The sequence below is a fragment of the Mesocricetus auratus genome, unplaced genomic scaffold (genome assembly GCF_017639785.1).
Source record: "Mesocricetus auratus isolate SY011 unplaced genomic scaffold, BCM_Maur_2.0 Super-Scaffold_100004, whole genome shotgun sequence".
NCBI lineage: Eukaryota > Metazoa > Chordata > Mammalia > Rodentia > Cricetidae > Mesocricetus > Mesocricetus auratus.
In genome coordinates this window covers 76949183-77093361 of record NW_024429189.1, presented here as the reverse complement: position 1 = coordinate 77093361, position 144179 = coordinate 76949183, and the positions used below count along the sequence as shown (strand labels likewise).

General features: G+C 40.8%; 2 protein-coding genes across 2 annotated transcripts in view; both read right to left on the bottom strand.

The window, feature by feature from the left end:
• The window catches only part of Ccdc34 (coiled-coil domain containing 34), a 24116-nt gene extending 7296 nt beyond the window's left edge, over positions 1-16820 (bottom strand). The window contains exons 1-3 of the mRNA XM_005064807.4: positions 16422-16820; positions 12875-13013; positions 4959-5066 (exon numbers count right to left, since the gene is read on the bottom strand). Of these exons, the coding sequence (XP_005064864.1) occupies positions 4959-5066; positions 12875-13013; positions 16422-16765 (591 nt within the window). The 5' untranslated portion in view covers positions 16766-16820. The remainder of the gene's footprint in view (positions 1-4958; positions 5067-12874; positions 13014-16421) is intronic.
• An 8846-nt stretch (positions 16821-25666) lies between these two features.
• Positions 25667-127835, bottom strand: Lgr4 (leucine rich repeat containing G protein-coupled receptor 4). The gene is made up of 18 exons (XM_005064808.4): positions 127623-127835; positions 71316-71387; positions 51081-51152; positions 49823-49894; positions 43509-43724; positions 42416-42487; positions 40700-40768; positions 39803-39874; positions 39553-39624; positions 39158-39226; positions 37675-37746; positions 36635-36700; positions 35523-35594; positions 33566-33637; positions 32927-33052; positions 32008-32123; positions 31548-31631; positions 25667-28668 (listed from the first exon to the last, which is right to left on the bottom strand). Exons 1-18 carry the CDS (start codon positions 127805-127807, stop codon positions 27389-27391), a joined length of 2859 nt encoding a protein of 952 aa, XP_005064865.1. The 5' UTR covers positions 127808-127835; the 3' UTR covers positions 25667-27388.
• Between the last annotated feature and the right edge of the window lie 16344 nt (positions 127836-144179).

Genomic DNA, 144179 nt, shown 5'->3' with positions numbered 1-144179 from the left:
AGTAGCTGCTCAGAAGAGGGAGAGAACTGCAGGGTGCAGGAGTTCAAAGACTACATGGGCAACATGGTAACTCCCATCTCAAACAGACATATAATCCTGTTTTATATCTTTAGAGAGGGTGAGGTGGGGATTAAATCTAGACCTTTATGCGTGCTAAGTATAAACTAGGTCACTGAGCCAAATTTTTACATGAATAACAACTTCTTAACACCTTCCAAAAAAGGCAAAAGATACAGAAAACAAAAAGGTCAACTATATAAAAGACATAGTCAAAAGTGTTATCGGCCCAATTTTGTTCCACTCCATTTCTGTACTATCATGATTCCCAGTATGATTACTTTTAAGGTAACTGAATTGAAATGAAGTCATAATGGTGAAATCTGTATCCCACAGTATTGGTGCCTTTATAAGAAAAGGAAATGACATTGGGGTGTGTACAGATATAAAGCCAGGCATGGAACAAAAACACAGCTGTTTTTTCTGCAAACCAAGGAGACACATAATAAACAGTTCAAACCTATACATCCTTTCCTCTTGATTTCTAGGCTCCCAAACAATAAGAAAATTAACTTCCATATAACTTCCATATAAAAAAAAAACACATAGCTGGACTAGTAAGATAAGTCTCCCAGTGAGACTAATACAAAAAGAAAAGATGCTAAACACCATTAATTACATCTCAGGGTGACAAAAACAGCAATGGCAAATCACTATACACTTACTGAGGAGGACTTAAAATAAAACCGATTGAAACAATCAAGTTTGACAAAGGCATAGACCAATTAGAACCTTCATATGTTAATAATGGGAACATAAAATGGAACAAGAACTTAAGAAAAGTTTGGTGATTCCCATAAACACAGTCTCAATGTTGCCCAGCAGCTAAACTCTAAAGTATCTGACTAAGGTAAATGGAAACAAGCATTCATTTGTATGTGAGTACAAACTGAAAACAAATCAATTTCCTATAAGCTAGTGGATGAATAAGCAATGTGTGCTACTCCACAAGATATTAGGATAAAAAGGGATCAAAAATATATAAAATACTATGATAAAATTAAAAACAAGTAAATTAACTCAAAGGAGTGTATATCCTATCCTTCTATTTAAAGAAATTCTAGAAAAGGCAAACCTAATTTCCATAACAGGATTACTTTGTTGCCTTGTTGCTGGGGCCAGCTTGGGGCAAGGAGCAGGGTGCTGAGTGTAAGTGGACATAGGGAACTTTCTGGAATGACAGTAATGCTCTTATCGCCTGACTGAAGTGCTGCTGGGTTTCTTGCACTGGTATACAAGTTTATCAAGCGTCATAAACTCACAATTGATACATATATATATGCAAATTATAGCCCAGTGACAGAAAACAAGAGCTAGACTGCAGGGGATGTGATGACAGTTGTGCAAACTAGATGTGATCAGGTACATTACAGTCACATAGAAAGACGACACAGTGAATCCAGAACTCTGGATAAACACGCTAATAACGAGCTTGGAGGTAAGGAACATAATCATACATACATTTTTAAAACTTAAACAGGCTGTCGTCACCAGGACCTAGAGAGAGAACAGGATGTCTGTGGACAGCAGAGGGATAGAGCAGGTGCTTTCTACCCAGAGAGCAAAGCCCAATGAGTGGCTTCAGAATGTTCTAGCACACAGATTCCTATACAACCAGGCAGGCAACACAGTTTACAGAAGAAAACAACAAGACTACCTACAACTTTCTGGCTGTGAACTCTGCTTCCTCCAAAGTGCCTGCCTCACACAGAAGAAAGGCTGAGCAAACATCAGCTGACAACTTGAAGCTGATAGCACCACCATCAGTTACAGACCCCACGGAGCTGCAGCTGGAATTCACACAAAATAGCACTTGTGCTTGAGAGTTCAAACTCATTTTTAAATAACTTTAAAGCACGGGAAATAAAGGCCTTTCTCACAAAATATGTATTAACACTAGAAACCGAGTCTAGCAAAAGAACTAGCATGACAACACAAATACAGAATTCTGGATGAGATATGCCCTTTGTTTAAAAAGGATTTAACAATGTATAGTTACAAGGAAGCAGCTTTGCTAATGGATACATAAATTCTTTTTGTCTGGTTTTCTGATAGAGTACAGTGAAAACGACAGAGGGGCAGCGGGCTAGGGCTAAGGAGCCTGAAGCTGAGGCAGCAGAGGACCACACACCACGAAATGTAAACAGAGGAGCAAACCCTAGATGCCAGACTGGAAAAGAAGCAGGAGAGCGTCTTTCCAAACAGAGGTAAGTGTAGGGGAGGCTGGAAAAAGAAACTCAGTAGTTTCAAAAGAAAATAAAAAAAGAAGCAGCAAAGAGCAATCAATTATCCCTTAGCAGGCACAAGGTTGCTATAGAATACTGGGTAAATTCAATTTTTCAGGGTTTATTTTTAACCAGTTTTCAACCTTCTGGAATAGCAATTTTATCAGGGCAAACTACTTCTTGCTTCTGCTCCCCATCAAAAATAACCATATAAATAAATAAGTAAAAGAATTATTTTCCCCCAATAATTGGATTAGATCTTCCATCACGAATTAAAACAGCAAATATATCATTGATCTGTCAGTATTATCTTCTGTTCTTAGACAAATAACAACTACACATGATTGGCATGACAAAATTAGTTTAATGGAGTTGAAGATAAGAAAGGCTTTTAGATAAGGAAACATAGCATTCGGCACAAGTAGAACTATTCTGATTGATAGTTGTAAACTTCTAAAAGGTCATCCAAAGTTTTGCTATAGTCACATACTTATTTTGGTGTTGGCATTTATTCACGAGAACACTATTTTGTTGTATTACGGAAGAAGCAAGCAACAAAATCTACAATTGACTGCTGAAGGAAGGAAACAATTTGCAGACATACACAACTAACCAATTCCCTCTTAAAATCACATCCACCTGCAACTATTGGTCCTCTTAGTAATAAAACTGGGCATTGATTAAACTTAACAGTACAGGCAGAATTATAATGAAACATTTTAAATTTTGTCCTATAAATTACTTATTTCAATTCATAAAAGTAGATTTTAACAATGCAGCAGCACCAATCCAAACATAAAAGTGCAACAGAAAAATTTACAATAACATTTTGTTCATTTTCTCTTCTCTCTCCTTCTCCCCCTCCCTCTCTCATTTACTTGTTTATCAGCTTGCCTGTTGAAGAGCTAACTCAGGGTCAAACATATTCTATTACTGAAATACACTCCCAGCCCCAGTATTATAAAATTTTCTGATATATGATCTAACACAAGTATGTATTGAAATTGAAATATATAGTTCAGTGGTTCAGTATTAGCTAAACACAAAGCCCTGGGTTCAATTCTTAGGGTCTTTTTTGTTTTTTTTTAAATAATAACAATAACAAAAAAAAAAAGAAAGAAAGGAGAGTTGGGAATGTAGCTCAATGGTAGAGCACTTGTCTAGTATGCATGAAGTCCAGGGATTTATACATACACAATATACACACATAACAAAAGAAAGAAAAAACATTTGATTTATTTAATAAAAAAGCGCACATATCATACACAAAGCATTATATTAAATCTAATAATGGTAAGAATAATTCATGTTTTAAATGATCTTAAAAATAAATGGGAAGTGAAGGCATATACATAATCAAAAAAAGGTTTTTTGGCAAAATATATAATACACAGGGAGAATATGTAGCAAAGTCACTAACAGTGATGCAAATTGAACAGATTCATAAGAAAGAATTTCTAACATATCAAGGGAGATTCCCCCTTGATGAGGTACTATGCATAGGCAGAATGTGCTGATCCCAGAAACCTTGGATTAGTCAAAGAAAATCCCAAAGCCAGTAGTGAGTTGCCTTTTGGAAAGGCCCCAGAGGCCTTCAAACTATACAGATTGTGCCCACCAGAGTAGAATGTTAAGACCCTATTGCTGGAGACTCACACTTTGGTTGCAGAATACCAAGAAACCATACTGTAATTGAGGTGGAAGTGTCCTCCTGGTTGTCTAAGCCTCATAATGCTAGAAGCTGCTATCAACAACTGGGGTAGAAAAATCAGTGCTGAGCTGCACCACAAAAAAAAGAAAAGATGCTGCGGAACCAGACAGAGGACCTTGATCTTATGTTCTAGAGCAGGGGAGGAAACGACATCCAAGAGGCAATGAGACCTCTCAGAAGCAATTATAAAAAGAATTCTGACTATGCCTCAGTGACTGAGGAGACAGAAGTAATGAGAAAAATAAAGAAGCTAGAAGAAAGGTTCCCTGTTGGGATAATCTTTTTGTCCACTGTGTAAAGATGTCTGTGTCGCCTCACCTGCCTAAGATGTTTGCTAAACCTTAGCTGCCTAAGGCACCTTCTGATTGGTTTACTAAAAAGCTGAATAGCCAATAGCTATGCAGGAGAAGATAGGTGGGATTTCCAGGGAGAGATATGAACTCTGGGAAAGAAATGGAGATGGGAGATCTGTCAACCAGATGCAGAGAAGTCAGACCTATGGTACTGAGGAGAGGTTTGATCCATGTGGCAGAATGTAGATTAATATGAACAGGTTCATTTAAGTTTTAATAGTTGGGAACAAGCCTAAGTAAGCTAAGGCCAAGCTTTCATATTTAATAAGAAGTGGTACATAGAAAGTCTGACTATGGTTCTATGAAAGGGCAATGGCACCTTGCCATTGGTTGCTCTAGGTGCTCCAATTGAGAAGTGCCAGTTTGCAAGTCCAAGACCCTGAAATTCCACTAAAGATAGACTTAGTGATCACAGGGAGTTACTATTGGAAGACACAGGAAGAGAAGTAGAAGGTACATGACAGAAGACTGATGCTTGTTAAGTGTCTATGAAAACAGGGAAAAATCCAACAAAACAAAAACAAAAAAGCAAAAGATAGACAGCCTTAGAAAATGGAGAGGAAGAAAGACTTTGTAAAGAGGGAAGAACACATATGCATTTGCTTTCTTTACCTGTTCATTTTTCTTCTGAACCCATTCCTTGTGCTTTTCTTCAGCAATTACCTTTCTTTTTTCACGTTCTTCCATTTCTTTTCTTTTTTCTATTTGTTGATTTAATTCCTGTGGAATTTTATTTAAACAGAAAGCAACACTTAATAGAAATATCCAAAACACATAATTGAAAAAGGCTGAGACTAAATTAATAACTTCTTTTATAGGACATTTACCATGAGTGACAATATCTTATTTAAGTAACTCTAGAGCAAAAGAAAGCACTGATACAGCATGGGAGTCGTTCTGCAGAAATACAAATCATTGGTTGGCAGCAAAACACTAGTTCCTTAGACTAAACTTCAGCAGAATTACCCAAATTGAAATCAACTTTCACATACACAGATTTTGGCATCGCTGTGAGCTACTGGCAGTAGCTCAAGAGAATTATAACTTTCTTTTAACAGTTATTTAAAAGAAAAAAAACTAGATTCTTGATGAAAATAAAGGATGAGAATGAAATAGTCCTTAAATATTTATCATAGCTACACTAAAGAAATGTAAAGAAGCTATTTACTTTCCTTAGATAGTTAAAAAGAAAAAAAAGAATCTGGAGTTTTCTTCATTGATTTTACAGCTTCTGGGATATAAAACAAAACTATGTTCAGGTCCCAGATTACTTAATGGCTTTGCTGTCACTAGAGTCAATGTGTCTAGGCATTTCTTCAGGAAAAAAAAAATGAAGGTATAGCCAATAAAAATACAAGCTGAATGATACATAAGTTGCTACTCATCAGTTAAAAACATGCATTGGTTGAGAAAACTGCTTAAATTAGACTTCTCTAGGATTCTACACTCAATCACTGCTGACTGTCCTCTTTTCTTAGTTATTAATAATCAGATACATTTATACATCTTCCATCTGTCTACTCACTTACCCAGCCTCTCCTTTCCCTAAAACCTACCTATCTGAGCACACAATAAAAAGACCAATTTTCTCTCAGACTAATTACATTACCTTTGATGAAGATAAAACAGACAAGAACAAAGTTTTTGCACTTTAGAACAAAATCACAGGCTGTCTTTCATGAGTGCTTGTCTAAATTCCATCCACTAGATAGAAGACAACTGCTTCCTTCATTCAGAAACTCTCAATTTTTAAACACTGTTCCTCTAAAGCAAATTTCCATCTTGGTATTAAGACTTTTTCATTAATTAGCTATTATTCCTTGATTACTTATGTAATACATTTTACAGAATGCTTGTTCTACAGATAACATGAAATGGGTGGAGGTAGTTTTATGTGTGTGTGTGTGTGTGTGTGTGTGTGTGTGTGCTCCCGTGTACGTGTGTGCACCGTGCATGCATGAATGCAAGTGTTCACATAATACATGTGTGTGAAGTATGAGCACACGCATGCCACTGTATACATGTGTAGGTCAGAGGACAACTTTCAGGAGTCGGTTTACCCCTTCCACTGTGGGACCTGGGGATCAAACCCAGTTCATCAGGTTTTCAGGCCAGCACTTTCACTCTGAGGCAATGCACTGGCCCCACCTTGGTTTTTTTAGGTCCCATCTCTGCTTCCCCAGCACTGGATTTATAAGCACACACCATCATCACGAGTGGCTGTTTGTTTGTTTGAGACAGAGTCTTTTAAAATAACTTGGTTTTTTTGGTTTTACGAGACAGGGTTTCTCTGTATTGTTTTGGAGGCTGTCGGTCCAGCCTGGCCTCGAACTCACAGAGATCCGTCTGCCTCTGCCTCCCAAGTGCTGGGATTAAAGGCGTGCGCCACCACCACCCGGCACTTGTTTTTATTTTATAGGAACTGATTGGTGTTTTGCCTGCGTGTATTTTTGTGTTGAGGATATCAAACCCTCTAGAATTGGAGTTACAGACAGTTGTAAGTTGCCATGTGGTGCGAGGAAGCCGCCAGTTCTCTTTAACCACTGAGCCATCTCTCCAGCCCCCATGAATGGCTTTTTTGTTATTTTTTGTTTTTCAAGACAGGGTTTCTCTGTGTAACAATTCTGGCCATCCTGAAACTTACTTTGTAGACCAGGCTGGCCTCACAGAGATCAGGCTGCTTCTGACTCCTGAGTGCTGGTATTAAAGGCATGTGCCAACACCACCCAGCACAAGTGGAATTTTAAAGGTTTGGGAAATTATACTTAGACCTGGATGTTTGCACAGTGCACTTTATGGACATCTATCTCAACCAATAAACTACTCTTAAAAATAAAAATAGGGCTCTTTTGGAAATTTTTCCCCCATAACTATCAGATCTTTATGTAGAGACATACATACACATATGAATTTGTATATATGCACACATGGGTGTATATAGACATATTTCTCTCCTTTGTTTTCTGACATAACTCCAGATGGTCTTCCCCTTATAACATGTACTACAATAATTTCGGAGTCCGTTTTCCTCAGAATAGCTTTCAAGCCATTAATCACTGTCACCAGCCTTTGTTATTGAGAACTCTAAATCACCCCTTTGCCATGAATTCTTGCTTCGTAGCATTCAATTTATGCTGGTTTTCTCAAGGAGGAAACTGATAGCACTCTCCACTTCTCTAACATCTCCACCCCACCATCTTTCCCTTTAAAGTCATGTCCTCAGAGTTAAAAGCAGTTTTACAGTTTAAATGTACATCTTGGTGTGACTGACATATTTACATCCTTTTAAAAGGTCTTCAAATAATGAACAATTGCACAGGGGCTACTCAGATCTTAAAGTCTGTTTTATAATTGTGAAATTCAGTTAGTGTAAGGGCTAAAGAAGACACAGTAGTACCTAGAAAGTGCTATCACTAACCTACACAGTGGTCTAATCCCCAAGGATCTGTTTAATAATTTGCCCATCCAAAATATACTTCACATTCTAGACACAAGAATCTCTCCCAAGGCTGCCCTTGACTTCATCTGTTTATCACCAATGTAGGCTCTTCTCTCAAAACCCAACATGGTCTTCTGGTATACCACTGAATTTCAATAAAATATAGTTATTTTCCACATACTGTGCAGATGTACAAACTTTATGGTAAAAGTAAAATCAACATGCATTTGTATTTTGATACACTGTGACTACCTACAAATAAGTTTTAACCACTGAAGATAACAGTTAAAAACAAAATAGTTTTGTCCATTCTATATCCCATCCAATTGCTTTATCCAAAGCTAATTAATTAAATGACCAAATTTAATGTGGTGAGGGAAAAAAATGAAAAACTATCTGATTTACTAACAAAGGTATTTTACAGTTTTAAACACATTAACATGTAAAGCTAATTAACAGAACTAAAAACTACAGAAAGAATGGGGCTAGAGAGATGGCTCAGTTGTTAAAAGCATGTTCTTGAGCCAGGTGGTAGTGGCGACACCTTTAATCCCAACTCTTAGGATGCAGAAGCAGGCAGAACTACATGAGTTCCAGGCCAGCTTGGTCTACAAGATCTAGTGCTAGGGCAGGCTCCAAAGGCTACACAGAGAAACCCTGTCTCGGAAAACAAATAAACAAAAAGCATGTTCTTGCAGAGAATTCAGTTCACTTCCTAGTATCCAACTCAGGTGGAGCACAACCAGCTGTAACTACTAACTACAGATCCAGGGGTCCAGTGCCCTCTTGTGAACTCCACAGGGATCTGCATTCATGTGCACAGAGATAAGACACACACACACACACACACACACACACACACACACACACACACACAGTAATAAAAACAAACCTAAAAAGAAACTATAGAGAATTTAGGCAGCTAGCTAAAGAATTAGTCAAAGTAATAAAAGTGTAAATAAAATACAATTAAGATATGGAGTTCAATATGTTGACTTTTATAATATTGATGTTCAAAAAAGAATTATGTTAAAATTTATAAATTGGTAATTTTAATGAGTTAAAACAATTATAACTTTAACAAAAATGTCTGGAATGAGTATATCTGTTGATGGAATCAGACACTTATAAATGGGCTAAACTTTTTAATGGCTCAACTTACCACATAAAATTTCCTTTGAATTTTAAAAGAAGAAAACAAGAATGCCAGAGATTTGAGACAAGAGGACTAATGAGAGGAGAAGGGACAGAATAGGGTTGTGGGGGTAGATATTATATATTTGAATAAAAATCTCATTACAAAATCCATCACTTTGTACAAGTACTCACTAATTAAACAGTTAAGCTAACTATGGTCAATGAAATGATGCCTAATGACATTCTGATATACTTATAGATTGGTGCCTAGCCCAGTTGTCATCAGAGAGGCTTCATCCAGCAACTGATGGAAACAGATATACAGACCTACAGCTAAATATTAGGTGGGGCTCCTCAGGGTATCCTGGTGAAAAGGGGAGGAAGGATTGTAGGGGGCCACAGACACCATAAGAAAACCCAAGAACCAATTGCCTGGGTTCATAGGGGCTCACAGAGACTGAACTGACAACCAGGGAGACTGCATGGGACTAACCGACGCTCTGCATATAATTTACAGTTGTGTAGCTTGGTCCTCTTTTGAGACTCGTCACAGTGGGATCAGGGGCTGTCTGTGACTCTGCTGCCTGGTTTTGAGATCCTTTCCTCCTACTGAAGTGCCTTATCCAGCCTTGATGGGAGAAGAGGGGCACATCTCACTGCAACTTGATGAGCCATGGTTGGCTGTCATGTGTGGGAGGCCTACCTTTTCTGAAGAGAAAAGGAGGAGGAGTCTATGGCAGGATTGGGGGAGCGGGGGTGGAGGGTGGGGAACGACCACAGGACACTGCAGTTTGGATGTAAAAAGAAAAAATATTCAGCCTTGTTCTATATGACTGCACAGGCTAGGTTTTCTTACTACTTTTCTCTAATTTAAGAAACTTCTTGCTTTGTATACTGAGTAAAAATGACTTGAAGTAAATGCTTTTTTCTTAAAAAGTAATTTGTAGGGAGGGTCCAGACAAAGCCATAAGTACCTCACTGGTCTCTGTTTTACTACAAGGTAGGAAATGAGACTGTGAGTCTGATTATCAGTTCAAAACATTAAAAATAAGCAAAACCAAAATATAGTACCAGTTGCTACACAAAACTGGGATATTTCAGATACATGTGCATACCCATATTCATTTTCTGTATGACAAAAAGAATAGATTTCTTACTATGGACAAGCATTTCTATTGATCGCCTTTTTTTTTTTAAACTCCCCCAGATGACCTTGAACTTCTGATCCAACTCCAACTTCTAATACTGGAATTGCAGGTTGAGAAACAGGCATGTAAAATTTATGCCATTCTGAGAAAATTCATGAATGATGCTAGGTAAGCATTCTACCAATTAAGCTACATCTTCAGACATGAAGTGCCGTACTGAGACTCTGGGTTTAGGTCAATAGCAAAGTCTTTTGTGTAGCATGTACAGGTTCCTAGATTTGGCTCCCAGTACTGGGGGGGGGGGAGTCTAGGCTCAGAAGGTAAGATAAGACTCTTGTTTGAAAATAGAAATTAATATGCATAATAAATTTTTAAAAGCATAAAGAAGATCATGATGACAATGATTCAAATAATACCAGTAACAACAAGATCAGTCACCTTCATACTTTGTTTCATTTAATCTTTACAAAAGTCCTGTGACAAGTACAATCTCATCCCTTTTGTATAGATGGAGAAATTAAGTAAAGAAGTTTAAATAACTTAGCTAATGTCAACCAACAAGTGAAAAGGTTATAACTAAGGGCTCTTATTAATCCTTCCTGACACCAAACCAAGGTCTTTCCTGTTAACAAGGAAGGGTTTCCCTCACAGAGTACCATTCCAGGAACAGATTCAGAGTAGAATCTAATAGGTACCTATAACCATTTGAGTTATGCCAAGCCTCCTAACTTTTAACTGTCTACCTAGCTAGAAATTTAGCAATGAAATAATTAGTTTTAAAACTGATAAGGAATTATTCCAATACTATAAAGGCTTTAGTTTCCACAATTTTTGTTAATGTGTTTACTAGTAGATGAAAATAAGCTAAAAGTTCCACACAGTGAACACATTTTGATACATATTTAATACATTTTATATGTAATATTATCAGGAAACAACTTTAAAATGATACTGAAAAATATTAAATAAGGACTGGGAGCGTAACATAAAGGTAAGAGCACTTGCCTAGAATATTCAAGGCCCTTGGGTAAGTTCTCAGAACAAAGAAGTGTTGTCAATGATATGCAAACATATTAATATGTAACAGGCAGAAAATGCAGGTTATAAAAGAGTTTGATTCTATTTTCTTAAAAAATAAGAAATATCCTTTAATGCTTTTTGGCTTCTATGCTTAGATATGACTAATTATGGTAGAAAGATTGGGTGGGCATGGTTGTGCACATCTTTAATTCCAGCACCGAGGAAGCAGAAGCAGGTAGATCTAGGTGAGTTTGAGGCCAGCGGTAGTCTACATACTGAGTTCAAGGACAGCCAGGGCTACTAAGTGAGATTCGGTCTCCAAAAAAAGATAGAAAGGTTAGATAATGAGTTTTGGGAATATCAAATTATACAGATCTAAAACTAATTTGTTTCTTGAGTTTGGACAGAGTTCAGAAAGAGATTCACACACAGAAAAAGTGTCCATGAGCAATGCTGAGAGCAGAGAAAAACGAACCGAATGAGAGAACAGCAGGTGCCCGCACACACTCGCTTCAGGGCGTGCTCTTTGGGTAGTTGTCTCTGTTTCAACTTCTGTCATTTCTTAAAGTGTGTACTCATTACACAGTTAAGTTTATATCAGCTAAGAGGCTGGAGAGATGGCTCAGAGGTTAAGAGCACTGACTGCTCTTCCAGAGGTCCTGAGTTCAATTCCCAGCAACCACATGGTGGCTCACAACCATCTATAATGAGATCTGGTGCCTTCTCGTGGCCTGCAGACATACATAGAGGCAGGATGTTGTATTCATAATAAATAAATAAAATCTTAGGGGCTGGAGAGATGGCTCAGAGGTTAAGAGCACTGACTGCTCTTCCAGAGGTCCTGAGTTCAATTCCCAGCAACCACATGGTGGCTCACAACCATCTACAATTCAATCTGGCGCCCTCTTCTGGTATGTAGGCAGAACACTGTATAAGTAATAAATAAATAAATCTTTAAAAAAAAAGTTTATATCAGCTAAATATCTTATGCTAAGGTTCCACTGCGTGTGCCTGTCTATACACATTACAACCTTTGTATCACCTGTTCGTACTTATGAATTCAACCAAGAATGAATCAAAAATATTCAGAGAAAATTGTGCTCATATCTATCAAAGTTTTTCTTACATCATCCCCTAAATAATATAGCATAACAACTACTAACACAGTATTTACATTCAATAATATAAACAATCTAGAGATGATTTAAAGTATGAAAAAAGATGTGTATATCTTATAAGTAAGTGTTGTGCCATTTTACATAATGAGCTTTCGTAGCTGTGGATCTGGGCATCCAAAGAACCTGGAGCTCATCCTTTACTGATACCAATGAGTTACTCTTTAACTTAGAAAAGAAAACCTGGAATGCTACATGCCATATTATCAGACTTGGTTATCTACAGGTGCTGAAATAAGGGCTCATTTTTTTTATGGTGCTTAGCTTGTTTTACAGGCCTTCTCCTAATGAGAAAATATTTTCTGAGACAGAGTTTCTCTGTGCAACAGCTCTGGCTGTCCTGGAACTCCCTTTGGAGACCAGGCTAACCTCAAACTCACAGAAATCTGTCTGCCTCTGCCTCCCTAGTGCTAGGATTAAAAATGTGTGCCATCACTGCCTGTCGAGAAAATACCATTTCTAAATAAGATTTATTAAAACGGATACAGTACACCCCCATGAAAAAGCACAAACATTATTTCAAGGACAATAACATGAACAATTTAAGTGATAAAGGTGGCTCAGTCTATGAACTCAGGATTCAATGATGAGATCACTGTTTACTTTTACCTCTAGAACTTTCTGCTGTAGCCGGCCACGCTCTTCTTTTTCTTTGCCGACAAACCACATCTCCCACGGTGTCAGGCTGCTTTCCTGTAACTGCACCTGCTCCTTCTGTTCTTGTTTATCCTGTGACTCAACCTCACAGCTGCAAGAGGACAAAATGTTGCACTTACTACAGAGAATGCTTCTTTCCACTCAGAATCACTTAGCTGTACAATGAAAGCAAAACGTGATATTTCTAACAGTTTGACTTTCACAAATCCATATGAATTACACATAGTTCCTAGTAAAACTATAACGGTCAATCTCTGAATTAGTTCATCATCAAACGGCCTTTATTGCTAAACCACATTATTTAAGAAGCCATAGGAATATCCCAAACCCAATCTATCTGTCTCAATTTAGGCATCATTTTGTTTTGTTTTTTGATCTTTAAAAGATGATTTTTTTTAATTCCTAAAAGTTCTTTTGGACAGCTAATTACTACATGTAACCCTAACCAGACCCTTTTCCTCTCACTTCCTTAAACAGTACATGGGAAAAAATAATGGACTGAGCATATATAAAGCAAACGTGTTAACAGGTGAGTTCTGGACAAAGGGTAAACAGAACATTTTAAGATTCTCTTTCAACTTTTTGTAAATTTGAAATTGTTTTAACATTCAAAGTTACAAAGAAAATGACAACTCTCTATTTACTATGTGCTTTTCTGTTTTCTCTAAGTTTTGGTGCTGCAAATTGAAGCCAGGGCTTGGAACACACTAAGTATGCAGCATGAACTACAAAGAACTGCACCCAACAGTTACTATGGTTGATTCCCTTTGCTACTGGCGTCCACACAGCTCGCCAGTCTGCCAGTCTCCATTTCCACCATAGACATCTTTTGTAACTCTTCTGGACAAGGAAATCTAAGAGCAGAGCAACTTTGCTCGATGCACAGAGCTCACAGAACTTCGGGAAAGCTAGGAACCAGGCTCCAGGGAAAGACTGCTCAGGATCCTAAACAGTTCCAGAGACGAGGCTGCTCTGTTTGTTGTTATTCTTTATGTGTCTGTAGGTACATGCATATGCACAAGAGTACAGTGCCAGCAGAAGCCAGAACAGTGTGTTGGATGCCCTGAAGCTGGGTTACAGGTAGTTGTGATCATCAGCTTTGGATGCTGGGTACTGAGGTAAGGTCCTTTAAGACAGCAGTGTGTGTGCTCTTACCCACTGAGCTATCTCTAAAGCCTTCTTTTTAAATTGTGTGTGTGTGTGTGAGAGAGAGAGAGAGAGACAGAGAGAGAGAGAGAGAGAGAGAGAGACAGAGACAGAGACAGAGACAGAGACAGATGATTACATCTAATGCTTACATAGACATTCTGACAGATCCATCTCTTTCACTCCTAAAATCTAGTTTATCATACTTAGTTCTTTGTATCTTTTATATTGTTTTCTAGCAAGCAATGGTTTCACCAACTGCTTTACATATTTTTTTCTAACTCATAGATTCAGCTTACTCATTTTCCTGATAGTATTCATTTATTCACACCCTGCTGGTGAAATTTTGATCCTAGCTTCTTCCTCCCACTTTCTCTATCTGCCCAAAAGTCCCACCTATTCTCTCCTGCCTAACTATTGACCATTTAGCTCTTTATTAAACCAATCAGAAGTGCCTAAGCAGAGACACATTTTTACTGATGCGGTCTTAATTATTCCTTTGACCCAGGGATGAAGTGTCAAAGCAAGTTTGACCTACGTGCTATCAGCTCATTCAGATTTCAAATGAGACCCAAATATACCTAGAACCTCCCTAGCAAGCTTCCTTTTAGTTGTTTGGCTCTTGGAAGCTAATGTAAACCTTATTAGCTAAGCTGTATTCTGATGGACTTTATCCCTCCTGATGCTAAACTATGACATACAGCCTGGTTCTTTTGAGTATTATTAGAAGGTATTCACCAAAGTCTTCAAGTTTACTTTTTGTGTATGTGTGTCTGTGTGAGGGAGTTGGATTCCAGAGAACTGGAGTTACAGACAGTTGTGAGCTGCCATATGAGTGCTGGAAATTGAACCTGGGTCCTCTAGAAGAACAGCCAGGGCTCTTAATCGCTGAGCCATCTCTCCAGCTCCTCAAATTTACTTATAATGTATGTGAAACCCACTCTGTCCTCAAAGCTCCTGTGAAAAGATTCCTAAAATTCTAATTCAAAGTTTTATCAGGCTACTCAGCTGCTATCAGCAGTATAGAAAATTGGCTTGTTTGTTTACTCTTCGTGACTTCCATCCTCACGAATGAACAAATGTCACCCCTTATTCACTAATTCTCATATGAATAACTTATACTGAAGGAGGCTGTCTTGTAACCTATACAAAAGCATGGGCTCACTGGCATGAATTTCTTAGCTTTCCTGTACTGTGCCTGACACAGCTTGACAGTCAGAAAACTGCAAATGCTTCCTAAAGAAAACATAAGGAATATATCCTAAAATGAAGCTGTCTTAAAAATATTCCTGCAAGGACAGGTCTTTTGCTCCAGTTTCTGTATACCCCCAAACAAGTACATAGTATAAGGAAAAGTGAACCTGACAGGTATAACTAAGTACTGGGCCCTGGACTGCTTGTAACTTGCTGTTTGCCTTTGTGTTTGACCTTAAAAAACATCATCTTCCTCTCCCTTTTAAAAGGTTTATTTTTATGTGTGTGTGTGTGTGTGTGTATGTATGTATGTATGTTTGTGTATGTATGCATGTATGTATATGAGTTTATGTGCATCAAGTACAAGCATGCAGGTGCCAGCAGGGGACAGACGGCGTCAGATCTCCTGGAACTAAAGTGTGAACCACCTGAAGGAGGAGGTACTTGTAACTGAACCTGGGTCCTCTGCAAAAGCAGTTAGCCCTCTTAACCACTGAGCTCTCTCTCTAGTCCTAGTCAGACTTTTTATCTGTATTCAAATACAGTTTTGTTATTTTAAAATGATTGGTATGGGCTTTCGTTTCGATAGCAGAAGCTTTGTATATCTCCTTTATGGGGTCACATATACCTACACTAGTATGTGGCAAAATAGTAAATGTTTGCTGAATGAATCAACGTGTATAAAAATATTAAGATGCTGTTAGTAGCCCCCTTGATGAACATTCACTATTCCAAGCAAAGTTATCTCCTGCTCAGAGTTATCTTGTCCCCGCAGAGTAAGAACATTACTGGCTGGCAACTGTACTCAGCCCTTTAAATACAAGCACCTATTTCATACAACCTCGTACCTACTACACGTTTTGACAAGCGCTCTGGAGTCAGCAATGTAAGGTTGCTGAGGATTTTTAAGACTCCTGGCAGCAAAGTTTTGTGCGCTTGCTTCTATGTACAGTAAGTTTCCGTGGAGAGGGAGAGTGCAATAATCACAGTGTCAGGAAGAGGGACGACGAATCATGGGGAATCACTGGTCCTTTGTAAGGATTTGCACAACACTCCAGGATGGGGATGCTTTGCAGCCTTTGAGTTGGGAGACAGGAGGCTGTGGGGGCGGGGGTGAGCGGCAGGGCTGTGAAGGGTGAAGGCCGGGCCTTGAGTTTACCTGGGGTGCCCTTGTAACTCCATTCCTTCCAGACTCGCCACCTTGGCCTCTGACTCACGGGCATCCTCGTCCACTGCCTCTTCATCCTCCTCGTCACTGTCGTCCTCGCCAAACGGAAAGCTCTGGTGGCCAAGGGGAGACAACAGGGACAGGGTGGAGTTGCTGCAGCTCATAGGCGGCGACAAGCACTCGGTCAACTCCACTTCCTCCAGCCTTGGGCCCCGGGAGTCCGCTATGAGGTCGGCGACAGAGCTCGAGGGGGGCCGGGAGCTCGGCCTGCAGCGGGCTACGAAGCGGGTGCACGGAACGGGAGAGACAGCCCGCCATGGCCCCGCCGCCCGCATCAGGCCCGCCAAGTTCAAACGGCCCGAGCGGGGCCAGCGGTGAGTTCTCCCAGCAGGCGCCGCGCGCGACCGTCAGCCAATCAGCGCCGGTCCTGGCCCGCGTTGTCATAGAGACGCTTGGAGACTGCAAGGCAGTTTGTTGGCTTCCGTGGTCTGGGGCTCGAAGGTTCCCACTGATAGCATCAGCTCTGCACCTCCCCGGATCGCCGCCAGGTCCTGACGCCCTCCTGACTTCTGTGTTTGCTGTGGTGCTGTAGGCCATTTGGTACTCAACACGTGTCGGTGTCTCTAAGGCAGATCCTTCTAAAGGAAAAGGCAGAAGTGGGAAGCCATTATTCCCCCTCCCTCATATAAGGTCAGGGTCATAAAAAAAATTAGCAATCGTGATTAGTTTTTTTGTTTGTTTTTGTTTTGACATCCGGCTGCGTTCTAGGGAGAACTTTATGCAAGCCTAGAATCCTCTTTGGGCACAGTCTTTCACTATATTGACCGCGTTTGTCAACTTAAACAGTTTGTCAGGGCTTGTGAACTTTTTGGCCTTTAAAAAAGCTTTCGTGTCCACACTCCAGCATGTCTACACCAGAGCAGATCATGGGCCAACCTCAAAAATCACTCGTTCTTTTTATAATAAAAATCCACACTCTTTTACTCTCTCTCTTTTAATCTCATCTTACTCTCCATCGAATCTCCTCTCTTACTCTCATGTCTCTCTCTCTCTCTCTCTCTCTCTCTCTCTCTCTCTCTCTCTCTCTCTCTCTCTCTCTCTCTCTCATCTTATCTCTCTCTCTCTGCTCTGCACAGGTTGGTTACCTCTCACCCCCCTTTCCCTCCCTGTCCACCAATAAACTCCACGTGGGATCGTTGAGTCACGGTCTGTATCTCGTTACTGGATAAACCTAAACATTTTAACAACATTGGTTCCCTGACCTGGACAGGCTCTGCCTGCAGCTCCATCCGCCCAGCAGGTGATCACGCAGGTAACCTGCTACATTGGACCAACGGCCCACTTTCCGTAGACCGGAACGCTACATTTTACATCCAACAGCGCCTGCGATTTGGTAAGGACCCCCTTTAAGTCAGCGTAAACGTTTCCCTGAACCCTAAGGGCTGACCATTGAGCATCCGCCGCCCTTATGGTGTTCTTGGAAACATGGGGGAACTCACACAACCATGGTCTTCAAGGCCATGGTTGACCCCCATCGTCCGACAATCATTTTTGGTTTGTTTTCCACGGGCATGGCCTATTGGTAATTTTTTCGGCTCCTTTCTGAGCCTTGGGCGGCTTTACACCTTTCGGACTCTGGTTCCTTTTTTCGGGTGGTCTTTTCTGCCCTTGCTAGACTCTCAGGCTGACGAGTTCTGCAGAGTTGATCTCGCCATTTTCTTTCCTTTAGACCTGGCTCATGGGTAACAAACCAACAAAGTAAATTCCTCTATGCCTTAAGTCATCCAGACTCACTTATCTCAAGTATATTTTACAGGACCTCTCTAGTCACTGCCAGCGATCTGATCGATGGATGGATTCGCCCTATGTTCAAGCTTCTCTCTACCTCTCTGCTAAACATTCTCTTCAACATTCTTTCTTCCTCTAAATCTCATTCTCCTAGCTTTTAAAGCTAAACCTATAAAACTCTCGCTGGTCACAGAGGCTTCCCGCCATTTCCCATTGTGGCTAAACCTGCCTCAAGGCGGGAACCACCTTCCACCTGGGAGTGTCCTGTTTTGCCTCTCTCCTGTTCATCCCGGTTTAGCATCTACTCAGGACACTCTGAGAGTTTTTCATTTTTTTCCCCACAAATAAGGTTTGAGGTTTTTGGATTTTTTACTGCTCAGACCCACGAGGGGTCTCTTGGGTTTTATACCCTGCACTGCGCAGCCGTTCATTCGTTTCTTAGACCTACGGTGGTCACACATCTTTCTGCCTCACTCGTGGAGAAAAAAGGCCACTTCTGCTGGCAGACGGAAATGTACCTATAGAGGCTGCCATCATGGCGATCTTAACCATGTGGCCTAACACATGGCCTAGCTTGAAAACTTGTTTACTGAGGCCGCCATGTTTATCGTGTGACCTAGCTGTAGGCACACCCACTTAGTCCAGCCAGCTTCTGCCGGCAAAGCTCGCTGACAGATAAAGTTCATTTACTTTTTGTCTCTTTTGTGCTTTTATTTTTGTCTCTAATTTCATCTTTCACTGGCCCTGTTGTGCATGGCTTGTTTATGGAATATTGTGCCTTTCCAGGGTCCCCTGTTATATTTGCAATACATCTTCCTTCTCGTCACTGTCTCTTTAAATCTGTTAACTACAAGTGTGTATCAAACACTTTTACCCAATCCTGTTTAATGTAACTATATGTATGTGTAAAAAATAAGGTAACTTTAATTCAACTATACTAAATATCAAATTTTCTAAATAGTTATATCTTTAAGTGATGATAAACATTTAAAGTTATAAGGGTCTATTTCAAATTAACAAAATATAACACCCAGTCCTTCCTGCAAGCTGTTTACAAAGGTAAAGCTTCTATTACTTCTATTCTCTAGCCATCTATGTGCTTAAGGCAAGTCACTAAAGATAAATTTTGTCTACTAAGATATACTAAACAAACGGTCCTCAAAATGCTCAGAGATCTAGAGAACATGGCATTTAAATGTTTTATTTAAAAGTTTTTTATAACAGGGAATCAGGCCAGCTACTAGCACCACCCCATTTCCTCCAAGAAGGCTGGTGGACACTCAAGAAACTCTGCCCATAAAAGTGGCAATGCTGGCCACTGAGCAACCCTGCCCTTCACCTCAACTGCTTCAAAGGACTCTTCACTGGACAAGAGGACACTGGAATTGACTTTCTCCATGTTGCTCGGGTCAACGGTAGGAAAGCCTTCCTAAGAAGTTCCAATCCACGGGTCTCACTATCAGCAAAAGGCAGGTGTTTTTGTAGCCTCTGACTTCAACAACTGTGGAGGACCTTGGGGGTGGCTGTCTATGCAGTCAGCTACTAAGTCTCTCATTCTCCAGTCTCAGGTAAAATCTTATCCTTCTCAAGAACTCTGGTGCTTTTGATGGCTGGTAGCTTTGCCACCTTAAAGTATCAAACAAGGCAAAGCTCTGTCATAAAACAGATTTCAGGAATGAGTACTCTAAGGTTTATCTACATAAGATGGTAATGTAATAAACTAAGTTGAGACATTAAAATATGTTCCAGGTTTCTCTTTCATTATATTACTTTTCATAGTCTTAACATTAATCAATAAAGTTCTGATAAGCTACTAATATAACTCCAACAGAGTGTTAAACAACTATACCACTATATAATCATAACTACAAGCTCAAAATTAAGGTGCTTTTGATTGTGCTAAAAATATCTATCAGTTTTAAAATGTTAATACTTTTAGCCAAATCTTTTCTAACACAAATATGCTGCTGATATGTCTAATACTTATGTTTTCACAAACTCAAAGGATTCTTGTACATTCCAGAAAGCCAAATTGGACCCATCCAAACAGGTCAGATTCACTCCAGATATTATTCAACCTCTCCCTGGTCCTGGGACTCCCCTCCCTTATCTTGGGACGCCTCGGGAACCCCTCCCTCATTTTACAATCTTCCCCGCAAATACCAGGACCTAAGAAAGAAATTTTTAAACCTAACTTTGTCCTCTACTCTGCTAACATCTTGCCAGATCTACAGAGGCGCCAGACAGTCCCATACAGCCTGGACTACAGAGAGTCCCATACAGCCTGGACTACAATAGAACAACCAGCGTGGCAACACCCCAACTTTCTCAGGTTTCCCCAAAGATGATAGACGCCCCCAGGTCAGCAGGAAGCAGTCTTAAGAACTCAACGTCCTTGATCCCGAACCTTCCACGTCTAACACCCCCATCTCTTTTTAATCATAAATAAAGGTGGGAATGAAAAGTTCAGGCACTACGCTGGCCTGCCCTGTTACCTGGCAGGATGCACTCAGGCAGCACTCTGGCCAGCCCAGAGTTCCGTGAGAACCACACAGGTGCAAATGGCCCCTTTAAAGGACTGACCCCTGCCTGCTTATGCTCTCTTTTACTCTCTCTTACTCTTTTACTCTCATCTTACTCCCCATCTCATCTCTCTCTGTCTCTCTGTCTCTCTGTCTGTCTGTCTGTCTGTCTGTCTGTCTCTCTCTCTCTCTCTCTCTCTCTCTCTCTCTCTCTCTCTCTCTGCTTTGCACAGGTTGGTTATCTCTCAACCCCCCTTTCCCTCCCTGTCTACCAATAAAACTCCACGGGCGATTGTTAAAAAAAAATCCACAAACTGTGTTGCAATAGACATTTTTCTAGGATCTCGAGGCACTTTCCTTTTAGGGTTTGGGGATCTAGATGAAACCCTAAAGGAAAAGTTGGTAGCCACTGAAACCGGGCTTCTTATTCATGCTCACAAAACTGCATACAGTTGTCAACACAGCTTTTGTCTAGGTCCTAATGTACATCACTATCAGAAGCAGCACAGGTGAAAAATGAGACTGACACAGCACACAACATTAATAAGCAAAGATACAAAGTATGATGAAATGCGTATCTGTAGACTTTTGACAGGGCAGTTAGAAATGGTAAAAATCCTAGCACCCAAAGGAGAGGCAAAGGCTACAATGACTAAACCATGTGGGGTACAACACCATTTTTGTTCAAATTTTCAGTAAAAACAATGACATTGGAAGACAATTGTACAACTAAGAAAAGTGATTTAGTAGAATTATTTTTATGCTTTACTTTAGTTATTCAGTATTGGCATATCTAGTTAACAACTTCTCATCAGAAAACATCCTTAGCATCAGTAACTCAGAGACACTGGACAACCTTACAGCTTTACAAAGATGGAAGCTTTGAGAAACATTTTCCCAACAGAAATAACCTAAAGGTGTTGGGGAAGGGGAAAGGGACCTGGCTTTGAATCAGTAGTTTTCCTCTTAATAATATCCTTAAATGCTGAAGAATAGAATATTTGTTTCACTGAGTAAAGATGTGTTACATTTGATTGTGTTGCAGAATAATTATTTAACCTTGTAAAGATGTGTGCATATGTTTAGGCTGCATTTGTTTACTTATGTAAAGATGTGTTGCTGTTTTACCTTGCCTGCCGAAGGCACCTGATTGGTCTAATAAAAAGGAGAAAGGCCAGTAACTAGGCAGAGAAGGGATAGGCAGGGCTGGCAGCCAAAGAGAATAAGTAAAGAGGAGGAGAAATCTGGGAAGGAAAGATTAATGATCGAGAGAAGTTGTCCAGGGGCCAGCCACCCAACCACACAGCCAGACACAGAAAAAGAAGTAAAGAAACATATTCAGATATAGAAAAAGGCAAAATCCCAGAGCCATAAGGTAGACAGTATAATTTAAGAAAAGCTGGCAAGACACAAGCCACGATAAGGCTAGGCATTAATAATAAACTCAAAGTGTGGATTGATTTGGGAGCCGGGTGGGCAGGCCCCCAAAGAGTCAAGGAGTAAAAAAGCCAACTACATTTAAATAAGCTATTTGACTACAATGATCTTAATTTAATCCTCTCCAAAATAATCTACCCCACTATCATACTTTTTCATTTAATCCTCAGCTCTATCTCGGGACCTGGCATCTACAATGGTAAACCTGATGTGGGAGGTCCTGTGATTATGTCAATAAAGCACTGTTGGCCAATAGGAATCTAGATAGGTGGGACTAGGAGTCCAGAAGAACTCTGGGTAGGAAAAACACAGAAAGTCAAGATGTAACGCCATGGGGTAGGAAGCCCGGAACTATTCTCCGGTAAGAGAAATACTTAATTAACAATTATGGGATAAATACTTAAGTCAGAGCTAGCCAGTAAGAAACAAGCAAGGCCAACAGCTTCATAATTAATACAGCGTCTTGTGTGTTATTTGGGGACTACAACGCGGCAGAGCCCAGGCAACTGGCAGGTGATAAACCAAAGCGGCTAGCAAGGAAAAAGCTTCTCTTTACATAAACCCTTTTTAAACCCTAGCAAATTCCCATATTAAACTTTTTTTGACACTTTTTAATTATATATTTAAATTAGAAACAAGCTTGCTTCCCATATCAATCCCAGCTCCCTCTCTCCCCCCTCCATGCCCATTCCCCCCCTAAGCCCTCCAGCCCTCCACCCAATCCCCACTCCATTCCCCAGGTAAGGCCCTCCATGGGGGATCTCTAGAGTCTGTCATTTCATTCCAAGGAGGACCCAGGCCCTCCCCCAAGTGTCCAGATTGAGAAAGCATCCCTCATTGTGGGATGGGCACCCAAAGTCCATTTGTGTGCCAGGGATAAATACTGATCTACTACCCAAAGATTGCCTAGGTCTCCTCACTGACACCCACATTCAAGGGGTCTGGATCAGTCCTATGCTGGCCTCTCAGCCATCAGCCTGAAACTTCTTGGTGTGAGAATCTTATATACTTCCTTTATGCCCTTACTGTTTTACTAAAGCATCCTTGATACTCTAGGATCATTGGGCACACCAAGTGCATCATGCAATACTGGAACCTTAAAAGCTACAAGGCAGTTACATGGCCCTACTGCTATGGTTGTTTGAATGTAATAAAGACCCATCCATGATCTATTTTTACAGTACTTTTCATTACTTGGGCTTAGAAGCAGTAGTCCAGATGGGTAGGATTATACAATTGTATAAACTAGTTCTGCATTTAAGTTATAGGTATGGACTTAATAAATGTCTTCTTGACAGATGGGGAACACAGCGAGGGGTGGGGAGAGTGGGAGCTGGGAAGAAGAGGGGGAGAAGAGGAAGAGAGAGTAGGTCATGGGGGAACAGGAAGGTTGAGTGGGGGGGCAGAATAGGGGGAAGAGAGAAGTCATAAGTTAGAAGACAGATCAGGCACCAGTGTGACCTCTAGTGATCTAAAGGGATGATACCAATTGGCAAGCTAAGCAATAGTGGAGAGACCACCTCGAATGCCCATTCCTGATAATGAACTTGATGTCTATAACCATCCGGGAGCCTTCATCCAATGACTGATGGAAGTAGAGGCAAACACCCACAGTTAAACACTGAACTGAACCCAAGGAACCCAGTGGCAGAGAGAGAGAGAGGAGCGATGAGCAAATTGGCAAAGAATGGGCTGGCAAAACCAGCAGAGACAGCTGATCTGAACAGGGGAGAGCTCTTGGACCTCAGACCGACAGCGGGGAGGCCAGCATGGGACTGATCCAGACCCCCGAATGTGAGTGTCAGTGAGGATGCCTGGGCAACCTATGGGGCCCTGAGCAGTGGATCAGTGTTTATCCCTGGAATACAAACAGACATCATGTGTCCATAGCACAAAGAGGGATGCTCTCTCAGCCTGGACTCTTAGGGGAGTGTGCCTGGACCCTACCCTGAGTGAAATGACAGACTCTAGATATCCCCTAGGTGGAAGGAATTGGCAATAGGGTGGGAGGCTGGGGGGGGGTGAGGAGGGGAGGGAGAGGAAACTGGGATTGACATGTAAAACAAGCTATTTAAAATTAAAATAAAATTAAAAAAATAAATGTCTTCTTGATATTCATTTTCACTTAGTTTTTTTAATTGACCTGGGAACCTTCTGTAAAAGTGCCTTTGGCTTAAAAATATGTAACTATATTAAAAAATTAATACCTTTGTCAGTTAGCCTTATGACAATATTATGACATGCCTTCAAAAATGTCTTTCTGTACATGCTGAAATATTAACAGATGAAGTAATATGATGTTTTAGCTTACCTCAAAATAATCCAAGGAGAGGGACTGAAAGGGCGTAGTGAATGTGAAGATGCAGGGTTTATTGTGTGCTGTGGATAAGTGTCAGAGCTGTACTTGGTGAAAGGTGTAGGCAAGGGGTAATTATACTGTGATTTCTGCTATGGAGATTTCCAATGTTCAGAGTCTAACATAAACTCACTGCTGTATCCAGAAATAGGATGAATGGGACTGGGGATAGGGCGGGAGAGGGATTGGGTCATTAAAGTACCTACCTTGCAAGCGTGAGGACAGGAACTCGATTCCCAATGGGTGTGGAGGCCCAAACTTGGGCCAGCCAGTCTAGCCTAATCTGTGAGTTTCAAAGTAATGAAAGAACCTGTCCCAGTGGAGGTGGACAGCCTCCCCGAAGATGGCAAGTGAAGCTCTCTACAAGAGCACATCTGCATATACCCACACTCATATTATCAAAATATAAACACAGAGAGGATTGGATTCTGGTTTGGATCTTACTTGTTTCAAGGATTTACTGAAATTCACTTTGTTCTCACTTGAAAAATGAGAATTTTCCTAAGCATGTAGGCAAGAGACTGCATTTAGTATCATACAGGTTGTTAATCATTTGCCTTAAAATAAAGATCTAATTAATAGGATTATCCTTAATATCACAGTTTGTTTTCAACTGTGGTTTGGATTTGGAAATAAAACTTTACTTGTAAACTTCAGTACACTGTCCTAGACTTTTATAGATAGATGAAAATTGTGTTTTTCAGTGGTTATTTACAACAGTTCTTCTAATATTCTCTACTTAAAATTTTTAGTAACCCTGTGTAACACAAGTACACTCAGTAACATAGCTGGTTATAAGTTAAGAAATATTAGACCACTTTCTGGAAACATGTAGTCATTTAAAACATTGTGTACAATGCTATATTTAATAGCATATGTCTAGCACAGTTTACCACACACTTTATGTAGCTGCCATTCTATTTTTGTTTTATTTGTTTTTTGTTTTTTGTTTTTTTTTGAGCCATGGTCTCCCTATATAGCCCTGGCTGTCCTAGAACTCGATCTGTAGACCAGACTGGCCTTGAACTCACAGAGATCTACATGCTTCTGCCTCCCCAGTGCTGGGATTAAAGGCATCCACCACCACAACTGGCCCATTTCTTAAAAGAACAAAATGAACAGTTTTCAATAACTTGAATTTTAGGAAGAAAGCCTTTAATTGGGATTTTCTTACCAAGTTATGATTGAATATTTTTCAGATGTGTAAATATACAAACATTTTATTTAAGTTGTAAATAGATGACCTTACAAAATTACAACACACAGTAAATAAATCCCTCCCACATTTTATACAAACTACATGATTTCGATATACAAAGATTGTTTTTATTCCACTGACAATGTACAGCCAAGACTATTTACAATGCAAAAAAAAAACCACACACACACAAAAACATGTATATAAACCACAATTTAACAATCTGCTACTGGCAGCCACTATAGTTTAGGAGGTAGCTTTAATTAACGAAATGAACAGAAGCCACATTTCCCAACTTGTGTTCTAAAAATAATTTACATAAGATAAAAATTCATTATATGCACAGTATATACAGTTTAATCATCAAACTGCAATCTAGCTTAAGATTTTGTTTAACCAGGATAACTAACATGGCAGTGGATTTGCTATTGACTTAACACAGTGTCAAGTCTCCTTACAGGGACACATCAGAAGCTTAAAGGTAAGAATCAAGTCAGTTAAAAAATTTAAAGACACAGGTCAAGCTTTGATACCCCCACTCTTAGTATGTGTCTTGTTTAACCAAAGCATAGCATCTGAGATACAGGATGAGCTTTTTTTAAAAAATGCAGAGATGGGATAAATGTATGGAAGTTTTTCATATAACACAGGAGGCCCTAGCTCACTAAAAAGTAAGCCTTAAGTGTTTTGTGTCATGATTACTACCAACTTCTTCCATTTACATAATATTACCCAAATTTACTTCCTATATAATCCAAACCACAGACGACATGTCAACAAATCTGGAAATATCAGTGCAGACGATGACATTAGGAAGTATCTATTAATGGGAACATTACATTGAACCATCAGACCTCTTGGATACTATTAAAACCTCAATAGTACTTAGTAGTTAGTCATCTCTACTAAACCCACATAGCAATTAGCCTTTTGCTAGTACTGTGACTGTAAATGGTGGGGGGGAGGGGAGGATCAGTGTAATTTCACCAAAGCAATGTATCGTGAACAAAAACAAATTATCTGCTATTTTTTTTAAATCTAACAGCTGTTAATATCTTTAAAACATCTTCAGGTTTTAGATTTATCAATCATTTGAACAAAACCTTTGATTGATGGACATAGAAAACACATGAAGGTAATGCTTGTTTGAACTCTCATAGCTCTAGCTGGAAGACAATCCCTTTTTTTTTGGCCCTGAAGTAAGTCATCCTGAGATTAATGATGAAACATTAGGTAAAATTAGCAAGACTTTTTCTCAGTTTTATAAATTCACATTTTCAATTATAAATATTAACAGCTGTCCTTTATCTTGTGCTTAATTCAGAAATAGTTTGAACTCTGTACCTGATGAATCAGAAAACAACCCAGTAATTTTATATTGCTATGCCATACATCAAATCATTTTTTTAAGTTTTATTTATTTCAAACAGACCACACATCCCTGGGACATCGCATTTTTTTCAACAATGTATAATTTAGGACCCATTCTTCACAAATGTCTTGTTTGAGAAATAAACTGCCACCTTCCTTCTCTTGTGAGTGACACCGGGCAGTGATTATGGAAGTGCTTCCCAGATGAAAGGTCAAAAGACAAGACAGCTCGCTCTATGAGCACTGTGATTTGGTGGATGGGGGAAATGGTTACAGACACGATAGTTCAGTCTCTGACTCTTGGTAGGTTATACGCATAGCGCACCAGAGGGAATCCACGACTCTGGTAGAAGCAGGCTCGTCCACAAGCCTGCACCTGGTCAGAACTGTCTGAGACAAAGGAATCTTCTTCATCCGCATAGTCAGAGTGGGCTGACTGTGTGCCACAGTCAGACCAATAGCCCTCTGGTTTTTGGCAAGAGGCCACTGTCAACACAGGACAACTGTGTGATTTTATTAAGTGTTTGCAGGAGACTGGTTTTGTCAAAAGAAATGACTCACAGCAGTCGCACACCGTCAGGTTACCCTGCAAGTGGGAATACATGCCACAGTCATAGTAGAAATCCTGTTCCCCACAACCACCCTGGCTGCTGATGGAAACCGAAACCGATCCATGTTTCCTGGTAACACGCCGTTTCAGGAGCTTCCAGTCTTCTTTAAACTTTGGGTTGAAGAAAACGTACAGGACTGGATTCAGGCAAGCAGGCAATGGGAAGAATATCAGTGTAACAGACTTCATTATTTCTGGGCTGATGGAGATTGCCGTGATCAGTGGTGCAAACGAGAAAAACGCAACAGGGCAGAAGAAGATGCAGTTGGTGAAGATGAGCCAAGCCACGTGCTTGATCATGCTAGACTGTGAGTTTTCTGACAAGTCTTCTTTCTCCAAGTTGCAATACAGTTTAGTGTAGATAATGGCCATTAATAAAAACGCTAGTGAGTTTAATAGCACTAACGTCACAGTGAATCCTAACGATGGTGTTTCTCCTGTAGGAAACGGCAAGCACAAGGGAGAGGCAGAATATTCCCCTCTGTGGAAAAGGGGGAAGCAGCCTGCTACCGCAGCACCCAGGAGAGCTACGCAGGCAGCAACCCGGAACTGTTTCCGGTGACTGCTTTTCCCGTTTTTCATTATCTCCTTCGCAGATAAGCTTCTCTCCACAGCAGCCAGCGTTAACAGGAATATGGCGCTCTCTGAGGAGAAGACTGCCAGAGACCCAGCTACCTTGCAGCCACTGCCAGTCTCCCACCAAATGCCAAATTCGGCAAATCGGCCCCAGGCCACGGCATCGAGAAAAGTAAGGATGCCGGTGTAGATGCCCATGAGTAGGTTAGACACAGAAATCAAGCCTATGAAGAGTGTGGGGGCGGGCAGTGAGGAGCACGATGCAGCAAACACTGTTACAATGACCAGCAGGTTGAAAAGCAAGGCAACCAGGAAAATGAACCACACCGTAAGGCGGATCATCCAGCTCCCCAGTAGATATTCACAGGGCTTGAAAGCACCTAAAATTAGAAAGGAAGGGGACAATGAAAGACAGTTGGAGAATGCCGTGCATCACGTGGTATGGCTTAGCAGTTAAATCCAGAATAAGCCTGCCACCTGCAAATCGAAAGATTACTTCTAAGATGCTAGAGACGTAGACTAGCTCATTAAAAAAAAAAAAACTGCCCTTAATTTCTGAAATTAAATATCTGGTAAGGTTACATGGAAATAGCCGAAAGAAAATTTCACTTTACCTAAAATTAACAGACAAAGCTCAATGTCTAGCAAGTAAAAGGTATTTGGTCCAAACTCTGAAATCTGTAATCAGAGGTCTTGTATCTTGCAGCCTTCCTCTTCGACTCTACAGATTCCACCCTATCTCTTGTGAACAATAATGCCTGTTTCATAACGATAACTACACACTAAATATACATAAGCAGCTGTCAGGTATATTGTCAACTTCAGTAAATACTAGCTCCCCTCTTTTGCTAGTCTCTACATACTTTATAACCATATATGTGTGTACACACATATTTCTTTAACACATTTCTACCCATTTCTCAAGGCTTTCAAAGGCAAAGAGGCAGGTTAAGATAGCTACAGTTAACCTGATCTTCAAAGAAACTGGCATTTGAAAGCCTTTCATTGACTTGACAAAGGTTATTCAACAAGCTAGAATAGCTAAGATCAAATCACACAGTTATTAACTATTTATAACTAAGATTGATATAAAAACACACTGAGTTTCAATGAATACTCATTTAGTAGCTGAACTGTTTGTCTTTTTTTTTTTAGATGGGGGTCTTCCTATGCTCTAGCTGTCCTGGAATTTGCTGTATAGACCAAGCTAACCTTGAACTCACAAAGATCAGTCTGCTCCTGCCTCACAAATCTTGGAATTAAAGGTATAAGCGATCACTTTGGCTGAAATATTTCTTGGTCATTAATTTTCAGATGCTAGTTACATCACAAATAATGAGTATTTTGTTTAAAAATTCAAAATAAAAAATTTTACTATGAAGTCAAACAAAACTATATACTGTAGCTGGGTTAAAGGCTTATTTTATTTTCCTGAGCAGTCATGGAAATTTATACATCTAATCAAGTATTTTTTAAACAATATTTTTAAATGAACATGTACACTTATTTGTTTTGCATTTAGAGGGTATGCATGCCACAGTGCATGTGTGGAGGTCAGAAGACAACTTGCTCGCCTTGACTTTCTCCTTCTACTATGTATGTTCTGGTGGTTGAACTCCGGTCATCAGACTTAGCAATAAGTCCCCTGACCCCGAGTCATTTCATTACCCCATCTTAATCATATAAAACCACGTTACACAAGTTTTGTGTAGAACATAATATAAACTTTTTAAACATAACATAAACTTTTTAAATTGTGTTGTACTGCCCTTAGCAAGACCTACAAGAAAGCACTTTATTGACTTTGTTTCTGAATCAGAACTCAGCCCCTCTATAAAAGAAGAGCAGAGTTGGGCAAGGTGGAGTACACCTTTAACCCAGAGAGTCAGGTGACTGGTCTACACAGTAAATTCCAGGCAAACAAGAGATATATAGTGAGACCCTGTCTCAAATAAAACAAAACAACAAACAAAACCCACAAAGAGCCAACAGAAACCACAAAAGAACTCTTCTGGCAAGAACCCAATATGGGATGCTGTCTCAGCTGGGACTCTTGGGAGAGGGCCTAGGCCCTGCCCTGAATGAAATGACAGCCACTGGAGATCCACCATGGAGGACCTCACCTTCCCTGGAGATAGAAGTGGAGATTGGGTGGTGGGATGGGGGGCCTGGTGGGAGGGCGGGGGAAGAGGAGAGGGCGAGGGAGCTGGGATTGACATGTGAAACAAGATTGCTTCTAACCTAAACTAAAAAAAAAAAAAAAAGAATGCCATCCTTTGGGAACTGTTTCTTAGATGGGCAGGGCTACTTACTTTCCTAACAATCGGACTCTGTCTTTGGAAGCCTACTGCTTCCTTCAGAAGGCATCTGTTTCCACAGAAGGATCTGGATTCTGCTCCAGACTGCCTCTGTCTCAGAATATCTATATGTTTCTATAGCTCAGTTGGTCAAGAATCCATCTTCTTTGGTAGATTAGGCAGAATATGCCATTATATGTGACATCAGTTTAATAACTTTCACAGAACTAATAAGATCAAGGAAATAAGTCAGAAAGAAGGGCAAATTTGTAATAAAATAATTAAGACAAACTGGCGATAGTACTGGCATATGCCTTTTATCCCAGCACTCAGTAGACAAAGGTAGGCTAATCTCTTTGTGTTTGAGGCCAGCTATTCTGCAAAGTGAGTTCCAGGGCATCCAGGATTGTTACACAGAGAAACCCTGTCTCTAAAAACAAAAAGCAAACACACAAAAGTGAAGGAGCTAGGGAGCTAGCTCAGCTGATAGAGTGCCTGCTGTGTAAGAGCATGGACCACAGTTTGGATCCCCTGCATCCTCATAAAAAGCCTGGCACAGAGGCATGTGTCTGTTACTCCTGACCTGGAGGAGGTGGTGATAGACAGGTGGATCCCTCCAGTTGCTGTAGCCAAACCAATGTATTCCAGGTTCAGTAAGAGACCCTGACTCAAAAAATATGGTGGAGGGTAAATGAGGACACCTGATATTGCCCTCTGGCCTCACACACACACACACACACACACACACACACACACACACACACACACGAACACTTCCCTGCTGAACCCCAAAGTGACTTACCGAACTAGTTCTCCAAAGAGCATTATACTGAGATGGCTTTTATCAGGTCATCTAATCCCTCCTCTACCCATAAAAATCGCATGCATGCCCAGACAGTTTAGGTCTATTTACCCAGTGTTACTTAAAATGAGAAATTACAGCCACATAGACTGGGCACTACCTGTTGAAGGTGTACAGTGGATAATTATTTGGCTATGTTCTTCATTTTCAGCAGTGCTGGTAGCATTTGCTGCATTGGTGGCACCTGATACAAAACAAAGTACATCGAATTCAAATGATACACAGTTCAAAAGGACCAAATTTCCCTATAATTTTTCTTTTATGTAATTAGTACAAGACCAGTTTATATGAGGCTTGACAGCATTAAAGATGCTGATAAAAAGTATTGGGAGAGGGAGTCACGTGGAATGGGGAGGGCATTAGGGTTGGACATGAACAAGATGCATTATATACATGTATGAAATTGTCACATACATAAAATATTCTTTTTTTATGAAGGTAACAAAGTAAATACTACTTCCTTACAGATTTTATTCTGCTCCTTTTGAAACTGATTACAACACAGACAGGTTGATTAATGCCTTAGGGAGTTCTCTATTTCTCAGAGTGCACACACTTGCCTTTCTCCTTTGTCACACTATGGTCTTGGAGGCTGTTATCTTCTGTGTTTAAATTTGCATAAGAGTCACACCCCCAAAAGGCACAGCACTGATAAGCATATGGTACTGATAGAGACCTGGGAAAAGAATTGTAAAACACACACTGAATACCAGATTCGCAGACAGCACTTGGTCCTGCAAAAACCCTGAACCCCAGCCAAGGCACCAGAAACACCTGGCACATGCCTTCAGTTGGCTATGTGTCCTTCCCAGACCAGTGTCCTCATCTATGAAAAGAGTTCTGGTGAACCTCAAGAACAGCGCTGAAGGGCTCCCCTTTATGAGTTGTTTCTTAATATCCAGATGCAAATCAAGCCATATATTAAAATTTCATCACCACGTAGCAATTTAAATATCTCAGTGATCCTTTTATACATGTCTGAATCATGCCCAGTGCATCACAGGAAATGGACAGTTAATTTAAAATCAATACCCCAGGTAATCTGTAGTTTTGCTCATATAAATGAAGTGAACATATTCTCTGTCTGCAGAAGAATATGCTCAAGCCGTTTGTCTGCTGCACCTAATGAACCCCTGCAAATCTGTAGTCTCTAGGACAGGTGATGGCGCTCTGCCAGCTTCCTGTCAGTTCACACTTAGGACATTTCCAGTGTCTTGTTGCCAATGACAAGTCTATTTAAAAAAAACTGACAAACATCGTTCTGAGAGTCTCCAGACCTTAATTTATGCTCTTGACAGCTATGAGATAGTGTTTGTGTTCTATTTTCATCAAATTTGCAAGGGCAGAGGTAGAAAATACTCCTAAATTACAAACCACCAGAAAAATCTGGAAACCACAGTAGGAAAGAAAAATAGGAGGCTCAGGAATTTGGTGCCCACCGTAACAAAGAGAAGGAAGAGTGGGCACAAACAAACACACCTGAGATTAGCAAAGTCTCTTGCTGCTAAGGCGCCTTTCAGCTTGAAGTTGCCCACAAGTTTTAGTTGATTTAGCCCATTCAGGCCTTCCGTAGGAAGTGAAGTTAATTCATTGAAACTTACATCCCTGAAATGTGAAAGACACGTCAAGTTAACTCTCTGAGACAAAAATCACATGTCCATCTCTCCATCAAGCTGCCAAGACAGCTCAGCAAGTAGGGACACTGACAAGCTGCATTCAATCCCCCAAATCCACATTAGGAGAGAACCCACTTCCAAAGCTGTCTTTTAACTTCCACACACACGTGCACACACAGAGAATACATGTAAATATAAGATAAAAGAAAAATCTGTGCATATGATTAACATCATAAATATCAGGTATCCATGGTTATATAATTTCATCCTACTAATGTATGTTAGAAAGCTATTAGGCATATTTTAGGTAACTAAAATGAGGCTTAGATGTATTAAAAAGACAGATCTAGCATAGATCTCAGACATCTAAGAAGCTGTCACCACATCATCATAACTTAGCATTTACAGAAGGAGAGAACTAAACAAATGTTTTAATTTGACCCCAGTTTTGTAGGTCATTTATTACATATGACACTACTGCGCATGCTTTCCATTTACTTACAGGTTAGTAATTGTCCCCAGCTTTGCAAAAGCTCTGCTGTGAATTTCACTGATTAGGTTTCTACTGAGATCTCTGCAATCACAAGAGCACCATGTTAATTATTTCAAATAAACCCTCAGAACTCCAGTCAGTTAATCAGACCACACTTTATGATCTGAGGTAGTAACACAATAGCCCTTAACCAGATCTTCCATCTTGCCTAACACCACTTTTTAAATGTTTGTAGTCACTGCCTCTCTTTTACAACAGCCTTCTTAGAATATGCTTCCTGTTGCATTAATTGTAGCTGGCACTCCTTTCAAACCAGTTGTGAATTTTCTCACTTTATCATTCTGGTACCAGTTCCAAAACAGCAACGATATGATATCACCTTTGATACTATTAACCAGGGCAGTCCTGACAAAGTTTTAAAAAATAAATAAATAAATGGGCTTCATATTGTTTGCCTTCTCAAAGTCTAGTCGTAAGGCCCAAAGAGAAGCCTAACAATCAATAAGCAAACAAGAGCACTCAAAAGAGCTTCCGATATCACTCTTTCTCAAAGCAGGAAATAAAGCTCCTATCAATGTTAGAGCTAGCCCTACTTTACAGAGCACGCCCTGAAAAATTCTGATACCACAGTACTAACACACCAGTGAAATAGTGTCACAGTTAAATTGGACATTACCATTAATTTCAAGATTGGATAAATTCATAACACATGTCCTGGATAACAGAAATCATGAAATGACTAGCTTTCAGTTGACTTTTATCAGTGCTCTGAAAGTGATGGCAGATAGAAGCTGGCCCTGTCCCCTGGAGAATGAACTCAGACCCTTGTGTCTGGGAGGCAGATACGATGCCACCAAGTCACAACTCCAGCCTGTTTTACTTCTTAAAGGGAACCGAAGCAGATGCAACAGGTATAATTTCTCCTCAGTGTCAATTTCTCAAATCTTTTCTATATTTAAAAATTGTGCATTGAGTCCATTATACTTTCTGTACTTAGTCACCTCCATATTCTCAGGCTTAATAGAGCACCAGGCACAAATATGCATTTAAACTTAATTACATGTTTTAAATGGGTACAACTGCTCCCAATGAACTATATTTGACAAGACAGGTGCTCCAGAACAGGGCCAGCCAACTTCTCTTTGCAGAATGCCAAAGAGTAGATCTTTTTCCCTTCTGGATCACATGTTTCTGCTGCTGCTGCTCAACTGTGCCACAGCATGAGAAAAGCAGCTTGCATTAACATTTCAACAAGAGGTCTGGCTGTGTTTCCACAATATTAACAACCACAGGAGGCAAGCTGCAGACAGCACATGGACTGGGTCAGCCCACCCTTGCTCTAATGAAGTGCCAAACTTTGCTGGAACTTGAAAACAAGTTCCATCTTTGAAATTATAAACATTTCGCTGGCTGAGACCCGATGTCAAAAATGAGCTATAATGAAAGTACCAAGAGTAGACTCTTTATAAAATATCACAAGGTAAAGTCTAAAAGAAGTGTATAAGACATCAGACTGAGATGTGAAGAACCACTCATTGTGGGTGGTACCACTTCCTGGGTAGAGGATCCCGGACTATGGAGTGAAGAACACTAGCAGGTCAGGCATCCATTAATATCTCTCCGCCCTGGACTGTGAATGTAATGTGTTCTGCACTGTTGTGTAACATTACCTGGATGTGATGTAATGTGACCTGGACTGTGGTGTAACATGACTGGACTGTGGTGTAACACGACTGGATTGTGATGTAACATGACTGGACTGTGATGTCATGGGACTAGCCTCTTTCAGTCCCTGCCACCTTGACTTCCCTGTAGTAACCACAACCTGGAATTCTGAGTCAAAGAGACCTTTTCTTGCTTGTATCAGGGTAGTTTACCACAGCAGAAGGAAACCCAAGACAACCATGAAATATAAATTTATAGCTTGAAAAGGCTTTTTGTCTTTAATAATCACAGACAAACTTACAGAATCCTTAGCGATGATAGGCCTTGAAAAGTGTTTTCCTTTATTAGGTGGATTTGATTACGCTGCAATGAACTAAAATAAAAGAAAGAATGGGGAAAGAGAGGGAAGGTAGAGAGGGATTAATAAACAAAAAGGAAAAAAATCTATGTTGAAAGATATTTTTCTCCATGAATGTTTTTTTTTATTTAATGATATTGTTGAAAGTGAAAACTATAATTTCTTTATCTAGAAAATGAAAAAGTTAGACTAATTGATATTCCATCTCAAGTTATACCGGGAGTTCCCTGGTGCCCTACCTAAATTCCCACCAATTTACTCAGAGCGGGGAGAAGAAAGATGACTAGTGAGAAAAGATCGGAGACCAGGCATGACAAGTAGCATAGGAAGGAAAAGTGGGAGAGAAAAAGAGGAGGGAGAGGGAAAAAGAGGAGAAGAGGAAAAGAGAGGAGGGGGGAGGCAAAAAGAGGAGGAAGAGGGAAAAAGATGAGACGAGGAAAAGAGAGGAGGGGGAGGAAAAAAGAGGAGGAGGGGAGAGGAAGAGAGGGGAGGAGAACTATTAATACCCCCTTCTCATATTTAAGCCAGGTTCTATCTGGCTGTCCCAACTCTGGCAACCTAGATACTAGTATTCAGATCTATTCCCCTCAGTAATCAGAATACAATTTTCTGTTTTCTGATATAACTACCCTCCCCTTATAGCATTTAATAGAATGTCTGTTAGGAGCCCCTGATACACGTTTTTCTAAGCAGAAAACCAAAATTATTAGAGATAGCAGAATTAGTTCTATGCCTAGGAACATATCCTCAAATTATTGACATTACAGAGCTAATGAATCAAAAAAAACTGTATAACCAAACTTAAACTATGCCATAATAGAAACATAAAAATTGGATAAATTCATTTCAAGGTACATCTCTTGGGTAACAGAGAAAACTTCCTATTGTTACAAATCATGAAAGCAATGTTCACTGCAGTAACATTAGACCCAAGGACATTTTATAGTCACATGACTATTTGAACTTGTGATTTCTTACAATAATTCATTATAGGAAATGATCGGTGAACTAACATTATACTACAGTAAAACAGAGAAAGTCAAAAGCCAACTTACATTTCTTCCAAAGCATGACACCCATTGAAACTTGGGAGGTCTCTTATATTGTTGTAAGACAAGTCCCTGAAAACAACAGAACAACTTAATGCCATTGTTAAAGTACTATTTTAAAGTGCTGTGTCTAGAGCATTGAAAGCAGCACGAAAACATGCAAAGAGGACAAGAATAACAAGCTCGCTTTTCCCTGATGCTTGTAGGCCTCTACCAAAGACTTGAGAGTTTCAAAGTTAAAGGACATGGTGCTGAGTGAAGACAATATAAAATATGCTAAAGTTCTGCAACATATGTAAAATGTAACATGCATCAGTCTATGTTGCGTAGTAAAGTTACAGATTTTTAGAAAATTTATATTTTTCCACTACATTTTTACATCATATATTATGCTGTTCTTTAGTTAAAATGCTTGGCTACATCTTTTAGATTATTTACATGAAATTACGTGAGAATAGTTAACTTTTGGTGTCACTGGGTTTTCCCTCAGAGTCATCATCATGTGTAAGTTTGAAAATTCACTATAACATGCAACTACTCAGTCAATCCATCATTTATTTTGTTATTACCTCCTTTAAGTACTTACAAATAAGTATCTAATTGTTCTGGTGAGAGTTCTACACCTTTTAATTTCTAGATCAACTTACAAATTTGTGAAAGTTACAATTAGTTCATTTTTGACTCAAGAAAGCAGTGCTTCAGGATGCTTAGTTATGGATGAAAGAGAAAATATGTGTATGTGTATAGGGGAGAGGGTGAGCCCCGAGTGGAAACTAGGACAACAACTAATTTAGTCCTTTAGTTTACTTTTCCTCCAAATAAAATAACAAAACAATTAATACATAACAACAAAATACACAATCCTAAAAATCAAATTCAGATGCATACCCCTATCCTGTGAAGTAGTAAACTTACTTATGTGAAAGGAACAAACAAAAAAATAATCAAACGTACAACCACTTTAGGAACACAGTTCACTCAAAATAAGTATCTGTAAAGCACATAAAATGAAGGTGTGTGACGAAGGAGAGAATAACCCAACTCACAAAGTCCTCAGCATCTTTTGGTTTTGGCACAGATTATCAGGTATGCTGCTTATCTTTGTCCCTGTCAAGGTTCTGTGGAAAAACAATTGTTTATCTAAGAGACAGTTCAAGTCGGGATCATAAACGAAACATTCCTCTTATGATTGTACATCAGTGCATATGTGCCTGTGCACCCTACTGCCTAACTACCAACTAAAGGTGGGCAGGTGAGCTAACTCTCAACACAACATTTTCACAATAATGACAAAGAGCTGTGGCACAAGATGTTAACACTGTCCAGGTAACAGGCTTGACTTCCTACAGCCTGTTAGGCTTTTCTCACACCTACTCATTTGATACCACCCCTGAACCCAACTGCAAATGATGCTTCTGCCTTTCCTTCCTGTCAGTCAGTTCAGCATTCTGAAGCATTCCCATTCTCCCCTCTGCCTCTTTTACCATGTGTAGTCAATCACCAGGCCCAGTTTTTTCTTCTAATATAGTATTCTACTATCTGACCCTTCCCCTCATTTTTTTTCTGCTATGCAGATCAAGGGTGAATATTTCAGTATTTCAGAAAGAGAGCCGTTAGAGAGTCTGATCATGCCCTTTGTTCCAGAAGAACTCCAATATGGACTGAATGCCTGGAGCACAGTTAACTGGTGTATCCAGTTCCTGGCTTTGACCATGGCCTCTCTGTTGTAAATCTTGATCTCTTTATTGGACTCTCCTCACACTATCTGGTCTAATATTCTCAACATGTACAAAATACCTTAAGGATTAAATTGGACCTCTTTCTCAGTGATTCCCAACTTCTTTTATTCCCTACATGAAGACCTTAACACTTAAATAGTACACCATAAGAAGACTCCTACAGATAATAGCCCTGGACTATCTTGAGGGCTGACAGGAAAATCTCAAATGCATCTATACTCCATTCACAGACCACTCACTAGGAATCTTTTTTATAGCCACATATACAGGTGCTTAAGACTTGGTCATTTTTAAATCTTATCCCAAATAAGTTTCCAAATATATCATCCCACATCCCCCTTCCATTACAAACATGTGATTGTTATCTATATTTGATCATCTGTATGCCATGCTAGTATATATTTTTGTATTCCTAGTCTGATTATGAAAGTTCCAATTCTGAGAAACCAGGGACTTAATTTTCATATATTGCATCTCCTCCATGGTAGCTTTTTTGGATGATCTAGATCATTTGGTCCTGCGTTTGAGTTTCTGAAGATCAGCTTCTAATTAGTCATTTAGTTGCTACTTCTGTTCTCATTAACCTTTTCACATCTGTCCACACTGGAGGCTGCACTCTGTCTGAGCTACATGACCTCAAGCCTAAATCATCTCCAAGCTCGACAGTCACAAAAGGAGTTTGAAAGAATGACCATAAATCCATTCCCATCACTAGAAGGCGCTGGCCTCTGCTAGCATACTGGACTGCAATGTTGTCTTTACATGGCCCCCTTTAAAGTATCCCACATACAGGCTCTCCAGATGGGAAGTTCCGGTCAGATTGGGGAACCACTGCACCAGGCTTGCACCACGAATGACTCTTCAAGAAATTGGGGAGAGAAAAAAAATTAATTTAAAATACATTTTTTCTTACATAGTATTTTCAATTTTTAATCTTGAAATTACAACATTATAAACATATATAACTGGTTTCATCTCTCGAAGGTTCTTAAAAATGTAGTAATTTGGTCAAGTACTCACATAAATAAGAATACTGTAAATTGTTATGAGTTATCCTTTGAAATATCACATAAAGGTCAGGGAAAAGATACTTGTTTTCTGAAATTACAACAATATCAATTCTTGTTTTTTATCTAACAAGCTGCACAAAATTCAGGTTTGTTTTTAAACTTGCACAATACTTACAAGGAATGCAGATCAGACAGGTTGTGAAATGCCGAGTTCCCCACAAAAGACAGAGGATTATCATACAAATGGCTGTGAAAAATATTCAAAAGAGGCAATGTTTTCATATGCTCATGAGTACCATGAGATTAAATCTATGCTCCCTGTGTCCATGTATCAGAAAGCCTGAGTTTTTACTTTTGATGCAGATGTCTGGCATTTCTAGACATAGCTGCTGTGATTATTCAAAGAAACTTTCAAAAATACTTACATAGTTCTTAACAGTGGATTACCACCAAATGCTCCATCAGGGATAACAGAAATGGAATTACTGTGAAATCCCCTAGGAAGACAGGAGAAAAACACTTGTAAACAAGTTAAAACCAGAGTGCCCACTGCTGTTCAGCATTACATAAAACAGAACTGACAATGCTAACATAAACATCATTAAAACTGACAAACTTCAAATTTGAATTCCATGTTATCTTTTACAGGATTTTATTTCATTCTTTTTAAACCCTCTCCTTAGCTTGGTATTTTATTGGTCCCTTGTTGCGTCACCATCAAAGAACTTCATAGCATGAAGATCTATGGTGAAATAAGCTCCAAATCGCCGGCACAGAGGCCTGTGTTTTACCTCTGTGATATGAGTTTTCAGCTTGTGGCATGTGCCATATTCATTCCTATCTCCGTTCAAGACAAACCCAGCCTCCAGATGTTCCCTCATCCCTTCTACTTATTTAAGTTTTCCCACCCTCTAGGTCCGGTCAAATTCCTTGCTTTCAGGATTTATCTTCCCGTGATATGACCACAGGCTTCAGTGAGATCTTTTGTGGAATGATTTGTCTTATTTATTCACAGCTGATTTCTATATGGAAACAGTTGTCTGCTGATATTCACGCTCTACCTTTTTAGTGAGGCTAAGACTGCAAGTTCCTCCAGATAGACTGTACCTTCTGCCTTTCAGTTTCATCTAGTCCTGTATAACAATCGATGCTCACAACCATTTGTGCTGGCTAACACAATCTGATCTGTGTACTGACTGTGCACGTGTTTGTGTGTGTTACAGATGTTAAGTAAAGAGAAAAAAATGCTCAAGACCTAATTACTAGAGCATTTGATGGTGAGCTCCAGGATGCTCAGTATAAAGAAAAAAGGCAATACTTACAGCTCTTTCAGGCTGGGAAGGGCTTTAATAGCTTGAGGAAACTCATCCAAGTTATTATAATTCAAGTCCCTGGGGGGAAAAATGGGAGAAAATATCTAAGAATAGAGATTAGTTGTCATAATTCATAACACATTCTGGTACAAATGTATGTTAACAATCACAACCTGTAGTTAGTAATCTTTCTCTCCCAACTACATTGTCATTCAAAACCCTATGAGCCTATTTTAATTCACAGATACTTAGAGAATATTAAACAGGAAAAATTATCTTTATGCTTTTAGGTTAATAAATTGTCAAGCTCAGAGAACTGTCAGGCCCCATGGCCAATGAATCTTATGTGATTTTCTGGAAAATTTACCATCAAGTAGAATTTATTGACTATCCATGTATAGGTGTCAACAGTATGAAACTGAAGCTTCCCTTGGAGTGGACAGCAGCTCCCTGCAATTCTGGTATAAGAACTTGAAGTGAAAAGCAATAGAAAGACCAGCTTTGCTCTCATGCAGGTCATGAATTACTGACAATGGTATATTCACTAGGGAGAGATTAGGCCCACAGTGATTTGTAAAAAACAGGTCTAGTTATGATAGTGACTGAGTTTTAATTTTGCTTAACATAAAGAACATGATGGCACAAGCTTATTGTGGCTAATTTCAAAAAGAAAGAAGAGAAATTAAAAGCTCAGCTCCTTTATAATCTTTTGTTTCCCTTATCTACACAGAAGGGAAAATGGCAAATAAAAACTAAATTGACTGGGAAGAAGAGATGTACTTCTAATATAATTTGAATAACATGAACTAGTTTTTATTACCACCGAGTTAAGTACACCCAGCAGAGGAGACCTGAATTTAAAGCTATTTTCCTCCAGTTTTAACTCAAATATCCACTGGTGTCTATTATTTGTTTTGACAGGAAGGTTGATTAAGATCCTATAAAACTTGAAGTCTTCTCAATAGCTCACAGTTAACTAGAAATTTCGGTTCAACAACATACTACAGATATTAAGTATTCCAATTAGGTCTTGGCCACCCAAAGGAGACATTCTCCAAATCTGTTTACTGTATCACAACAGTAACCATCCTGCATCTTTATATATAAGTAATAATGCAACTAATATAAACTAAAACAACAAGAACGAACAGTCTAGCCTCAATGACACACAGCTATACAAGCTATATTATTTTAAGATTGGATTAATGTGCAGCCCATATAGCCAGAAATCCCTCTTCGGCTAGTGGGAACACAGTATCACGCAAATTTTTAAAACACTAATTTGTTCCATTTCAGTGTGTGAAAGCAGACATGCTATTCCACCCCAATTAGAACAATTACCTGGGCTACTGAAATCATGGAGAAAAACCAATAACAAATAGCATACTATCCCAAACAGAATTGGGTTTTAGATATTTTAAAGCTCCCAAACTGTCACAAATTTAACAAAATTAACATTTTAGAAAGGTATATATCTTTGCAGATGGAGCTGATTTTAATGTATATTTGGGGAAGGGGAGATTTGAAGTACACAGTCTCACTTTTGAATCGTAAACTGAAATTATTTTTCACAAGTGGGTTATTAAATGGTGAAAAATTGAGTTGTTAATTGAAACAAATTACTAATGAGCTAGTCTCAACCATGTCTTCCCTTTAACTGCAGTTAAGTTTAAGACTGCACTGACCCAATCACAATGACACTGTATAAAATATAAATGTACTTACAAAGTTTCCAGGTTATCTAGTCCATCGAAGCAGTGCTGACTGAGGCTTTTAATTTTATTGTTATGAAGATGCCTATGGAAAACACAGCACCAAAGTGACATTCACATCTCCCAAATGCAACTGTTATTAGCTTAATGTGTCTAAACTGGTATGGTTGAAAGCAATGTAGCTAAACATTTCCACACTCAATTACAGAAAGCTGTCAGTGACTTCTTACACAGACTCCCTGAACACATAATACCAACATGAGGGGAAATCTAATGCAGAAAATAGTGACACACTGAAGATTACTTGATATCAAAGTAAACTTTAGAATAGCTCCTCCTTCGTGTGAAGCAGAGCACGGGTGAGTTATGTGAGGTGAGAAGGCAGTATTATGGAGTTTACATCACTAAGGATGGAAATGGATTCCAAAAGAAATAAGACTGCCAAAAAAGGAAAGCCAGGCAGTGGTGGCACACACCTTTAATCCCAGCACTCAGGAGGTAGAGGCAGGCGGATCTCTGTGGGTTTGAGGCCAGCCTGGTCTACGCATTGAGCTCCAGGACTGCCAGAGATGTTTCACGGAGAAAAAAACAAACAAACAAAAACAAAAACAAAAAAGAAAAAAAAGGAAGAAAAGAAAGAGTGAATGAATGAATGGATGGAATGAGACTGTATTATATCTTACTATGAAAGGCACAGAAAATCAAGAACTTTCTAAGCAGAAAAGTGAAAAAATACAAAACATCCTTTGAACTTATTTCTTCTGAGCATTTCAAAACAGTTTGCCTTCTTTTAAAATTGAATAAACAAATTTATTGTTAGGACAGAAACAAAGGTTATATAAAAACAAAAGTTACAAAAAAGTATTGGTGAATGATCCAATTATTTTTAAAAGGTGATTACAAGTGGCTACTTATTTTAAAAGACTCAATATCTATGACTAGATATTGTTCAAAAAGTTAGCATGTTTGAGTTATCAAAGGCAACTCCCCCAAATACTAACGTCCAGAAACAGGACCACTGGGCCACTTTTATAATTTATCATAAGAAACCCATCTTGTCCCCAAATTAACACAAATGCACGGTAATAAAAGGGTTGGCCACATACAGAACCACCAGACTTGAAAGGTTGGTGAATGCAAAGTCAGGGATGCTTGAGATGTTGTTGAGAGCCAGGGTCAGCGCCTGTAGGGTTGGCAGGTTGCTGAGGGGACGCACAGGCACTTCCGTCAAGCTGTTGTCATCCAGCCACAGATGCCGTAACTGAACAAGTCCTTCAAAACTGTCCTCGGGGACTGAGGTAATATGGTTGGCATCTAAGCGTCTGAGAAACAGAACATACGCAATGACTAAAGAGTTCTACAGGAAGGCATCAATTCAAAGAGCACAGCACTAGAGCTTCCAAACAGAATGGAGTCAGACAATGAGCCAGAGCCATGGTGACCCCTATTCAACTGTAACGCAAGTCCTGCAAAATAACAACAAATCTAAAATTCCAAGGTCAGGACATCAGAGTTCATTCCTAGCTAACTGAATGAAATACTTCAAACTCACAAAACTCAAGTTGGAAATTTATGTTTCAGAGTTCACCTACCTGAGTTGCAGAGAGAGGACTATGAAAATGGCTTAGCAGTTAATACGTGTACACACACACACACACACACACACACACACACCACATGAAAAAGAATACAGAAAACAAGAAAACTGAAATTCAGCAAATAAACTTCTTTACCTCCAATATTATAGTATAGTATAGTATAGTATAGTATAGTATAGTATAGTATAGTATAATCAATATTTTAGATTGAATTTAACTGCCCCACTGATTGGATACCAAAAGGAAAAATAAGACAGGGTTTCTCTGTGGCTTTGGAAGCTGTCTTGGAACAAGCTCTTGTAAACCAGGCTGGACTCGAACTCACAGAGATCTACCTTCCTCTGCTTTCCCAGTGCTGGGATTTTAAAGGCCTGCACCACAACTGCCTGGCTTAGTTTTTTAAATAGAAATAAACCCATTTCAGTAGATTCTCAACTATCTTACCTGATCAGCTAAACATGTCCTATTGGAAAAGCAAACTTCTCTCTTAGCACTAAATATTTAATTAGGTATTCATAAAGGGTCAGATTGTTCACAGGAAAATTGAACTTCTCTAATCAATGCTACTGTGGCTTTAAGGTTTCATCTCTTTCAGAAAATTCTGGAATTATGGGGCACCTTATTAACAGGATTATGTAATGTTTAAGTCTCCATCTAAAAAGCTGGAAACTAAATCCCAAGTATTTCTTTCTGTTGCCATAACCAAGTATAATCGTTATAATCACTTTTCGATACAGACAGCCTGGTGTTAGCAGGATGAGGAACTGTACGAGCCAGGAAATGCCAGCGTTCCTCATAATCTCTTGCTGATGTTTATCAAATGCATTCCTGCCTCATGGTCTTGAACGTCTCTGTGAAAATTAGGGAAGAAAAAAAATGATAAAAACTCAGAATGGATTTTTTAAAGAAATGGCATCTGGCAACTTTAAAGTTCAAAAACTTCTGAGTTTTAAAGAGATTTCCCTGCCTTCTGTCTTTTTGTCCTACTCCAACCTCAGCCCCTGCCATTACTTTCAACTTTAGGAAACTGCTGGTCTCCCACTCCCAGGTACCTGCCCCCAGTCCTGGGGTATTTTTCTTCCTGAGGCAGAGTAGCAAGGGCTAATGACCATTGGTCTTCGTGGATAGCTAATGGGCATTTTCTTCTGACAGCATCAACACTGAAAAGAGATCTTAGTAAACTGAATGGCTGCCTTACGACTCCACTAACCATAAACATCTTTAGGTTTATATGTTCCTTGCGTATTTCTAGGGCTTATCCATGAAGAGAGACTAGTATCTTCAACATAACAAACTGGCAATGTACTAGACACAGAGCTGTGGAGTTGTTTAGCTATTATTTATGCTTTAATGAAGAGATAAAGTGTTCAAACACAACATCCCGGAACCCATTCTTGGGAAGAGACACTAACCATAATCACACAGATTAACCATACAGTGTAACTGAATTATGCTTGTAGATGATTTGATTAGCTGCAATTCACTCTACATTCAAAATGAGCATCTTGTTCGACATAAAAGATGAAATGGTACGAGGCATTCTATGGGTGGAAGAAGCAGGGAATAATAGATTACAAAGTGAACAGAGTGCTTAAAAAGAGCAGGGATGGGGATTAAAAACTGATGGACACAGGAAGCAGTAGGGGCTACCGAAAATGTACACATGGTCAAGATAATTGTCTTTAAAAAGATGATACTCAAACTGGAGCCTAATGAATTTAGCAAGGGCAAGAAGAAACAGTAGTTGAACAGGAAGTGTTTTAGGTAAAGATCAAGGCCAACAGAAACAAGCTTGGTAAGACCACACACTCCCTCAGAGTGATGAAAACACAGGAGGGGAGGGTCCAGGGAAACATACTCATAACTGTAAACAGGGTCCAGATTACACAGGTCCCATAGGCCAAGAAAGAAACTTGGGTTGTATTTTGATTACAGATCAATGTTCTTCCCCAGTTTCTCAGTGCCACAGCAGTTTAACAGTTTCAAATGCTTATTTTATCACTGATGCTCATTTGAATTTATATTTAATAATGCCCAGAGGCACTTCCAAGTAAGCCAACAGTACTCCACAGAAATCAACTCTCCTTTGTGAAGTGTCTCATTAAAGATGACAAATACCATAGTAAGCATTCAGCACTAGTGATACACATTCCTATGAATTCCCCATCATATACCATCAACTGAGTGACTCTGAAGTAATAAAACAAGAAACGACCATCTATGTGAAAAGGTAATACAGTAGAAAAGGCACATGTGGTCTCTGCTAAGTTTCTCCAGAAAGGTGCACAGGAGTAAGAGCACAAACGGAAGACCTACACAAAAAACCATGCCCTAGAATATGAAGCTAAAAGAGTGAAACTTATTTGTAGACTCTTGTAAAATAAAGGACCCAAGAGTTTAATCTTTGTACTCAATTAATGTGGGCATCAGTGACACAACTATAAGTATCAAGACTCATACTGAGATTAAGGAAAAACTTTAAATACAATTTTGTGTAACTTGATGGCAGACAATTTGACAAGTATTTGAAAGTCTCTGGTTTTAATCCCTAACACTATTAACAGCTATCCTAACAGACCAAGAACTACTACAAAAGACTGTTAGAGGATGGTAAGTTAAAGGGTAATGTCCTTCTGTATATGTTTCTCTTATTGGTTGATGAATAAAACACTGATTGGCCAGTAGCCGGTCAGGAAGTAAGTATAGGTGGAGCTACCAGACCAGGAGAATTCTGGGGAGAGCAGGCAGAGACATGCCATGTAGCTAGCTGGAAGATAGGATGGCAGAGTTCTCTGGTAAGATAAGGTCATGTAGAAATACATAGATTAATAGTTATGGGTTAATAATTAAGAAAGAGCTAGCAGTAAGAAGTCTGAGCCATCGACCAAACAGTTTATAATTACTATAAGCCTCTGTGTGTTTGTTTGGGGCAAAGAAGCTGCGGAACCAGGAGGAACTGAAACTCCATCTACACTAAGAAGCATCCTATCTCACAGAACAGAGAGATTATGTGAGCCTCTCCAATATGTTCTACCATCAAAACTCCATGTAGTATGAGTATATTACTTTTAAGTCCTAAAAGATACCCCTTTCTGGTAAGTTAATAATATATTAATCATATTTTATCTTGAAAATGTATACTATCAATTCTCAGGAATGCATTTTAACCCTAAAACTCACATCTCTTAATTTTTTTTTGCCTTAAATAAAATTATAGTGATGAAATATTACATGTAGTTCTTTAAGGGGCCTGGCACATTTCACACAGTTCTAACAACCTGTCTGACCATCTTGTAGGATCTGTCCAAAGCCCAAATGAGGTGGATCAGTGACAGGCAGGATCATACCCTGAGTCTGACTGCATGGATGATCGTGGCAGTGACCTTCCATGTAAACTTTAATCTTACTTCAGGATCCCAAAGACGAGACTTGTGGGCTCATTGGATCTCTCCATTCCTGTTTCCAATGTAGCCACATTGAATAAATCTCCTTTTTCTGTTTCCCACTATTAATTTGACTCTCTTAATTGTATTACTAAGGACAGGTGGCTGAATCTGACTTGAAGCACAGTTTGTGAACCCATGTTCTATAACTGTTGAAATATCTGTGATCAATAAACAAATATTCTATGTAATCAAAGTTTTCTTTCCTGACTTTTCAACAGGGTAACTATTATAGTTATAACATACTTTTAAAGTATTTAAGAAATTCAAGGACATTTAATCTTTGAGATCCTTTAATATTCGACATAAATTCGATGTAAAGGAAAACTACCATAGAGCTTATTCTGATTGCCATTTTAATACTCTACCCTGGTAACGACTCTGGGAAAGGCTGTAACACTATCTTTTTACTAATACCTACAATTCACTCTGACTTTATAGTCACCATCAAGCATGCACTTATCTCAAACACCTTCTGGTCAATTTCAGTGCCACATGAACTTTGTTCCTTTTAAGGTCTGTGGTGAAACCACAAGGAAATCTTTAACATAATTCAGGTCTGAAGATCAGATTTGAAAACTGACTCAAGTACTGATAAGGCTGTTTTACACCAGGGCAGAATTTCAATGATATCTCACTTGACCACAACACCCACTATGCTAACAAACCCAAGAACACTTCTTTCTTACATACAGCACTTCTGATACAGCACTCCTATGATTTCTGTTACATATGAAACAGAAACCAGACCAGAACTTACCACACACACACACACACACACACACACACACACACACACACACACACACACACACACACACACAGTGTTGGGGGGGTGTTGAGTTGACTTTCTATTCTCCTAACAATTTGAGACAATTTAAGCAACTCACACACACTGAGTAACGAGCACGGTAAACTTGGTTAACTCCAGTTTCTGTAACAGCACCATGTCAGTTCACCCATCTTACTACCAAACATAAATGTTCTCCATGTACTTGTTGACCACAAATAAGAGACAATTCATTGAAGTTTTCTTGATAATTTTCTGTCCTAAACTTGAAAATGACATTTCAGTCTTTTCTTAGAACTAGCTGAAATAACTGGTCCTTTGATCATTAAGTCTTAGAAAACAATGATTCAATGTGAAGGTCTTAAAGTCAAATCAATTCATTGTAAAGTGCAAAAAGAAAACAGGACCTGTTTATGATAGTCAATGACTTCAGATCTGGAGAAGATCAGATCACCCTGCCTACCCCCCATGCCTCCTTAGTTGAAGACTGTACTTAGCCAAATATTTCTGAAAAAACAACTCATTTCTAATTGATTATTTTAAGAGTCAAATGTGCCCTGTTAAGCAACCAATCCTTGTATTCCATAACTTCCCATTTTTGTAAAGTGAACTACTTAATACACATAGTCTTAACTTCTGTTTGAACTAAAACTTAAGTGGCCAACACCCAGTGTACTCCTTGTTTGTGACAGATATGATTTAAAGTTTAACTTTTACAACATGTGTTTTATTAGTATGTTTTTACTCTAACATTCACTTCACACTGATTACTAGAATCTCTGCTAAGACATTCAGATTAATTAGATTCTGAAACAGGTTTGTCTGGTTTTGAACCCCCACTTTGCCTTTACTAGCTATGTGCTGTAGGGCAAGTTACTTAAAATTCTCTCTACAGTCATTTGCTCATTACCTATCAAGAACTCCAATGTAAGAAAAGCATTTAGAATTCATATAAAAGCCAAGTTCTTTGTATATAAAGAATGAAAAAAACAAAGTGGTAATTGAAACAGCATTCAAGGTTAATGACTGTTCATGGAAAAATCCAAGAATTAAAACCCTGAATATGCCATATAAAACCAAAGTTTTATCAAAAAAAGAAAAGAAAGAAAGAAAGAAAGAAAGAAAGGAAGGAAGGAAGGAAGGAAGGAAGGAAGGAAAAGAAAAATCCTGGGAAAGGAGGCAGGCAACCAAGTTAACCAACCCTAATATGTATTTCGAGCCTACAGGTCATGCATTAATTTAAACCAATTACTGCTACTGTTAGTGGCTCCCAGAACACAAGATACAAGAACTCCTGCACACATTTAGCCCTGGTTTCAAAAAGCATTAGCAGCCATGTAGATATTGACAGTAGTACACCCTGAACTCATAGACATTCCCCAAGCCAATGAGTCAAGAAAGAAGGTAAACTGAAGGACTGCCTTATGCCTCCCCAAGAGATATTTTAATAGCAGCAACTGGCCATCCCCATTTTTATCCCAGGGAAGAGGATAAATCTCCTCTGGCCTTGGGGTTCCAATTCCTTACTCTTTAGCAGCTATAGTGGTCTTCCAATGACCCAAGGATGCAGAAGACAAAACGCTACTTACAGAGACTGCAAAGCACTCAGTCCATGAATGGCTTCACTGGGTACTGTTTTCAATTGATTATTCTGGAGTGTTCTGTAACAAAACTTTTGGTTAGTGATTAATAAGCCATTGCTACCATTTCTTTTATAGCAGAATATGGAGACATTTTTTTTCCAAAAAAAATTTCTAATGGCATCAAAAGTGGCATTTGTGGAATGGAAAGCATCTAAGGCAAAAAAAAAATGCAAAATATCAAGAAGCATTTGCTGTAAACTCAGAAATGAAATTTATGCTGCTATCCTAGGCCATCTCTTAATGCAGCTGCTGGGCGATCCACATTTCCAGGGGTTGTTTCATTCCAGGGTGCCCTAGTTAATGCTCAGCAAGCTGTATAATAAAATCATTGGGGTATCTAATCAACAAGTCTGTTAGAATTTCTAATGCCTTCTTAAACTGGAAGAAGGCAGTTTGCAAGGAGAGCAGACATTGGGGATTTAGGGAGCAGCAGCAACGTCTTCGGGTGACCGCAGGGTAAGTAGAAACGTTACTAGGCCTCAGTCATTGTAAAGCTGAGGCCTGAAGAACAGAGGCAGAGAGTTCGATGGAAAAACAAAATCTTTTCCTTTTTACCTAAAGCCACTCTTGTCACATAAACGCCTATTTGACTATTTGACATTAATCGTAAGCACTGAATAAAAGAAGTAGCAGGATCACCTAAAAACCTGAATCAGAGAGGCCTGGAGACTTTGCCTAGAGCAGCGTGATAAAAGTGGGGAATTAGTTGCTATTATCCCACGTGATCTTCAGTATGTCACCCCCCAAGCTCCTGCATGGCCAGACATTTCTCTTCTGATCTCTATCTTTCTAAATCATGGGCACCTCAATTTATCAGCTCTAAAATGCTTTTTGCATATAAATCAGTTATAAACCTCTCCCCCTTTAGGGTTGACAAATTCAAAGACCCTTGTAGCTCTAATGTAAGTAGTAATGAAACACCCACAGATAAAGTTTAAACATGGTTTCCACTCAATGCATTTGCAGCATGGGAAGTGCATGATGCCTTGGAGATCAGAATACTAACTATTTTGAATTTTAACCTTCGTGATCTAGACCCAAGTTTACCCAGACCAACCTCTAGCCTGCTCCCCTACCCATTGGCCATATCTTAAATCTTTTAATCCTCAACTAAAAGAAACTGTGCTTAGCCTAGCTCCAAGCATGTTGACTATGCAGACAGAAAATACACAGCCAGCTGTGAAGATGGAGACGGCATACTTACAGGACTTTGAGCTCTTTCAACCCAGACAAGGCTTTTGGGTGGATAAAAGAAAGGTCGTTGCCAGCCAGTTGTCTAGAAAAACATGTAACAAGAGGGGAAAAAAAGGAGTTCAGAGTTAAAATTCAGAATCCACAGTAACCTAACTGTGATTAAAACTCTAAAGAGGGACTTAAACCTTTGCTAAAGCTGTCCCAAAATTCTTCTAATGAATTAAGTACGTCTAGATTTTTTTTGTACTTCTAATACAATAATTTAAGTAGGCACATTTTTATTCTGGTGAGGTTAAGCAAGCCAAAACACATTAAGCCAAATGAAGTTTGCTATTCAGGGTCACTCTTCAGCTTGCAATACTTTCTGAGGGCCTCATAAACACAGACTACTAGTCAGCAGGCAGGAGTGTTTACACAGAGTGGGGCAAACCAGTCTGTCAAGGAAGAAGCTTTCAGGGGGCAAGTCAGCTCCTTATCTCTACAGAAGCCTGGGACACTGCACACACTTCAGACAAAAAGGAAGAGTGCCTGGGAGCCTAGATTTCAAATACAGGCCTAACACCCACATTTAAAGAAACAGCTTCCCAAAGAAATTGTGAGACGGGTAACTTAGGAGGGTAAAGTGAATAAAGAAGGATAGGAATTCCTGTGGCCTTTCCACACCTTTCCTCCCATTTCCACAGGCCTACAGCACAGAAACATTAAAACAGGAGAAAAAGAAGGAAAGAAAAAAGAAAACCAAACAGAAATAGTTCATAAAGTAACCTGCAAACAGGTGGCCTGGAAAACTGTTGGTAAATATGTACAATTAGCTGGCAGTTAGCTGTGTATCCTTTCTATCAGGGTTAGTCTTTCAAGCAGCTGGATTCTGTAACTGATTTTTTTAAATAGTCTTTCTATGTACTTAAAGGAAGTTTTTAGTACTACTGTTTACAATTTAGTTTCAATTATTTTTTAAGTTTATAAAACAAAATTTATAATTTCTCCTTTTAAAAGATCTAGTTGCAATCAGACAGCACATGCCTGTACTCAGGAGGCTGAGACAGTACAATCTCAAGTTCAAAATCAGCCTAGGATAGACAGTGAGATGCTGCCTCAAAATTAAGAAAACAGGAGCTGGAGAGATGGCTCAGCTATTAAAAGCACTGGCTGTTTTCCCAGAGGACACAGGTTCGATTCCCAGCACTGACATGACAGGTTACACCTATCAGTGACGCTAGTTCCAGGGGATCTGATGCCCTCTTCTAATGTTTATTGGCACCAGGAAGATACATTGGTACACAGACAGATGGGCCAACCAAATACTTCTGCACATTAAAATAAAATCTCTAAAAGAAAATCCTTTGTTCTCTCTGGTCACTCTGTAAGCATCCGACATCTCTGGGCTTTGGTCAATTTATTCATTCACAATCAAGTCCTAGTTGATACCAAGTGCCACACATTCAATATCCTGTGCCCCCCCTTCTTTAATCTGCTACGCCTACCTTGACTTTAGAGACACAGGGAAAACATCTCTACTAGCTAAAATTCAAAGTAATGAAGGTTGGAAATTCTACCATGAGAGCCTTTTATATGTACGTATGTTCTGAAGATGGGTGGAGTAAACAACTCAGAAAGCCCAAAGACTCATGATACATCATTTCATCCACAGAAAAAAAAGTAACAACGCTGGATTCTCAGTGAAGTCACACGTTTAACATGGGGCGTAGACACTTCCACTCATCATGCCCTTCTATTCTGGTAAGGGCACTACATGCTTTCTGGGGCTTCTCGTAACTTGGGTCTCACAACATACTACTCTATACCACCAGCCTTTTAAGTGTATTCTAAAATGGCACCATGGCCTAAAGAATCTGAGGAGGCAAAGCCAACAAGTTGCCTCATTAAGTGAAAAGTGACTTAAACTATGGTTACTAGACAAACATTAGCAAAACTTGAGCTGTATATTATAAATGCCTAAATTATAAATGGAAAGAAAACAGCACTTCAGCTCAATGAGGCAGAAGTAGCCAACAATAATTGTGTATGTATTCATGTTAAATATCATTATTATTATTATTATTTGCTTCTATGCTGGTCCAATAAAATCTCCTCTCTTCCATTTCCTCAGTAGAGCTTCTGAATCATTTCTGGTGGGCTACCGCCTAATTCATGAATTGTTGTTTGTTCAAAACAAAGTCTTAAGGGTTGTAGAAATGGCTTTAAAATTAAGAGCTTGGGCTGCTCTTGCAGAGGACCTGAGTTCAATTTCTAGCACTCACTGGGTGGCCCACACCCTCCTGTGATGTCAGCTCCAGGGGGATCTCACACTTCTGGTCTCCAGAGGTACCTTCATCTCATGTGCCTGACACACATTCAGACCTATGCCTGTGCACAGCTCGAAATAATACAAATAAATCTTCCTTTTTAAAAACATCATTGCCTTTCAGTACTGAGATTTAGTATGCAAAACAAAACAAAATGAAGACTGTTTTAAGCCCCTTTCAATGCAACCATTTCAAAATATTTCTCCTCTTGGCCCCAAACTAATCAGTTTCAATGCTAAACCCTTCTAAACCCTTCATCTTGTAACCTCACTGCTATTCTAAATACCCAATGGTAGGTAATGCTTCTCTTGATCTACATGTAAATCCAGCACAAAACTAAACATGGTCACAGGCTACTTTCTGGCTGTTTATTGCACACACATCTCACAGGTCAAGTACAAATGCTTCTCAAAATGGAATACACATCCCACACTTTCATTAACTCTATGAATATGCCACATACATTCATTAGATACAAACATCTCAGCTAGGAGTGTTCTCAGATGCCCGCTTCCCACATTAGAGGTGTAGCTGAGAGCTTGCCTAACAGGAGCAAGGCCTTGAGTCCAATCTCCACTATGGCCAACAGAACAAATAAAAGGCAGAGAAGTTCTCTGCAAATATTCCTTGTGCCACTTCCTGTGGCCCACCTCTGTGCAAGTTCCACAAAAGCAATGAAAGGGTTTGCTCCACTTGAGCTCCCTCATTAAATTCAACTAAGGATGCTCACAACTGTAACACACAGTATTTAAAAGACCACATTTTCAAAGCTCAAATTGCACCATAAGGGCCTTAAGTGGCAGTAGCCATCTTTCCCCAAGAGCCTCAAATAGTTCTGTAACCCGGCTCCTCCCAGCTGTCCTTAAAACCTGTGTTAAAAGCTAGCACCCACCAAAAGAGAAATCATATAAACACAGTTAGCTTTCCAGGATCCTTCACCCTTGTCTCTAACATTAGCTTTTACAGTTCTGATATCTGTGGGCCTTCCTTGAGGAATTTTACATTCTGTGCCATGACCATGAGAAAGAGTGCTCCATTAAGGAACCAAGGAAGTGGCAAAACACAGAACACCTGATTATCTTGACTTGTCAACAAAACAGACTGCTTAACCACATTAGTCAAAATATTTGCTTCCTCCCCCTCACCCCAAATCTCTGCCCCTTTACAAACTATGTGAACACTAAAGTAACCTGGCTTCAAAAAGCATCCGTTTCTCCTCGACTTAACAGAAAGACCCACTGAGCTCTGTGCATGAGGCTTATCTTGAAACACAAGCCAGTAGTCTGGAGCCCTGAAATAAACACCACGAGTGTACAGTGGATGGGTGATAATGCCGCACAGGACGGTACGCTGCTAAATGACTTTGTTTCCCGGGAGAAAACACACCAAGCTGCTGTGTTAAGGAATGATACTCTGCAGCTGTCACACCCTCCAGAACCTTGTCACAGACAGCTCAGTAGTCACAGTCTTACGAGCCAGCACTTCTCGTAGTAGCATATCTTGAGGATGCTTCATGTCTTGAAATTCAGATCCAGTAAAAAGCAAAGTGAATAAATGACACACTTGGGGCCAAGTCCCCAAATCCTTAGGAGACACACACCTAAGATGTAGCCAGGTCAAAACAGATGGTGGGCAGACGTTCTTTCTCTTTAATCACATCACGGCAAACACCCAGCTTTTCCAAAGCACCCGAGAAGTTAGGTGACTTGGCAAAAACCACACAGCTACAAAGTGGAGGACCCGGCTGTCCAGTGCTCGCCCAACTGCCTTGCAATGTTTATCAACTTGTTCCTGACCCGAGCTGCTTCTGTGGTGTCACCAAGAGATTAGGAAATCGTTCTGAGAAAGTAGTGGTGGAGCACCATGGACTCGGGCAAGCGTGCCGCTTTGCTTGAGTATCAGCAGCTCTCACCCAGCAGCCCAAAGCTGACGAGCTCTGCCTATGCATTAGGTGCTCTGAACTGCAACTGTCAGGAACTTCCCAGCAGACTAACAGAACATGCTTCTCAAAGCCAACGATGTCCTGAGGGAAGGGGATGGGAGAGGGACCTCTGGGTGCCCGTGTATAGGGACTCTTACTGGAACTAGGGTTTAGAGCAGTCTATTATCATTTGTTTGTTAACTTTCGAGTAAAAATCAGGTGGCTGGTACTAAGGAAGAATTATAACCAGTGATGTCTTTTAGCAAGGACCAGCTACTTTCCTGTCCATGCCTGGGTTTGTACTTCTGTGCCACAGACAACAGTTGTTTAGACGCAACTTGGGAGTCCTAGCTGCAGGTCTCAGAAAACCTTCTCAATCTAAACAATAACTTCATAATTTTCATCCCACAAAAATATCCTTATTATTAGTAGACTCCTCATTGGCAATTAATTTGTAATGAAATCTCAAAGTGACAGCAGAGGGTACATGTGGGATAATTTTCTGCAAACCCAAGTTTACAGAACATCATGATCCCAGACATCATGTCTCTCACCTCAGTAGCTTCTGGTTACCAAGACAGTGAGAATCATTCTACAAGGTTTCAAGCCATGTACTCCCAAATCTTCTTCCGTTGTATGAGTTTAGGCTCTCATTATTATTTACCTGGATCATTGCCATGAACTTTCACAAGACTTCTGCCTCACCCTACTTAAGTATAATACTGTGAAGGAGCTGACAATATGACAGCAGTTGTGTGTATGAGCTGCTCTTTCAAAGGACCTGGGTTCAGTTCCCAGCACCCACATGATGGCTCACCACCATCCCTTCATAACTCGTTACAGGGGATCTGACTCCATCTCTGACTTTCTTTAGCACTACAAAGACATGTAGGAGTTAGGAGAAAGAGACAGGGAGAAGAGGAGAACATGAGGGAGCAGGAAGATTGAGTCAGGGGTAGAATAGAGGAGAGCAAGAAAAGAGATACCATAATAGAGGGAGCCATTATAGGTTTAAAGAGAAATCCGGCACTAGGGGAATGTCCAGAGATCTACAAGGATGGCCCCAACTAACAACCTAAGTAATAGTGGAGATGTTACCTCAAATGCCCTTCCCCGATAATGAGATTGATGACTGCCTTATATGCTATCCTAGAGCCTTTATCCAGTAGCTGATGGAAGCAGAAGCAGACACCCACAGCTAAGAACTGAGCCATACTGCTGGAATCCAGTTACAGAGAGTGGAGTGATGAGCAAATGGGTCAAGACCAGGCTGGAGAAACTCACAGAAACAGTTGACCTGAACAAGGGTGAGCTCATGGACCCCAAACTGATAGCTGGAAAACCAGCATAGGACCGACGCAGATCTCCTGAACGTGAAAGTCAGTTAGGAGGCCTGGGCAATCTATGGGCCCTCTGTATTTATCCATAGTATACCAATGGACTTTGGGAGCCCATTCCACATAGAGTGATACTCTCTCAGCCTAGACACACGGGGGAAGGTCTAGGTCCTGCTCCAAATGATATGACAGACTTTGAAGACTCCACATGGAAGGCCTCACCCTCCCTGGGGAGCAGAGTGGAGATGGGGTGAGGGGTTGGGGGGGTTAATGGGTGGCAGAGGAGGGTAGGGATAAGGAGATGGGATTGACATGTGAAGCAAGCTTGTTTCTAATTTAAATAAAAAATAAATAAAATACAAATTTTTACTTTAAAAACATTGAAAAATTAAAAACAAAATAATATATAATACTATGGGATCTAAATCTTTAAATGCATGATTCTGATAAATTTCTCAAAGCCTCATCTTCCCCTGCTGAATTTTCTGGACCTTCAACACAACTCTCTTCTTTTACATCTAATCCAGTGTTATTTCCTACAATGTAGTACAGACTGCTACACATCCAAACACATCAGGGTTTCCCTAAATAACTCACCACTCACACTATTTTTTTTTACCTGTAATACCCCCATGTCTCAACTCTGCCAACTGAAATCGTGCCGACTGCCTGATCTGAGTATTAGCAAAATGAAAATCACCTTTCTGTGATTCCTCAAGAGTCTTAACCAAAATGTTCTCACTGCTGCATCTTAGCTTACCTCCAGTTACTATTCACCTCCCTCCTTTCTCTATGGTGTCCTTACGAGTGGGGACTACACCACATTCATCTTTTATTCTTGCATGAGACCATGCATATGGCAGATACGCTGTAATCCTCAAGTAAGGCTTCCTCTTTCCTTTTCTGCTCTTTCGTTTCTGCTCCCTCAGTCTCCTTCATGCTCTTCGCAGGAGGTCAGTACTTGGCTAGACTTTAGGGCAGCAGGTGCCAGTGCAACTATCGACTCTATTAATATATGCTGCAAGTACTAAAGAGGAGCTCCAAGTTGGAAAGACGGGTTCACAGGCCAACAGTAGTATCTCACTCACTGTACTGTGTACACAAACACAGAACTGAAACGAGTCCAAAAGCACTTCAAATAGTGACCTCAAACAGTCTACCTCCGGGCAGGTCTTATTTACCCTGCTTACTACAAGAGTCTCAGAAGCAAAGAAAGCAGGGAGAGAGAAAGAAAGAAGAGACGAGGAATAATTGATGGTAGGGGGACATCAGTTCACTAGGCTTATGCTCTCCCAATATATCTGGAGCCATTCCAGGGAACAGGGGCCAAGTGGTGCAGTGTGAATGTCCTTATGAATCTGTTTTGTGTTTATTATTCCTAAGCACCACGGATTCACATTAGAAGGTCTTCAGAGGGAGCGCAACAGTTTTCCACGATGTTATCTATTCTAAATGAATATGCTACATAAAACTTCGATTTTCCAGAAGGGAGAAAACGGAAATAATGTAGGTTAAACATCGATGAGTCGACGATGACTATGAATAAGCAAGCCACATGTCAGAGGAAACGTAGGCCAGAGGTTGATACCTTTATGCAGTGCACCCAAGTGACGGATTTCTTCACTTGGGAAGCAACTGAAGCAGACAGGAGAGGCTGGGGCTATAGAGATAGCCCCAGTTAAGAGCACTCGCCCAACTTGCAGAGGACCCAGGGTTAGTTGCTAGCACCCACATGACAGCTCACACTTATCTATTAACTCCAGTCCGGAGTGATCCAATGTCTCTTTGACCACCACAGGTTCTTGCACACATGTAGTACAATATGCACACGCAGGCAGACACACATACACATAAACATATTTTTTAATGGAAAGGAGAGGGGCAACTGTGAAACAGAGAGTAAACCAACTGGTGTTATTTACATAAAAACACAGCATTAGGGCCATTACATAAATCTCATGGTGGCTAGAATTCTCATCAGGAATTAGGAGAATAAAGACTACAATCTGAGCCAGGCGTTGGTGGCACACGCCTTTAATCCCAGCACTTGGGAGGCAGAGGTAGGTGGATCTCTGTGAGTTCGAGGCCAGCCTGGTCTACAGAGCGAGTTCCAGGAGAGCCTCCAAAACAATACAGAAAAACCCTGTCTGGAAAAACCAAAAAAAAAAAAAAAAAAAGACTACAATCTTTACACTACTTACTGAACTGAGGGGGATGTGGCTGAGGGTTTCTAGCAGCTGTTTGGAGGAGACATGGTGTGAAGAAGCAAGAGTGATACCACAGCAACTGTGGAGGGGAGACAGGAACGTGCTCACTGCGCATACAAGAGAGCGGTACAAACACAGTTCTTCTCATGCCGTGGTGAGGCTGAGAAGCAGGATACACAGCCTGCCATCCGCTCAGGTCCCTAACCTTCATAACCTTCACTGTGCAGGTGGTTACAAGATGGCCTGTCACGTAACTGTTAAATCCTTACTGAACAGTACCACAGTACTGCCCCTTGGTGTAATCAACACTTCTGCCCTCAGCAATGTCTTCTCTCCTCCTCCATTGCTTCTCTCTACACTACCTTTGAAGTCAAGCAAAAGGAAACATTACAGCTCATACCCAAACATGCCCAGGCTGCCTCCCCTGTAATGCCATTGATTCCCTCAAGTGGGCAGATGGCCAGTGTCAGTCACACTGCTTAGGGACTACAGTAGACTAAGCCATCATCAGCCTGTGATGTTTCCTGCAGAGAAGAGTGTTCTGAGTCAAGACTGAACTAGGCAAGCATGGCCACCAGGAAGCGTCTGACAGGAGGAGGCAAGTGTCATTCTTCGAAACAGCATTTGGAAACAGGATGTAAAAGGCTAGCAACCATTCTCAACAGTTTCAAGCATATTGGTATTACTAATCCTGAATCACATTAATTTACATGTGAAGCTCTGACTGTGTATTCAGAACTATGGGGCTTCTGTAATAAATTAAAAAAAGAAAAAAACATCGAGGGGTTTGCTGGTTCCCAATCAGGCTATCTGGTATCAATGCAGACAATAAAAAGCTGAAGAGTCATTTAGTCCTTTGCATTTTCGTTATCTGATTACACTGGCCCTTAAAGCACCTTAATATACCTCAACAGTTTATCACCAGTGGGTCCTTGTATAAGAGAGAACTTGAGCTTCTGCGCCCCCCCCCCCGCCCACATATCCAGTCCAATGTCCTACAATACCACTAAATCAGGCAAATGCTAGAAAACAATGTAAATCCCAAAAGCCCAACACTGCTTTTTGGTGTTTTCTACCACTAACTTCAAGTCAGCCACAAGAAAGAAATACTTTTGTAGTGGACAAAAAAGGCCAATAATTAAGCAGCATTCTTTCTAGATCCCTTGGGACCTTCTTTCTCCCAGGGTTAACCCTCATTTGATACAGTAGATCAAAGTATTCTGGAGTCTATTAACCATGCCTGGTTTACTTCCCTATTGCTTTTTCTTCTTTTCTTCTTTACCCACCCCAATCCCAGTGCTGGGACTTAACCCCGGAGCCTGGGGTATGCTGAACAAGATCTCTAACTCTGTTATCGCCATTTTTCACATCTTCAGGGAGGATTTTATATCTTCAAGCAACTATTAAAACGTGTATAATATAATGTGTGTATATGTATGCATATAAAAAGCTGGATATGGTGCTCATATATATGTACATAAATTATGTATATAGAAAGTATATTATGTGTGTGTGTGTATAAGCTGTAGGGGGTAGCACATGCCACCCAGCCTTGAGAGGCTGTGGCAAAAGAATACAAGTTTACGGGCTTGGAATAAACAAGTACTTTGTAGGGCATCCTTTGTAGGACATCCTCTAATGAGACCCAGAAACAAACAAAACAAAGCATGTGCAAAAATGCAATGTTTTAAGAACACACCCATATTTAGATCTTTTAAAGCAACTTGCCTTTGCAAGAAGGAAGAAATTCTCTCTCATTGTCTCTCTGTGTGACACACACACACACACACACACACACAGAGAGAGAGAGAGAGAGAGGGAGAGAGAGAGAGAGAGAGAGAGAAATACTACAGTGATCTTTAACAAAAACAATCACAACCCTGCTATAAAACTTGGTATGAAGGCCATCTAGTACTATCCCACATACTAAACTAAAATTTAAGTTCCATCTGTGCTGAACTGGCCTTTTGTGTCTCCCACGTCCCTGTAGTCACCCACAGAAGACTATACTTAGAAGTAAATCAGCAAGACCCCTGGCAATGGCCATAATTCTGAGCAAAGTTACTCCAACCATCATTTACCTTTTGATGATAAGCACATATGATACTCACCCATGTTTGGAAATAATACAATGCAGCTATAAAACTATCTATATACCTAGCACCAAGCAGTAAGTACTTAATGCATTTCTACTACAGGAAAGCAAAGAAAGTGCTGTGTTTTCTGAGTTGTTTCTTATTTTCCTTAAGTGGCGACAATCAATGAACCTCCGCAGAATTTAATTTCTATCTGTGCTGACAAAATTTCTTGCATCAATAAATTCAAAATGAGAAGAAACCCTTTTTCTTAACATCTCCCCCAATTTTAAGTTAACAATATGATTACTGAGCCAACAAGAGGACTTGGAGTGTAAAAGCGCTTGCTGCCCTGAGTTCCATCCCTGGATCTTATGGTGGTAGGAGAGAGCTGATTCCCAAGTGCAGTCGTCCAAATGTAAGCCATGGCATACATACCTGCACACAGCAATAATAGGTTAATAAAGATGAATTTTAAAGTGTGGTTCTTTTGTCACTATGAGTCATACAGAAATAAGACAGTGCCCTGCCTTTGGAAAAAAGTCAGAGTGCACAGTACATACTGACTCTCTGACTTACCTAGGTCACGAGCTAAGTGGCAAGGAGTGGAATACCAGAGCATCTTGGGAAAGGAAGGCAGGGAAAGCTTCAGAAGGCAAAGCGGGCTCAGAATGAACTGCAATGAACAGCTCAGATCTAGAGTCGTTCGTTCCTCCATCCTAAGAGTACATCTGCTACTGTTTCAATAGGAAACTGAGTTCTGTTGCTTGCACTCAAAAGTTGCTTTAACTAACTGCATTGCAATAAACATTCTTCCTTTCTTACCTAGTAACAGAATCCTGACCTGAGTCCAAGTGTCAACGCTCTTACTTGCCAGCATTCGCTGTTAAAAACCCATGTTACTAGGTTCCAGCCAGTGAAATGTCTGAAGTACAGTATGATATGTTCAAGATGGCTTCTTAAAAATAGTGACCCAGTGGGACATTGCCACCCCCAATTCTTCCCTCCTACTCTACGAGGTGAATGTTGATAGCTACAGCTCCAGCAGCCACATGATCTAGACACGAACACTGTAAACACAGAACTGCAGGCTACAATGCTAAGCTCTACCTCTCTGTTAACTCTGTGATTCTCAGTAGTGGCTCCTAGTTGCTAGACTACGGATTTCAGATGCATGCAAATAAAAGAAAGCTTTATGTCTTTAAGCCACTGTTTTCTGAAACTTTCCACTACAGTCATAAAATTCCTATTCAAGAAATTGAGGGAAAGAGCACACAAGGCTGTAACAAAAACAGAGCAATTAAAGACAGTACATTGAGGGGCTAGGGAGATAGCTCTGCGGTTAAGAGCACTTGCTGCTGTCACAGAAGACCTGCATTTGTTTCCCAGCTCACAACCACTTATAACTACAGTTCCAACCAACATGATGCCTTCTTCTGGGGTGTGTGTGTGTGTGAATATATTTAATATTTTAAAGGACAGTCCATTAAATACACAAAAACTAGGTAAACAGTTTCTAAAATTATTTACAACAATAAATAAGCACCAGATCAGTAGGAAATTGGTTACATTAAATATGAAGTACCAGGGCTAGAGAGATGGCTCAGAGGTTAAGAGCACTGACTGCTCTTCCAGAGGTCCTGAGTTCAATTCCCAGCAACCACATGGTGGCTCACAACCATCTAAAATGAGATCTGGTGCCCTCTTCTGGCCTGGAGGCATACATGCAGACAAGAATACTGTATACATAATAAATAAATCTTTAAAAAAATATATGAAGTACCAAGATGAAAAAGTACTATATATTCATTAGTGGTAAAACTTACATCTACCAATATGTTAGCATTATGACAAATGAGAATAAATAGTAAGATTCTATTTTTAAAAGAAATTATGAATGTGTTAAAAAAAACTCTAGGGTACAGGACAAAATATCAACAAAGGTTATCTCTCAGGGGTGAGATAATGATTGCTTAGTCGTTCTTTCTCCTCTGTATCTTTCTATATGTCCATATTTTAAACACTGACTTTCCATTAATTTTGTAATCAGTTTTGAAAATCTAGCTTTTGTCAAGTTGTTTCATACTTCATAGTTTTATATCCACATATGATTTCAATTCAAATATTTGCAGCGCCTCCAATATGATCATCTTCAAAGTACCATTAGCACCCAAAGTAACTGATGGTGAACAGACAAGGTAAAATGCAATTGCTGAGCCAAAGTCAATAGTGTTATTGAATATTATATTGTATAAGCATGGCTCATATAAGAGTAGACAATAAATAGTTCAGCAAATACCTTTATTATGCTAATAGAAAATCAAACATATTTTTGTTTACTTGTAATCACTATTATATTCAGACAAAGAACTACTAGCCATCATTAATTAAAATACATAAGGGAACCGGCAAACTATGTGTTTATGTGCCTCTCTACACTTTCTGTATTGTGTATCACTTTACCACTGAACTGCTTGGGATTTCCAAGTTTGATTTCTTCTAGCTCTCCATTAAATTCTGATTTACTAACCCCCAAAGTCAGACCACATCATTGTTTCATCATCTCTACTAATAGACTGCTAAGCACTTACAACAAAGTTACAGATGTAGTTTACTGGAACTAGCTATTCAAGTGGAGTATTCTCCAACAATTCTTTGTTCATTTTAGATTGATCTATTAAAGAAACATTTCCTGCAGTTGTGTCTAGTAGCGGGTGTTAGAAGGCTGAGATATCCATGGTTTTTTTCTGCCTGGCCTATCTTCCTTCCTGCTTTCTTTTCTGCTCACTTGGGGGGGGGGCACTTTTACAGTCTACATAGTGCTTTGAGGGATGGATTGATGAATCAGGTTAGACCACCCACCAAAAAGAACAGGTGTTTTTAAGAACAGGTGAAGGAGGCAAGACTGCCAAGCACAGTCCTCCCAGGTCCCTGCTCAAAACAGCAAGGAATCCTTCAGACATTCATGTGAGATTTTAGGATGCAGAGACACGCCAGCGACTACCGAAGGCGTTACAGCTCCCACTCTAGGAAGCCAGGATATTTACAGCAGGAAAGGAACTAACACCACAAAAGCAGAGACTCAAAACCAAACAACAGAGAACATATGAAGACTCTCGTAACATTTGAGTCTCAAGAGTCAATGCCAGCAGAAGCAGCTCCACCGTTCTCCAAGAAACAATTCTCTACCGTGCCTCGGTTTTGCTTGTGTCTTCAACCCAGTGAGCTCTGCTAACATACAGACCATATTCTTTATTCACTCCCCAAAGCCTGGAAGCAATCTACTGATAGTCCCTAAATACCCGTTTCTTAATGAACTCTTTCCCCAAATGGCACTGTCACCACTCTACTGATAAAACTGTAGAGCTACTTAAAGTAATTTTTCAGTGTCTAGCTGTAGGCATCTCTAGCACGTCAAAGCTGATCCCTTGCTTCGTTGTGGAAGCCTCTTCTTCCACAGTTCCTGGGGAAGAGTTCTGCCCTAGTTCTCATCTGGCACTTCTCTTCTTCCCACACCTTGATTCAAGTGTTTCCCAAGGAGTTGTCTTTGGCCGTCTTCCCTTTCCTTTCTTCTGCCCTCTATCCCTTGGCAAGCTTTTACAATCTCAAGTTTCCATTAATCACCTCAACATAAAAGACTCTCAATTCTACACCCATGAATCTATTCTTGATTCCATTCACATATTTCCCCATGTCCCTATCTATATTCTATGTAACTCAACATGCTTACTTGAAATTAAATTTGATGTTTTCTCTTCTGGAACTATTTATTTTCATGTTGTCTCTAATTCTAATTACTCGTGGAAATACTTGACTTTATACTTTACTTATCTGCCCTAATTCAGATTTACACACATATACAAAAACCTCTCTCTCTCTCTCTCTCTCTCTCTCTCTCTCTCTCTCTCTCTCTCTCTCTCTCTCTCTCTCGTTCTAGATAGGATATCTGGCCCAGAACTCACAGTGTAGAACAGGCTGTCTGTGGATTCACAGAGATCTGCCTGCCCATACATCCTGAGTGCTAGTATTAAAGACATACACTTCCATGCTAAATACAAATTCTGGTAACACTCACCTACACTTTTACAGTTAGCTAGCTCCACTATCTCCTTATCTTCCCAACCTCTCAAATCTAAGATCTCTGCTATGAAATTACATTGATAGAAGACCTTTTCTGATTGAAGTAGTCCTTAGCTCAAAAAAACAATGGTCACTAAAGAACCTCACTGTCTAGCAAGAAAGGTCCTCAGTCTGGCTCCAAATGCCCTCTAAATTTCTCTTCCTTGATTGTTTTCATTAATTCAGCACTACTTCACCTAACATTTGCGCTACCCATCTCAGTCTTCCTTTCTCTACTTGAGCTTCTCTACATATCTCCTCATAAATAACTCCTACCATCCCTCAAGGCTTTCGAGAAATGCCAGCTCTTTGATGAGGTCTTCTTTAATCTTTCTTACTAAATGTAATTTTCCTTTTACTTTGAACTCTCATAGCTGGAGTACACTGTTCCTTTCCCTCGAAGCCAAGAATCTCATTTAGCTCAGTGCTAAACAGGGTTTTTGTTGACAAAGAATTAGTGAATTAGCGAATGGTGTACTGTACTAAGTCTTTCCCTTGGCCTTCCCACTTGCACGGGAGTCATAGTCAGTCTTATGACCCATAGCAGGCCCAGCTACTAATGAATTCTGTCACCTAGCAAGGTGTTTCTATGAGAAAAACTCAGCCTTCTCAAAGGGTTTTATAGGTTAAAACAAGATTAGGAGAACAACATTCTAAAAGGACCTATCCTGGGCTGGAGAGATGGCTCAGAGGTTAAGAGCACTGACTGTTCTTCCAGAGGTCCTGAGTTCAATTCCCAGCAACCACATGGTGGCTCACAACCACCTTGAATGAGATCTGGTGCCTTCTGCTGGCACACATGCAGAAGAATGTATACATAATAAATAAATAAAATATTAAAAAATAAATAAATAAAAGGACCTATCCTATGACTATTAGGTCCCAATTAATACAAACTCCCTCCCCACTCCTCCCTTCTCAGCTTAACTTTCCAGTCTGAGAGTTCTCCAAATGAGCCATTATAGAAAATGCTAAGAATGAGACAGGTAATGAAGTTTCTTGGGCTCACTATGCAACTGATGGGGTAGTAATCTTCACGAGTGGTCCTCCTACTAGAATAGTGCAAAGGAGAACAAGGGAATGCTACCAAAGAACGGAATCTATCTCCAGGCAACTGAGAACAGGCATGGCCTTAGCTGGGGTGTTCCTTCAGTTAACAGAGCTTATCCAGGGACTAAATGTGAAGTGAGTCACATACAGTTTAGAAGCAGAGGTTCTGAATACAATATCAGAAGGGAACACTAGTTGGTTACTAGCTCCACCTGTGAAGCACACAGTGAGATTATCTGACAATAATTCATTTGCAATTTCTCAAACTATTTCTTCATAGTTCCTACCTGAACCCATTTATAAAATTAACTAATATTGTTCAATCCTGGAAAAAAGCAATGACTGCAGAGTAAAACAGAAATAACAGTGGCAGGCCACAATGACTGAGACCTTATTATATGCTAAAAACTTAACTAGTGCTCGCAAGGTGCCTATGATGAAACAGAACATATTTTCGTGGCTTGCAGATGAGAACATGGAGGTTTCAGAAAGGTGGAAATCTTGCTGTGGTCAAATACTCTGCATCTGATTATCCATCCTTGTTTGAACCGTTTACCCCTTTTTGAAAGTAGTGGCTCCATTTAGTACTGAAGGAATTAAACAAAACCAGTGACAATGAACTAGGATTCAAAGTCCTGGCCTTCACTTCAGTATTGTGAAGCCTTCAGTGTCAAAGTATTTGGAAATGACAGAATTATCTTAGTCACAGAGTGTGTTCAATAATAACTGTCAGAGTGCCAATGCTGGCAGTGACTTCAACTGCTGTTGCTACATCCCTCCCTGTAATATTTACAGGGATTTTTCAGTAATAGTCTGTGGGAAAGTAGTTGGTATTCTTCCTGCTGTTTCTAACTAATCATTTTCACACTCTTAAATTTCAACCATTCCCCAAATGGCTACCAATGCCTTGACAAGTCCAAGGGAATCAGAAGCATTTGTGGCTTTATAGATAGTATCAGGCAATATAGATCCCGACACTGCTGTCTGTTTTCCCAGAATCCCAGCTTTCTCTGAGTATTGCTAACAGACATAACAACCGACTCCAATTCCTTCCTCCAAGCAAAACCTCCTCTTCTCCAAATTTTTCAATAAAAGGGCAGACATGTTTACAGTAACTATTGAAATCTCCCTACTTCACATGGGCATACTTTTATATGTAATTCAATATCCCTTTTACAGGAGTCCTGTGAGTATTCTCATTTTGTGTGTGTGTGTGTGTGTGTGTGTGTGTGTGTGTGTGTGTGTGTGTGTGTGTGTGTGTGTGTGTGTGTTTTGAGACAGGTTTTCTATGTAGCTTTGAAGGCTGTCCTGGAACTTGCTCTGTAGACCAGGCTGCTATCGAACTCACAGAGATCGAATGCTTCTGCCTTCCAAGTGCTGGGATTAAAGGCATGTATCGCCACTGTCTGGAGAGGATTCTCATTTTAAAGACTAGGAAGATGAGATACAAAAATCTTGAGTCCTGAGCACCTTGCATGTACTGAATTTAGGTCCAGAATCTAGGGGAGAATGTTATGGAGTAACAATCTTTATGAGCTACAAAACTTTCAAAAGTAGATTAAATGTGAAATGACTGGGAACAATATTATCTAATATCTAACCCACATAGAAAAGGTTGGATGGAATAGTTCTCTAAGAGTAAACCTTCTTCAGTGATTAGGAAAGAACAGGGCTTTGAAGGCCAGACTTTGGGACTCAGAACAACAAAACATCAGACTCAAGAGCTTGAGTAAGACCCAGAACCCTTTCAACTCAGCTCCTGCCTCTATACAACTCACTTTCTTGTAGTTATGAGACAGGACTTATGCACAATGAAAGGCTTTATATGTGTGCTATTAACCACGGTATCTTTACAAAACTGAATTCTTTAGGCCCCAAGCAAACTGGCTGCCAGTGTCTCTACTCTCAGTAACTGGCATCTAAAACTTCTAGCCTCTCCTGAAAACCTATCAAACCAAACTCCTTCAGGAAGCATTTAGCTACCACCCCCTCCCCCACCACACACACACACACACACACACACACACACACACACACACACACACACACACACACACACCCCAGCTTGGCTCAAAAACATTTCATGATATGGACATAATCTGAGAAATGTCTTTAGAATCACCATCTAATACAGTCATAACAAGTCACTTTGCATAGCCCAGTTCTTCTGAAAATTCTACCTCCATATCACTCTTCAGTCTGTGAAGTTCTTATAGGCTATCCATACTTCCTGTCTTCATCTGCCCAGTTCCTACCTCTACAAAATTCAATGGAATGATTCTATGAAAGCTTTCCACATTCTAGAGTCTCGGGTACCTCTAGTGCTTTTGGCTTTCATTCATTCCATACACTTCTTCAGCACAATGCACAAACTGTTAGCTTCATCTCCCTCTGGAAATTAGATCAACTTTGTCCAATAGAATTTCCTGCAATGATGGAAATTATCTGTGTTCGCTTGTATGGTAGCCATTAAGCATAGTAACCACTGACACTGTAATGTGGTCATTCAGGGCCAGCAATATGGTTCTGTGCACAACATTTGTACGGCATGCACGAAGCCTTGTTTTCAGTCACGAGCACTACAGAACATAAGAAATAACCCTAGTTCAGCTAAGGAGCTGAATTTTTTACTTTTGTTCAGATTTTAATTTAAATAGCCACCTGCTTCCAGTTGGTATGGCATCAAACAATGCAATTCTAGGGATATTGTCAGATCCCCACAGAACTATGCTTGAGTCTATATCCTAACAAGCACCACAAGGACTGGCAGGTAACAGGACTCAATGTTTGTTGAAAGGAGAGGTAGATGTGTAAATATCTAGCAACATTTCTTCTATATTGTTGGGAAGTGAATCTACCCCACACTCTAGGCATTCCAGACCCCTGCGTGAAACCTGGCCAAACTCAGTAATGTGTTATAAAGAACACCTCATTAACTAACATGGAAAAACCCTGGGCAAGGCACTCGTTTCTACTTAGGGCACTCAGCTTCACAATCACTCTTAAATCACTTCCAGATGACTTTTGAACAAATGGTTATGCTGTTTATGAAACATTACAATAGCCAAGGCCACATCATTTTGGAATGTTAAAATCAACTACATTGTTTTAAAAAGCAAAAATGTAGCTTTCTAATGTTTATATTAACCTGGAAAATAAACTCCCTTGAATGCCTAAACTATTGCCAGAGTATTAAAGACTATTTTGAAATATTCTTTGTAAATAACTTTCAGATATCCTAACTGAATTTTTTTGAAGTCCTATACAGTATTCAGAGTGGGTATAATAGCTTGATTTGTCAGGTTTCCATCCTGTGATAGCAGAATAGAGAGAGAACATGACCTAGCTACAAAGAACTACCAATCAAACTCAATTTGGCTCCAATTAAAACTCTCAGTTGATAGAGCTCATGAGGTTCACAAATGCTTGGCATTCTAGATCTTAAGAAGTCCAAGATGTGAAATTTCACAGAGTAGAGATTAGTCATGTTCCCACTCCAAAGTCCTTAAAAGTGTAACTGGTAATTGCAGGCATCAACAAAGGTGGTCTGCACACAGCAGCCCCCTCCAGAGTGCAGGTCTCCATTTCCTGTCTGGTACATCATATGTCCCACAGTGGCTACACAATGGCTGAGCAACCACTTGTTAATGTCCATTCATTGCATAATTACATCTGTAAAGAGATATTAATCCTGAACTATGTATGAAAAAATATGGAAGCATTAAAGTTCCTTAATGACTGATTATAATGCAGAAGACAGAGACTTCAAATGCAATTAGCTCAAACAATATTATTTAAAGGTAATTAATATTCATTGCATTAAACACACCATACACACCATACCTCTAAATCCTTTTTTGTTCCTTATGCACTTTATAAATAATAGAATACTAGCTAACATTTAAATAACATTCTGTATCAAATACCATAATAAACATTTAAGATATATATTTGCATGCACCAGAGTAATACAAGCGATGGATTATTATTAGTCACACATTATAGTCAAAGACACAAAGCAGAGAAAGTCTAAGTAATCTGACCCAGTTTTCAATCTTGTGACAAATAATCGCTGTTCAACTTTTGCTGTGAAAGCATTAGGTTCAACTAAGCAGTGTGGGAAGAAAAAATTCTCTTTAATTTTATTAAGTCTTTAAACTGCTACTTCAATGAGCTAGGAATACAATCTGGGTCTTACTTGACTCCAACTCTATGTTGTAAGCATGGGGCTGAGAAGGAAGAGGCAGTTTCCACTCACTTGGCTTTAATATTCAACAGAGACAGAGCAGGATATGATGTATAGTAGGAATTTAGATTCTTTCAGGCCTGTGTCTTTTTGATGCTCTTAGTATCAAGCTGTAACCTTTCTACCCCCACATACCCCATAATCCATGGACTGGAGCTTATATTAACTGACTCAAATCTAATTTTACTTTCCACCAGGATTCCAAAAATATAATGCATAGTTTCCTATTCTTTTAAAATCTAAAGGTGCATTCTTTTCATTATGGACACTAAAAGCATATGGAAAATACAACTAAAGAAAGGTTTAAAACACATCAATTTTTTCATATTGCAACAGAAAATATGTTCTTTTTCATTTAATTTTTTAATTTAAATTAAAAACAATCTTATTTTACATACCAATCCCAGTTCCCTCTCCCTCCTGTCCTCCCACAGAAATATTCTTAAAAGTGCTCTAGGAGACACTGCAGGCTGCTGTCACATACTTTTACCCCCAAAAGGTCATGTGCAAATGGCCAAGGAGATCTATTACCAGTTTCCGGTTTGCTGTCCACTTGCTGTCAAAGTGGTCTGCTGCATTAAGACTCTGGAACACCTTGTGTTATTCCTCCTAGTTCTGTTACCCATACAGCAACTCCTTTGGCAACAATGGTAATTATGCAGGAGCCATGTTATCTCAGGATCACACTGTAATTAGCTTGTGTCACTGCAGCAATCATGGTTATAATAATTGCAGGGGGGGAAATGTCTTATGGAAGTAGCAGTTTTTAGTTCTGGCTTTCAAAAATAACTTCAGTAATTATACTGCTTAAAAAGCAAGTTTTTTTCTCCCCCAACTCCCAAACACGACTCCTCTGCACAAAGCCCACTGAAACTAATTCATGAGAAGTTCTCAGACAGGAAGCATCAAGCTCTCTCCACAGAAAAAGCTTCCAAAAACAAGGAGTAGAAAACACAGACACACAGTGCTCAACACAGTACTTACAGCTCCTCTAGAAATGGAAAGTTCTTAAATGCATCTTCTGGTAACTGGGTGATATTGTTCATACTGATATCCCTGCAAAATATGAAGTCAGGAACATGGTTAGCTTTAGCTAAGTTGTGATCATCATCAACTGTCTAAGCCAACAGAGAACAAACTACATGCTGATGATATTTTGTACAGATGCTAGAAAAATGAGCAGAGAAGGGACTGGAGAGATGGCTCAGTGGTTAAGAGACTGTTCTTCCAGAGGACCAGGGTTCAACTGCCAGCACCTACATGGCAGTTTTCCACTGCCTGTAATGCTAATTCCAGGGGATCTGATACCTTCACCCCAATGCACATAAAATAAAGGCTAAATAAATCATTTGATGAAAAGTTCCATAATTTAGAAACATACCCCAATCCTAGAATTTCCCCTTTTAGGTATCATTTTAAAAAATGTTTCAAACTACCTGGAACAATTGGGCTAGTATAGGTTCCCAGTGTCCTTGTCTAGCAGGGGTAGTCAAATTCCTATACCTGATCAAAACAAGCAAACACACTCCAGGACTAGATCGCATAGATCTGTGGTTGGAAATGGCTTCCAAACTACAATCAAGTACAATGAAAACAAGTCCTAGCTTCATGCCAGTCAGATTTTCTTGAAAAACTACAGAAGTCCTCCAGTAAGAGTTGTCAGTGGATTTCATTTTTAGCCTATGAACAGATGCAGGCTAGAGACAAGTGCATACATGACAGGTATGTAGTCAGTTTAGAAAGGAGAGAACTCACTCAACAGTGTAACTCAACAATTAACCAGTTCAAACAGTTAAAACACCCTTTATTAATCATTCCCCTCTTCCCTGGCAGCCGCCTTTGAATTGACTTTCTCTTCTAGACTCCACTTGATATCAACACTTTGAAAGACATATTAACAGCCTCCTGAGGGAAAGTCCTGGCATGTGCTCAGCCAGCTGAGCAACTCCCTCAGCTTTCTCTGTCCCTTATCTGGTGGTAAACGCAGTGACTGAGCCCTTGAGTCCCTCTAATGCCAAAACCACCATATGGTTCAAACACGAAACAGTTCCATTGTTGGATTGTAAGAACTGGTAGGAAGTGGCATTAGAAAACACATGTGCAAGGTATAGCTCCCATCAATTCACCCAGACAAAAATCCTTTCAGTTCCCCAGTATAGGGGTCACTCTATCCGATCTTTCCTTAGGAAAGGTGGATCACAACCCTTTCTTCCTAGCCTTTACCAAGGCAGGTGCGGAAAACATCTTGGGCTGAGAATGTCAGGAACAGCAGTAGGAACAAAAACAGCAGGGATGCAAGCTGCACAAAAGGAGTAAAAATTCTCTCTGGGTGTAAAACTGCACCTACAATCACCCTCTGCTAACCAGAAAACCGAGGCTTACAGTGGGCTAAAATAGCCTTCCCAACACCAACGAGTGGAAGACAGTGTACACTCTATGATTTTAACTGCCAATTCAGCCTTCCTGTGTACTATTTAATACCTGTAACTCCCTCACTGCTAATCAAGATAGAAAGCAAAGCATAAATCCTACCCAGGTTAAAAATGAGGAAAAGGGGAACCGCAATGACAGAATACATTTGGAATGGGAGGGAGTGATGCCCTCAAGACCTTGGCATAATCATCAATGAATCTTAGGTAGTGTCCTTCTGCATAAAAACTGAATAGAAAATCAACTATAAATAGCTCACCAGTTGAGGAGTCAAAGTTCTATAAATTTCTCATATTTCCCTTTCTATTACCACACAGACTCACAAACATTCCAAATTTTTCTATCATTGAAAACAACTCAAACCCTACTATAGATAACAGAAAAAACTGTATCCTTCTCCCGGAAGTATTATATTTTAAACCCTGGTCCCAATACTACCTAAAGTAGCACTCAACACGGAGGAAAGGGGAAGGAAGAATCCTTTCTCATAAACACTTTGGCAAGGAGCTAGAGAGATGTCTTAGTGGCAAAGAGCACTTGGTGCTCTTCCAGAGGTCCACGGTTCAGTTCCCAGCACCCACACAGCAGTTTACAACCCTCTGGAATTCCAGTTGCAGGGGATCGAGTGCCCTCTTCTGCCAAGCATGCAAACGGTATATATGTAGGCAAAACACCTATACACATGAAGTTAAAATTTAAAAAGTAATAATTTGGCAAAAGACTGGAGAAATAGCATCAAAACAGGGGACAGAAAAGGAAGGCCTCACTTTGACTGCTGATACCTACATCTGATCCTGGGCCTCTCTCTGCTCAACAGTAAAATGGAACTGTTGAGCTAATCGGTTTGGGCAGCTTCCTAGTCTTTGATATATTATTATATATTATATAAAATTATATTATTTTATGTCTCACCTTTTGCTGTAAGTTTATTTATCATGGAGGAGCACTTTTTATTGAAAATATATAAGGATTTTTTTCTGAACAGTTTACCGTGATGTACAATATAAGGCTATATATAACTTTTCCTTTAGAAAACCACTCAATGACTTCTGCTGTGGAACAATCTTTTGTATACTGTAAATATGTATTGCTCTCATTGTTAATAAAAAGCTGATTGATCAATGGATAGACTGGATTTTCCAGGAAAAGAGAATGCTGGGAAGAAGGGCAGAGTCTCCAGACAGATGCAAAAGAAGCAAGCAACATGGGAAGTTCATGGATGGGAGAAACAAGACTCAGGGCAGCACACAGATTAACAGACATAGGTTAATTTAAGTTGTGATCTGACTGAACACAAGTCTAAGCTATTGGCCAAGCATTTATAATTAATACTAAGTCTCTGAATGGTTATTTGGGTGCAGCTGACAAGAGAAACTCCATCTGCAGACTTCTGCTGCAAACACATGAGCCTGAACCATCAAAACTATTCTTTTTTTCCCCCAAAACCATTCTTAAGAATACTTACAAATTTTAATTTGAAAGGCAAAGCAATGATCTCATATAAGCAAACAGTAATTTTGTAAAGTCACACTTTTTTTGTTGATTTTTAGCCACTCGAATAAAAGGAGAAAGGAGACAATAAATTATTGATTTATTACTTTACACACAGGCACCCCAAATGAATTCAGGTGAGTCCCACAGTATCAGAAAAACTGATGAATTGCTTCTTCAGGAAAGGTCTACAGTGAACCAATTAACCTCACGTCAAAGGTGGGGGGGGGGAGGGACATGTAATGGAATTAGAAACCTTTATTCCAACATGTTTCTACATTTAGCATTTTATAACCACACACACACACACACACACACACTTCTCCATTCTCCCCCTCAAGTAACAAGACACAACAGGCAGTGTGCTGTGAGCTCTAAGTGCAATTAGTGAGACTCTATATTTACAAACTAATGTCTGTTAGACACATGGCAGGTTGTGTTTCTGAGTTCTTAGTTAGGAACAAGACTTCCAATTTTTTAAGAGATTTTTCACACACAAGAAGCTGTTTTTCATAAATGCTTTCTCTCACACTGAGCTACAGTTAGAAAATTTTCAGGAATAAAGTAAAAAGAGGAGAAAAGAGTAGACTACAAGATATTATCTCCAGAGCAGCCCTGTCTCCTGTGGTTAGAGTATAAGGTGGGTGGGTACCCATTTAAAATAATGAGAGCTAATGGCGATAAACAACCTACAGACAGTACTAAGAGTAGATTGTAGACCTGACATCACCGACAGCAGCAAGAGAATCCAGGGTGCACAGACTTGGTAAATAAGAGGTTAGAAGGCATGCTAGCTGACGAGTTACACTGCAACAATTCACAAATGGAAGCCCTAGCCAGTAATTACAAACACATGAAACTCACATAAAATACATAAGAAAAAAAAGCTACTTGGAAATCTTCTACTAGGGCTGAAAAGATGGATGAGTGATTAAGAGCATTGGCAACTCTTCCAGAGAACCTGAGTTCCATGCCCAGCACTCACATGGTGGTTTACAACTATCTGTAACTCTAGTTCCGGGAGATATGACCCTCTTCCAGCCTCCACAGTCACCGGGCATGTATGTGGTGTATACACATACATGCAGGGAAAACACCTCCACACACAAAATAACTAATAACTAATAAATAGTATCTTAGGAAATGGAAAGAAATAAATCTTCAGCTACAGGACACTCACAAATCAGTCAGTAACTTGAACTTTACTCAAGCAGTTCAAACTACCAGTGAGCTACATTTACTCAGCCCAGGGATTCATCCACTCTAGATTCCCACCCCAAAATAAAAGTAACATAGAAAACAAAACAAAAGTCATGCAAGGTCAGCACTAGTCACAAACATCACAGAAGGGCAATTTCAACAGAACACAAGGCCTCAGAGCCAGGCTGCTGGTTAGAAAAACACCGGCTTCCAAAGCCAAAAGCCTGGGATTCACCCATACTGTACTTGCTGGGTGACCTTTGGCAGGCTGTGGAGATTTTGACATCTGGCTACTTCATTGTTAAAATGGAAGCAGTAATCATGTAAATATAGACTGCCGTGAAAAATCAGAGAATGTCAAGTCGTATGTCACCAAGCAATAGCCGCTTTCCTCCTTCCCATCGTCTGTTTTGGCTCTCTGCAAGTCCTCTGAATGCAGTAGACTGAGGCAGGACTGAAAAGAAGGCCAAGCTTCACATGGTTGGTGTCCTCCCAGGAAGAAACGATGAAAAGGAATACCTAGACCTAAAAGTTGATCCTAAAAGTGCAACGAAACTCCAAACTTCAAGAATGAAACATTTTACTCTGGTAGGGCTCATCAGATCAAACACTGCACTGAAAACAAACCAAAAAAAAAAAAAAGTTAAGGGCCAAATACTATACTGACTGTCACACCTTCTCAAGAAGAAATTATATTTTTAAAGGAAAACAATGTACGGTGGGACATAGAGAAGTCCCTCTCTCAAAAAGATAAGGATGACTTCAAGCAGTTTGGTGAGAACACTGGACACAATCTAAAACTCAGTCTGGCAGGATGGAGGGAAACTCTTTCCTATCCATCTTTGTTTTCATAGCAGACAGAACTTTCACAAGTCTGCTTTCTCCACCCACACAGCACAGTGCTCCCAACTTTTCACCACAGAGATGAGACACACAACGGCACAGCATTTCAGTAAAAAAAAAAAAAGACCACGCCTGAACACCAAACACCAGCACTTAGATTTCATCATCACTGTTGTTTTCACTGAAACCGACAAAGCTCCCCATGGTTAAAGTCTCCCCTTCCCCCTCCCATAAAACTTAGTAATGCTGAAGCATCTACACTGTAGAGATCACGGCTCCACATGCCACCTTTTAAAATCCCTCTAAGTGCTTCACAGAGGAAGCTTAACCTGCTTGCTGGTGGCCAATGTGTACACTACTGTGGCCTCTGCCACTGTGTCCTCAGAGGGTCTGGGACTTCGGCCTCAGCATTACTTAATTTTAAACAGACTATGCGTTACCTAATTTTGAATAAACATCCTATTTGCACTACTTAAAACTGCCCTGCTACTGCCATGTTGTCGGCTATGCACCTCAAGACTCCTTGGCAGTTTAAAAAAAGTCACTAAGTCAACACACAGTGTGGAGTACAGTTCTTGAATGTGCTTGTGTGTGTGTGTGTGTGTGTGTACTCAAAACAGATAATAACAATGCTAGCTGATGGTGTCCTTTAACTTAAATAGTACATGTTGATTATAATAAACCAACAGCCTCCCAGTAGCTTTCCCCAGGTCTCTGGTAATCAACCAGAAAAGTACAGGCCCAAATTACCAGATAAAAAATGTCTACAGTATGACCCCAAACGAAACACTTTGAAAAACTCGTCATGAGCCACAGGCCAGTAAAATGGCTGCACAACTGAAGGCATCTGCCATGTAAGTTCAATTCCTGGTCCCATGTAAAAGGAGAGGGAGAGAGCCAAGTTCACAAAGTTGTCCCTGACCCCAACACGCACGCACACGTGTGTGCACACACACAGAGACACACATGCACAATATAAATAATAAACATTTTTAATTATTAAAAAATGTCTCCAGTGTAAATATTTGGAAAGAAAGCTTCTCTCATCCAAAAGTAGTAAACACTCACAGAGCAATGATTTCCTATTAAAGTTAACAAGTTCTGACACTATTCAATATCCAGAGGCAAGTGATCTCTCTCCCCACTTTTTACAGTCACAAAAGTAACCCATGTTGTTTTTTTAACAATAAAATATAAATGAAAGCATCCACACTTATTAATGCCCACATATAACTAATGCCATATTTTGTGGGTACCATGACAGATTTTTTTTCTAAAAGTTATCATATAGTTCTAAGCATGTTCACCTCTTGAAACCTTTGCAAAATAAATGTTTCTGCTAAAAATATTTCTCAGTGTCTGTAAATATTAAGGCTTAACACACATGATTTTTCTGTTTGTTTTTTCCCTGTAGCCTGTCTATATCACAGACCACAGGATGGGCACCCTACTGAAAGCCAAAAGGAATAAGAAGTTAACTGATGGTTTTCTTTACAATTAAAAAAAGAAAAAAAGAAAAATCTTGTCATCCCTTCACTAGATTGGTACAAAATTCCCACTATGTACATGTGTACAGACATCCAAATAGGATGGTAAAGCTGTCATGACATAATACAATAATATGCTGACATTTAGCTTTACTTTAAAATCCATCACCCCACTCTGCTCTTAACTTGCAATTATATAAAGTATAATTCTAAACTTAACTTTAAAAATTGCATTATTGGGTCAGGAAGGTAGTTTAGGAGGTAGTATTTGCCACACAGACATGAGGCCCTGAGTTCAATCCCCATAACCCACATTTAAAGCTCACTTGGTAGGGTACTTGTTTACCATGCACAAAGCCCTGGGTTTGGTCCCCAGCACCAGAAAACCACAAACCAATACTTCAGAAGTACAGGAGGAGAGTCAGTAATCAAAGGCTATCTCTGGCTACACAGTGAGTTCAAGGTCATCACATGCTTCATGAAATCCTATATGGACAAAACAATACAAAACTAACAAAAAACAGCAATAAAAAGACTACTGATGAAAAAAGAAGTAAAAAAAATCTGAGTGTGGAAATCCCACACTTGTAATCCCAGGGCTGAGGAGGCACAGACAGAAGGATCTCTGGGCTTGTTGGCAAGGAAGCCTAAATTACTTGAAGAACTCCAAGTCAATGAGAGACACGGCCTGAAAACCTGAAGTTGGTGGATCCTGAGGAAGAGCCCAAAGTTGATACCTGATCTCCACATGCATCAGCATATACATACACTCACCTCACACATGCAAAAATGGCATCTCTGCATTTCAAAAATAAGAACAAATACATACCATGAAGAGCTGTGACTCCAAGATGCAGATGGGGCCAGAGACTTCTGTCCTGTTTTAGCTAGCACTACTAGGATCCTTCTAGATATCAGCACAGACATGCTTCTACTGCCTGTGCAGCATTTCTACCGCAAACAGCGTTAGGCAGCGTTTTGTAAAAAGGGTTTCTGTGCTGTCGAACCTCTTCCCTGATGTTTCAAGAATACGTCTTTCTCTGTAGTCTTGGTATCTTTGGAATACTCCCCACAATCAACATGCTGACACTTATAAATAAGTGCTAATTACCAAAGAGAAAAGTTAGCCACTTGTAAAGTCATTTTCTACTCTAGGACCTTGAATATCCCAGACATAAGACTTTTCTCCAAACTCATGCTTGAGAAAATGCCAGGTTCAAACCTTGAAAATATGTGAATCTTCCTATCACAGAGGAAGAATATTTCATTCATTTTGTCATCACTATCTTGGGTTAAAACCTCCATTTTAATGCCTTCCAGGGTGTTTTCATTGAATACTGCAAAAGTGAATTGCCTTTTTTGTTGTTGTTGTTGTTGTTGTTTTTTGTTTTTCAAGACAGGGTTTCTCTGTATTGTTTTGGAGGCTCTCCTGGAACTCACTCTGTATACCAGGATGGCCTCGAACTCACAGAGATCAGCCTGTCTCTGCCTCCCGAGTGCTGGGATTAAAGGCGTGCGCCACCAACACCCGGCTGTGAATCGCCATTATTAATAAATTAAAACACACACTGAGAAGACATATTAGTAAACCATGAGGAACATAAACATCTACTTCCTCGAAGCCTTGCCAAGGTCCTACAGCCACATAATACAGGAAAAAAAAAAGTCAGTATCAATGATGGAAAACACCCAACTTTAAAATAGAAAAAAAACCCTTTGAAGAGACATTTTACCAAAGTAGATTTACAAATGGCAAGCATGCACATCAAAAATTATTTAGCATTACTAGGAAGATGCACCACAGAGCTATCAGAATTTTACAGAGTAACAGCAGCAATGCAAACACTGATCAAGCTGCAGAATAACTATAGCTCCATACACTTTTGGAGCTCTTGCAAAAGGCACAACTGCTCTAGAAAGCAGCTCAGTAGTTTCTTATACAACTGAACATATACTTATGATCGATTGCACAGCATCCTAGGTCTGAATAATACCACTGTCAAGAAAATTGGAAACAACACAAATATCTTTGCACCAGGGAATGCACAACTAATCCCATGCATGTGTATTCATGGAATGTGATCTAGCAATATGGTGGAACAAACTAGGGATGCAGCAGAATCTCAAACGCATTACACTAATACAAAAGGGGAAGTTATAAACGCAGAAAACAGATCAGTAGTGTCAACAGATGACAGAGATATAACTACCTCCTGACATTTCTGCCTAAATATTCTATGGCTAGAGGGTTTCTCTTCAATTTACATAAAGGTGATTAACAGACTGGCTTGAGAATCAAGAAAATGAGGTTCTTTCAGTTTTAGATTGGTTATTTTGCTCATTTTATTGTTTGTTTTTCTGCTATCAATTTGCATGAGGACATTTAGCCAAACCTATTCCTTCTCTTTACTGAGCCTCTACTGTGTTTGAACTTGTGTACGGAGGCACACAAAACATAGACTTAAGCTTAAAAGCTTCACAAAGCAGTACAGAGAAATGACTGAACAAGAAAAAATGATTAAATTATATCACTCTAGGAAACCCTCAGTGAACTTGCTGCACAGTACAAAGCAGAGGTGTTGGGGTGGACAACTGCTCAGTGATAGAGCATTTGCTACTCTTCCAGAGGACTCGGGTTCAATTTCCAGCACCTACATGGCAGCTCACAACAATCTATAACTACAGTTTCGTGGCACCCAACACCCATGGCAAAACACCAATGTACATAAAATAATAATTAAAAACTTAAAAAACAGAAAAAAGTGTTACTTTATAGAGAGCAATCATTTAGGTTCGTGGTCTCACTTATTAGGTTGACAACGTTTCTCAACAAAGACATAATGTGCATGTTAAGACATTTGCTGACCACTAGACCATTTGCCACTCATGTTTCCTGACACATCAGTCCAGTACAGCCAAAAATCCATCCAAACACTTAAGTTGGTAGCACTGGAGGAAAAATGAAATTTATTTACCTAGTGATAAATACCACTGTTTAAAAGAAACATAGTGAATAGCCATCACTGAAATAAGTACACCTATATCTAAAATTAACTACTGATGTATGGAAATTATTTGTCTATATTTTATAGAACTATATATAATATGCATACATATGTAGACATTTATATGATATATATCATCACAATGTAAACCATAGTCCACACTGCATTTCTTTTCCTTTTTCTTTTTTAATGCCACTGAATAAGTAACTGGTATGAGGTATTGAGGATGCTTTCTAGGAGGAAGGGATAATATAAAAAATCATGGTCAAACGAGATGAAAATCGGAGTTGTCAAAAGTATAGAACCATCAAAGAATTAGAGAATTACAAGTAACACGGTAAAAAAAATGAGATAATCAGGAAACTCAAACATTATGGGCAGGATGACTACAGATTATAAGAGCAGCTACTAAGGTAAGCAGAGCACAACTGAGGCATTTTTAGTGACCTTTAAAAATCAGAACTTTAATCGCATGAAAAGCTTCTGGCATTTAAGCATGCCCAGTTTGCTACAGAAAGATCCTATACAGGGCAATGTGGCAAAAGCTGTAAAGCAGGCTTCCAGCTCTCGGGATTTCAGCTCTCTCCACTGTGAAACACTTGGTACTCAGTACCTTCTAAGGCTAACACTGTCATTATGACTCCCACTTTAGCATTCCAAATCCTGCACATTCCATGCATTAGCAGAAAATAAGAAACCTTCAGACTCATACTTTTCCTATCTGAATGTGTGGGCTCCTTTGCTTGTGTTAGTTAGCAAGTGTGTGAATGAGGAGACAAACACGCCCCCTTTAAAATTATAAGAGTTCAGCAATTAAGAACGACGCATGACTTCATTCCAAACATAATATTTTATGCTGTAATTGTTTATGCTCTTGATGAAGCAACACAGTCCAGGAGACACTTAGGGTGTGTTCTTCAGGGAGACCCAAGCCTATAAGTCTCAGAAGACAGTGAACCCCACACTAGTCTGCAGATATCATACCACAAAGAAAAGGCACATGAGGCTTAGAAGGCATGTTCTTAAAGGCATAACTAAAAAATAAATAATAAGACTGGTCAGGCTAATTCAATATTTCCTAATAGTAGAAGTTCAGCTTCTTTTTGGTTAGTTTTCCATGTTTCTAAACAGAGACTAATTTTCAAGTGTGGGATATACTCTAAAGAAAAAAACAATGTTCTAATACTGGAGAATGAATGCCTGAAACAGAAGACCTTAGTTTCTACATGATCAAGTACTCTACCATCTGGCATCATAAAAAGCAGAAAAGGGTTAAAACTATGATTTCTTTTTTCTGCTACTTAATGGGTGTTTTCAGGCATTCTTTGGGTGTCAACAGCTGTTCTGGTAACCCTACGATGACAAAACAGTGTTCATTACCAGCCAAGACACACAGACAAAATGCTATTTCAATAGACCATTTAACATCAACAAGAAGTATTGTAAGGATTACCGTCTGGCCAGATTGGAAACACTCAATTACTTCATCCTAGCAGACAAAATGCACTATTCATAAGGAAAGAAACCCAACAGCATGTATTATGGTAAATATTCTAATTAACTAAATGGTTCATGCTTTATTATGGCTCATTATTTATTATACTTATTAACAGGACTGATAGGAAAACATTACTTCATGGTTCTTGCCTTCAAACATGCACACACAAAAAAAATCTATTTAGACGCGTAGTTTTAAACTTCAGCTCACAACCAATTAACGGGTTGTGAAATCATCTTAGTGGTTCACAGCCAACTTTTTAAAATTGAAAATAGGGGGGAAAAACCCAGAGCAAACAAAATAAAGGTAGACTGCTTTCTGGAGACTTTGATTTAGCATGCATGTGTGTCTCCATGACTGCAAAGTGAAAGCTGTGGCGTAGGCCTCAATGTCTCATGCATCCTCTCCCACACAGTCCGAATCAAGAGTCCAAGGAAACAGCTATTCAAACCATTAGTACTTATTCTCCATCAAAACTGAGTCAAAACTGCAGCTGGTTTCCCAGAGCAGAGTTGCTCCAGTGGATCGAGTTAACATTTAATGCCTCTCCCTCCTTTTGTTCCATTTTGATCTTTTTCCTGTTGTAGGACAACACTGAAATGGACGGGGCCAATGCCACTGAGAGTCCAGGGGCATCACAAAGACTGGAATACAATGTTACTTCAGGTGCCTCCATAGAAGTGGTAATAAACTGAGCTAGCTGCATTTTCATCCTGCTATGCTGGGCTGTGTTGAGGCTGTTAAATTTACATGATAACATCTTGGTGGTGCTGTTACTTACTGGTCTCAAATGGTGGTAAATAACCTTGACAAAAAAAAAATCACCCCTAAATAAAGTAACGATTTTTAAAGTTAAAAAAGACAGAAAGGACACCCTACCCCACTCCGCTGCTCCCTGTAAATTCTAAAGTCCCAAATCCAAAAATAAATTCTTGGCCAGGGCCACAGCTCTAATATCCAAAAGTCTGAGGTTCTAACCTCAGACTTTTCTATAGGGGCAGGAAAAGTATTCCAAATGATGAGTCAGGTAGTACCGTGAAGGCCAGTGGCCAACAGGTATGGCTTAGAGCGAAAAGCAAATACACTCATGAGATTTCACAACCCCACATGCAGGTGTTTGGAGCAATCACTTCCTTCAGGTCATAAGGAGTCAAGACACCTCACCCAAACAACGCCCCTTCTCTGCCCTGCCCTTTCCCCTTCGCCCAGAAACTTTGTTTCAGTTTTTATTTGGTTGGTTATTTTGATGGCTATTTTCCAAAACTTGTCCCATCCTTTCAACAATTAGTCAAAACTGTAACTGAGAGGACAATTTCTGTTAACTGAACTATAAACACACATTGATAATGCTGTTGTAAAAACTCATTCAAATAATTTCTTTGGGAATTACTTACAACTCTTTATAATCATTCATGATTTATCAGGGATGAAAGAGGTCCTGAATCTCTGGAAACAAAAGTTCTAAAAGCTGGGCCTCCTAGCTGGTAAAAGAGCTTGTTACCAACACAGAACCAACTCTTGGAATTTGTCAGCTGACCAGGTTAGTTTATGATATTCGTGGGTTGCTCTTTATGTGACAATTAAGTGGTAAATGTCACCATAAACAACAAACAGCAATTTTTGACTTTTACATGAATATGGGTAAAAAAAAATTCTGTTTCTTTATGTAGACAGAAAACTATGTGCTGCCATAGAATTTAGTTGCAAGACTCTGTGTGTGTGTGTGTGTGTGTGTGTGTGTGTCTGTCTCTCTCTGTCTGTGTCTCTGTGTCTCTGTCTCTCTGTGTCTCTGTCTCTCTGTCTCTCTGTGTCTCTCTCTCTGTCTCTCTGTCTCTGTCTGTCTCTCTCTCTCTCTGTCTCTCTGTCTCTCTGTCTCTCTCTCTCTCCCTTCCCTGACCCTCTCATTGTTTTCTGTCCAAAGAAAGATTGCTCAGGGTTGTTACCTTACACTTCACTGAGAGTTACTGCTTTAAGACACTTACCTCAGAAAAATCTCTAGACCTACCAACTCACAAAACCCAAGGACATGCCTTTGATGTATTTGTCAGACACTAACACCATCTTCATTATAATTAAAGAGTCCTGAGCTTAGGGCATCCATTTAATTAATTAGAATGAAAATACATACCAGTCAGCCCAGTACAGTCCTGCTTAGATTTACTGTTCCAAACTAAATATTAATAGCCCACCCACCCCCACCTTTTTCACTCAAAAGTATCCTAGACTGAAAAATAAACTGAACATTCTACCAACAGTAATAGGTATAGCTGGATGGGCTGTGATGGAAGTTTTGGTTTGGGTCACATTGAGAAACGGCTTGAATAAAACTAGCTCCTCATATGTATAGTAGCTATAGTTTGATAACCATGAATCATGAATCTGTAGAACTTCTCAGGTATCTCCTTAAAGACCTATGTTTTTCTATGTCATGCCAAGCCTCTAGCATAATCAGTGGTCGCAGTATCCATGGAGCGAATGGCAACAGACAATCCATTAAATACTTCACACAGTAATCAGACCAAATATTTCTACTTCCAAAAAATTCCAATTTCCATTTTCCAATGCTTCAGAGAGGGTCAGAGGCTTGGTTGCAGAAAGAAAAGAAGAAGGGGTATAGAGAACATTCTCATGGGGGCTGGAGAGATGAATCAGTGGTTAAGACCACTGACTGATCTTCCAGAGGGCCTGGGCTCAATCCCAGCATCCTTGTAGCAGCTAACAACTGTCTGTAACTCCAGAATCTGACACCCTCACATACATACACACACACAAAACACAAATCCACATAAAGTAAAAAATAAATTATTTTTTTAAGCAAAGAAAGACTACATCCTCATAAGTAATGCTGGATCTCCTGCTAGACAGACACTGAGAACACAGCATTGCTCTTGGATGGCAACAACATCAGTGACTGACTTCTTCCCTGTTGTCTACTGCTACTGCCAGATAATCTCAATGCAGACACATTTGGGAGCAAGCAAACAAGAGTGCAACGCTTTCATTTAAATACAAGTTACTAGATCTAAAAATAACTTGGGCGGAATGCAAAACTGAATTTCAGTAAAACTAATTTTACTGCCTCAAAATTTCAAAATACAGGCTTTACCCTATAAATAGCACATCACAGAACCACTGAACTAGAAAGCATAGTGGTTAAGGGTTTCTCCCAGAAGCCAGGCCAAGAGTCTGTCCACTCACTGGCTATACAACCCTGTCCAAACCCTGTAATTGCTGCTGTCCCTCAGCCCCTACTTGTGTAAACAGGAATGACAATTTCAACTTCAGAACATCACTGGGAGGATTAAATAGCTTTACCTGTGGCCAATGCCAGGACTGGAAGTCACCTCTGATCATTTGTCCTGCCATCATTCAATTGCTATCTAATCATCTCATTTTAATAACAAGGTAACCCAGTACCAGAGCATTAAGTAATTAATTAAAGAATCAAGATGAGCATCTAAATGATAAATCCCAGGAGTCTTTTAACCATACTTAGCTGGAATAATGTTTTTTTTGTTTGCTTGTTTTATAGAAATATCTTAGAACTATGATCCAGAATGTGAAAAGCAAAAAATTTCTCTCAGAAACAATGCACAAACGGTATTAAGCTCTGAGATTTGTACCCCATTCCCCATTTCCTTGGTACCACTAGAAAGGTAAACGTCAGTTTTGCCCCTCCTTAGGCCTCCAGATGAAAAGAATGGAATACCTCTGTCCCTGGATAGAGATAGGATCTGCACTAAAGGCTAGGATACTGTATACCATTGTCCCCTCTCCTTAAGAGTTAATCCAACTGGACCTATCAATCAACTGATCAGGCAAACACCCCAGAGGAAGCTGACTCACCTAAAGCCAGAAAAAGATGGGAGGAATAATTATTCCCTCAATGAGATAGTCTCAGACAAACCTTCTCCATACAGGCCCTTAGGCTGAGGGCCTCCTCCATGGGACCTGCTCATTTTTCTTTGGTCTCTTTTTCCTATACTGGCCCAAATTCTCATCATGCTTTTCCCTGGGTTTTCTCATTCTATCTCGGAAGCACGCCTACCTCTCTTCTATGACAAATCTGTGTGCTGACCTACATGCTGCAACATGCCAGCCTTGTAGGATAGAAAGTGCCAGACTGACTCTAAGAGTCAGTTGACTGTAGTTAACAAATACATTTTTACAAAAATAACACAAACACATCAAAACAAGTGAGAACAGGACTACAAAATTTCTTCTCATTAAAAATACTGCCCCCCATACATATTAAACTTAAAACGGGACAAAATTTCTAAGAAGGAATTTTATTTTTCTAAATGGATTAATGTGTTGGTCACAGTGTGTTTGGTTTTAATTAAATAACTTCTGTAATCAGCAAATCCTATTAGCATGACAAATTCCTTCTGAACTTGGTGTGAGGAAAAGCACGTGCATCCCCAGGGGTGAGCAGCAAGGTAAAGGCAGTGAGGAATGGCAGATCCAGAGGCCAGGGCCATTCCGGAACAACGTAAGAGATGAGCAAACAAGACAAGAACAAGATACAAAGATAACAGCTCCAGATCAGAAGTCACGAGATCTGTGTAATAATGGGTTTGGGGATGGGAAAGGAGTTGAGGATGTATTGTGATGGCTGCTTTACAAACTGTGGTGGGTGTATGTTCTCCACACTCTTAACTACTTTTCCTGAATTTACTCACTGATACTCGTCTGCTAGCTTACACTGGGCGCTGTTAGAAGTAGCAACCCCCCCTCAAAGTGATTGCAATATGAATGCCAGTGAGATTATTCATGAGGTCACAAAGAATTCCCTTTATCAGAGCCCTAGGGGGGAAAGTTCTCTCTGACCTCCATTCCAAGAATAGCTGTGTTTCTTCTGCACAACTTGTCCTATCCTCTGGACAGTGTGGAATGACAGAAATGGATCCTCCTTCCCTCTTCCACCAGCTACTAAAATTCTCTTCAAAAATGCATGTATCAGGTGGGTATTTCAGTTAATTCCTACCTCTGATTTATCTGTAGGAAGTCCTCTCTTTCATTTACTTCGTATTTTATCTTGTCAGAGCTGTTGTGAATTTATTTCAGAATCAAGTAGGCAGTAGCATCTTTTGAGCAAGGTCCCATGTGCCTATCACATATAAACCGTATATAGAGCATGTGTGAGAAACTGAAGAGTCAAGAAGGTTGGGGATGCATGCATGAGGTCTTAGGTTTGATCTTCATCATCAAAACTTAGTAAATAATTAACATTTGCAAAGAAGGAAGCTGGGCCCACACCTTTAATCACAACAATCAGGAAGCACAGGCAGACAGATAGATTTCTGAGTCCAAGGCCACCCAGGTCTACAGAGTGAGTTCCAGGACAGCTAGGACAGTTACACAGAGAAACCCTGTCTCTTGGGGGAGAAAAAGAAAAGAAAAAGAAAATAGGAAAGGAAGAGGAGAAGGGAAAGGGAAAGCAGAGAGAAGGTTAAATGGGAAGTTCAGCCTTGAGTGATAATTAAGTCCTGAACCACCAGACTAGCACATGGGGCAGAGAAGGATGCATCGATGGATGAACAGATGGAAAGATTGACAGACAGACAGACAGACACTTAAAGACAGACTAATGAAATAGAGTCCCTTCATTGTAGAAGTTGGAGGAAAATTAAGCTGAACGTTGAAGATGCCTCCGTGATTTTTCACAATAACCAGTCACACAGAGTGACAACAGTGAGTTGGTGTGTGGGTTTGTAGCATTATTATCTAGGAAGCAGGTTTCAATTCAAGCCCAGAACTTGGCTGCAATGTCAGAGAGGAGTAGCAGCTGATGAGGTGGGCAATGTGCTGACTGAATTAAAGCTTTAGGAGTGGTGGCACCTCCTACACAGGAAGGAAGAGAAAATAAAATAGCTGAGAAGACATTTCTAGACACAACTGAATTTGAAGTCCAGAAAAGGAAGGGGAGACAGCAAGCATGGATGATTGAAAGGGAGGGAAGACTCCCCCAAAAGAGGACATTTAAGCAGAGAAAATGCAGCACTAGCAAAGGCAGTCAAGAAATCAGTAAATACAACAGACACTGGATTTGGTAATTGGATCATTTGTCGATATGGTTATCCCAGCATGAACCTCATGTATATTAACCATGACTAGGATTTCTCCCCGCCCCGCCTAATTTTGGCTCTAGAATATAACAAAGAAAAAAAAAAGAATTTCCTGAGGTAAACTGGGCACGATTTAAAAGAGCAAAGGAAAAAGAAACACGGAGTTTAAAGAGGATGTGTGTAAACATGTAAGAAAGAGACCGCCTGAGGTGGAACTGACTGGGCGAGAATCCCAAGGAACAGGAAGGGGGACCCACTATGTGCCTGCTCTACTTACAAAGGACACACTGAGCAGGGGAGTTAGTTCCTGCATCAGTAAACCCGTGGGGCTATGAGCTGACCACACCTCTGTGGTACAGACAGACAGAGCCCCACCTGGCATCTGCTCTCACCTTTAAGTTCTGGATAATTTATTCTAGGCCCACTCTCATGTTAAATATTTTCCTCTCCTACATCACAACTATCTTTTTTTCCTAGCGTGTTTTCCCAGTTCCTTCTCAGCTGCAGTAATTAATTCGAATACACCATCACTTAACTGCCAATCAAAGCTCCATCGAGATCTAAGAAGAACAATAGCATGCCTATATGCAGTCTATTAATTTAAATTACCAGTTGAGTCACTACATGCCAACAATTAAGCAATGACACACACACAGATTATACTCCACAGTAATGTAACTAAACCCAAGAGCTCAGGGAACAAGTTGTCCTGGCCAGCCAAGCTTCCAGATAGTTGAAGTTTTGCCTGCAGGGGACAGCGGGGAAGGCAATGACACAAGTGAGTTTTGATGATGAATGTTTTTCCAAAATGTTCTTTGCACTCATCTCCTTTAAAACATCACACATAAAATATAATTTAACCTTTCGTGGGCTTTCATTATGAGCATTCCCTGCTGTGATAAAACACTGGCTACAAGGCAGATGCATTCTTTTGGCTCACCTCTTTGTGTTTCTCCACCTCCCCTCCCTTGCCTGAACACATACCCTCCTCATCCCCCAGTCCCTCTGGATTTCTATACAGTCTCCTGTGTCGTCTTCATATTCCCACACTGCCTACCCCTCTCCCATTCAACCTACACACAGCTGCCAAAGTAATCTTTAGAAACAAAACCAAACCACCCAGAGCACTCCAGCCTTGCTCTATTTGCTCTAAGTCCTACTTGAGCTTGCTCTTGTATCCTTCCCAAAAGAGAGAGAGAGAGAGACTCATGTAGCAATCCTGTAACGCACAACTCAAATAGTACTTCACAAAGATTGGTTTAATCCACCTGAAGATTTGACAGAAATGAACATTTAGGATTGGTAATAAAAATAAGTTCAAGTGGTGATTCTGAGGGCTATTCAAATGTCAGAGTCCCTTTGGTTATCACCTTCCATGCAATGGTCTTGGCATTTGTCAGAGTTAAGATCTTGTCTGTCTGGATGGCTACAATTTTCTAACTCCTAGCCCGGAATGCAGTAAACTGGAAGTGTTGCTGCAGGGGTGGGGTTATTCCTGTCAAGCCACTGAACCAAAATCCATAACTTTTGTGGATGCTAAATGGTCTGATGCCATGCATCAATGTGAAAGGGATTTTCTTGCATGGATGGCTTCTTCCTGTGGGTGGTTTTTGTTTTGTTTCAGTAATTCTTGAGTCACTGTTTCTTTTCCACATTTCTCATCTTCCAGAATAAAAAATTACACATATGAGATGACAATCCTCAGTAAACTATATATACTCTAAAAATCTTTCCATCTCAAGCAGAACCAACTTTTTTAAAATTTATTTTTCAGTTTAAATTTAGATAAGAAACAAGGTTGCTTCACAAGTTAGTTCCAGGTCCCTCTCCCTTTCCCTCCCCTCCTCCCGTGCCCTCCCCCAACCCCCCCCCATTATCCCCTCATTTCCCCAGGGAGGGTGAGGCCCTCCATGGGGGTGTCCATAGTCTGTCATTTCATATAGGACGGGGCCTAGACCCTTCCCCAAGAGTTCAGGGTGAGAGTGCACCTCACATTGTTGGATGGGAGTCCAAAGTCCGTGTGTATACTCGGGATGGGTACTGATCAAGCAGAACCAACTTAATGACGGAAAACACTGGCTTGGTTTCAAGGCCACTATGTTCACATTCAAACTCTTCCTTATATTAGTTCTGTGTGTATCACTAACAGGTATTGACACCAGACTCTCATGTATGCTGCCCAAGCACTCTACCACTGAGGCACATCTAAAAGGGGTGGCTTTGTTGGTCATTAAGAAACGGGGTTGACCTCTGTGCTTTCACTGCATCTCCAAAATAATGAAACGTGCCATTTGCTGTACAAGCTGGCCCCGAGAATTAAAACAATTGGCGTCATATACCTGGACAGTATTGCCATACAGTAAGTACTTCTGCACAGTCTGAGGGTAACTGCTAAGTATTAGGCAAACTCTTGGCCCAGATAGTCCAAGATCAACAATCTGCTACAGCTGAACACTGCTACTTGATCCAAGACAAAGAATAAACAGGCATACAGCAGGCAGGAGCACCAACTCCAAGGAAGACACTCTGCAATTTTTATAGTTCCCCAAGGTCTCCTAAATATTCTGTTTCATCTAAACAGTTTCTTCATCAGCCCTCATGCTGACCTTGCATTGAACACGCTCAAGAACAAAGCAATACTTGCTTAATAAATAAGACACTTTCTGAGAGACAGTATGGTAGACAGGGAAGCAGGAGCTGACTGACCTCAAAAACTGAAGTATCCAACCTGCGAAGGCCTCATATCTAACATAGTAATGATTCTGAAAAGTCTATTTCTGCTCTTTGAATGGCATAAGAAAATGAAGAAAAAAATACAATCAAGACACAATAATTGACACAAAACAGTGTTTCCAGAGGTACATGGAACTTCCAAACAGCCCTTGAAGGTCACACACCTTGGTATTAATCAGCCTAAGATCTTTAAGTAGCTCCCCACTGTTGCTGAGGTCACATTAAATTCTATCCCATACTCCTCCAAGAATGTGAGATTTTTCTAGCAGCTAGCACTGATGGAGCCTTGGTTTTCCTCCCATGCCCCACTTAAATTGATATGCTCTGGCTGGGTCCTCCCACAACAGCTGGTTTCTACCCCATGTTATTACCCACTAGACCAGAGTCACACAGAACACCAGGCTTGGCTGCAAACTGTTGGCAGCCAACACTGAACTGAGCAGAAACACTGAATGCCTCTGCACCCCAATCTGGCAAAGGTATTTTCTGTTTTAAAGGAAAAACACTGGGATTTACACTGTGTATATTTTCTTTTCTCCATTTCACTTTCTCTCAAAAGTAATCCTCACTGCATTTTACAAGAATATTAAACAGTATTATCAAAAAGATCTGAACCATCACATTACTTTCAGTAGTGATCCAGACATCTCACACTGAACACTCTTCCCTCTCCCACACCTGCCCAAGGATACCTTTAAAAATACAGTCCTACTTGGTGCACATCCTTTCCCCAACGTTTATAAACTGCAACTACTACATCACTGCAGCTCCCGAGAATCTATTCACAGTGCTGAACAGAAAGATTATTCACTTGATTGTTGTGCAAACCCTTTGCACTGAGGAGACCCGTGAAACCCTTTGCACTAAGGAGACCCGTGAAACCCTTTGCACTGAGGAGACCCGTGCCATTTTCTCCATGCTCCTCTCCATGTGGTACACAACAGTGGCAGGGCCTTACTGTTGTTCCACTTCTGACTTATAATGCGACTTAAAAATGGAATGTGCCTTCCAAGGGCTACAGCCAAACTTGGGGCATGCGGCCTGAGGCGAGTCCTTTAACTCTTCTGAGCAGCTAGCTTGTCTTCTGGGATGGGAGGCCAGTGTGGTATGCAAAGCCTTTCCAACTCTAAAATTAAATGATGACTGTTTGTTCTTAGAAAGGCTCTCAGGTTCTCCACGGGCAAATCGGGAAACATCTGTTCTACCACAAGGCTGGGAAATAGGAAAGCAGCTTCTGAACAAGAGCCTTCCGTGTACTTAAAATGCTGCATATATAAGGATCGAATGCATGACTCTAATAGAGAAGTGTCAAATTCTGCCTCTAAGACAGGAGGACTGAACAGTGAGAGGCCTCAGCACCCAAGCTGGGGGGAAGGGCACTGATAGAGAGGAGCTGCCCTAGAAAAGGTTGAGATTGAGGAAGTAGCTTCAGAACTCAGCTGTAGGGAAGAGAATACCATCTTCCTGACTGGATCAGTGGATTACATACTGTGAACAGCAAAGTAGTAACAGCTCCAGAGTGTCCACCTCGTACCTGCTTGGTGTTTATATCCAGATCTTCTTTCATTTCTTTTATTGTCCTTTTAGTGAGACAAAGTCTCACTATGTAGTTAAGGATGACACTGAACTCCGGGTCCTCCTGTCTCCACCTTCTAAGTGTAGAATTTACAGGCTTGAGCCACCATATGTTTATGAGATGCTCGGGTCTGACCCAAACTGAACTACAGTAGGACTTTAAAAAAAAAACAAAAAACAAAAAACAAATAATTCTGGTCCTATTTTCTCAAAGGAAAATAACGACAAAAATAGGCAGGTAGACCAATGGAACCGAATTGAAAGCCCTAATTTTAACCCACACACCTATGAACACTTGATTTTTGACAAAGAAGCTAAACCTGTGCAATGGAAAAAAGAAAGCATCTTCAACAAATGGTGCTGGCATAACTGGGTACTGGTATGCAGAAGACTGAGATCCATGTTTATCACCTTGTACAAAACTTAAGTCCAAATGGATCAAAGATCTCAACATAAATCCAGCCACACTGAAACTTTTAGAAGAGAAAGTGGGAGATACTCTTCAACGAGTTGGTACAGGAGACCACTTCCTAAACATAACACCAGTGGCACAGGCACTGAGATCAACAATTAACAAATGGGACCTCCTGAAACTAAAAGGCTTCTGTAAGGCAAAGGGCACAGTCAACAAGACAAAAAGGCACCCCACAGATTGGGAAAAGATATCCACTAACCCTACATCTGACAGAGGGCTAATCTCCAAAATTTACAAAGAACTCAAGAAACAACTCTCCAAAACACCAAAGGATCCAATTAAAAGGTGGGGTACAGAACTAAATAGAGAATTCTCAATAGAGGAGGCTAAAATGGCCAAGAGACACTTAAGAAAGTGCTCAACATCCTTAACCATCAGGGAAATGCAAATCAAAACAACTCTGAGATACCATCTTACTCCTGTCAGAATGGCTAAAATCAAAAACACCGAAGACAATTTATGCTGGAGAGGATGTGGAGAGAGGGGAACACTCCTCCACTGCTGGTGGGAATGCCGACTCATACAGCCTCTTTGGAAATCAGTATGGAGATTCCTCAGGAAAATGGGAATTAATCTACCACAAGACCCAGAAATTCCACTCTTAGGCATATATCCAAATGAGGCAAATTCATACAACAAGGGCATCTGCTCCACTATGTTCATAGCAGCATTATTTGTAATAGCCAGAACCTGGAAGCAACCTAGATGCCCCTCAACTGAACAGCGGATAGAGAAAATGTGGTACATTTACACAATGGAGTATTACTCAGCAGAAAAAAACAATGGAATCTTGATATTCTCAGGGAAATGGATAGCACTGGAAGAAACCATCCTGAGTGAGGTAACCCAGTCGCAAAAAGACAAACATGGTATGTACTCACTCATATATGGATTTTAGACATGGATCAGGATAGTGCCAGTCTGCACTTCCACTGATAGAGAGTCTGGGAAACAGGAAAGAACCTAAAAGATATGCATATATACATAGTACCCAAGAGAAGAGGATTGAGACAAGATCCTCTGAATGGATGGGGAACACGGCGAGGGGTGGGGGGGAGTGGGAGCTGGGAAGAAGAGAGGGGGAGAAGAGGAAGAGAGAGTAGGTCATGGGGGAACAGGAAGTTGAGTGGGTGGGGGTAGAATAGGGGGAAGAGGGAATCATAGGTTAGAAGACAGATCAGGTGCCAGAGTGACCTCAAGTGATCTAAAGGGATAACACCAATTGGCAAGCTAAGCAATAGTGGAGAGACCACCTCGAATGCCCATTCCTGATAATGAACTTGATGTCTATAACCATCCGGGAGCCTTCATCCTGTGACTGATGGAAGCAGAGGCAAACACACAATTAATCACTGAACTGAACCCAAGGAACCCAGTGACAGAGAGAGGAGTGATTAGCAAATTGGCAAGGAATGGGCTGGCAAAACCAGCAGAGACAGCTGATCTGAACAGGGGAGAGCTCTTGGACCCCAGACTGACAGCGGGGAAGCCAGCATGGGACTGATCTGGACTCCCCAAATGTGAGTGTCAGCAAGAAGGCCTGGGCAACCTATGGGGCCCTGAGCTGTGGATCAGTGTCTATCCCTGGAATACAAACAGTCATCGTGTGCCCATAGCACAAAGAGGGATGCACTCTCAGCCTGGACTCTTAGGGGAGTGCCTGGACCCTACCCAGAGTGAAATGACAGACTCTAGATATCCCCTATGTAGAAGGATTTGGCAATAGGGTGGGAGGCTGGGGGGGAAGGGGAGTGCGGGAGGAGGGGAGGGAGAGGGAACTGGGTTTGACATGTAAAACAAGCTATTTAAAATTAAAATAAAAAATGATAAAAGAAAAAAAAACAAAAAACAAATAATTCTGGTCCTATTTTCTCAAAGGAAAATAATGACAGATGGAATCAAAATCTATGTTCTTCCTATCATACTGAGTTGTAAGACCAATTATATCATAAAATGTAACAGGACATCATTAATGCCTGTCCAGTTTATTTGTGTTGTTTAGTAAGAGAAGCAGCAGCCCTGTCAATGGCTATAACACCATCATCTTCCAAGGGCTTTGGATAAAGGGTTCCCATCATACATATCTTTCTTAAATCTCCCTTGCCTTACACCAAAGCAATGCTCACTCCCATCCACAAAATCCCAGACATTCAGCAAGACTGAGATCAGACTGTCAGGGCTGAAGAAATGATCTGCTCAGTGGTTAAGAGCACTGAGTGTTCTTCCAGAGGACCAGGGTTCAGTTCCTGGCACCCACATGGCAGCTCATAACTGTAGCTCCAAGACCTGACACCTTCATACAGACATACATGCAGGCAAAACACCAATTGTGAACAGAGATGTCAAGTAAGATTTGAGCATCACACCAGTCATTTGCTGAATATTGCCTCCTCACAGAACCATCATGCCAAAAAAAAAAAAAAAACACTCAAAAAAAAAAAAAAAAAACCAAACCAAGCAAAAGCCAGGCACTAGCACACAACTTAATAAATGTTCCAAAATTATCACTTATACAGAAAATTTGCCCTATAACATTTGGTGTGGTAGAAATAAAAACTACTTATAGAACTACAATATATATTCCATAGTTCTTCTACTATAGTTTTTTTTTCAAATCATTTATGTAGAAGAAAAAAAGATATGAGAAGGATCTGGCAAGAATAAAATCACCATAGTAATAAGAGATCGTCTTAAAGCCCTGCTAGTTTTACAATGACCTTTTATCAGATGGTAATGAAAACAGTTACTGGACCACTCCTTCCTACTGCAGGTGTTCATACTGTTTGTTCATGATACTACTGCATCCATCACAGACCTATCAGTAAGTCTAGGCTCAAATGTTATATGTTTGCAACTCCAGGCTAGTTTTTACTTTAACAGATGATAACATTTACAAAACAATCCCAGGAGACTACTTCCAGAAGAGAAGTGGTACTTAACCCTCAAAAAAAGGTATCATCTTAGAACTAAACGATGGAGGGAGGAGCTGCAGCTCATTTAGGTAAGCCTTTCCAGTCCCTGGCCTGCATGGGTGAGGAGAGAATGAAGAAGGAACACTGGTAAATAAATCTGCATCCAGGAGGGAGAAGCAGATGGATCTCTGTGACTTCGAAGCTAGCCTGGTCTACACAGTGAGTTCTATGATAGCCAGAGCTACATAGAGTAGCTCTGTCCCCCACCCCCCAAAAAAAATACAAATAAAGCCTCGGCATCTGCCTATTTGCCATTAACCAATTTTAATTTCAAACAACTCCTTCCCCATATTATTTCAGTCTTTCTGTTGTTTCTATCCAACATTTAGATAGCATCATGAGCCATAAAAACTGGGATTGGTCTAAAACTTGAAGGATGGCATGCTAAATAGCTTGGCCCAGAACATAAACCACCACTTATGTGGCTACACTAGGACAACCAATGTAAACATGCATGTTACTCCAAATACACACAGATTTGTTCTTATTTTAAAACTTACTTTGTATCTTAGCATTTTCTTCCTTAAAAATAGCCAAGGAGTCCATTGCATAGGGCTTTTTTTTTTTAATAAATTGCTATTTTGAAAAGAAATCATTCTTATCCATGCATAGTGGACAGGCCAATGATATGTTATTTCCTACAGTTAAAAAATTATAAATGCTGCCTAGAAATAGTCATTGAAAGCATTGTATCTGCACAATCCTCTGTTGTAAATAGTAAGTTGGAGGTGGGGCCTATTTTTACTAACTGTCCCTAGTCAGGTATTTAATCACAGCAGCACCAGCTCTCTGCTTGCTATGCTAGGTCAGGAGAGAAAGTAGTCTTGCTTGTGTAGTCAATCCATCATCTCTTTCAAAGGACTGAAAAAGTGCATGCGTGTCTGCCTGCCCTCCCTGCCGTGTGTGTGTGTGTGCGTGTGTGTGTGTGTGCGCGCGCTGTCTGCCTGCCCTCCCCGCCCCGTGTGTGCGTGTGCGTGTGTGTGTCTGCCTGCCCTCCCCGCCCCGTGTGTGTGTGTGCGTGTGTGTGTGTGTGTGTGTCTGCCTGCCCTCCCTGCCAGGTGTGTGTGTGTGTCTGCCCTCCCCGCCCCGTGTGTGCGTGTGCATGTGCGTGTGTGTCTGCCTGCCCTCCCCGCCCCGTGTGTGTGTGCGTGTGTGTCTGCCTGCCCTCCCTGCCCCGTGTGTGCGTGTGTGTGTCTGCCTGCCCTCCCCGCCCCGTGTGTGTGTGCGTGTGTGCGTGTGTGTGTCTGCCCTCCCCGCCCCGTGTGTGTGTGCGTGTGTGTGTGTGTCTGCCTGCCCTCCCTGCCCCGTGTGTGCGTGTGTGTGTGTCTGCCTGCCCTCCCCGCCCCGTGTGTGCGTGTGCGTGTGTGTGTCTGCCTGCCCTCCCCGCCCCGTGTGTGTGTGCGTGTGTGCGTGTGTGTGTGTCTGCCTGCCCTCCCCGCCCCGTGTGTGTGTGCGTGTGTGTGTGTGTGTCTGCCTGCCCTCCCCGCCCCGTGCGTGTGTGTGTGTGTGTGTGTCTACCTGCCCTCCCCGCCCCGTGTGTGTGTGTGCGTGTGTGTGTGTCTGCCTACCCTCCCTGCCCCGTGTGTGTGTGTGTGTGTGCGCGTGTCTGCCTGCCCTCCCCGCCCCGTGTGTGTGTGCGTGTGCGTGTGTGTGTGCCTGCCCTCCCTGCCCCGTGTGTGCGTGTGCGTGTGTGTGTCTGCCTGCCCTCCCCGCCCCGTGTGTGTGCGTGTGTGCGTGTGTGTGTGTGTCTGCCCTCCCCACCCCGTGTGTGTGTGCGTGTGTGCGTGTGTGTCTGCCTGCCCTCCCTGCCCCGTGTGTGCGTGTGTGTGTCTGCCTGCCCTCCCCGCCCCGTGTGTGTGTGCGTGTGTGTGTCTGCCTGCCCTCCCCGCCCCGTGTGTGTGTGTGTGTCTGCCTGCCCTCCCCGCCCCGTGTGTGTGTGTGTGTGTGTCTGCCTGCCCTCCCCGCCCCGTGTGTGTGTGCGTGTGTTGTGTGTGTGTGTGTGTCTGCCTGCCCTCCCTGCCCCGTGTGTGTGTGTGTGTGCGTGTCTCTGTGTGTGTGTGTCTGCCTGCCCTCCCCGCCCCGTGTGTGTGTGTGTGTGTGTCTGCCTGCCCTCCCCGCCCCGTGTGTGTGTGTGTGTGTCTGCCTGCCCTCCCTGCCCCGTGTGTGTGTGCGTGTGTTGTGTGTGTGTGTGTGTGTCTGCCTGCCCTCCCTGCCCCGTGTGTGTGTGTGTGTGTGTGCGTGTCTCTGTGTGTGTGTGTCTGCCTGCCCTCCCCGCCCCGTGTGTGTGTGTATGTGTCTGCCTGCCCTCCCCGCCCCGTGTGTGTGTGTGTGTGTGTGTGTGTGTGTTAACAGAAGCCATAGATATTATCTGTATCAAGTCTTCCCCACTGATATGGGCCAATTTCTCTTAATGAGTCTCAATAACACACATACACTCACGAGAGAGACAGAGACAACCAGGCAGACATGTCATATACTTAATCTAACAGCTGTTTCTCAGGAGAAGCAGACTATCATAGAAACCTGCAACAATGAATTATCTAGCCCCAAAATACCAATGTCAAAGTGAGAAACTTTGAAGTGCAAGAATCTTAGCATTTCCATAGTGGGGCCACACAGAGAGAACTAGGCGTTAGGGATACTCTTCAATCTGGAGGTTCCATTTTAACTTTCTAAGACCCCACTGTACTGCTTTCCACTGCTGTTACATCCCTAGAGTGTATTTCTGACGAACAAAACGCCCAGTATCAGAATCTCTCCTACCTACTGTCCTCTGAACCCTCCCTCCTGCACCTGTGCCCTGTCACAAAGTGCACAGTAAACAAAGCCTTGAAAAGCTACAGGAAACGGTATTTTGTGTCAATAGTTGCCTTTTCATTTTCCTTGATGTACAATCTCTCTAATCCATCTTCAGCAAGGTAGGAGGGACTGGAGAAGCCCAGAGAACGTGAGAAGAAACACACCTGCCTGCCCAGCAGGTGACCGTTCTTCAATATCCCTGCAAGTCACAATGACTCCCACCCAGGAAACCTGAGAGAAATAATCCCCCCATCACTCGTGTGTTCTATGGGCACCTGTCTGTATTCTTTGAGTATGTTCCTGTGCTGGAGATCTCTCATTAACTTGCTGTGTTTCATAAAAAGAGTCTGCTTGTACAGGGTGTAGTACTGCTGCAGAACAGACTTTCAAGTTAGAGTTATCAACAGCTCATTTTGGGAAACATACAGTTTCGCATAAATATGCAGGAGACAATAGTGGATCCAATTATGTTCAAAATAAGTTTGAATTACAGGAAGTTTGTAACATTTTTCCCACAAAGACCCTTAGGCTATCTTGGGCTTTAACAATAAAGGGTAGTGCCAGGCGATGGTGGCACACGCCTTTAATCCCAGCACTCGGGAGGCAGAGGCAGGCGGATCTCTGTGAGTTCGAGGCCAGGCTGGACCGACAGCCTCCAAAACAATACAGAGAAACCCTGTCTCGTAAAACCCAAAAAAAAAAAAAACAAAAACAAAAAACAAAAAAACAATAAAGGGTAGTATGCTTGGAAAGGCACCAAGGTAATATTCCACATATGTAGAACTCCATAAGGCAGTGGTCGTTGTGCATGGGGTCTAACTCAGAAGCACAGCACCTGCTTAGCACTGAAGATACTGAGTTCAGTCCTTAGCACCACTGCTGGCCTGAGGGAGCACACACTACAAATGCAGGACTAAGAGCATCAAAATTCTCTGGGAATTATTAGAAATACAAGTCACTGAGCAATGATGTGGAAGAGGGCCCGGGAAATTTGTGCTCCACACAGCCATCCTGGTAATTCTGTGTACAATGAACTGCACAACTGAGAAGTACTGCTCAGATATCACAAAGCACTTGTATCTCTATTACTGGGCTTCACCTGCAGACCTGGCCAAGTGTCCTTTCAGCTGTGCTGGTGGAATCTGGACTTGGGTTCTCGAAAACATTTAGTAAGTGCACTACCAAGCCATACCTCCAACTCTAATGTTCCTTTACACACAAAGACATGAAGGTCTGAGATGTTCCTCCAAAACGAGAGCAAGAGGCTCAGGGACTTTGTTTTTGTTTTATTTTATTCTGACCACGGTGTGTCTGCGTACCATGTGCATCCCTGGTGCTCAGGGAGGCCAGAACAGGGTGTCGGACCCCTGGAACTGAAGTTACAAATAGTTGTGAGCAGCGAGGTAGCTTCTGGGAATCAAACCTGAGTCCTCTGGAGGAGCAGCAAGGATCTTACCCACTGGGCCATCTCTCCATCTCCCAAGAGGCTAGTTTTAGCATGCACCATGTAGAAGAAATGCTGGCAATCACTGAGCCAAGTGCCCTCAACATGAAGAAGAGGCAACTAAAAGCCAAAGCGAGCAACATGATCTGGGCCACAGTCACACAGCAACACCATGAAGCACAAGCCTCGATTTCCATCAAACCAGCACAGGCAAGCAGTTCATGTCTGCCAGTTAGCAATCTCCTGAAGCCAAGAGGTACCTGTGATAGGCACTAAGTTTGGGATACACTATGTTAGCACTTCTAAAACTTCTCCATTTGCAACACCTTTCATCCAAGAATTCTTACATGATCTCAGACACATGGGCACACAAATCAAACATTTGTTGATAATAAATCATAATTCATTTAATAGCAATCCTTTTGATGAACACATAGTTTTACCAGTTATTAAAGACTAGAGCAAATTTGTATACTAACAAGACAGATGTGCCTGTTTTTCACTTAAATAATTAAATCTTTGCTGAATGTTTGGTACTATAAGACACAAATCACCTTCATTATTTTTTATAGTTGATCAATATTTAATTTTCTAATTATCAATGCTGAGATAAGTAGTTCAAAATGGCAGAAGTATATTTAGGGCCATCAGAAACAGCTGGAAGTTCTATCCTAATTCTAAAACAAAATTCAAAATTCATTTAGCGATTTTTTCAATGGACCAACATTTATCAGTCCAAGCAGCAGGATTTTGTTGGTGGTGGCTTTTTTTTTCCTTGCTTGCTTGCTTGTTTGTTTTTGAGACATGTTTTCTCTGTGTGACAGCCTTGGCTGTCCTGGAACTCACTCTGTAGACCAGGCTGGCTGGTCTCACAAAGATCCACCTGCCTCTGCCTCCCAAGCACTGGAATTAAAGACATGCACTGCCATACCCAGCTCAAAAGCAGCAGGTTTTAAGATAAAAACTCTGCCTAATACAATACAATTGGAAGATACACTAATCTAATGATTACACCATGATGACTGGCAATAGGAAAATCTGAAGTCTGTGTTTACAAAATTAACCCATTATGTCTCTGTAAGAGCTGACCTATTTGTACATACCGTGAAACAGCTGCAACTCATAACACACAGCAGGCTCATATCTAAGTCTAGGTGTTCTAGATAATGGGTTTTATTTTGTTTTTCCTTTCTCTTTCTTTGGTTTTTCAAGACAGGATTTTTCTATGTAACATCCCTAGCCGTCCTGAAACTCTTAACTCACAGAGATCTGCCTGCCTCTACCTCCCAAATGCTGAGATTAAAGGCGTGTGCCACCAGTGCCCAGCTTAGTGTTCTTTATGCTACATGGTGAAAAACCATGGCTATAGTGAAGGTGTGCAAATATCTTAGATACACTGCACATTTGATTTTGAAATAATATTTGACTGTCACCCATTCAGAAACCTTTTACAGCTGACAAAATTCTTGTAACTCCTACATTCAGTTATATGATCGCTTATGGTCACAGAGTTTAAGGAGCAGGGCAGTAAGGTATTTCACAAAACAGTGGCATAGATTACCTAAAAGGACTGATCTCATTTAATAGAAAGTCAGCTTTGGGAGAACAATAGAGTAAGAAGGTTAAGGATACTGGTGAGAAAAGGTAAAGAATAATAGCAGGCTTTAATCTGACCAAAGAAATCTATACAATAGAAGTATGAGGATTCATAGATTGAAGGCTTAATAAGGTTGAAAAATATGAATTTAGAATAATGAAGAGAGGAAAAGAGGAAAAAAAAGTAAGTTGAGGTCAGAAGTAGTAGCAGTTACAAGTTGTTCACAGTCCAAATGTGGTCATGGGGATAAATGGCTGAAGGAGGCTTGAAGTAGGACTCACAAGAAGCAAGAATGTTGGATGCATTATCTAGTTGAGGTAAATGATAGGTCTATAATGGAGACAGGACAGCAGACACGACTAGTCCAGACCAGGAGTTTGGCTTTAAAGTGAATGGCAGAGAAACCAACTGATGACAGTGTGGGGGAGGGAACTGATGACAGCCAGGACTGCAGAAGGAGCAGGGATTGGAAGTGAAGATAGATGCCGATGACCAGCAGGCAGAGAGTGGGAGGGACAAGAACTCCAACGCTTGGTTATTCTCTCTCTCTCTCTCTCTATCTCTTTTTTTTGTTGTTTTGTTTTGTTTTTACAAGACAGGGTTTCTCTATATTGTTTCGGAGGCTATTGGTCTAGCCCGGCCTCGAACTCACAGAGATCCGCCTGCCTCGCCTCCCAAGTGCTGGGATTAAAGGCGTGAGCCACCATCGCCCGGCTGGCTATTCTCTTAATGGTACAGGGAAATGAGCAACCTCTATCTAGAAGCCTGAAAGGAAGGCTGTTCTGCAGGCTGAGCAAGTGAAGAGGCTGAGGATGTTACAAAGTGCATCAGCCTGATGGAGTGTTTCAGAGGGCACAGCAAGATCTGGGACAGAGAGGAGAGGCAATGAATCCCGAAGAGAAGAGACACGCTCTTTTGCAAACCCTACAGCAAGAAGACAAGTTCTCCAGACTTAAATGAACTTCAATGTTTATGCAAATGACAACCAGGCCCATGAAGCCACACAACCAGGCTACTTATCTTGCCATAAAAATTTACTTTGTTTTGTTTTAAGGCTTTAGGAACTGTAACTGTTTGGTTTGAAATGCTTCCCAAGAGCTACTGTTTCTGAACACTGGTCCCAGCTGGTGGTGCTGTTTGGGGAGGTTGTGAATTTTATAGTGTGGCACCTAGATGGTGGAGGTGGATTATTAGGGGTGGGCCTTTGATGGTTACAGTCCAACCTAGCTGCTTATACTTTCCAATTAAAGGTTATTTATGCAAAGTCATTATCTGCAGCTCCTACTGACTCAGGCTGAGTGGCTCTCTCAACCAAGCCTTCCCCACTATTGAGGAAGATTAGCCTAGACAGGATAGAGATGTCACATGATATTTATTTAGGGAGAAGTCACTCACATGAGAAGCCGAGAACCCAAGGTCAGCGCTCGTTGCTCTCCGAGACCCAACCAGAACCAGGAACCCCAGAAGAGAGTGTGTTCCCTTTCCCTCATGTCTTTTACCCCCCCTCCCGCCACCTTCTGTGTACCTGTGACCACGCCCAAACGAGTGTGGCCATCAATACAGGTGTGTAAGATCTCTCCTGACAATCCGCCATGACAGACTGAAATTTCCTGAAACCATGAGCAAAAATAAGTTGCTTAGTTGCTTCTGCTACGTATTTTGTCACAATGAAGATTAAAGTAGATACATAGACCACACTTTCTACTAATGTAGTGATATCAACAGAGAACTTAACAATAACTTAGGATATATTCAGAAGACAACTGAAGAGTGAATCCAATAAATACAGAAAGATCTAAGGAAGCCCATAACAATCTCTCAAACAGCTTTGGAGAACTGTTCCCAAAAGCAAGGCAAGGATACACATGTCCTTCTCTTAGTAGACAGAACCATGCTGATTCTGTTCCTGGTGGAGCTACTGTTAGATCACCATTGAAAAGTAAAAAGAAAGGCTTGGAGTTTTACCAAAGGGAACCATGACTGTCCACAGCCCCTAAACATATTGCATGCTCACAATATGAAAACATGTTAAAAATGAAGTCATCTCACACAACCCTCATGCCTTGAGCCCACTCGCAACTATCACTGCACATTCATCAATACAAGGCACAAGGGAGAGCTCCCCAAGCTCATTTACCACTGAATGATGAAGCCGGAACTCTGTACTAATGGTAGGTGGTCTCTGGGATTCATCTGACCCACCTAAGTAGTCTGTATATCAGAATAGCTTGACGCTTACTCAAGAGCACTCAATCTCCCACTAATTGCTTCCTAACTTTAATAAATTATGAGCTCTCATTAAAAGTAAAACAGGAAAAGGCTGAAGGAGCTACAAATGTACGGAGTAAAAAAAAAACAATGTTTAACATTAAATACTTAGATTAAAAAGATGCTAAAATATGCAGATGTGTATCATACACAACATATATGCTATTTTTACACAGAACTACAAAACAGCTCGACAAACTCACCCTTCCATGATAAATTCCAGGGCATATTCATAACACAAGTCAGACAGATTTTGTTTTCAATCACATAGTTCTATAAAAATAAACTGTCATCACAACATCCTTGCAGTAGTAAAAGGCCATATTTGCCCGCAGTTAAATCCAACAGCAGCTGTTCTATGGAAAAAGAAGGCCCAATAATTGGCTTCTTTCACCTCTGTTAATCACGAACAAAAGTGTCATTCAGTTTCAGAATGGACAAAGTGCTCCAATGGATGGTCAGCTAGCCGAGCCAATGGGGTGGAATAACAATAACCCTGTAGCATTTTCCTTTTTCCTTTTGTTTGGTCTTCCAAGGCCCTTAATTAAGACCCTGCACAAAGCACCCCTCCAGGCTTTTCTCAATGAGGCATTACATGCCTGTTTTCTTGTATTTAAAGAAAAAAAAATGGCAGGGATTTTCTGAAACACATTAAACAGAATACACAATTTCCATTTATTTGCAACTGAAATACTGTTAAAATTTTAGAGCTTAAATATTATCATAAGTAACAAAGCAAGTTCTTCTTACTTCAGGCTCGGGGAACAGAGGATGACAGAGGGTTAGTTAAAGCAGTGGGAGAGCAGGGTCAGGGCTAGGGAGGGAGTGCCAACCCCAAAGTATTGTTCAGCCATTTCTCCAGAAACAGAACTTCGAGCAGCCGTAATTTAGAAAGATCTAGAGCCGTCTTGTCAGCATTTTAATAATTTAACACACACAAATGGTAAGCAATGGCAAAATATATGAGTCTTAAAGCAAACAACTAGATGACTGAAATAGTAGATATAACCTGGAATCAAATCCTCTTCTTAGAAGCTCATTTCTTTAAAAAAAAATTACATAAAGTATTTTTAGAATTAAATACTCTCTATAAGAATAGTGCACAATTCCATAATTGATTTCTTTTTCTATCCTAGCCTGAACAAAGATTCATCTAATTACGGTGGATAAGAATCAAAATGTCTAAGCTTTAAAAATCTCCATGGCCTAATTAACTTTTCATTATCCAATTTTCTTTTTGCACAGATTAAAAAGGGACTGTTGTGTTCATTTTTAAATGCTCTGAAATATAATCTTTCCGGGTTGTAGGCTGTTCTGAAAATACCTACTCCTGCCCATAATTTGCCACCACCCGCCCCCCAATATCCTGAATGACAGCTTAATGTGACAGTTTTCTTGCCACAATTCACCGAAGGGGAGTGGCAGGTAGAGTTCTCAGAGAACAAACACCTAACAAAGCCATCATTCTGGGGAGTTACTTTCAATCTGTCAATCTAACCCATCAAGTGGAATGTGCTCCACTATTCTCTTGTAAATGTGCTTATTTCAAACAAGGCAGAACCTGGCAGCTGCCCTGCAGAAGACTAAATGACCCAGCTCAAATGTCACCTCAGCTGGGAAGGCGTCCCAGTCCCAAAGCAGAGTGAGTTCCTGGGCCTCCTCCTGTTCCCACAGACCTCAGTCCATGTTTCTGTATGGCACTCTCGTACTGATTCTGCTTGTACTTATTTTGTCTTCACCACCAAAGCACAACACCTGTGGACACTTGTGAGCCAGTGTGACAGGGGAAAGGGCACAGGCCCCAGAATCAGAGGGAATGGGTTCAACCCCTGGTTAGAAATTAGAAACCAGAAAAACAAAAACAACAATAAAAAATTAGAAGCCATGACCATGGATATACACTACTAACATATTTAGCTAATTAAATTTTTTTGTAATTGTGCCTCATTTTAAAAGGGGATAAAGATGATGGTGTGAACCAGCAAGCATGACACTTTGAGTATTGCCCTGGTGCACAGGAAGATTCTGGTTCACACGAAGACAGGAAGTTCCGTCCTTACGTTCCCGTCTACCCTTGAATACAGCAACACACCTGGAAGTACAATAAGCAAGTACTTTGTTGATGGTATAAACTTTTGCTCAGCAGGGTAATTTATAAGATATTTCCATGCCCTTCAATGTCTTCAACATAGATCAATATAAATGCTACATGCAAGGGGAAAATGCCGGCAGGCAAAGAGCCAAAGTCAGTAAGGAAGAGCTAAAGACACCAAGATCTGAGTCCAACTGACAAACAATTAAAAGGACCTAGCCAAATGTTTACTGTCGTGATGGCTAAGATTACATTTTCACTCTATTTCACTTGTGTGTTTCCTCAACAGTGTAACAATTCTTCCAGCAGTTTTTTTGTTTGTTTGTTTATTTGTTTTAAGATAACCAAGGCTTGTCCCTTCTCCAAACAAGAGAAACAATGAACTGTACTTTATCTGCCTAGTGTTAGTTAATGGACTTCAATAGGCCTCATCACCTCCCTCATCTTCCCCTTGGTCTTGTACCACACATGTGCTCCAGGCCTCCATCCTGTGGTACTGTGATTATAGTCACTGTTCTCTGTAGTACTTGTAAGAGTCAAAGCCACTGGTATAAGAAATTAAAGAGTTTGGGTTGTGAACAAAAAGTAAAGCAAAAATAATCACTGTTTTCTTAATGTGTCTTTCAAAAGCCTTACCATTAAATACAGGGACATTTGATTATATGTAACAATTCCACTAAGCCCTCATTTAATGAAATCATTACTAAGCTAAAACCATTATTATATTAAAATAAATCATTTGGAGTTTTGTTAACTAAAAAGAAGTTACAGAAACAAAATGAACTTGCTGTGCATTTATTCACTGTCCAACCCATTTTAAGATTCAACAGTAACTTCATGAATCTAATTTAAGTATTAAAATCACAACTACATGTTTGCATTTGAAAACTCAAGCACCCCATGCTTTTTTTCCTGGAAACTAACAAAGTAATAGAAAACCAACCACGGGATACAGGGGGCTTTCTTTCTTTCCGCCCACACTCTAAACAAATTGGAGACGAACATACGACTTTTCTCACTGGCTCAAATAAAGGAAAAGTCATCGCCCATGTGAATGTTTTCTTTCCTCATCTGCCTGTGGATAAACAAGGAAAGGAACTCACCTAGTTGATGATGTCTGACCGGCATAAGTAATTAAGTTGTAACAAGTCAAACTATTTACTCACTGTCTTCATCTAGGACAGTGGCTCTCAACATGTGGGTCATGACCCCTTTGAGCCTGAATGACCCTTTCACAGGGGTTGCCTATGACCATCGGAAAACACAGATATTTAAGTTATGATTCCTAACAGTAGCAATATTACAGTTATGAAGTAGCAAAGAAAATGATTTTATGGTTGGGGTTACATGAGAACTGTAAAAAAGGGTTACAGCATTAGGAAGGTTGAGAACCACCAATCTAAGAATAAGATGGCTCTGCCACCATAATACTGTGTCCCGACAGTTCTCCGTAGCTGTCAAATAATCAATGCTTACTTAAATACAAAAACAAATAAACAAAACTCATGATAGCACTGAAATAATCTATTTCGGCCGGGCGTTGGTGGCGCACGCCTTTAATCCCAGCACTTGGGAGGCAGAGACAGGCGGATCACTGTGAGTTCGAGACCAGCCTGGTCTACCGAGTGAGTTCCAGGACAGCCTCCAAAACAATACAGAGAAACCCTGTCTCGAAAAACCAAAAAAAAAAAAAATTCTATTTCAACCGTGTGTAAAATGTCTCATTGATGAGGGGATTGCTACCTACCATACTACTACCATACTACTTAAAGAACTCGAGGGCTGGCCAGATGGCTCAGCTGGAAAATGTGCCAGGAGGTCAATCCCTGGGACTTACATGGTCAAAGGAGAACCTGCTCCCACAAGTCGTCCTCTGACCTCTGCACAAGTATAGCACATATGCACCCACACACATATGTATGTGAATACACCATCAAGCATTCAATGGATGTAAGAAATAAGTGCAATTCAAACAACACATTAAGCACATTAAAATTACTTTTGAAAGGTCCGATAGTACTCCTGTAGATTCATTTGCATGATTTCAGTTATCCATGGTCAACCAAGATCCAAAATTATTAAAATGGAAAAATGTCAAAATAAACAACCCACCCTCAGTTTTAAGCTACATGACCACTCTGAGTAGCATGATAAACTCTCATGCTATCCTGCTCCACCCTGGCCAGGACATCCTACAGTCATAGGATTCACACTACTTTTGGTTGCACAGTAGATAGGTAATGAGACTGATCATTTTGACTTCTACTAAATAATGGCTTATGCTTCAATTCTCATATATACTCCTCCCCTACCAAGTACTTGGTCTATATGAAAAGCTAAAAAATTTTATATGGTTAGGGAGAAACAATCATATGCTATGGTAAGAATGAATCTTCTATTTGTAAAATTATAGCAAATCAAAAAAGAATCCATTCAACTTTGCTGACAACTATCCAACTGTTTAAGTTAAGGCCACAGTGTCATGATAACAGGGGCCTTTGTGTATGTTCACATAGGAATGTGTGTGTGTGTATGTGTGTGTGTGTGCATGTTCTACTGTATCTTCAGTGGTTCCTGCTATGATTCCTCTTCAATCCTGAAGGTTGGAGACTTTAGTCTTGTGGTATAATCTTTTTGTATACTGCAAAGATGTACACCTAAGGCATTTTCTGATTGGTTTAGCTGAATGGCCAATTGCTAGACAGAAAAGGACAGGCAGGACTTTTATGCAAAGACAGGAACTGGGAGGCACAATCTAGGTGCAGGGCACTTCAGACATGCTGTAGGAAAGGTAAAAGCCACGTGGCAGAATATAGATCAGTAGAAACAGATTAATTTTCTTTAAGAACTACTTGGGGAAAAGCTTAAACTAAATGCTAAGTTTTCTTAGTTAATAAGAAGTCTCCATGTCATTATCTGCTGTTTGGCAGTTCCCATGACAAAGTACAACTATACTTTATTATGTACATCTTTTCAAGGACATGTTCCTAACAGGTCTCAATAGCAAAATGAAGCCAGGCAGTGGTGGCACACGTCTTTAATCCCAGCATGCAGGAGGCAGAGGCAGGTGGATCTCAAGGCCAGCCTGGTCTACAAAGTGAGTTCTAGGACAGTCAGGGCTGTTACACAGAAAAGGCCTGGTTTAAAAAAAAAAAAAGTTAGCAAAATTAATTAGTTATCCAAAAACTGATGATGTATGGTTATATGGTTTTATATGCATAGAAATTGAGAAGCAGAATCTTGCTACGTAACACATTTCAGGCACTCCTCAATTAAGTCTGATAAATTCTGTGTTCAGCTTTATAATGGAGTAGCTATAATCTAACCAGCAAAACAAGCAGTCTTTTCCCTCTAAAGAGTTTCACAAATGGAAGATTCATTCTTACAGATGTCAACATCTTCAGTATATTATTTTACTTTATCAAATCACAAGCTTTTAGCTTTTCATTAAACACAGCACTTCGCATTGTTTTTATTGAGTTCCTAATTATACCCAGCACACTGGGGTCTTTGCACCCCTACCCTCACCACATAGATAATGCAGTGGTTAATATTGAAGGGAATGAGAAGAAAACTTTTATTGAAGAAAGTGGCAGAGGCCTTATAACTAAAATTACGTTGCAAAAATAAAACATAAAAAGTAGTATTTAACAAACCTTACAACCTGTCTAAGGAGACATGACTACAACTACTTGAAACAAAGTCTTAGGTAGAATGAATACTTTTGGGGTTTTGTTTGTTTGTATTTCTTTGAATGAATACTTTTAATTGTTCCTGGTAGAATACCTTCCTCCTGGCAGAACACACACTTTCAATTCACAAACTTCAACTTTGAGAATCAAACAAAATTGGAATTAAAGTCATTGACATACAAAATTATTTTCAGAAAACAAATTATCTCTTCTCCATTCCTTGCTTTCAGGCCATAAATGTAACAACTGTATTTTAGAACTAAGCAAAATGAAAACCACCTCTTTGGTAACCCTAAATATAACCCTAAATATAAACCTCTTTGCTGTTCATAAAATAACATTCAATGGGATAACATATAATGATCTTGTCTCTACCATATAACTAAGATTTCATGTTATGGTCTGACAAAAATAGTGCTTACAAATACTAAAAGTTTTCAAAACTAAAGTGTTTTGTGAGTCTAAAATCTGTTTTAAGAATCTAATTTTATTTCCAGAGTTGGAATAATTTCTCACTTAAAATTAGGAAATAACAAATTTTAAAAATGAGACCATAGCAAACTGTTCAGGGCTATTTAGCCATGAAAAGCACTTGAGACAAATGCCTGACACTGCTACCTTAGGGAACATCCACCCACCCACCCACCCACCAGACATCACTTAAGAACCAAGACCTCAGTCACTATGTCAAGGGTATAAATTATGATAAAGACAACTCTGGACACTGCTGGGCTTGGAACTGCTTACTGAGCAGCCACGTTCTTCCAAACAAACTAAACATTTACGAGGCTAAAGGGCAGTGGAGGCAATTATTGGAGGAAATTTCTAACTAAGCCAGAAAGGAATAATTAAGTCCTTGCATGTTAAATCGCATCACTGGGGTTAGCGATGAAGTAATCAAGTGTAAATGGTGACAAAGCCCATCCGTAGGACGCGTGAAAGGGAACCAAGGTTGTGGGTAATCTGGACTATTGTTGCTTAAATACCACAAAAGTTAGTCCTTAAAAACGTCATTCATTCATCCTATCTTTTTACAAAAGTGTGTGTCTTTTGTGGTAGGTAAAAAAAAAAAATGGTTAATCTAGCAATTAAGGCAAATATATTGAGTCATCAGAAGTAACACTGTTACTAATTCACAGGCAGAGAGACCCAACACCAAGCTCCACATGGCCTAGACTGGGTGCTAAGTAATGAAACACTGCCATTAACAGGAAGTGCATGGGTGCTCCATCCAAAAACATGACTGCAATCATTTGGATTGCAAACCTATTCGAACTTAGTCTGTTTCAGAGCACATATCACACACACACACACACACACACACACACACGAAAGACAGAGACAGACCAGAGTCACAGAGAGACACAGAAAGGCAGGAAGTTGGGGAGAAAGACGGAAGTCACTTACACGACAGCTGTTCGGTAACAAATCAACTTCAGTGATGCGCTCAGGCAGCAAAACAATGTTGACCCCTAAGCCAAGGAGCAGACAGAGTCATTGGCTCCGCAGCCACACATTTGCGGCCTCACTTCAGAGTCTGTTTCCTACTCTCACTTAAAAGGTAAAATTAAGACTGAGACTACAGGGTCTAACCTAATGTGGTACCTTTGTTACGACTCTTGTTTGACATACTTTAAGATTCACTAGAAGCTGCAAAAACACTACAGTGAGTCCCCATAAACCTTTCACCTTCTCTTGCCAACAGGAATTTTATATATCCATAATACAGTAGCTAAACTGGGACGTTTACTTTGGTATACTTACTAAACTAGGGGGTCTAACAATGTTTCACTTGTTTTATAAGCGATATTTTTATTCTTTTTTGCAGTACTGGAGATCCAAATGGGCCTTCGTCACATATGCTAAGCAAGTATTCTAACAGTGAACTATCCCCAAGCCTTTAAAAAAATTTTTAAGCCTGTAGTGGTTCACACCTTTAATCCCAACACTCAGGAGACAGAGGCAGGCAGATCTCTGTGAGTTCAAGGCCAGCCTGGTCTACAGATCGAGTTCTAGGACATCTAGGACTATACACAGAGAAATCCTGTCTTGAAACCACCACCCCCAAATTTTTTATTTTGTTCTTCAAGATCGGGTTTCTCTGTGTAGCCCTGGCTATCCTAGAACTCACTATATAAACCAGGCTGGCCTCAAACTCAGAGAGATATGCCTGCGCCTGCCTCCAGAGTGCTGAAATTAAAGGCATGGGTCACCACCGGTGGCTTAGATGATTGCTTTTTATTAAGACATGGTCTAAGTTGCCCAGGATAGTCTTGAACTCACTATACTGCACAGCAGACCTCAAGCTGACCATTTTTTCAGTGTTAGTCTCCTGGGTAGCTAGGGTAATGGGCCTGACCTACAGCAAAGTTAGAGGCACTCATAAATCACATGTCCACTCACAATACTGCAATGATAAGAAACTATCCATCATCACAAGGGAATGCCCCCATTCCCAATCTCACCATCTCTTCCCTCACTGTAGCTGCCATGCATTTTCTCTCCCTCACTAGAATTCTGTCTATTACCCTGTAACATCTAACGCCGCCCTTGAGATCTACCTAAGGGCTTGCGTGTACCAGTTCCTTTGCTCCTGTCTGATGCCCTTCCACTAGTTTATCCTGTTAAACTGATTCTTATTCCTTACAAACTTAAACAAATTGTCACTACAGCATGGAGAATAACTTTTTTTTCCTTAAAGCAGAAAAAGGAGAATTGTTCAGTGTAACCACACTGGAGGAGAAACACAGAGGTCCCATGACCCAACAAACCCAACTCTGGTGTCATAACATGAGGTTGAGGTTTCCACAGAGGGCACAGCTAAGCAGTTCCAGTCAAGGGGAGGTCCCACCACTCTCCTCAGGTCCAGCCTCTCCACAAGATGGTCTGACAAGTTGTCCAATCACTTTCTGGGAGAAAAGGTTCCCTCTGGCTGGCACCTGGTCTCAGCCTTTTGCTTCTCTCGGCAGGGGATTCCTAGGGATATTTAGGAGGAAACTATAAAATACTGTTTTGTCAATGGTTAAATTTCATATTCCCAGAGACGTTGACTGATCATCTTCACTTCTTTAAGCCCTCTCTCACTAACCTAAATAGCAACTTCCTTCATCCTGCTTCATTTTTGATAGTAATTAATATTATCAGATCTTATAAGATCTGCTGTGTTTAATTACTTTTGTCCAACCAACAGGTAAGTGACCTGAGTGTGATGGGGACACCATCAGGCATCATTCAATTATGTGTACCCAGCACCAAATATGACAGACATATAAACGTGGGGGAAAAGATGACTTTTTTTTAAGTACTAACTTGCTATCTGAGTAACTCTTCTAAGCTGGATTCTACTGCTGCCATTATATAAACACTGTTAGTTCTCAAAACTCAGTTATCTTCTTATTCACTTTCACATTCAATCAGCTGTTGCCTATGAGGCCAAAAGTACCAGACCCATAAAGGCTGGACAGACAAGGGGAAAGCATTTTCCATCTGGCAGCACAAGCTGTATCAACACGGGTCAGCCACAAAGTCTTACTGGATGCTTGAGATTTACCAGGTCTAAGGAGGACGCCTTTTCTGATATTGCTTGTTCTGCTTCTGCTCTTGACTTACTCTGACTGTTGGGAATGGTTCTGGAAAAGTCACAGAAAATCATTTCTCCCCTCTGACAGGGAATTTGAGCCAGATGAACTATTATTTTTTTCCTCTGTGTCTCTCCTTCTCCTCCCTCCATCACTCCCTTCCTTGTTTATTTTTTTTTCTGAGATAGTATCTTACTTCACATATACAGTCCAACCGCCTTGAACTCACATCCTTCAACTCACATCTCCACTTCCAAGTGCTTGGATTTATAATGCCCCAGGCCCAGCTTCCAGCTCAAACCTACTAGTTCTTTAGAAGTGCACTGAGAAGAAAGGGAAGTTCTGGAAAGTACCAACAAAAATGTGCCATTGTAATTCATGTAATCAAAAACTTTAGTAAGGAAAAAAATATCAAGTCTGCAAGCAAGTAGACGTGAACATATGCCCTCAGGAGCACACACGTGTGTGTGTGTGTGTGTGTGTGTGTGTGTGTGTGTGTGTGACTGTGTGTGTGTGTGTGACTTTTTTTCCCCCAAGGAATGTCTTCTCTGGGGGCAGGGGTGGGCTTATAACAAGTGAAGCTTTACATCCGCTGCACTACATGACCCTTCACATCTCTTCATAATCAACAGTCTAAGTGGCTCAGGACATTTCAAGCAGTGGACCAAACAAAAACAGCTCCAGAAGCAATTCCTGGCCCACGAAGTGAGCACTTCCAACTATCTAAGATGCAGAAGGTAGGTGACTGATTGCCTGCAGGAAAGCACAGGGCGGTGTTGGAAAACTCACTCAAGCAAATAACCCCATTTTTTTCTTCTTTTCTTTGAGGACAGATTGAGTCTCTGTAGCCATTTGGCTTCAGTATTCCAGATGCTCTCCAGAGTCACCTGCCAAGTGCTAGGACGGCAGACACGAAACACCGTGCCTGGCTGTACTCTGATCTAGAAAGTCAAGCCCAACAACTCCTCTGCAAACCTTCATGCCTTGACTGCGGCAACAGCTAGGTTTCTCCTTTTCTACCATGGTCGAGAGAAGAGCACGTATGACAGAGTGTAACTGGAGGATCCCAGATGCCACACGTGAAGCGCTGCACTCAACCAACAACACCTGACATTTGGTAACATTCTTCCCAAGCAAGTGAGCAACAAGAAGATAGTGAGGATTCCTCTGAAAGGCCAGGGAGACTGCAAAGCTCTTCATGTAAGTAACATGAAAAGGGGGAACAAACACTTCCAGGAGGAAAAAAAATGACCTTTAGAATCAGGAAGCAAATGGCTCTCCAGGATGGCGCTGGCAATTACCAGAACACTGAAGCTGTGGCCACAGATTCAATCATGAATAGCCCTGCTGCTTAAGGAAAAAGTGCGCACAGATCCAAATGGGAACCCATGAAGTCTGTAAAATATTAACAGCTTAATAAACATCAGCTCACACTATCAACAAACACAGTGTTCAAGTCAACTAAAGAGTACCAACTAAATGAATACCAAGTTGAGCAAACGAAATGCCTTGGGGGGAGAAAGAAGGCTCATGGGTGATTCACTTTTATGCTGACTTCCCTATAAAAACATCTTCCACAGGAGAGGCAGGAAATTCCAGTGAGTGAAAGGGGGCAGCTATACGGTAACCATCACAGTGCACACTTGGTTTTCTAATCCTCCTCAAGGCTCTGCTTTAAAGGAGCACACTGAGAGACTTGCTCCTTGAGAAACAGCAAAGCAAGTCTGCTAGCGTATCTGACCCTCTTCTACCACATACACGCCATGGAGAGGTAGGGCTTTCTGGTGTTCACATCAAAGTCCCTCGTTCTTTCAGGTTTTGTTTCTTTTATTAGCACATATTCCTGTACATTTTCATACACATATATACTGTACCTTGATTATATGCAACTTTTCCCTCTGGTGTTTTACCTTTTAAATGCAGACCAATGAAAAGCAGGAGTTACAGTGGGAGGGAAGACTGATATCCCCCTAATACCTGCTATAAATAAAAACACTCCATTTTACACCCAGAGTACACAAACTTTAACCTTAGCTGCTCTAATCAGGTCTCTCTCCCACAAATATAGAAGTGTGGACACACACATGCTTTAGAGTATGCTTCATTGTCAGTCCTGAGTGTTTTAACGTGTATGCATGCGCATTCATGCTCACACCACATGTCATGGCTCACATGTGGACATCCAGGGACAACTTCCAGGAAGGAGTTGGTTCTCTCCTTCCACCAAGTGGGTTCCATGGATGGAACTCAGGCTCTACGTAAGGTCTCGCAAGTTTTTCTCACTCAGCCATGTCACTAGCTCCGATCTCCTTTTTTTCCACTCTTCTCTCTTACGATAAACTATCAAATACCCAACAAACAACACAGACGAGCAAACTGAAGTGCAAAACACCTGAGATCCAGACAAAACATCACCCACTAAGTGTAGGTGTTGGGGAAAGTTACCTGATCCTTGCAAATATCACTTTGCTTAGCCATCAAATGGGAACCCTAAGATGGACCTAAATACTTGCTACAGAAATTACAGCTAGCACACGTAACACGTCTAATACAGAAAGCAGATCCAGAAATTCCTCACCAAAATTCCACTAAAAAAAAAAACAAGCAAACAAAAGTACAAACTTCTAAACAAAATCAATTTTCAATAGGTTCAGCTAATGTTGGGTACTAAACTAGCTAGGCTTAAATAAATAATAATTTTAAAAAACCTTGCCATAGTTTTAGGACATGCAAATTGAGACTTAACGTGTCCTTATAAATGTACACTTATCCCATGACTCAAGACCTATGTACTGCTGGGGGTAGGAGTCAGTCATGCCTGTAATCTCCGTACTCAGGACACTGATGTTGGAGGATTTGTACAAATTCGAGGCCAGCCTGCACTACATAATGAGTTCCAGGCCAACCAGAGCTATATATCAAGACTCTATCTCAAAAACATGTGTCCTAAATACACCAAACTGAGCACTAGAAATGAGGGTCAATTTTAACACAAGGTTGAGTTTTTTTCCTCATTATGAATTCATAATTATACACCAAAAAGAGAAATTGAATAGACTCATTTGTGAAGAGCAGAAAACAAAGCTTTCTAAAAATTTAGTCCTCAGGGGTTAGAGAAATGGCTCAGCAGTTCAGAGCACGATTGCTCTTGCAGAGGACTTGGGTTCAGTTACCAGCACCTCCCTGGTGACTGCCAACCATCTGTAATAACAGTGCCAGAAGATCCAGCACTGTGTTCTGACTTCCCTGGGTACCAGCCAGACAGGCACGTGCTGCACAGATATACATTCAGGCAAAACACTCATACACATGAAATGAATAAATAAATATTTTAAGTTAAATTTAGTCCTCCAAGGCCAACAAATTTAGAGTAAGGCTTATCAGGAACTATAAGGGGGTGGGGGGGTGGCACACACCTTTAATCCCCAGCAAAGCCAGATGAATCTCTGTGAGTTTGAGGCCAGCCTGGTCTATAAAGTAAGTTCCAGGCCAGCTAAAGCTGTTACACATGGAAACCTTGCTCTAAATAAACAAATAAATAAAACAGGATAAGGCTGTACTGCAACTCAGTAGTAGAGCACATCGCTGAGCATGTACAAGGCCTTGGATTAGGAATGACTTTTATGTAAGAAAACGGGAAAGACATTAATTCCTATGAGCTACATTGTTATGCAGCTTATGCTCAGTTATGACACTAAGCACCATCAGAAATAACTGTTAGATAAGATGTAGATATAAATTTAAATATTTGGTTTTCCGTGGAATTAAACAATCAACGGGAGATCACATCCCTTAGATAAATCATGATCGTTTGTAAAAACTAGTCCACATGTATGGGAAACGATGAAACTAGAAATTCAGGCTGGGGTATCTTAGGAATTGGAAAAGAGCTGATGGCCATTATTTCCTTCACCAAAGCTATGAATCATTTCATTGGTGGATATCTTGGGCCTGCTTGCTTTCTTTCTCTCTTCTTTCTTCCTTTCTTTCCTTTATTTATTTACCATTCTATTTCTGAGTGCCATCAAGCAGAGTGATACTAATGGCAAATTCCTAACACAAAATAAAACCTAGCAAAGCCAGAAATTTTACCTTTTCTCTTCCATATTCTTGCTTAGCTCCTGTTAAGCCAGCCAATGAGCCTCTCTACCCTGTAGATCCAGACAGCACAAAGAAAAGCCCTTAATGCTAACAGAAGGCTGGTACTGGGAAAAAGAAAACCCTTAATGGCCAATGCAGCAGTGTTTGACTAGCACAAAGATGATCAATTGATCTCTTTCTTTCTTCGGACTGACAAGAAGATAAACAAACACACAGATAGCCCTCCAGGCATGTTCTTCGGGGAATTAACCATCCGTATTCTCTTTGCAGGTCACATATCAAATCTGGAAAAACAGCACCCAAACACCCCACGAGCGAGTGTGTGTGTGTGTGTGTGTGTGTGTGTGTGTGTGTGTGTGTGTGTGTGTGTGTATGCGCACATGCATGTGAGTGAAGCATGATTAAGAGGGCATCCATGAAAGCAGACAATACAACTACATTCAAATCAATACTAGAAACTGACTTGACCAAAGTGTGGGATTTCCTTTCCACAAAAAGTATCCAGGCTTTGCAAGCATGGCTTGCTGACTAGAAGCAGAGGCCATTATTAGTGCAAAATGTACCAGCCTATCACGAAGAAGGAAGCATTCTGCTGTGTGCCCGCACAAGCCCAGACTGTTTGTAAAGGGCAGGAATGAAATATTCCATATGTTTTCTTTGTCAGTGACAAGGCTATTGAAAGCCAGACCATACTAGTCTCCCTGCTGAGGGATTGGATCGGGCTATTCATGTGTAACCAGGAAAATGTCAAGATGGCAATGGCAAAAATATCTCAAACATTTTTTTTAAGAAAGCAACCCAGGGTAGAAAATGTAAACTGTACTTGAACCACACGGCCAATCTAAACAGGTCTTGGGCTCCACAGCCACCGTTAGCTGCTGTTCTAGTTTACAAGTCTTTTCAAAGCAGGGCTTAATCAAAACGCCAAGAAAATAAAAAGCAAACAAGAATGCCAGGGACAAGGACACACTTTAGCAGCCAATCACACGTTGTGCACATACACAGCCCATAGTTTAAATCCTAGCTTCAAAAACAAGTGAGAAAACTACACACCATTTGAGAACTGACATTATCTTTAGAAGGTTATTTCTAAAATTACTGAAGAGACTAAGAGTGTCTTTATCCACAGAGCATGACCATTATAAATATCCAGTAACCAGAAAAAATATCTTTTCAAAATTCTTCTAAGAAAAAGTTGTAGCAATATGAATACTTCTAGAAACACAGTCGATGTGAAGGAATAAGAATGTCGCTTAAGTTTTAACTCTGATTTACTCTTAGCCATCTCAAACATGAAGTAAGCAAATGAATCTGAGGAGTATATAGTCAAAAGAATTTCCAGAGTTGAGTTTGCTCAGTGAAAAAACCCTTGGTTTTGCAAAGTCTGGCTATATTGAGCAAGGTCACATGCTGTCTGTAGGAAGACACTTGTTTTTCTACTGAGACAGCACTCAGTCCCAGAGATCAAGGTTAAAAAATCTATTTCCTCTGAGCTCCCTCCTACAAAAAAAGAGATGTCACCTCCCAGCATGACAGACCTTCCTGTTAGAATACAAGCAGCCTTACCTGCAAGACAGCAGAATCATTATAAAACACACATACTAATGTTTCTTCACTGGATGTTAGAAACGTGGTAGTTAAGCAGACTTTTCCATCAGCCCAATGGCTCACCTATGAAATCTAGAACCAGCTTTCAATCTGGTACACACTCAAAGAACCACAAGAGGAGGATACAGAACTTGAAATCACAAACTAACGGCACAGATATGCAGCTACCTATTAACTCCCCAAAGAAATGGCAATACATGGGTCCCCACTCTGTGTCAAAGAGGCCGTGTTAAAGAGGGGTCCTAAGTAAAGCCTGAAAGCAAAGCAGCCTCTCTCTTTTTCCAGATGGGAAGTCTGAAAGCAATGAACTGACTTGCTTGACCTCTCGATCCCTTTGCAATTCAAAAAATTAGAACACAAAAGCTATTTTTATAAATCTGTCCATGAAAGCACAACTAGCAGAGAAGACTGGAACCCCACAGTGACACAAAAAGGCAGATGATATGATCGTGGACTCAAAACTTGGAAAACTGAAAACCATCAAGGAAATTTTTCTATTCAAGAAAATACTGGAGGTCAGCCTGGTGTATACCCTGATTTTCGGGCTAGCCAGCATTAGTCAGATGAGAGCTACATAAGAACTTGTCTCAAAAATATAAAAAAGGAAAAGGAAACATTGGAGATTGAGGAGAGGGTTCAATAGATAAAACACTCATACTGCGAACGTGAGATGCAAAGAAGAGAGAGACAGAACCCCTAGAAGCTCACAGGCCAGGTAGCCTGGTAGAACAATCTAGTAACTATGTGCTTCCACACTCCTAAAAGTCCATGGTAAGCCAAGCCTTCATGAGGTATACACTTTCTTCAAAAGCTTCTGTACAGAGTATCCCTAAGTGAACCAGGAAAAACCCAGAAGTTCATCAGTGTCACAGACCAATCCCTCCCTCGAGTTTCACAAGAAGGGAGTGCCAACTTGGAAGTGCACTGCCCATTCTGCACCCTCAAAACCAAAACTCTGAAGAGAGCAAGGATGCTTGAATTCATCTCCCTTAGCTTAAAAACAGCTCCAATGAGAGAACCCTAGATGCCATCACTTGTGCTAAGTTATTCAGTGGTTCATGCCAATCGCTGTATCATGAAATTTAATGTACAGGGAAATGGAAAAGTTAGTCCCTTAACCATGCCTAGAACCACTCCAAGGTGAAGGAGCCATATGCTTGCCAAATTTCTGTTCATTTTCTAGAGGAGGAAAATGTCCCTAAATAGAGCTTTGAAAATATAGAGGTGGGGGGGGGCAATATAACTTACCATTTTTTTTAAAAAGTCTACATTAGGATTTAAATAGTGTATCAAAAATACTTTGTAGTCACAGCATAGATTTCATTCTTTCAATGCTCAATATTAAAAACAAAATCCACACTATATTCTTCTAATGTAAGAAAAAAAAGTCACTTTGCCAGGCAGTAGTGGTGCCCACCTTTAATGCCAGGATTCAGTAGGCAGAGGCGGGTGGATCTCTGTGAGTTCCAGGACCAGCCTGGTCTACAGAGCAAGTTCCAGGGCAGCCAAAAACCTCACACACACACACACACACACACACACACACACAACCACTCAGAAGGCTAGAGGGAAAGGATCATGAGTTCAAGGCTGACTGCAGCTATCCTGCAAGATCTTAACTTTGTCTCAAAAACTAAAGAAGCAAACAAATAAAACAACCACCTAAGAGGGCTCACACGGCCCTTTGCTTATCTTGATTCACACCATGTGAATACAAATTTCATATGAAGGCTGGAGAGTCACTGAGCATCTTGCAATATCTTAAATTTGCATCTTCCACGTGTCTCATTACTAGCAGATACGACACTAGCTCAGAGCTAATCATACACACAGCTGCCTCTTAAAATATCTTTGGCTAACATTCCCTTAGGAGATATTTTCATATTCTATGGGGCAATATGCTACCACAGGTGCATGATTCAGTGTTTGGTTTGCCCATAAGACCTTTCAGTACAAAAAGCAAAGAAATGCATATACTTAAAACATTCATTTCTTGGGGCCAGATTAGTAGAAGAGCACTTTCCAAACGTTTGCACCTAAAGAGGTAAAATAACAGTAAATGAATAAACAAACAGACAAACAAATAAATAAGGCACTAGATGCCAAATATGGTAGTTTGGGAGGACTTAGCTATTGTGTCTTGATGACAACTAAAAAATATCTTAATATAAAAACATGCTTTAAACTTAAACAGTCCAAATATTAGGAGTTTTCATTGTCAAACCATGGCATACAATACCTCAGTACTTTAAGAATCTTGCAAAAACAAATAAATAAGTAAATAAATAATAGCTACACACAAAGCTTAGTAATGTTTGTCTCTATGGATAAGCATAATGCATACTGCACACAAGTACACAGACGGCACTGTTTAAAAGGAGTATTTGATCTTGCTACAGTCTTTACAAAGTTGAAACGCCATTAAACACCTACGAATTATAAAATCATGATCTCTTTCACTCTAAGAATGCTTTTTAACTCAGTTTATGAACCTGCTTCACTTTCAAACAATAGGCTGATACCTGAAATGCAGTTTGACCATCAGGGGCTTAAAGATACAAAAGAAATGTCAAGAAGGCAGACAAATTAGCCATTGTGTAAGAGTACTGATTGGTTGCATGTCCTAGATTTTTTCTTCTTCACTGCCAGTACTACAAATTGGAGCATTTTATCACCTTCAATCAAACTTTTACAAAAATAGTACTTTACTAAGCAGAGGTGGGGGGGTAAGACTTTCTTTTTTTAATCTACTGAAAACAAGCTCTGACGTTGCCAAAATGGACCATTCACAACTTTTAAGGAGCAACCTAGATAATATATTTATAAATCTAAATTTTTGTTTTGCTTTGTTTTTCAAAACAGGTTTCTCTGTGGCTTTGGAAGCTGTCCTGGAGCTAGCTCTTGTAGACCAGGCTGGCCTCGAACTCACAGAGATCCGCCTGCCTCTGTCTCCCAAGTGCTGGGATTAAAGGCGTGTGCCACCGACGCCCGGCTTATAAATCTAAAACTTTAACATCAGCTTTTACAGATGGAAAGAGCAATGTTGTCCAATCATAAATACTTACAGTGGCTTACTTATATTTTTCAAAGTTGAAGGCATAGTCGGTGGGATTAAACTTTTAAACTATTATATTAACAACCCAATAAAGTATTTTTGTTACCATGAATTGGTTCCCAGGTATAGGAACCTACACTGTGACTTTACAACAGCTGCACTACATGTTTATGGAGACAAAAGTAAGAGTCGTCTCAGATTCTATGATTCTTACAATTTTGTGTTCTACAGAATTCAAAGCACTCCAAAGAAGAGATGGAAGCCACCATATAATACCCATTACAAACACACATGCACACACACATATCACACACGTGCACACACCCACACCACACACTCACGTATACACACACACCACATAGTACACACATCACACGAATACAAACCACACACTCCTACACACACACACACACACACACACACACACACACACACACACACACACACACACAGTGAGAATAGAATAAGTTCAATCAAGGAGACCAGAAACTAAAATCCCAACTGGCAGGCTGTCAGTCCTTTCTACCATTATAAAGATGACTAAAATACAAATCTGAGAGACAGACTGACAAAGGCAGAGGCCAAGAAAATGCCTAAACTTGCCTGGATCCACCTACTAAGGCAGATCTTTGATCTTTCCTGAGAGATTAAGCTGTCAAATGTTACCTTACAATTCTAAAGCTAAGAGCCAAACACTTGGACAGTAAATATTTGTGACACCAAAACTGGCACAGTAGTCAGTTAAACTGGCAATTGTGAACTATTATTGGTTACAGCAACTCTTAAGAAGTGCAGAATAAGTAAATCCCCGGTATAAATTCTCAGCACTGTTCAGGCAACAGCTAACACAGATGCCCTCCCTATTTCATGGCCGTACTTGAACAGGATAACTGGAGAACCTACTAGGTAGGTGAGAGAGACCCCATCACTTCTCTTCACACAACTACCTCTCGAGAAACGTATAAAGCTTAAAATTCTGACTTAATATAGCTTTGTGGTAGAGTGTTTGCCTAGTATATGCAAGGCCCTGAAGCCCCAATTCATTAGAAATTTACATTAAATAGAAAAAAAAAACTCTTGTCAATAAAAGTTGCTGCTGTCTCTGTTTTCCAGACTGCAGAAATTAGGGCCCTGAAGGGTTAGGCACGTGACTCATTCAAGGTTACTCCAGTGAATTACTGACAGATCTGGAACCCAGCTCCTCATGTTTCCCATAGAATGCTCTTTCCTCTAGGCTAGTCAAAGAACACAGTGGTTCACTAATTTATAAAATAAAGGACCTAAATTGAAAGATAGACTGGCCTTGCTTTGAAGTATGCTTTTACATAAAACTAACACATCCCTAACAATGAAATCTGAAGAGAATTAGAAAATCAAAAAAGATATTAAATGTTACTACTAATAAAGAATTAACATTCAGACACTGATGATGGGTTTGACCTGCTATGGAATAAAAAGTAGATGCTGGAAGCTAGAAAAAAAAAATACTTTCAACTGATATCTGTAAAAACAAAAAACAAACAAAAAAAAACAAGGTGTGTGGTAAACTAGAGAAAAGACACCTTGGAGAAGAATCCGAGAGGCTACTCATAAAAGGGGAAGAAAAAGCAACTGGTTCCTCAAAAGGTACTTCAAAGCCCTTCAGGTAATTATCAGGCCATGAGAAAGGCTTGATAAATCTGCTCAGGTACAGAATATCCTCACTGTGAAGGTCTGAGTTATGACTAATTACATGGAAGAGAGGACACTGAGTAACTTTTTGTACAGTATCCAAATTAGTGAAACAGAGTGATTTTCTTTTCCAAGTGTTAAGCCATACACACAGGAAACAATCAGGGCTATTCTATCCCAGCAAAGCATGCTTGCTACTCATGAATTCTGCAACAAGTCTCCATGGAAAATTTCCTAACACACACTTCTAAACACAGGCAAGAACTCCTCCAAGTGAGTGGGATAAAGAGGCTGAGGCAGCTTCAACGGGAAGAATGGTCTGCAGCTCTCGAGGTCTTCTCAGGAGCCCATTCTAACACTGCCACTGCACCATCCTCAAGTTCACGAACAATTACAAGATCATCACACTACAGGGAGTAAACAGCTTGCAGATAATCTAGGGATTGCAATTATTTTATTTTTTTCAGATAAGGAAACTGTCGCACAGTCCAAAACGCTGTGGAAATACTCGCCCAAGGCCACACAATTACTCAGTGGTGAGCTAAGGATATGATATCAAAGGCTCAGATTCACCTCTCTCCCAGGAAGTCACAAAAATAGACTTTATCATCTTAAAGTTATATGACAGGTATAATTTGGATATGAAACTTTGTGTCCCAAATCTCTAGTTCTTAAACTTTGTTGCAGAATCGCATGGACCAGAAAACACACTTACTCTCCCACCCTACTGCCACCATTGTGACTTCATCTCTTTCTCTCCCCTAGCCTTGGAATGTGGGTGACTAACACTGACTTTATCACCACCAAGGTAGTGGATAACCTTTAATCCTTTTGATAAAATAAAATGGAATTTGAGTATTAGTAGGATTATTTAACTGTGATAGGCCCACATAGAATTGTGGCATAGAATTCAAAACAGCTATAGCTGTGCAGAAATGCAATAATTACAAATGGTATTAATGCAGGAGCCCCATCAAGGATCCTGGAGATTTCATCTGCTTCTGTCCCCCCAAGTCTTCTAAGAAAGCATTCAGCGGGACACACAGTCTGACTGAACAAGTTTAAACCAGTCTATAGGCCTTCTCAATTCTGGACAAAGGGCTAAATGCTGAGATGTGAAGTTTGGCAACCCTTCATGGTGTCTGGATTCCAAGCTCTTCAGTGTGGTCCTATGTGCTTATTTATTCACCCCAGAATTTGCTTTAAATTTCTCCAGTGTACCAGGCCCCATGGACCGAGCCAAATAAAATCCATATTCTCTGATGGTCCTGTGGTCTCCAAGGGGAGTTAGTTGTGCACACACCTCAGAGACAGGAGTCACTTGACAAGTCAGTGAGGAATAAGAAAAACTTTGAGAACCATAGTCTCATCTTAAGGCTTCTGCTTGTAATACCACAAATGACAAGATTCAGAAATTAAGACTAGAGACTGCAAATATGGTCTTGGTGTAAACCGTAGTTCATGGATGCTGCAACGGGTGCCTCATAAGGGAAGCCCTCGGTGACCTCAAGTTATCCTGTGAGAGCAGACAGAGTGTAGACCTGAGGCACCTACCCCTCCTGACTCGGGCTCTGCAGATTCAGGTGGTTTCCTCGTGTACTAAAAGCAAACATACTGCCCTTCAAAACCCTTTTTAAGACAGAGTAGTCATATATATATATAAATATATATATATTATATTATATTTGTAAAATTCATATTTCTGAGGGTGAAAGCAGGGGACTGAGCAATCACTCTATTGACCACATTTGACCACTGCTGCAGTTTAGAAAAAAATGTTACCTGTCCACACCACAAGCTATTCGCAGTTACTCCCTAAGACTCCACATTGAAGATAGGGTGTGTCGTTACCTCCAGTGAAATCTTCGGGTTGTGTGGATGCTCTCTGGAGAAGCGTGTGACCATAAAACACGACATTACTCTCTGTTAGGTACTGTGTAAAACGGGTCTTTTCCTTATGGGACAAGTCTACTTGTTAACCTTTGAGGAATGTACTAAACAGAGTCTTTACAAATCAGCTAGACATTGAAATCCTAGCTTATAAAACTATTATTATTATAATATAGAAAGCCTTCTAAATGTTCTAAATGGTTCAGGTGACATCACCTCTTTTCCGCTTGAATTCTCTTAATGTTTCCAGAGAGTTTCAAGAAAGTAAAAACCTACCTCCTCTATCAAGCAAGGACTTTTCCTCAATTCCCAATCCTGCTCATACTTTGCCACTTAATACATCCCTGTGAGCAAAACCCTGCACGCTTCCAAGTTAACTCTTTTGGTGAAAAGTTAAATATACTGAAAGAAAAGGCCTTTCGATGTATAAGCAATACCTGAGACCTAGACAAAAACAAAAGACTAGGGTGAAATACCCGAGTTGCAAAGCCACAGGCCTCGATTCTCATTATCCCCGACCTACAGGGCCAGCGAATGCCTTGTCACCACCCACCTGGAAATACAGCAATGCCCCGGCTTGCCTAAAAGGGAGTTTTCCCTTCATATGTTATTCCTTTAAAGCTATGCATAAGAGGTGTCTTTTGGTAGCTTGAAGGTAAAAAGGAAGTTTCCTTTGCCCGAGGGCCTCTCTGGCCCCTTCCTCTCTGACAATTCCTGATTTAATCGTGCAATACAGGCCACACAACACGACAGGACACAAGCTACCCTTCCTTCGCTCAATTACCCTATTCTCTTTCTATCCCTGGCATTTACCAACACCACCTCCAACACCTACTTCAGACTCCTCTTTCCTGAGATGTTGAAAGCTCTCGGGGTCTCTGAAGAAAGGGGTGTGGAGGGTGGGAGTCATCTGAGTGACTCTTCCTGACCTCAAGCAGCTCAACTGAAAGGTTCTACTGGTGAAGGCACAGGCAGAAAAGGGTCGCCACCTTGCAGGCTGCACTGAACGTGTGCTCTGGAAGTTTCTCTCCCAACATTCTCTAGCTTAGGTCAGCATTCCTACTTTAAAACGCCATGTTCAGTAAGAGGATTCCCGCCGAGAGAAAGCTGAGTCTTCCCTCCTCCCTGGTGCCAGGCGTGTGGTAGGGAGTCGCGAGTGGATCTGGGCTAGGGGGCCACACCGCACAGGTAGAATGGGGCCAAACTGGAAAGCGATTCACCCCCTAAGGTGCAGGTGTCTCTTCTCTCCGCCTGTGGGAACCCTGGGGGGATCCAGGTGCTTCCCCAGGGAACGTGCCTTGTTGGCAAACACAGGCCAAGTTCTAGGCGCCCTCATCCGTGGCCAAAGTTTTGCCAGCCGAACAGGGGGCCGCATGGGGGAAGAGGTCGCGTGAAAGGCTGCCAAGGACAAGCGTTTCCAGTGTCCTCCCTCCTTCTTGATCCTAGATACATTTGGGATCTGAGATGGGGGTGGGAGTGTGTAATTGAGTCCAAAAAGTCTGGGAAAGAGAAAGCTCCTCGAGGCTAAGATTCGGACCGGCCAAGTCTGGAGAGGCCACCGTTCGGGAAAAGGTGCCAATGCCCCCACACATATCCACAGGTGATCAGTGCCCCCTGGACCCTAGGGCGCTGGGGGTTGGGAGGCTAGGGTCTAGCCCTGGCTCCGCCCCGCTGCGCCCCAAAGGTCCCCCAGCCCGAAGCCCGGTCGCCCTAACTCACAGCGCTTGGGTGAAGGCGCTGAGCCCGTCCGGCACGGCCGTCAGCCCCTTCCCGGAGCAGTCCACCCGACGGTCGCCGTCGCAGCTGCAGGGCGCAGCGCAGAGAGGCGGCGCCGCGCCGCTGGGCCCGGCCGAGCCGAGCAGCCCGAGGGCGAGGAAGCAGAGCAGCCGCAGCGGGCCCGGCATTGCTACGGCCGCCGCCCGCGCCCGCCTCTGCCTCTCCCGCGGCGCCTCTCGCTCGGCTCGCCTCGGCTGCCCTCCGCCGCCCCCGGGGCAGCCGGCCTGCCGGGCTCAGGGCCCGGGCACCGTCCCTCGGCGGTCCGCGTGCACTCGCTCCCTTCAGCAGTCCGCCGCCGCCGCAGCGCAAGGACGCGGCGCTCCGCAGTTTCTCCCTTCCCGCTGCTCCATGGACGCGCACGGGCAGCCCCGCGGCTCGGTGGCTCAGGCCAGCCGGCCCGGCCCAGAGCAGCTGCCGGGGCCGCGCGCTGCCATCGCCGCCGCCTCCTGTCCCGGGCCTCCTCCAGACGCACGGCTCCTCAAGGTTGCGGAGCGCAGCCTCCAGCCATGCCGGCCCGGCGCCCCAACCCCCGCCCCGGCTCTCACAAACACCCCGGCTGTCCTCGTTCTCCCCGCGGCGGCTCCCGCTCTGTGCGTCCTTTTCCCTTCTAGGGTTGCACGCTCGCCTCCGGAGCCCCCGGCCGCCGGGTTATGCAAATCACTTAGGTACATGCAAAACTAACCCTGCTCCTGGAGCGCCATTGGTCAGGGGAGGTCTCGAGCTCATTACTATGCAGGCAGGGCAGTCGCTATTGGTCAAGAGTAGAGGGGCGTGCTTCTCTGGAGTGAGTGACAAGGTAGTGCTGCTGCTACTGCTGCTGCTGGTGGTGGTGGTGGAGGTTCAAGTAAACCCCTGACTTGGCTGTGTCTGCGTGTCAGGTTGTGGATTGAAGGTAGACATATCGGAAGACTAGGAGTCTGCTGTTTCCCTCCCCCACCCAGTCTTTTTCTTCCCCCTGCAGAAATTGGATCTCCTAAATTGGATGACCTGAAAAGTAAACTCGCCTCCAGCTTTCAGTCGTTTCAAATGACTCTCTGCTGTTCCTAAGGGCAAGGGCACTGCGAGCTTTGCAACCAGGGGAAAGAAAAGAAAGATTTAGAAAAGGAGGGAGAAACGTTTCTTTCTATCTGACCCAAATTTTTGAGTTTTAGTCGTGCACTAAATTAAACAGTGTAAACCCTCCAGTGTCTGTTAAGAGAAGCTTTGTGTCTCATTTCACCTCTGAGATCTTAGTGCCCGTTTTCATTCACACTTGGGAGCCAAATTAGCGGTTAATCATCCATGACACAAATCAGACTTCTTTCTCCCTTTAAAATCCAAAAAAAACACAAAGATTTTGAAAAGTCCAAGACAGTGGTATTTCTGAGCACTGAAACAGAACATTCGAGTGTCAACTCACTGCCCTTGCTTGAGACACCAGAGGCAACTTGTGTGTTAACTATCAGCAGTCTTTCCTTTTTCTGGGCTTTTATTTTCCTTGTGGCCTTCTACCCACACAACCGTTGTACAGAAAATGTAGCTTTGGCAGTGCCTCTTTTCTTGCTTTCTGCAATGCCTTTGGGTTGTTTTACTCTGTATTGTAGACGCTTTTAAGGAACCCGTCAAGTTACAGCACGAAGGGTATTAAAATATCTGTACTGTATGAAGTTAACAAGACATCTCATGTAAATAAATTAATGAAGGCCTAGACAATATCGTAAATGAAAAAATTCCACTATCTTTGTAGCCAAGAACTTATGGTGAATAATAATAATAATAAAGTCAGCGAATCAATAAATGCAGAAAAGAATGATGTATTTCCTCACTAGAGGGTTGAAAAGGAACTTTTAAAAAAGAATGGCCCTCTGGTTTTATAGGCATGGGCATCGGAATCTCTTGGGTACCATGATCTGTCTCCTTCTTAAGGTCATCACAGAACAAATTCTAGCTTCTGAATAAAAATTATAAAGTTAGGTCTACTTGATACTTTGAAGTCTTCTCTTCCTTAAAAACAAACAAAAAAAAATGCTAAAAGGTGACACAATTTCTCATCCTAAATGACACCTTCTGCTGTATTAAAATAACTATAGACTTTACGGGTTTCTTTCATTTCTAAGGAATATTTATGTGACAGGATCATGTTATGTAACACAGACTGACCTCAATTCACCATCCTCCTGCCTCAGACTCATGGATGCTGTAATAATAGTATGATAAGACTATTATTAATATAATTATGACATTTAATTATAACATATCCATAGCATATTATATAATATAATTGATAATATAATACAAATATATATTCGTATGTGCAGACTCATTTCCATGCTTTCTCCCTCTGTCTCTCTGTCTTGTCTCTGTTTCTCCAACTTTTTCTCTATCTGGCTGTCTCTCTAAAGAAGTGTTTACCAGTGGCTGGAGAAATGACTCAGTAGCTAAGAGCAGTTGTTCTTGCAGAGGACACAGGTTCTGTTCCCAGCACCCAATTGGTAGTTCACAACTATCTGTACTCAATGTCCAGGGACTGTCTCCTGGCTTCCATGAGCATCAAAAATGCATGTGTATGTGGAACACACATGTACATGAGCATCAGGCATGCTTGTGTATGTGGAACACATATACGCGAGGACCAGGCATGCATGAGTTTGTGGTACACACATATACATGCAGGCAAAACACTTTTATACATCAAATAAAGTATTTTCCAAGTTTCAGTAGTCATAAGAATCACATGCACAGTATAATTTAAAATGCAGAATAATTTAGCGTGCATGGACAGGGGCCAGGCATTGGCATTCTAAAAATCATGGAATGAAAATGACACAGGTGGTTCATGACCACTTTCAAGAGCTTTGTTTGTTGTGGTTGGTAACTTAGGCGAAAACAGATACTCAGATTTTCAAAATGGGAGAGGTATAGATTTTACTAAGGAATAAATTTTTCTTGTTTAATGCCAGGTGTTGGTGGTGCATGCCTTTAATCTCAGTACTCGGGAGGCAGAGACAGGCGGATCTCTGTGAGTTTGGAGGCCAGCCTGGAGTGAGATACAGGACAGGCTCCAAAACAATACAGAGAAACCCTGTCTCAAAAACCCAAAAGGAAAAAAATTATTGTTTATGAATTGAGGAAAGTAAATTGTAAGATTCATGTTGGAGCTTAGTCAAAAAGATCACAAAGGACTTTGGCAGTAAAATGGTGAAAAAAAAAATCTATTAAAAGGTTCATATCCCACAGGCTGGAGAGATTCTGACTTAGCAGTTAGGAGCACTGGCTGCCCTTCCAGAGGTCTTGAGTTCAATTCCCAGCAACCACATGGTGGCTCACAACAATCTATAGTGTGATCTGTTGCCCTCTTCTGGCATAAAGGTGAGCATGCGAATAGAGCACTCATACATAAAATAAATAAATCGTTGAAAAAATAAAGGTTCATCTCTCTGTCATTACTACATCATGTGAGCCTTACTAAGAATAAATGGATTTCACTTCTTGGACACATTGTACTGCTAGGGCATAAAAGCAGAATGAACTAAAGAAACGCAATCTTCAATGAGCTGTCCCAAATAACTAGAGAAAAATGGTTACATTTTCCTAAGCTACAAGCACCAGGAACACACATTTTGTGGCAAGCAGAAAGTCACCTCACCCGTGTCTGCTCAAGATAGGTCTCTTCTGCTGCATACAGATAGCTACATGTGTAGCACCCACAGGTGAGGTAGGGACTGGATCTTGCCAAGTGACTATGCTAGTACACACTGTAATTATAGACCCAGAGAAGCTAAAGCTGGAGAATCATAAACTCAAATCCAGCTTGGGCTACACAGAGAAACAGCCTTAAAGGGAAAGAGGGAAAAAATGTGTGGCCTGGTTGCTGTACCCTGAGGACACTTTGTGGGGTATTGGGAGTGAAGGAAGTATCCCATCTGGTGATGGTTTCTTTGGTACCCTTGTGCAAAGAGCCCAGGACTGAGTGGTAGACAGACAGACTTTGGCCACATCACCCCCATTATCTTGGCACTCTATGTATTCTGTGTATGCTAGGTAAGGATCCAAAGTACTCAGTTTGGAACAAAACAAAACTGGGACAGTAGGGGATCCCAGCCAGTGCTAAAATGATTAACAGGTTAAAAATGCTCACCTATACAGAATTTCATTTTTTAGGTAATATCTCCGACTTACAACAAATATGAAATTACAGCAAGCTGCTTATGGAATAAAATGTTACAAATATGTTTGAAGTCCTCTTTGTCTTTCTCCCCAGTCATTCTTTTCTTCCTCTCCCTACAAAGTAGGCGTTTTTCTAAATGTCATAGTTAATTCCCTGGCATAGCTACACAGTTTTCATTGTGCCCCAAAACAAAGTACAGTATTGCCTTGAAAAATATCATTCAATACTTTTCTGCAACTAGTTTTGTCTTGCTCTCGACATAATGAGTTTTTTCCATGTTCATGAAGTTAAAAGCTATGCTTACTTTTCATTGTTGTATTATGTTCCACTGAAAGAATTTTCCCTGGGAACTGAGAATTCAACTCAGTGTTGTAATGCAAGTTTATAGTAAACATCAGTAAACTTTCTGTTAAGGACCAATTCTCTGTCACAATTCTTCAATGTCACTATTTCAACTCAAAAGCAATCACATATAACAGTAAGCAAGCAGTTATGGATGTGTTTATTCCAATAAGATTTTCTTTGTGCTTGTAGTGATAGATGTGTGTGTGTATGTGTGTGTGTGTGAATGACAGGGTCTGTGGAGTCCTGGCTGTCCTGGAGCTCACTATGTAGACCAGGTTGACCTTGAACTCAGAGATTCTCCTGACCGTACTTCCCAAGAGCCGGGATTACAGGCATGTGCCACCCAAATATTATGACATTTTCATGCATATATATGCATATATATGTATATATATATCACTATACTTGTTCTTATTCATCTTATTCCTTCCTTGTCCTCCTTCATATCTTCCTGTTGCCCTCTGTTTCCTTTTCTCCCTAGAAGATCCCCTTCTGAATTCCCATCACGTCACATGTATGTCATTTATCTCATTTCCCCTTCCTATGACCATCCGCTCCCACTTATGATCTCTTCCTTCCTTTCTACAGTCCCCTTTCTATTTTCGATCCCTCCCCCACACATACTACACCACACACACACACACACACACACACACACACACACACTTTTAAATCTGTAATTTACATGTGTGTCTTTTTTAGTCTGATTTCTTTTGCTTAACAATGACTTCCAGTTCCATTCATTTTCCTGCAAATGCTGTGGTTTCATTTTCCTCTAGGACTGAATAAAATTCCATAATGCGTGTGAAACACATTTTCTCAATCCATTCATCTGGTGATGGACTTGTAGTCTGGTTCCATTTCTCTGCTAATGCGAATAGTGAGGTCATAGGCATAATGTGCAAATATCTCTGTGGTATGCTGACCTACTCCTTCTGGTATGTCTCCAAGAGTGCTATGGGAGACAGTGAGCAGTTCTATTTTCGTCTTTAAAATTTCGTTCATTCATTAATTATTATCATTTCTGTGTACGTGTATTCATGATGAGGCTTCATGTTGAGCCAGTTCTCTCCATCCAGACTTACACAGGTTCTAAGGCTCTGATTCGGGCCTCCAACCTTGCATGGCATGCAGCTTGCTATCTTGCCCACCTCTGTCTTCAGGTTTTTTTGAGACACCCTCAACTAACTTTACATTCCCACTATCATTATATAAGGATTCCTCTTTGTCTACATCTTGATCAGTACTTATTGTTGTTTGTGGATAGCTATACTGACTGGGGTGAGATGAAACCTCAAAACAGTTTTAACTGGCAATTTCATTATGGGTAAGGATGTTCAACACTTTAAAATATTTATTGGGCATTTGCAGTTTTCTTTTGAGAACTGTCCTGTTCTCAACCCATTTATTGATTGGGTGGTTAGTTCTTTTGGTGCTTCATTTATGCAGTTCTTTATGTGGTCTAGAAGTTAATTCTTGTAGGATGTGTGGGTGGCATAGATTCCTCCCATTCTATGGGTAGTCTCTTTGCTCTGGGGATCATTTCTTTTACTGTGCAAATGCTTTCAAATTTCACATAATTTGCATGGCGGTGGTGCTGCACGACTGTAATTCCAGCATTCCAGAGGCAAAGGTGGGTGGGTCTCTGAGTTTGAGGCCAGCCTGGTACACAGGGTGAGTTCCAGGACAGCCAGGGCTACACAGTGAAACCCTTGTCTTGAAAAACCAAAACAAACAAAATAATTGTAAATTTTTTTTGAGGGGGACTGCATTGCTTTTCTGAATTACTTCCAGTAATGTCATTTTTACAGTATGATTCTGCCATCCATGATCATGGAAGATCTCATTTTAAAAAGAATTCTTCCTTCCTCCCTTTGGTATCTTATTTTTCACAATAGGTCTTCCACCGCCTTCGTTGGATGTATTTCTAGGTATTTTGTTTTTCTTAAAGCTATTATTTTAATTTTTCTGATTTCTTTCTTGGCAAATTCATTATTGCTATTTATGAAAGTTGTTGATATATATAAAATATAAAATAAAATCTTTTTAAAAGTCTACTGGCTTCTGTGTATTGACTGTGTCCTTTTCCTTTTCTGAAAGTATCAGATTCAAGAATTGTCTTGTAAAACTGTTAAGGTTTTGTAATTATAAGATCTTATTATGTGCAACTAGAGATCATTTATGCTTTTAAAATTTGCTTTATCCCCTTTTATTTTCTTCTCTTGTCTTATTGCTCATGCACTGTATTGTATAAGAACAGTGAGAGCTGGGCCGTGGTGGCGCACGCCTTTAATCCCAGCACTCGGGAGGCAGAGGCAGGTGGATCTCTGTGAGTTCGAGGCCAGCCTGGTCTACAGAGCTAGTTCCAGGACAGCCTCCAAAACAATACAGAGAAACCCTGTCTCGAAAAAACAAACAAAACAAAACAAGAACAGTGAGAATGGGAACTTTTGCCCTATTCACTATCTCAAAGAAAAAAATAGGTAAAACCAGTTTATCTCTACTTGGTATAATGTTGTCTATGGGTTTGTTGTATAAACCCCTTATGAAGTTGAGACATGTCCCTTGTATTCCTATTTTCTTTAGGGATTTTATCATAATCAAACATTTAGTTTTGTTAAACACCTTTTCTGCATCTATTGAGACAATAATGTGATTGCTATCTTTAAGTATTGTATTTATCAGCTTGGAAATGTTGAACTAACATTGCAACCCTGAGAGGAAACCACCTCAGTCATGGTGTATGATCATGTGTTCATGCTTGCAAAAATTTTATTTTGAAAGTTTTCATCTATGTTCAACAGTGAGATTAGTTTATTTTTGTTGTCTGCTTACCTGGGTTTGGTATCAGGGTAATATTCACTGGCTTTGTAGAATGAATATGGCAGTATCTCTTCTTTTTCTATTTTGTGGAACAGTTTGAGGAATATAGTATTATTCTTCCTTTAAGGTTTGGGAGAATTTATCAGTAAATTCATTCAGTCCTGGAGTTTACTTTGTGGGGATACTTTTTATATCTGCTTTGATATTTCTGCTTTGCTATGGATATATTTAAATTAATTAATTGTACATTTTTATTTAATTTTGGTAAATCATATGTCTTGATATTTGCCCATTTCTTTTAGATCTTCCAGTGTTTTAAGTGCGTGTTTTCTAAGTACCTCTAATTATCTCAAGGATTTCACTGGAGTCTCTAATACCTCTGTTTTTTTCTCTAATTATATTCATTTGGGTCTTCTTTCTCTCTTCCATTTTGATTTGCTGGGGAATGCCAGTATTGTTTATGTTTTCAAGGAATCAACATTTTGTTTGATTGACTATGGTATTGCCTTTTAGTCTGCCTTAATTTTTACTTTTTTCTTGCTGCTTTCTGCTTTGAGGTTTGGTGTATTCTGGTGTAAGACTTTGAGTTGCACTCTTAAGTTATTTATTTGAGACCTTGCTGATTTTGTAATATGAGAACCCTTGTTATTTTCCAACCTCATGTTTTTGACAGTTAACTACATCACAAAGAAGTTCTCAATTTCCTTGCTGAATTTTTCTTCCCACACTTCTTATTATTTATTCTAAATTGCTGGTATTTCTCACTCAGTTTTTTGCTTTTGTCTTCTCAATTTCCTTGCTGATTCTTTCTTACTGCATTTCTTACTTTTTCATCTAAATTACTGGTTTTTCTCATTCAGTTTTCTGACTTTCCCTTCAGTGTTGTTGACTTTGCTGTTCAGTGCCTGCACTAAATGCATTTTCTTATTTTTTGATGTTTTATTAGTAAGTTTGAAATTCACCCAATATTTTGTCTATGTGAAATCACTAGTTGAAGAATATAGTTTTTTTTGGGTCATATATTTGTAGCTATAATAAAATAGCATGACAAAAGGGAGCTTAGGGAAGAAAGTTTCTTTGGCTTCTGGTTCCTTGAAAAGTCTAGAATGGTGGGGGAGACAGGAGAGTGGAAGGCTGAGCAACCACTTTATCCACATGTAGGAAGCAGAAAGAGCAACGAAAATAGGGTGAGGCTATAAACTCTGAAAGTCTCTCTATACTTCCTCCAGCCAGGCTTCATGTCCTAAAAGTCTATAACCTCTCCAAACAGGCCCACTACCTGAGCTTATGGGGAACATTTCTCATTCAAATCACCGCAGACCATATTTGCTTTTTCGGATTTCTTGCTTCTATAAACATGATGTGTACATCTTTTGGCTTGGATATCATTTCCAGTTTTATTCGAGGATCTTACTGAGCAACCAATCCACTCTTCAGAACTCAACCCTATGTCTCTTGAGAATTCACCCTGTCTTGGCTCTCCAGCTTGAGGTGGCTGATGTCTTAGCTGGAGGTAGAGGGTATCTCCCCATTGCATTGAGATCCTTAGAAGCCAGCACAGCACTGAGATCTGTATAGACGGAGGACTTATCTGCATCCTCTCAAAGCATCCCAAGTGTTAATCTCCCTGCGGGATGCATGCAGCTGTGGGTATCCAACAGACCACTGAAGTGTCTGAATTTTCAGGCTTTACAGAAGTGAATTGTAGGTAGGTAGATGCAGTGGTTTGTTCACCTGCTGAGGTCTGACACAGAGCTACCAAATTCCAAGGTGAGTCTGGGCTGATGAAATCTGCTCCTGGCAAGTGAGTGTAGCATGAATTCTCCTTGGTTTTAATAATTCAAACTCAGAGTCAGCTATTGGGGTGAAAGCTGAAGGATCAGAGAAGCAGAGCGGTGAGCCACTAGAGGACCTACCTACCTCTACCAATGCTCAGACCAAAAGGGCGATCCTGTCTCTATGAATCCTCAGACTGACTGCCCTGTGTTAAATTCCTTTCTCTGCCCAGACATATGCCTTCCTATCTCCACCTCCCTAGTGCTGGGGTTAAAGGCATATCACTCCAAGTACTGGGATTAAAGGCTGGAGCCACCACTGCTTAGCTCTGTTTCTCTTTTAGACTGGATCAATTTTGTGTAGCACAGGGTGACCTTGAACTAACAGAGATCCATCTGCCTCAGTCTCCCAAGTGCTGGGATTAAAGGCATGTGCCACCACTGCCTGGCCTCTATTGCTGAGAGTGCGGCTAGCTCTGCACTTGATCTTCAGGCAAGCTTTATCTGCTCCATTATAAACAAAATATCCCCACAAGCGAGGGTGGGACTGCCTCTCCATGTGCACTTCACTGCCCGAGCGGAGTGTCCTGCTGCCTATACTTTTCTACTGTCATTATCTGGCCATCTGCTGTTCACAAGCATCTCTCAGGGATGCCTGTCACCCTGGGGATCTGTTAGATTAAGTTCGCATTTCCTGTCCTGTGTTTCTTTCCCCTTTAAGTGACCACAGCAGCTCAGCTAAAGTTATTTAGGAATTTGTTACTAAATAGTAAATTGTCTCTCAAGATAGGGCCTGACCCTTGCTCACACGTAGAGTAATAACATGGGTGTTCTACCTGAGGAATGAACCCTTGTCTCATTAAACTCTACACTGTGTTTGTGGTTTGTGAGGGTTGTGAACTTGTTCCCAAAGGTAAGACTTCCAGTCTCTTCTTTACCAAGACCACTTGACTAAGCTTTAACAGCCTCCCACTCTACCCTAACCTCTGAGATCCACAGCTAGAGCTATCTTCACCTTGGATTTTTGTGAGTTGCCCATGTTTTCTATCTTAGTGAATTTCTGACATTAGATCTCTCTTTGGAATTGTCACCACGCCCACCCCACCCCAATTTCATGTGGAGACCAGGTTTACCTAAAATTCACTATGCAATGTAGAATAGCCTTGAATCAACCTTTCTTTCTTTCTCTCTTTCTCTCTCTCTTTCTTTCTTTCTTTCTTTCTTTCTTTCTTTCTTTCTTTCTTTCTTTCTTTCTTTCTTGCTGAGACAGGGTCTCTCCATGTAGCTCTGACTGGCCTGGAACCAGACTGACTTCAAACCCAGAGATCGATCTGTTTCTGCCTCCTGAGTGCTGAAATTAAAGGCATGAACCACTCACTATACCTCGGAACCATGAACTCTTCATCCTCCTGCCTTCACTTTCCAATTGTTAGCTTGTAGATGTTGGCTGTGGGTCACCATGCCTGGATGGAGAGCCTTTTTTTTTCCTCTTTGAATTTTCTTCACTGTGTCATCCTACCCAGATCATCTCAGATCATTATCATTATTATTAGATAAAATAAGTTAGTTGTGGATCATAGACCCCAACTGGGTTCCCAACCCGGTTTTGCAAGGTGCAATCTTTTATTTGAATTTTTCTTATCTTTGAAAACCAATTTATGGGAGATGAGGTAACATTTAGAAGGATATGACTCAAAGGTACCCATATTTTCTGGTGAGCTGAGATCAAGCAATGAAAATGTGATGTCTAGGCAAGTTTTTACTAAAGATTATGTTAGAAAACAAACCCAAAATAAACCACTGCAAGCTTCAAAAGGCCTCTCTTTCTGGCATGAATGGCTCAGGGGTATTCTGAACACTGAGAATTCATGTGACCTTTAATCCAAAATGCGCTCCAAGTATTTTTTACCTGCTGTAACCTCGTGGCCTGTAAGAAATGGTTATTGAGTTTAAGCAAAAGTACAGGTGGCAAACATCATCTGAAATTATAGCTAAATTTGTATATTAAAAATATATGAATGGTGTATATCTGTGGACACTGGACACACATGCATCCAAAGGTATGTTAAGCCATACTCCATTAAGAGGATAAAGAAAATGTCAAGTCTAGTAGTTAAAGTTCCAAGATGATCATTATTCACAGAATTCAGTGGACAGTTTCTGTGCTCTGACTCTCCATGATTGCATGTGGGGGCTTTGGGATGGAAAGGCTCCCACATTGGGGGACTGAAGCATGCAGTGCAGTCATGGTCTTACGTAAGTTGCTTTAGCCTGCTTGTCCTTTCCTCCTGGATTTTAGTGTCCCTAGGGTGAAGAAATTGTGTTTAATTTGGGGAGAGGACTTAAAATAGCATAGAATAAACGATAATGTAGGGGTTTTGAGAAATCGGAAACATCTTTTGAACTACACATGTAGTTTGGTCCTCTGATTCACCGGGCTGGTGTGGGGCAATGGCTGGGGAGTGGCTGATAATGGTAAATGCCACCTGCATGTGCATCACGTTTAGGGTGTGCAGGCTGGGTGGGGAAGCAAGGCTGGCTGCAGGCCACTCTGGGAGTCAGTGCATTTCATAAGTCATCAGTCACTCACTCTCTTCACCTGGCGGGACAACTCCAGATGAGATGCCCTTTTTAGCTGCATGGTGGTGGCGCTCACCTTTAATCCCAGTACTCAGGAGGCAGAGGCAGGCAGGTCTCTGAGTTCAAGGACAGCCTGGTCTACAGATTGCGTACCAAGACAGCAACAGCTACACAGAGAAACCCTGTCTCAAAACAAAATAAAAGCAACAACAACAAAAATACCCTTTTTACGATTTCAAGGCCCACAGTGAGCAACACCAACTCTCAAACATTCATAAATATTAGAAACAGTCTACTTATATCTTAATATGTAAGCCTTTGTAAATCTCACCTTCTCTACACAGGAGAGTGAGCCTCCAGGGAACAGTTTCCAGATTGTGCATGAAACACATGTAGGTCTGAGTCTACAGCGTATAAGCTAGTCGTGAGACACATGAGCCAAAAATGATGTGAATAAGAACCTTGAAAACGAGAAGGGTAAAAGGGCTGGGGGGTTTGTCAGGACAGGAACCCTGTTGAGACCAAAGTACCAAGCCTGTTTTATCATCAGGTTGGGGTCACTTTTTTTTTCTTTCTTCGCCTCCCTGTTTCTTCCACTTCTTCCTTATTTTTCATTTTCTTCTTTTTGAAGAGCACTCTCTTTAATTTACAAATAATGTATCTATTTTGTGGTTGGGTGGCATGTACGTGCTGCACTGCTGTGCATACGTGGAGGTCAGTGGGCAACTTGTGGGAGTCCGCTCTCTCTTCCATCACGCCTGACCTCAGCCTTGGTGGCAAGCACCTTTACCTGCTGCTCCATGTCCATAGTTTAAACTGGATCTTTTTCCGAATTCTAAACAAGCTTTCGATGCTTTAGCAAGATCTCAGCATGTGGCGGTTACTTTACAGAAAGAAGTTCTTGTAACTCGGGGGCGAGGAAAAGCAGCCTTTGGGATGAGGTGATGCGACAGGGAAGCGGTGAGATGGCCTTGGAAGCCTTTTCTTGGCTCCATAACATGGATGGGAGAAAATCTAGAAATGGGGGAACTTTGACCCAAGGGGAAGCCTTGAATAGGGATTGCAAGGACTTCACATTCTACGATTTGTCTCTCTTTTCCTAACTAAATATTTCACAAGACGGCTTCAAGAGTTAGGGGTGTGGCTCAGAGAGAAAGTTCGATGGAGCCAAGTCTGGTCCTTAGCACTGTGATAATGATAATGCAATGATAATCATCACCACCATGCAAAAGTTTTAAAATGTGTCTTTAATCTGGGATTCAAGAGCTACCCCTTATCAGGTCAGCTGTTTCTGGGGGTTAAAGCAGCCCAGTCTTAACCCCTTTGCTCATCAATCCTCCCTCTCGGTCACTGGGTTCCTTGAGTTCAGCTCAGTGTTTAGCTATGGGAGTCTGCCTCTGCTTCCATTAGCCATTAGATGAAGGTTCTGTTTCCCAGACACTCTGGCCATGGGATTGTAGGCTGGTACTCCCCAGATCTATGTCTAAAATCCATAAATGAGAGAGTACATACCATGTTTGTCTTTTTGTGACTGGGTTACCTTACTCAGGATGGTTTCTTCTAGTGCCATCATTTGACTGCAAATTTCAGGATTCCATTTTTTTTCTGCTGAATAGTACTCCATTGTGTAAATGTACCACATTTTCTCTATCCACTCTTCAGTTGAGGGGCATCTAGGTTGCTTCTAAGTTCTGGCTATTACAAATAATGCTGCTATGAACATAGTGGAACAGATGTCCTTGTTGTATGAATGTGCATCTTTTGGATATATGCCTAAGAGTGGAATTTCTGGGTCTTGTGGTAGGCTTATTCCCACTTTATTGAGAAATCTCCATACTGATTTCCAAAGTGGCTGTACGAGTTGGCACTCCCACCAGCAGTGGAGGAGTGTTCCACTTTCTCCACATCCTCTCCAGAATAAACTGTCATTGGTGTTTTTCATTTTAGCCATTCTAATAGGAGTAAGATGGTATCTCAAGAGTTGTTTTGATTTGCATTTCCCAGATGGCTGGGAATCCAGCATGGGACTGATCAAGACCCCCTGAATGTGGGTGTCAGTGAGGAGGCTTAGGCAATCTATTAGGCCTTGGGTAGTAGATCAGTATTTATGCCTGGCATACAAATGGACTTTGGGTGCCCATCCAACAATGAGAGATGTACTCTCATCCTGGACTCTAGGGGGAGGGTCTAGGCCCTGCACTGTATGAAATGATAGACTATGGACACCCCCATGGAGGTCCTCACCCTCCCTGGGGAAATGAGGGGGTATTGGGGGGGGTTGGTGGGAAGGTGTGAGAGGAGGGAAAGGGAGAGGAACCTGGGATTGACAAGTGAAGCAACCTTGTTTCTAATTTAAATTTAAAAATAAAAATAAAAAAGACATTAAAGAAGATGAAAAAATTTGTTGTGGGAAAAGCATAAAGATATTAAAAGTCAACTAGACACTAAAATTAGCTTCAAAGGAGTAAAACTTTGACCAATAGAAGACTTTTCAAATAAATTAGCTCTATACTGGCCTAACCTATTGTTCAAGAATGAAAATGTAATAAAGACATTTGAAGGAATTAAAAAAATGTGTCTTTAAAATAATATCTGAAACAAAACATCTGGAGGCAATGCTTTCATTTTTTAAAATTTTTCTACAAAGATTTATTTTATGTGTATACATGTTTTGTCTGCTTGGTTCACTTGGTAACCAGAAGAAAGCATTGAATCCCCTGGAGCTGGAGTCACAGATGGTTGAGAGCCACCATGGGAATGCTGGGAGCTGAACCTGGGTCCTCTGCAAGTGCAGCAGAAGCTCTTAACTGCTGAGTTCCTCAGAAAGAGTTCTAATTTTTTTTTGTGGAAAGGTACTTATGTGTTCATGTTTTATCTGTGTCTCTGGACCAGGCTGACTCTGACCATTCGGTCTATTTGACCAAATCCGTTACAATTTATCCTACCTGCTGGTCCTGCCACCCCCAGCTTGTGCTGATTATTAAACCACATAAAGTCACCTTGGAGAACAACTGAGAAAGCTAAAGTTCATATGAAACAGGAAAATGGGAGATGCTGAGGTGATAGGGAAGCACATTATAGGAGCTTTGATTATTCACTCCTTTTAGTCTGAAATAACACACATTATTTGTTGAACATTTTCAGAATCCTTAAAAAAGCTTTTATTCATTCATGTGTATGTGTGTGTGTGTGTGTGTGTGTGTGTGTGTGTGTGTGTACACGTGTGGTACATGGGCATATACATGCTATTATGTAGAATGAAGGTCTAAGAGCAGCTGACCAGACTCTTCATAGACCATGCGAGTCTCTTGGATCAAACTTAGGCCAATGGGTTGGGCAAAAGCCACCTTTACCTTCTGGTCCACCTCTCTGACTCTAGATTCTTTTAGGAGGACCTATTAGGTATCTACTCCTTATGATCCATTCTACTGAGGATGGAAGAGTTTTGATTGATACAGTACTATGGACACAGAAATCACCCTGGAAGACTTTGAAAATAGAATTATAGAGAACTACTTCCATTGTTTGGTTAGAGTAGATCTGAGAGATGGACTCTGGATTGTCAATGTTTAAAATTCTGTTGTAACCTTATGCTCCAAATGTATGACCTTCTGCTACAGAATCATGCAAGCAGAAGTCTTCCATGGCACAGGGTTACTTGTGTGAAACAATAATTAAGAGAAACTACTTGAGGGGATGGGGAGGGAGTGGTGGGAGGGAGGTGGGGTCTCTGCACTGAGGTCTGGCTCTAGGCATTGAAGAGACAGAGTGAAAATAGCTGAGAAGACTAAGGCTTTAAAAGCTAAGCAGGGACATCAGGGTGTCCATGGACAAAACCCTTCATCAGAAGATCCCCATGGTGCCCAGGGACAGGTCTGCTTTCCTATCCTGGTTGAGCTCAGCCAATGCCTGTGGTCATTCCAGTGAGCAACACTGGCGTTGAGGGGAAGGACTGTTCCTCTTGTCTCAAGTAGGATGATTCCCTCAGAGTCAAGAGCTGCAGTTTTGGACAGTCTCAGGATTTAAGGTGTGAGGTGACCTCCTTCTATTTAGTCAAGCAGCTTGCAATTCAATTTTATTTATGGAATTTAGGCACTCAGGGGTACAAAAGATTGTAATACCAGTTCAATCCTTTTCCTAAGGCTTGGGGACCTAACAGCATCTCACTGATTCCTGGACATACTTGTGGACATAACTTTAGAGCTAACATTCACACTTGGTTTGATCCCCTGCACCACAAAGAGGACAGTGGCTAGGATTAGCCTTGGTGGCAAGAACCTGTAGTCCCAGCTGCTCTGGAGGCTGAGACAGAAGCATCACTTTTAGCCCACAAATTCAAGACTGGGACAATACAGTGAGACCCTCATTTAAAAAACAAACAAAACCCCTTCTACCACAGTGGGAAATTATCTCCAGCGGGGAACTACAAAACTTAAAGCAGCACACTTTGTTATTAGAAAAACCAAAGTTAATGTCCAGGTCAACTGTTCTTTCTACTTTATAACTGGTTTAATTTTATCTCTAATTTCCATAGGAAATTAAAGATGCTAGACAAATTTAATGTCATACAGCAAGTTAATCCTAACCACCCAGATGGCCTTTGGTTTATTTTAAAGAAGTTGCTTGTCCCCCCCCCCCCCCCGAGATTATTTTTCCCATCTTCATGGAACTGGTGTAAAGATAGTTAAAAAGACTCAAAGCCAAAGATAATTTTCTTTCAGGTAACATTGTTACAAAATTATTATTATTATATATACCCCACCAAGGCTGTAGATATTCACTGCCATTGAAATTTCCTACAGGTTTTCTTACTTTTAAAAGTGTATTATC

What these genes read in the sequence shown, in the direction of transcription:
- Lgr4 (XM_005064808.4), bottom strand. Translation starts at nt 127,807, where the DNA reads ATGCCGGGCCCGCTGCGGCTGCTCTGCTTCCTCGCCCTCGGGCTGCTC. An exon ending in TTTCCATTTCTAGAGGAGCT is followed by an intron (nt 51,153 to 71,315) that starts GTAAGTACTGTG and finishes ATGTTTTTCTAG; the next exon opens with ACAACTGGCTGGCAACGACC. An exon ending in CAAAAGATGCTGAGGACTTT is followed by an intron (nt 36,701 to 37,674) that starts GTGAGTTGGGTT and finishes TGTTGTTTTCAG; the next exon opens with GGACTTGTCTTACAACAATA.